This window comes from Gastrolobium bilobum, unplaced genomic scaffold (genome assembly GCF_033153095.1).
Source record: "Gastrolobium bilobum isolate Gb01-03AN ecotype WA unplaced genomic scaffold, APGP_CSIRO_Gbil_v1 utg762, whole genome shotgun sequence".
Taxonomy (NCBI): Eukaryota; Viridiplantae; Streptophyta; class Magnoliopsida; order Fabales; family Fabaceae; genus Gastrolobium; species Gastrolobium bilobum.
Window position 1 is genome coordinate 658,620 of NW_026899802.1, and position 134,121 is coordinate 792,740.

At 34.7% G+C, this 134,121-nt stretch overlaps 8 protein-coding genes across 13 annotated transcripts; 4 read left to right on the forward strand and 4 right to left on the reverse strand.

The window, feature by feature from the left end:
- Positions 1 to 2,478: 2,478 nt before the first annotated feature.
- On the reverse strand, positions 2,479 to 15,987 carry LOC133293694 (SNARE-interacting protein KEULE-like). Of its 2 annotated transcripts, XM_061492301.1 has the most exons (22): positions 15,815 to 15,987; positions 15,463 to 15,625; positions 13,518 to 13,576; positions 12,167 to 12,248; positions 11,107 to 11,185; positions 10,141 to 10,191; positions 9,953 to 10,049; positions 9,813 to 9,845; positions 9,025 to 9,150; positions 8,718 to 8,909; positions 8,538 to 8,621; positions 8,359 to 8,457; positions 8,159 to 8,235; positions 6,064 to 6,160; positions 4,766 to 4,891; positions 4,505 to 4,600; positions 4,284 to 4,403; positions 4,134 to 4,211; positions 3,500 to 3,690; positions 3,124 to 3,214; positions 2,945 to 3,034; positions 2,479 to 2,851 (listed from the first exon to the last, which is right to left on the reverse strand). In XM_061492301.1, exons 2-22 carry the CDS (start codon positions 15,533 to 15,535, stop codon positions 2,798 to 2,800), a joined length of 1,995 nt encoding a protein of 664 aa, XP_061348285.1. In that variant the 5' UTR covers positions 15,536 to 15,625; positions 15,815 to 15,987; the 3' UTR covers positions 2,479 to 2,797. The 2 variants fall into 2 exon arrangements, with proteins under 2 accessions (XP_061348285.1, XP_061348286.1); XM_061492302.1 differs by lacking the exon at positions 15,463 to 15,625.
- A 21,546-nt stretch (positions 15,988 to 37,533) lies between these two features.
- LOC133293669 (probable protein S-acyltransferase 14) lies at positions 37,534 to 42,489 on the forward strand. Of its 3 annotated transcripts, none has more exons than XM_061492267.1 (8): positions 37,534 to 37,567; positions 37,831 to 38,138; positions 38,256 to 38,439; positions 38,568 to 38,659; positions 40,053 to 40,176; positions 40,261 to 40,346; positions 40,446 to 40,511; positions 41,994 to 42,489. In XM_061492267.1, the coding sequence occupies exons 2-8, from the start codon at positions 37,923 to 37,925 to the stop codon at positions 42,120 to 42,122; spliced, it is 897 nt and encodes a 298-aa protein (XP_061348251.1). In that variant the 5' UTR covers positions 37,534 to 37,567; positions 37,831 to 37,922; the 3' UTR covers positions 42,123 to 42,489. The 3 variants fall into 3 exon arrangements, with proteins under 3 accessions (XP_061348251.1, XP_061348249.1, XP_061348250.1); XM_061492265.1 differs by having other exon boundaries at positions 37,541 to 37,567; positions 38,256 to 38,481; XM_061492266.1 differs by lacking the exon at positions 37,534 to 37,567 and having other exon boundaries at positions 37,802 to 38,138; positions 38,256 to 38,481.
- Positions 42,490 to 44,666: 2,177 nt separating this feature from the next.
- LOC133293659 (uncharacterized) lies at positions 44,667 to 48,768 on the forward strand. 3 transcript variants are annotated; one of them, XM_061492250.1, is made up of 8 exons: positions 44,667 to 44,823; positions 44,966 to 45,025; positions 45,896 to 46,326; positions 46,447 to 46,616; positions 46,703 to 46,783; positions 46,926 to 47,001; positions 47,108 to 47,182; positions 48,349 to 48,768. In XM_061492250.1, the coding sequence occupies exons 3-8, from the start codon at positions 45,921 to 45,923 to the stop codon at positions 48,540 to 48,542; spliced, it is 1,002 nt and encodes a 333-aa protein (XP_061348234.1). In that variant the 5' UTR covers positions 44,667 to 44,823; positions 44,966 to 45,025; positions 45,896 to 45,920; the 3' UTR covers positions 48,543 to 48,768. The 3 variants fall into 3 exon arrangements, with proteins under 3 accessions (XP_061348234.1, XP_061348235.1, XP_061348233.1); XM_061492251.1 differs by having other exon boundaries at positions 44,966 to 44,979; XM_061492249.1 differs by lacking the exon at positions 44,966 to 45,025.
- Positions 48,769 to 51,513: 2,745 nt separating this feature from the next.
- On the forward strand, positions 51,514 to 55,166 carry LOC133293676 (uncharacterized). The gene is made up of 8 exons (XM_061492278.1): positions 51,514 to 51,896; positions 51,997 to 52,056; positions 52,198 to 52,280; positions 52,549 to 52,613; positions 52,707 to 52,740; positions 54,172 to 54,242; positions 54,433 to 54,563; positions 54,665 to 55,166. The coding sequence occupies exons 1-7, from the start codon at positions 51,515 to 51,517 to the stop codon at positions 54,521 to 54,523; spliced, it is 786 nt and encodes a 261-aa protein (XP_061348262.1). The 5' UTR covers position 51,514; the 3' UTR covers positions 54,524 to 54,563; positions 54,665 to 55,166.
- Positions 55,167 to 55,476: 310 nt separating this feature from the next.
- On the reverse strand, positions 55,477 to 56,604 carry LOC133293690 (uncharacterized). Its single transcript, XM_061492294.1, has 2 exons — positions 56,487 to 56,604; positions 55,477 to 56,376 (listed from the first exon to the last, which is right to left on the reverse strand). Exons 1-2 carry the CDS (start codon positions 56,544 to 56,546, stop codon positions 55,762 to 55,764), a joined length of 675 nt encoding a protein of 224 aa, XP_061348278.1. The 5' UTR covers positions 56,547 to 56,604; the 3' UTR covers positions 55,477 to 55,761.
- Positions 56,605 to 67,745: 11,141 nt separating this feature from the next.
- On the reverse strand, positions 67,746 to 71,274 carry LOC133293680 (LRR receptor-like serine/threonine-protein kinase GSO1). Its single transcript, XM_061492281.1, has 4 exons — positions 70,581 to 71,274; positions 69,617 to 69,877; positions 68,582 to 69,490; positions 67,746 to 68,318 (listed from the first exon to the last, which is right to left on the reverse strand). The coding sequence occupies exons 1-4, from the start codon at positions 71,008 to 71,010 to the stop codon at positions 67,834 to 67,836; spliced, it is 2,085 nt and encodes a 694-aa protein (XP_061348265.1). The 5' UTR covers positions 71,011 to 71,274; the 3' UTR covers positions 67,746 to 67,833.
- A 36,264-nt stretch (positions 71,275 to 107,538) lies between these two features.
- On the forward strand, positions 107,539 to 109,734 carry LOC133293649 (small ribosomal subunit protein uS15). Its single transcript, XM_061492236.1, has 4 exons — positions 107,539 to 107,670; positions 107,787 to 107,998; positions 108,081 to 108,267; positions 109,408 to 109,734. The coding sequence occupies exons 1-4, from the start codon at positions 107,648 to 107,650 to the stop codon at positions 109,439 to 109,441; spliced, it is 456 nt and encodes a 151-aa protein (XP_061348220.1). The 5' UTR covers positions 107,539 to 107,647; the 3' UTR covers positions 109,442 to 109,734.
- Positions 109,735 to 120,692: 10,958 nt separating this feature from the next.
- LOC133293672 (uncharacterized) lies at positions 120,693 to 128,699 on the reverse strand. The gene is given in 9 exon segments (XM_061492272.1): positions 120,693 to 121,206; positions 121,208 to 121,309; positions 121,397 to 121,537; positions 121,935 to 122,042; positions 122,316 to 122,424; positions 122,963 to 123,105; positions 125,486 to 125,584; positions 127,883 to 128,008; positions 128,390 to 128,699. Coding segments are annotated over 9 exon segments (1,221 nt in total). The 5' UTR covers positions 128,462 to 128,699; the 3' UTR covers positions 120,693 to 120,885.
- Positions 128,700 to 134,121: the final 5,422 nt, after the last annotated feature.

Here is a 134,121-nt window from a genome sequence, read left to right on the forward strand (position 1 = left end):
ATTTGTTGATATGACCTTTGACCCTATTCTGGAAATAAAAAAATACTTTTAGTTTGTGTTTAAAAATTTGACCCGGCCAAGGTAAGGGTCATGGGTTCAATTAGGGTTCACGGGATTATTTCGCTGACCCCAGTTTTATACATTAAAAAAATATAAATATATATCATATATGAATCATCAAAAATTTAAAATATACTTTACATAATTCAACTAATGACATCCACAAGTAAATATTACACAAGTTAATTAAAGTATCAAAGTATAAAACACATATTCCAATGGAGTTAATGAAAAGTTATATTATCAAACTCAACTTAGGCCCTCCTTCTCCTTCTCATGCAACTACAACAACATGTGAAATGAAATCCCTTACCTAAGAAAGAAAGACGGAGGACAGGTGGCATCACGACGAATCAACGGTGAGAAGAGAAGAATAGCACGGCGGAGGAGAGGGAAAGAGAAGACCAAAGAGGATAGGAAGAACCATCACCACGATGAAGGAGATCACTGGATCAAAGAGACTGTCTGGGTCTGAGAGAGAAGATCAGAATAGAAGAAGAACTATTCAAATTTCATATCTAGGCAGCAATGAGTTTTTTTTTTACACATCAAACGATGTCATTTTGTGTGTACTTTTTTTTTTTAAATGCAATGACCCCATGTCCCCATCCCCATCTGACCCCACTGACCTGGGAGTCACGGGTTCAATCGAGAGTTTCGAAGTGTCAGAAGGGTCAATATGTATGCAGGGTCTAATTGTTGACCCCCAACTCTCAAAGTGAGGGGATCAGTGACCTAGTGAAATCGACCATGGGATGGGATGAAATTTTAAAACACTACTTTTAACTCACTCATAGTGTAGATTTGGGAGTTATTGTTAAGGGCAGATTGGTAAAATCAGCGATCTTTTCCTTGCAAGAGAATCACATCAGGCGTTTTTGGCTTTGATGCTAATGGACGGAAAGAAAGGGAATTATAAAAGATACCACCAATTGATGTCTAAAAATATAATTTAATGAAATTGGGTACACCCTATCCCACTCTATATCCTTTCTCATTTTTTCATCTTCTAAATTAGGAATATGGGATGAAATAGCTTATGAAAATACAATTTTGTTTTTAATTTTAAGGCTTAATTTATTTGACATAACGACAACATGAAAGTAAATAGTTTGTAATACTTCTCGATTCATTCTTTTCTACTAGAACTTCTCAACAAGAAAAATAACAAAATTTCTTCATTCCGTCATTAAATATCCAACTAATAATATTATGTTTAAATTTATTTTATTTCATTCTTTTCTATTATATAACATTCCATCTTAATCGTCATAAAATATCCAAATCGATGTGAACGCAACTCCCATTACAGCTCATGGACAGTTTGATTGACAGAAAACGATTGATAATATTATGAAAAAAAATTAATGTAAATATGCGTCGACGTTGACTGTACGAGACAAAGTGCTACAAATGAAGGCTACCCGTCTCTTATTCCTAAGCTATTGCAGGGTAAATGCCTCAACTTGATGTTCTGATCTTCGTGAGTACGGGCTCAAATACTTGTAAATTAGGCTTATTAGACCTGGCTCGAACCGGGCTGGTCAATCCGAAACGAATCATTATTCGAGTCAAGTATTGAATTAGTTATGTATCAAATCCGGTAAAAATTGATTCGAACCAGTCGGGTTTTATCAAAATGATCGGGTCATCAAAATCGGAGATTTATAAAAAAGAAACAAAAATCAAAATTGTCTCATCTTGTCTTAAAAAAAATATGAAACTCCTTTAAATTTTTTTATTGTTTTGTTTGCTAATAGTATACTCTCCTACACTGACCTTAAATTTTAGCAATGTGTGAAACAGTAAATTAAGAGAACATAACCTATTTATTCCTTACAAATTCATTTTTATGAGAAGAGAAGTTGATAAATACCTTATAATTATTATACATAACTAGTTGATGATATTTGATAAAGGAATTATGTGATTGTCTTATACTTGAATTTTTTTTTCTTTATTTATTTTTTTACAATATACTATATGTTTTATCATATATGACTTTTTTTATCCCTATAAAAACTATATATATTCGCAGCCCTGCATAACAATTTTTTACATGTATGTTTGAGTATTTTTATACATTTTTATGTATAAAATATAAGTTTTGATCTATTAAACCAGGTCGTACAATTTAATTGGTAACCCGTCGATTTAATCAGTAACCCACCAATTTAACCGATGATCCAGTAACCAGCCGAGTCTAACATTGTTGTAAACAACCCACCAACGTCCGGAGTCACAGACACTTAAATAGCTACAGTGGGGGAACTAACCTTTTAATATTCTGAGTCGATAAATTGTGATACCAGTATTGCTTAAAGCAAAGTGGATAACATGATACCCAACTCATTCTGTGTCTTCTATTCGACACAACTAATTCTTGTCAAGCAGCTTCTAACGAATGGAAAACTTCTATTTATTTACTTATTTATTTATTTGGGAGGGGATAGGTTTCAGCAGTACATTGTTCCCTTTTTTTTTTTCCTTGCAACAAAATGTCATTTGAATGAAACTCATTTACCAGAATTTAAAAAAATAAAATAAAAAAAAATTGCGTGTCTAACCAGCGAAGAATTCCTAGCATATGCACAGTCTGACATTCAGTGGCTCGGCTGAACAACAGGTCAAATGTCCAAAGAATTTGCTATATTGAGATGAATAAACTACATGATTACAACATATATATTTCACAAGCAAGCAGAAGATCATCTCCCAGTTTCCAAGTTCGTAAACATCATATCTGGAGATCATCCAATGAAAGTTCCTGTGCTGTTAGCATCTTCAATTTCTACAAAAGAAGAAAAATAGCATGCAGGAATGGTTATGGCAAATTGCAATTTGGGGAACACGTTTGACTTTAAAAAGGTTAACACTTCAATACCGTAATAAATTGTGCAGGATCATCAAGACTTGACGAGCCCAGAATAACTTCCCTCTTCAGCTTACCAGAAAGCTTGTGGCAAGTCCTAAGCTGATGATTAAACGATGTATCAGTCCAGAAAAGCTGGAGGGAAAAACAGTAAAAATGACAACCTCATTTTATCAAAATATTATTCAAACCTCAGATCTGGTCGCTCCACCAACAATAAATATAAATATTCGTTGCCCCATCTTCTTGAAATCACTGGATGCATGCTTAAGCACCGAATCGCTATATGCCAGCAGGAAAGATGAAAATTAAATGTAAGATAGTTTTGTTTTGGAATGGCAGGTCATAGTAAGCAATTCCAACAGATACTTGGGAGTTCCCTACTAATTATCTACATAATAGCAAGCTAACGCAAGTCCACACAACCTAAAAGTTAAGAGGTATCATAAGGTCGTGGCAAAGTGGGAAGAAAACAGAGTTCATGGACCAAGTGAAAAATATAAACAGATCTCATTAGAAGCATTTATCATATTAGTGACTTGTATTCGGGAGGAAAGAAAGTAGAACCTTGAATACCCATCATCAGAGCCTCTGGGTCGAGCCCAAGTTGGTGTGCGCCTTGATCTCATCGAATGAGCAGGAGGATTTTGAATTACTGATCCAGCATGAGATGTACCATGGAAAGTTGGACTTGGGTCATTTAGACATGGATAGTCTTCCTTTGACAATTCATTTTTACTGATTTTTTCAATGAGTTCCTGAATAAGGTCCATCCACTCATCACATACGAGGCTCTAAAAGCTTTATAAGCAACTGATGGAATCATCATAAAGATAATATTACTATAAATTAAAAATTTCATGATATGGAAATACGGAGTCCTTTTTATTTTCTTAATATTCAATGAGATTAAAAAACATAATAGCATATAAACGCTTGCAGAGTGCCCTACTTTTCGTTAACCAGCATGTTTACAACATCAATTGTGATCTAAATCTTCAAATAACCAACTCCAGCTGGTTCTTCAATTAGAAAAAACCATAAGCACATCTATAATGCAAAGTTAATAATTAACTAAGGAAAGATAAAAGAAAATTGTTTTAACAGTAGCTTTGCTTATGCTATCCTCCCCATGAAATTTTCATAAAATTAATACATAAAAATATTTCAAGTGGGAAAATTGTATTAACTTAATTTGTACCTCTATTATGGGATAGAAGCGTGATAGCTGCCATGTCTCTTCTTCACCAGAACGATCCTTCCTTGCTGCACGCTTTTTCTGACAATTTAGAGAAACATTTTTCAGACATAAAGTGTTACTGAAAAATCATATATTTAAACTATGAATTACCTTGTGCATATCAAACTTCAGAGCGAAAGCACCGGTTGAAGTTTTTTTGCTATCAGGTTGTCCCCCAAGCGTTCTCAAATTATTTATAGCAATCATATCCTCATTTGTCAACCTTGCAACCTGAAACAGATCGATAACAGTATATTTATTCTTTGACATATTAATCGAACAGAACAGCAAATGGCAATTTAGTTTGGCACCCAGGTCTAAAGAAGCCACACCTTCATCAAATTCAGACCTTTTTCACCCTCAAATTTTTCAGGATAAATGGCTGCAAGAATCATTAACAAGCGCAACTTATTTTCACGAGTTGTATCCTGCATAAAAATAATACATGAGTGATTTTCAGCTAATGAAAAGGAAAAAGTTTTATTTCTAGTTTCACAACCCATTTCCTGGAGTAGAAAGCTTTCTTGTATTAAGTCCACTGACGAGGTGTGTAAGGTTTTAACCTTTTCATTTTCCATTTTAGAATTACTTACTTCTTTCGTAGTCAAAAATTTAATCACATCTTTCATTCCAGCATCTCCAAAAACAAGATCTTGCTGCAGCTGCCCAAGTTCCCGAAGTCCTGACTCCCTAATGATTCCGTTAATCTTTCCTGCAATCTGGACAAAGAAGGTCATCATTTATATATAAGAAACCAATGATCATAACCAGCTCCATTATCGTAATTAATCTTTCCTGAAATCTGGACAAAGAAGGTCATCATTTATATATAAGAAACCAATGATCATAACCAGCTCCATTACCGTAATTAATTCATTTTAATACATTAAAACCCTAATGTCAATCAATCGCTGAAGAAAAAACTAGCTTTCAGAAATACCTAACAAACTTAAAGCACAAAAGTTCATGTATTCAGTCATCCACAAGCAAAAATTATGATAAAAACAATAATATTATGCAAGATAACAGATTTTTTTGCATTTGACTAGGGTATTCCCACAGGCATTGTAGTGTGATTAACCCCTCAGACGTTGTCTGTGATTGGTTCCCTCGTCAAAGACCCACCAAAAAAATGGGGAAAAAAAAAATCTGATATTCTGCATGATATTATGGCTTCATCTATTATCTGCAGGATAACAGATAACATCTATAAGTTCCGTGTTAAGATGTAATGAGAAGCAACTAAAATTTTGAATAGACATTAATATTTTAAAATAATACTACAAATATTTAAATGTTCACACTTCTATTTCTAAGTAAGTTAGGTAATAATTCACACTCTTGCAAATAACAAATGAATTATCATATTGCTAAATCATGCTAGGCTTACCTTTTCTTCAGGGATGCTCAGATACACAATAGTACAAAGGAAACAGTTAATTTGATAATGATCTATAATTAGGAATCACTGTAACTTCTAAAGTAAGTTACTGATGTAATACTAAGCCTTTATGAAAGGAGGGAATGTGTTTCCCCTTTCTTTTTGCTAACAAAATATTCTCTAATCAAAAAAGAAAGTAGGACAATAAGACCATTACTTAAGGGGGTTTTTTTTCCCTTTTTTTCTTGTACGGGGAGAAGGTCACAACAAGGGAAAAAACAGAACTAATATAAATGCCCAACTAATTCACCTACATGCAACTAAAATTTGGTATTAAAGGAGAGTAAATAAGAATTTTTGTTAAGGACATTAACATACTGTAGAAGGCCTCTACTACGCAGCTTTCAAGTGAAGATAGTACCTTTTGTGTGCGTGTGTGTGTGTGTGTGCAATCATATCATACAACAATCACAATTTTTTTGGGTAACATTGCATAACTAAAGAACTAACCTCTACATGGAGGGAGAGTTTGTCAATTTGCTCACTGTACTGCGGAAGTGCTTGAACCATCTTTTGTAAGTCCCTTGTTGACATTTCACCACTACCTCTATAAATGAAATGCTTAGTTATGTGAAGTTTATGATGACAGTAATTAGATGAATGAATAGACATTTCCATTAATTACAGATCTAGTCTTCATTAAACTAAAAAACAAGGCCAAATTATTTCTACAAGAAAATAGACATGCCTCTATGGTCATTTTACACAAAGTTTATGTTAGAAATACAAAACCAATATTGTATCTTCACCTAATAGTTTAAAATAAGAAAAATTCTAAATAGTACAAATATGTTTTCACGAAAAAACTCATGAATAGAAAAAGGTGAAAAAAGTTTGTTGTGTTTTGTCAGTTGCTTACTTATTTTTCTACTTTTTTTCCTCTCCAACCATGATTAGTTATTAGACAATTGTAACAGCTTTCGTACAAAAACTTTCATACCAAACAGAATTTTTGTTAAAATAATTCAATAGAAAATGAAGAGTTTTATCAGCCTCAGCCATGCAAAATATATATTTCCTAATGTCAGATAAAATAACCCAAGAATGAAATTAACAACAAAAATAATAGTAAATATTTTAAAATATTGTAGAGCCCAAAATTGTAAAATCACCCTCAAGGATGTCTAAAGAGATGTTCAAGAAGAAGTGATAAAGGTAGTTTTTCTGCTGGAACTTCAGTTCATGGTGTTAAAGGAGCCCAAGATTACTTTTGGAGGGAAGCCAAACAAGTTCAAACTGGTCAAATTACACATTCCGACAATGAAAACCAATGTTTATAAAACCACACCGGTCATTGAACCAGTTAAGGCACTGATTCATTGTTCACCAATCTGGCCATGAATGAAATGTGGTCGAACCAATGATAATTTTTTAATATTTTATAATATTTTTAAGTAATAAACTAACATAAAATCATAAAAAAACAGGTTAGGTGAAATTGTAAATTAGCATAAAAGGACCTTATTATCTGTCCTGCAGAGATAAAAAAAAGCAATAATAAGAGTTGAATCGATAAATGAAGTAAATATTATTAATAAAAATAAACACAACTTAAATACATTTTAGGATGTAATATACAAAGAATTTGCATAAATATCAAAGATTATTTCTGGCGCAGTCGTAGAAGACACTTGATGACACAATGAAGTTCAAGGTTCAATACCAGGAGGCAATTTCACATTTTTGGAGAAAACAAAACTTGAAAGTGTGGTTCAGATGGTTAGCACCTGGTTCAATAGTTCAATGACCGGTTTGAGAGGTTGGATCAAACCACTCAATGAACCATTTGTCGATTGAACTAGTCAAACCAGCTAGTTCAGTTTGGTTTTCTCAACTACAATGCAAAACGGTATCCAAATATGCTATTTGTGGTAGCCTTGGGTGGTAAGTGGAGGTGTGATTAAAATATTAAATATATTTAATGGTAATAGATCAACATACCATGCGGATAGGTTCATAAGTAGGAGGGTGTATGCTTGGAGAATTAAGCAGAAAGTAGGAAATCATACACAACAAATAGTGGCTGACGTGGACTAGGTGAGAAAAACTTGTGAGGGAGGGGTGAATTCTATTAGGGGAGTTTGTTGCATACTAGGGGTAAGGCTCACGTAGGATCGGCAATTTCGCAATTGAATTTGGGTAGTGAGTGGGAGAGAAGGCCTCTAGAAGTGTCATTTTCAATTGTATTTCATTACCAATTTGCTACAATACCACTGTTGTTCTTTGTTTGGTTCCTAAATTCCTCTTCTCGTTCTTTCTTTATTGTATCTGGTACCTATCACATGCATGCACACGCACACACATACATAGAGACTAAAAGAAAGAATAAGAGTTTCTTTCTAACATGGCTAGACGCCAAAGTTGAATATATAAAACTAAAAAAAAAAATCATAACTTTCAACTCAAGCTTTTGATAAAAATAGTGAAATCAGGCAAATGTTTTATTTTCAATATTGATTAAACCATTACCACAATTAGTTCAGAATCAATATCCTCTTACATCACAATGTCAATGATGAAAAACTCCCAGGAAATTATGACTCACCTTGAACCATGCTGGATTTGTGCAGCTTTGTTCTTTGAAATGAAGCTGGTCATCTTCTCATGCAACCGTTCACTAGCCTGACAAGGCCATCAATATCAAAGGGTATTCATGTTGCTTAAGTGTTAAATAGTAGAGATGACTCCAAATAGTATACCATAAAGCCTAAACCCTAAACACAAAATAGTGAAAACAGGACATACATCTGCGATATGTGCATGACGAAGTTCAAGCCATATAGGATCATGATCCTCCAACAGAACCTCTTTTTTCTCAGGTAGAACACCAGTCTTGCCAGGAACCTTAAGAATACAGTAGATTTCTGGTCATAACAAGAAACAGACATAACAATTTAGAGGGGGAGAAGGAAATTGTAGAATACCTCATGAACATATTTATTTCCCTCCATATTCAACAAATCATGGCACATGGCATCATACGTCCATTCATGTATCACAGGAGCAATCTACACATTCAGAATAGAATTCTCATTTTAACCAATATGATACAGTCAGTTGAATTAATATAACAAGTCCATGACCAACAAATGAAGATAAGAAACCTGATCGATAGTTCTATCAATAATGAGCAACTCGCAGGTCTCAGTCTGAGGGAAATTAGGTACACTTTTTTTATATTTCATAAGACAGTCCCAGACACCAGCAGCAAGCTTTGTTGGAACAAGATCATGTAAAGTAGTCATTGTCATTGCATCTAGGGACTTCGCAGCACGGAAACGAACTAAAGGAAATTCCTAGAGAAACATTGACGTGATTCAGAAGACTTCTCAATCATTTGTTTGAACAATTATAGAACACTGATTGCAATTTTTAAATTCCTATCACAGAGTCATAGCATTGACTACATACCCTCAATGAAGCAAAAACTGTAGCAATCCGAGTAGCCATCACATTTAAACATGCAACAGCGTTATGATTATTCTCCTCATCCCCAAATAGCTCCTCTAAAGCTCTCTCATTGTTTGTGATGAAACCCTACATTAAATGACAAAAATCACACACCACAAAAATGAGGACACCAAACAATTGGTATGATGATGGGATTAGAAACTAATAAAGAATTTCTAATGAGAAAATTTAAAGGTTGACAAATTTTCCTCAAGGGAAGGAACCTCAACAAACAGGTTTCATAAATTTTTAAGTTCCAACAATGTAGCTCTATATATTACTGTTTTTGTTGGTGAGATATTGTAAAAGCAATATACTTGAATGATTAAAATTGCCAACTTGCACATGTTATAGGATGTTCGATACACATATTTCATGGTTGTTCCATTTTTCACTTCTCAGAAAATACTTCAACTTAGTCCTTGCAGATCAAGAAAAAAGTATAGTTGTTTGTTCAATTTATTCAGCATTCTAAAGAACAGACTTTGTTTGTATTGGAGGTTTTCTTCGACAGATAACAGATTCTAACAAGTTAGATTAACAGGAAGAACATCATGATCCATCACTTGACTCTCATTCATGGCTATGTGTAACTGGGCAAACACAAGGTGCACTTCTACATGTCAGAAGTTTTGAAAATTACTAATACAAACTACTGTAAGCGAAGAAAAGTAATTGTATTCATATGAACAAAGATGATATGTATGACTGACGGCAAGTGAAATAAAGAAAAAAGAACAACCAGATACCTGACTGTCTATAGCAAAGTACTCCAAATTCATCTGCATAGCATCAAGTGAGAGGGACAAAACACAATAAGAAAATTCTGAAATTGTTTTGGAAAATCTCAATTTAAACACAATGTAGATCCTACATGAAAAAAATTCACCTCTCTCAGAGCACCTATGCGAGGCAACACCAACGTATCTTTCTTAATTTCCATAACCAATTCTCTGGCAATAGGTGAACTAAAGAAAACAAATGCCCTACAACAACACAGAATAAAACAGGCTTGAAAACCAGTAAGTGGAAATCAAGATGAAATTGCAGACAGGAGGTAATATAAAGATCTCATACTTCCTGTATAAGGGTGTCTTTCCAGACATGTCTGACAAAAACATAATTACACTGCCAATGAAAATGAAGAGGGAAAATCAATAAGTATGGACCAATTCTATAAAAACCAATAGTATAGGTTAACTAAAACCCCCACCAAAGCTAAATGAAACTAATCTTACAATACAGAAACAAAAGTTCAGAATATTAATCATTCACCAATTTACATAATACGTGTAAAGTGAAAGAGAGAATGACAATACAATAGTGACGTGTCATGATGCATTTTGAAGAGAAAGGAAGGGAAAAAACAAAATAAAAAAATAAAGTATAGTATCATTACATATTAAGTAGTGAACATGGAGGAAATTAAATAAAAAAAATCAGATTCATAAGAAAAAATAAATAAATAAAAGGGAAATTAATTGGGAGAGAATATAAGTAAGAGATCAAAGAACAAAAGTTAAAAGAAATCATAACACTCGAATTCAAAACCCAATGACAACTTTTTGATTTTATTTTCAACCAAGAGACAAGGGAGTTGGACGTCCAAAATGATTTCTAAACTGCATGTCTATAGACATTAGTGACATACTTCGCAACAAACTGAAAAATACATACCAAACAAGCAAACAAAATAACAGGAAGAGTAAAGACAACGTAAGTAAATTCCTTGAAGAGTTTCAAAAGAATAACGCTAAAACTGAAAACCATCAGCAATACAATCTCTTCTTTTTATTTTCATGGCCAGCATCAACACTCTTAGTCTTTATTACCAGTTACCACAAGTATTTTTGACAAGCAGCCAAACTATAAACTTCAACATAAGCAAGATTTATTTTTTCCAGTAGAACTAAAATAAATCATGCAAACGCAACCATGACGGACCGCCAGAAAATCAGCTGCGCTTACAGTCTATGAGCATTCTCAAGGTAATCTAAGATAATTCATTAAATACGCCACAAACATATGAAACTGGATATGTACTTCTCTTTGGTTGGCTGGATGAAGTATATAGCATCCATGGTGGGCAATGGCTGCCTTCGCTTGTATATGTCTTCAACCACTACCCAAGCAAAACAAAACAAAAAATCATATACCATACAAGAAATAGAACTGGTGCAAAATACAGGTGTTCCCTGAATAAGTTTCTTCCATTCTCATATTAGTTAAATCCAATAATGATAGTTGAGAAAGGTTTTTTTTAATGGAATGATTAGAGTATACTAAAATTTATAGCTTAACAAGGATCCATCAAACATCATTTTTTGTTCCCCTCTAAGTTGGGGTGTAATTGAGGAAAAATATCCATGCTTTTATTTTAAAAACTTGTCATTTACTATTTTACCCCATAAATTGAGTTCATTAAATTTTTCTATAAGGGTTATCTAGAAAATTTACAATTACAACAATATACCTACTCCTTAATATCAGCAGTAAGTTAAGTGATGCGTCAGATTTCTTACGGAGTGCAAATGTCATATAAGAAGGACTGATAGTATGTGTAGTTGAACAGAGTAAAATGAAATTACATTGCTTCATTTAAAAGTCCGTTTTTTTTCTCAAGACAGAAACAAGAACATGTAATCACCTTCTATTCTATTGACTACTTCTCCATCTGTCTCACCATTACTATTCCCCTTAAAATCCTTCAGCTTCATCATGCTAGAAAAGAAACAAGAGTTTTCTATCTTTCTTTTTTAACTTTTTTTCTCGGGTAGACTTTTTCGTTTAACTTTTAGAAGAGGAAAAGGGAGGGCAAAAGGAGGGTACAGAATTTCTGTTTTTGTTTACTTTTTAAACAGTTTTAGAACCATTTAACACATAACAAATTAACCACAGTTAAAACAAGTTTAAATATCCTGAGTAACATGTATACAGATTGCGATTTTTGGAGTGTGAATTAGTTCAATTTAACATTTTAATCAGAGAAGAAAATCAACAAGCACAGCATGAAAACCAAATCAGAGAAAAATAATGGAAAGTCTTCTACTGGCTGTGGATAGAAAAAATATGACTATTCAAAAATCAATCTTGTGATTCTTACATGAAACACCTTCATCCGTGATATCAGCCATCTTGCAAGAGTGAGACATTATCTTGACAGTCAGTTTGTCCATTATTAGCACCTGCAGGCAAGCAAACCATGGACCAATACAAGATGGTAAACAATTAAAAGTATCATGCTTTTAGCTGTTTTAAGCTTAAGCAGGTTTCTTAAAAAGAAATGAATGTGTTTGAGTGGAGTAAAAGGCATCCTCCTTGTCAAGAACCAACTATCCATGAAGCTTAAGCTAATAGGTTAAGCTAATAGGTAAAGGCTCATGAATGGTTTTTATATCTAATGCCCCCTCTCACACAAGAGCCCTTTGGAATTAAAGCATGGATAATACACAAGCCCACACCACATTAGGATGAAATTCAAGGTTTATTAAAAGAATGGGTGTGACAAGGATCGAACTCTAGACCACTTGGTCGTAGAGGCTCTAGTACCATGTCATGAAATGAACCAACTATCCCAAAAGCTTAAACTGCTTGGTAGAGGTTTATGAATGGTTTTTATATCTAACACTCTTATACCAAGGCAATTAAGAAAAATATACAAAAAATGAAAGGACATTGCAAAAGCTCTAAAATCAATCAGCATATCCAAAAAGGAAAATACCCTATGTGAGCAGAACACTACAGAGAATCCCCAAAAACATATTTTGTACTCCACAGCGGTGGTAAAGACAACAAAGAGTTTGTCCCTATAAACTGCACAATGCCATATTTTCCTTCTTAAATTTAAATAAAAAGATTAACAAAGGTTAATATTCTAGCAATCACCTGACCTGGCTGCCATTTTGTCTCCAAACTCAACGATTCTCTACTTCTCTCTCTCTCTCTCTCTCTCTCTCTCTCACACACACACACACACACACACATTAATGTCTCATCTTCATTAGTTTCCTCAAGCTTTAATCAATTACCACTCGTTCAAGAATGTATCAACAAACTCTGCAGCTGGCTTAATACTTAATAGTTAATATTAGTATAGATATGTAGAGAAATCTGATAAATTTTCTACAATGATACCATTTAGAACTATGCTAAATTGCTGACTACCCGTGACATGAAGCAAATAGCCATGGATCCAATATATAAAGCATGCATTCCAGAAACATGATTTAGCTTATTGACTGTTCTTACACGAAGGTGAAATATCAAAAAGATTTGTTAAATCTGTCCTATGTCTAATCATCAGCATCAAAAAGAAAATTTCTTCTAAAGATTCCTCGAATGAAACTACAAACTGAAGCTAAAACAAACAGAACAGTCGGTGCATCTGTTTTTAATTTTTATAGTGAAGTTCAAAAACCTAAGGCAGAATATATTCAACTAATGACATCCCATACCTTCCATCTTGATTTTGAATCCCCCGTTTTCGCTGACCTGAGCATTTCATGTAATAATCCTGGAGAAAATTTCAGAACACAGAAACTAAATGAGATGTTCAGATCAGAAAGCAATTGGTCACGGTTAAATTTTAAGCAATTTACTATTAAAAAGTTAGAAGGAAGCAAAAGAACATGCAGAAAGATGCAATCCATGCAAATGAATTATCCACTTCAACTATTCGAAAGAATCAAAACATGTTGGAGTCAGTCTATCTGCTAATGAAAAGGACAAAATAGTGTTGTATTGAGTTGGGTGTCAATATTAAAAGTAAAAAAATTGGCATGTACAGTAATAAAGTGATCTCTTGACTCTTTAAAGAAATATGAAAAACTACACCAAAAAAAAAATGAAATTATTTAGAGTGATTTTATTTATCTTGTATTTTCTCCTCCTTTTTTTTTCTGGGAGACAAAAGTAGAAATCAGTATGTACAACAACAGACGATAAGATAACCAACTAAAGAAAGAAAAAACACAAAATCCCTGCAAACAAGAAGGATGCATAAACTAACCAAAGCTTGCCAGTCACTCTACATGTCTTCTAAAAAGGCCCCTCTAAAATAACCATTACCTGTACACCATAAGGAACCCAGGGAGACCACTTTATTCCATAAAAGGATTAATGGCAACAAATTATCCTGAAACTCTATCATTCCTTTAAAACCATAATCACCACGTAGTAACATACACAGTACACCACCAAAAAACTTTCTCTCTTTATTACATTTCCCAAAACCTCTTGAAATAAAACACACAACACCACCATTTGGACAGAGAGAGAGACTTGTATGTTCATCAACCAGCAATAAATTATTAGTATTAATCCTATTAATTTGTGCACTCCAAATGAAAGACTTCACATAAGAGAGGGGGCCTTGGGCTTCTGAAGGAGACTAGCAAGAAGAAAGAAAGTAGGAAAAAGAGTTAGGAACAAAATTGTGCTTCCAAGGGTACGCCCGAGAGGAGTCTAAAGTTCAAATCCCAACATCCGCCAATGAATAAGGGTGAATAGAGTCAAGCAAAGCAATCCACAACTCTGCTTCCATTAAGGTTTCGGAAAAAATTGAGCTTCGAAGAGAAGTTACAATCCATTAACTAATAGAAGCTGCAAATTGTTCCTATTTTTAACATTGTAACAGCATAAATCTTAAAAGATCATTTCTGTCCGCCATATTTCCAGGGATCTATGAATATTATAACAAGGCGTACTAGTCTCATGTACTGTACTCTAATTCTCAAACACATCCACCGCAATATCCTTTGACAATTAGCCTCTCTATTCGTAAAGGCAGTACATCATGTCCAACAGACTAGCTTAAACCTCTCTTATTTCTTGCAGCTTGGGTATGGAGAAAATTCATCAGTGAAAAGAAAGGAACCAATATTTATCCCAAACAAGAAAAAATAGCAGATACTAGATAGTAATGCAGAATTTCAATGTTGAAAATTCCACTACTACTAGACTAGAAGATTCCAATCCCTATTATGCAGAGTTCCCCCCTAAAGCTATTGAATCTGTTGTTTAGCATTACCACCAACGGGTGCCACTGCCGGCAAGCTTCGCATCTTAACGCACTAGCTGCTGACTTGCCTTCACGTGCTTTGTCATTTACCTTATAAAACTCCCAAACAAACAAACAAACAAAAACACACGCCAAAGACAAATTTATTTGTACTCACTGAGATCGGTACGCGCAAGGACAAAGTGAAGACAACGGTAGAATTTGGAACCAACCAGTGAACAAAAAATTATAAGGATTCACTAACAGAACCAAAAGAGAAATGAAGTTGTGCAAGATAATAGACACTTGAAGTGAGTTCAGAGCTCTAAGCCAATTGATGAGAGAAACGAATCAGGAATTGATCTAAAACAATTAGCATAATGAAAGGAAGAAGGACTTACGCTCGCGGCTAATTTGTTTGAGATTTTTGTATTCACCGCCATAAGAGGAGGAATCGGAATCCGACACGGACATGGTGATGGCGGTGCCTTAAACCACAACCGTTAATTGATCGCGAGACGAGATGCAGAAGGAGATCGCCGATTAATCGGAAACCTGATCAGGCTGTGAACCAAAAAAAAAAAAAAAAAAAAAAAACACAAAAATGAAAGGGATGTGGAAATGGTTTCTTCAAATTTAATTAACTAAAAGGTTAGTGAAACAAAATGGTGAGATTATGGTAGAGGAAAAAAAACAGGAATGAAGGAGTTAGTTTATAAGAAGACGAATAGAAATAGTTGAAAGAAGCATAACGTGTTGAATTGTGCAAAGATTGAAGGAGGGTGAGGTCAGGGGCGAAGAAATTTCCCAGAAGCGGAGTGGACCGATTGAGGACGAAGTCCTGAGCCGGAACCACCTGTTGCCGAACCGCTAGTGGGCTCCACCCCCTAACGCCAACGCATTCTGCTACTACGAGGCTCTGTAAAACTGCCTCCTCCTTTTTCCCTTGTTATCGTCCGATTCGTTAAATTTATCCAATTCTTAATTTAAAAAAAATAAAATAAAGAAAGAAATATGACTGCTTATTTATCCTTTTTTAACAATGTAGAGTTATTATAATGACGAATTTTATTTTATTTTTTGTAAGCAAAATGACGAAATTTATTCTTGCACGTAAAACCACATTTTGTTTTTAAGGATAAAATAATAATAATAATAGTAATGCCTTAAATATCGAGGGAATTACCATACATTATAGTAAACGATATCAATAAGGCGTGAAAAATGTATACAGTCACAACTAAAAGAAAAAAAAAAGAATTTAAAATGTGTATATCTGATTATCTTAACACTTTATTTAGTTATATGGCAAAAGTGAATTTTTAGATCTCTTAAGTACATCAGAGTTCCAATTTTTGATCCATTGTTATCGAATTAGGATTAGTATAATTAAAAAAAATCTTAATTTTCCTCTTAATTATTAGTCATACATGGCTTTTCTAAAATATAAGTATTTACATTACGTACCTAACAAATAATAATAATTTTATCACCGATAATTATGATTACAGGCTAATGACCCAATCCAAAAATTATTTACCACAAAGGACTTAGATTCCTGAAACGTAACATCTATAGAAACAAAAAAATTCCGACTGCTAGGGTGATAGCACTTGTAGCCCTTCTTATCAGGAGCTTAATCAAGGAAAACACATTTAAGAGCCATGTGATCTAACTTAATGCGACGATGCTGTTTCTAAACATGAACAAAGACTACACACTCAAACACTCATGGAGGAAGACTTTGCAAAGTTGGAACAGAAGGGAAAAAAGAAGTTATTGAGTGAATAGGACTTACATTATCAAGAACCCGAGTGGGTAGACGGTTGATCAAGAATGTTGCAGTAAGAATGGCATCTCCCCAATAGCATTTGGGTACATGTGTTTGAAACAGTAAGGCACGAGCAACATCAAGAAGGTGACGATTCTTTCTTTCAGCAACCCCATTTTGTTGAGGGGTGTCTACACAAGTAAGTTCATGAATCATACCTTGACTTCGTATAAATTGGGAAAAACAATGATTAACATATTCAGTACCATTAACTGTCCTTAGTCTCTTGATTTTTTTACCAAATTCGGTCTCAACCATTTTATAAAATTGAAAGAACAGTTGTGGTACCTCAAACTTTTCACGCATTAAGTAAACCTAAGTTACACGAGTGCAATCATCAATAAAAGAAACAAATAATTTATTACCAGAAGAATGAGGGGCCTTAGAAGGACCCCAAACATCAGAATGAATAAGATCAAAAGATTCAACACTTTTAGTAATACTATAAGGAAAAGATATATGAAGATGCTTAGCAATCTCACAAACATCACAATGAAAAGACTCAACAGACTTAGACAAAAACAATGACGAAAATAAAGACTTGAGTAAACTAAATGGAGGATGTCCCAAGTGCTTATGATGAAGCCAAATCAGAGAATCAGCAGTTGACTGGCCATGAGACAACAAGATGTGATCCTTAACATTATTTGCGGGAGATTGTGACTCCAGACAGTACAGCCCCCCTTGCTCTTTAGCACCCCCAATAGTCTTTCCTGTGGCGAGATCCTGAAAAACACAGTGAGTAGGGAAGAAGGTTACAGTGCAATTCAAATCTTTTGTGATTTTATAAATAGAAAGAAGATTAGTAGAGAGTTTAGGGACATGAAGAGCATCTTTGAGATGTAAGGAGGGCTGTAATTTTATGTTACCAGAACCCGCAACTGATGTATGTGAGCCATCAGCTACGACTATTGTATGAGTGTCAATGGTAAGGTTGTAAGAAATAAAGGAGCCAGCACAACAAGCCATATGATCAGTAGCACCAGAATCAATAACCCAAGAATGTTTAAAATTAGTACATGAAGTAAGAAAAGAATAAGTATTGGAACTCATACCAGTCATAGCCAAAGCACTAGTACCAGATGGCTTACTCAGAGAATCAAGGATGGTCCGGAGTCGTTCCAACTCATATTGACGAAATGCAGGTTGAGTCTCATTAGGTGCAGGAGCTATATCAGAGGAAGTATAATGCGCTTGACCATGCATCCTTGCCATCTTTTCTAAGACCTTTTGCTTTCCATGGAAGCGAAAGCATAGATCCTTGATATGACCTGTTATTCTACAATAAGAACACCAACAATCATCTTTCTTAGGTCTAGAAGATGCACCATCAGAAAATTTTGTAAAAGAACTCCCTTGAGTAAAACCATCCTTTTTTTGTGGAAATCATAGTCCCCATCAGTGGGTTTAGAAGCAGCACCATCATGTGATGACAGCATGGCAGATTTATCAGAGTTCATCATAACTCCCCGACGAGTCTCCTCCCCCCGAACAGTATTGAAAACAACATAAAGGGATGGAAAAGTCTTTTTGCCAAGTATCTGAACCCGAATAGGATCATACTCAAAATTCAAACCAGCAAGAAAATCAAAAAATACGCTCATTTTCCACCTCCTTGGCTAAGGCAGTAGCATCTGCAGTACATTACATCTTCAAACTCTGAAATTGATCAAGTTCAGTCCACAACTCCTTCAAAATACCATAATAAGCATTCACTGATAAGGAGTCTTGCTTAGTAGAGAATATTTTATTGCGCAATTCATAGCGCGCAACCATATCCTGTTTCAAAGAATAAGTTGAGTGAACAGTGTCCCAAATCTCCTGGGCAGAAGACAAAAACATGCAGTAAAGACCCACTTCAGGAGTCATCGAGTTCCATAACCAAGTCATGATAAGGGAATCTTCATTATCCCAGACGATAAACTTCAGGTCATTTTTCACAAGAGCAGGGCCATCAAGATGAGCAATCTTATTGCGACTCTTGATGGTAGTGCGAATAAGATGAGACCACAACAAGTAGTTAGATCCATCGAGGCGATAGCTCTAATGTAAATTAGGAAGATCATTGTGACCAAGTGGGGTATCAGTATGGTGTGTATTCTGCGAAATCGTTGACTCACCATCATTCTCCGCCATACTGCAATGAAAAAGTTAACAAACGGTGACAGAATCAACCAAACATAAAAGCAAAAGAACTTCGATCAGTGAATAAATCACAGATCCAGAGAGAGAACACAGAGACGAGAAGAATGGCGGTGATTCGGTCCAAAAACAAGGCCGCATGCGCCTCCACGCGCCGGAGAAAGAGGCTGCGCGTGAGCTTCACTCGCGGAGAAAGGGGCGGCGCGTGAGAGCGCGTGGGGAGGATTCTCAGGCTGAGATTTTTCCGGCGTGGTCGTCTGGTGAGCGCGCACCTGTCTGTGGGTGGTCGTGGTTGAAAAGTGGCCGCAAAAGGGTCCAAACGGTGAAGACAGATCTAATTGGAGGCGGTCAGAGGTGTTTAGGTTGTTTGTGGCTGAGTGATGCGTAGAATTATAGATCGGAGAAAAATAAGGTCAACAGTGGTCCTCTTGATCCAAAAGGTCCCCGGAAAAAAAATTCCGGTGGCGGCAAGAGGCAAAGAAATTAGGGTTTTGCTCAAAAAAGACAATAGGCGCGGAAGTAGAGCCCTCAGGTCGAGAGCTCTGATATCAACTTGAAAAATGTAATCTGATTTTATTATTGAATTGTGAATAATCTGTACAAAGAGTTCTCTATTTAAAGAGAATACATGACCTAATGGGCTAAGCCCAATACGACAAATAAATAAATAAATAACTATTATTTACAACAAATGATTTAGATTTTAGATCTAGTTCGAGATCTAGGCAGCAACGAATATGTGTTTTATATTTATTTATTTTTTCACATCAAACAACATCTTTTTGAGTGTACTTTTTTTTAAATGTAGTGACTCCCTCTGATTGGGAGTCACGGGTTCAACTGAGGGTTTCAAAAATCATAGGAGTCAACATGCATGCAAAGTCTAAATGTTGACCCCAACTTTCAAAAAGAGAGGTAGAGGTCAAGTGACTTGGCGAGATTTTAAAATACTGATCACAATGCAATAAGAAATTATTTTTCTACATTTATCTCTTATCTCTACTTTCTTTTAATTATCTATTATTTTATAACAAGTAATTAATTATTATAATTTATATTAATTAATCATTTTAATTCTTTAGTATTAGAATTGAGTGAGTATCAACATATGGATATTTTATAAAAGAGGACAACGGAGACTTTTTTTTTTTGGTTCTTTTCCTTAGATAACATATAAAAAAATGGGCCAATCGGATTACGTCATATGACACAATTTAGCTGAGCATTCATTTTTTATGTTAAAAATGAAAGAAAAAAAATAAAACTAAATAGGACATTGGGAGGATGGTGGTGCCATACTGCCAATGGAGCGCTTCTACTGCGGTTCGGGTTAGGATGGTCTATTTCAAAAATGAAAAATAAAAGGAATAGAGGAGAAAATATAAGAAAAGAAAGGAGTATAAGAGTAATTTTAACCTTTAGTCATCACTGTTCTCCCGCACTCCGGATTAGTCCCATAGCCGGCTCAAAGAGTCGAAGCTCGTGGGGATACCGGAGGGAGCCAACTCGTCTCAAAGAGATAATTAAGGTTGGGTAACTCCAAAAAAAAAAAAAAGTATAAGAGTAATTTTTTTTACTAAAAAAAGAAAATGAACACAATTTTTTTTTATACTCGTCGAATATATTAAAAAAATCCCTGCCAATGACCGCTCCAAGTAAAAAATAATTTTTGAAACACCCCAAACTAATTTTTTGGATCTAATAATCGTATATGGGTAAATAGTCTTACGATCAAGGTGAAATATACATTTGTTTTCCTCAATTTATCCCTCTTGCTCTTGTTCTCGTTCGTCTTTCCTGTAGTTTAATTATAAAAATGGTTCTCATTAAATTAACCAAAAGCTAACACTGTATTTTGCACATAATCTATTATTAATTGAGTAAAACTAACAAGAAACCAATCTCCACGGTGTACTCAAGTTCAATAGAGGATCTTTGAGTCAGAGTTGAATAATTATGTCTTTCAATTTAAGATTAGGCTCATTTTTGTGCAGGTCTTTGTTTTTGCCTGGGTTATAAATATACTAGAGTGATCCGACTTTCTCCAATGAAATAATTAAGATCATAAAAACTAAAAAAAATTAACAAAAATCCTAGTCAAATACCTTTAAAGTTGGTTTAAATTTAAAAATACAAATTAATGGAATTTTAATTGAGAGATAAGTATTTAAAATATCAAAAATGCATAATTAATTTTGTTATAATTTAAAAAATATAAATTTAAAAGAAAAACATTTAAAATTATATAAAATATATAAATAATTAATTTAAAACAATTTATATTTACATTTTTAATAATACAAATAAAAAATAAAGCATGTCAATATGTAAAATTTTACAAAAAAAATCAAAAGATTAGGTCACTATTAAAAAAACATACTCTATTTTAATATATAAACTGTTGGGCTTCCTCATTCAATGCTAAGCCCAAGCTCATTGAGGGGTTTTCCAAAAATCCTAAACCTTAAACCCTAAATTTCACCTCCTCTATATATTCATTAGTTGAGGGTGGAGGCTAGTTTAAGAAGAGATAGATTAGAAATTTGAGAGAAAATTGTTTGAACAAAGCTTTATGCTTTGTATTTAAGAGATCTCTAGAGAGAGTTTGAGTAAAACATTTCTAGGGAGATTTGATTATCACCATTGTTGGAGATGTTGAGTTAACCACCACATTGGTGAATTTGATTCTTTGTAACTGTTGGGTGGTTTGCTGATGGTGGAAAATTATAAGTTCTGATAGGGGACGTTCCTCTGTTATTGCAGAACACATATTCGTTCCCTTAGTTCCAACTCAAGTGCGCAACTGCACGCATCAAGTAATAAAGGGAGTATTAATGCCCAAATTATCGTTCCAACGCGGATAGAATCCTAATTATTGTAAAAATGAGAAGAAAAGTTAGTAAATGAACTGTCTGGTCAAACGTTCCCTACTGTCTTGACAACGTTCCTCAGGAACAATAGGTTCAATCTGCTGGCAAACAATTACTCGCTGCGTTATGTATGTAATCCTTCCTGTTTAGAAGAAGGTGAGATAATAATCATTGGAGTTGATAGTTATAATTATATAAAGTAAAAAAACTACTAAAGCAGAAATAACTATAATCAAGAGACAACAGGGTGATGTTTTATAACAGTTAAACAGAAGGAACGGATTCACTCTTAAATAGTTATTTTCTCTGCTCAAGACTTAGCACTTCTTGGCTTTGTCACAGTTTCTTGTCTGCCAACTCTGATTCCTCAGCTCATGGACTAGATGGCTCACAAGTTTCCATATTCCTACGGCTCCCTTGACTCCAACAGGTACTTAGTACAGAGCCTTAAAATGGACGAGTTGGCCCTTTATTCCTAAGGTGACCAGTAGTGTTTTTGTCATAACATTACCTTCCCCCAATGGCTAAGCTGTCTGAAATCCCTTCCTTATGGAAGTTCCTTTCTCAGTATGTGCCTAATTTCCATTGGTACACAATGAATATAGCTCACTTAGCCAAAGAAATACAAAAAGCTTCAGTCAAGAGTTTTGGAAACAACTCTTTAAGAGTTTCACAGATTACCCGTTCCACAGATAGTTCAGCTCATGGCTGATATTTTAAACATAATTATTCCCAACTGAAGTCCCATAGACCCGAGATTCAGTTAAGAGATAACGAATGGAACGAAGAGAAAAACACTTATATTAATTTAAAAGACAGTTTACAGAAGAAACAGAAAATGGAGAAAAATGGGTTATTGCTCGTGAGGAGTCTTAATGGTGGATACAGAGAAAAGAAGAGGGGTTGTCACTTAACTATAGTTACAACTTAAAATAAATCTAAGCTACTAACTACTACTACTACTAGGTGATCTCTTCCTTTCTGACTTCAAACCCTCCAGGATTCGATGATGTTTTTGTGTATGGGTCATCCTATTTATAGATGGAAGAGGAGTGGCAGTCTTGTAAATCCTTTAGAGAAAGTTGCTTGAATGAGGGGACAGGATAGTGGCAGCAGAGTGTGGAGACTGCGCAGATTGCTGGATGGAACAAGTTTTAGTGATGATTAGCCGTTGTTTGCAGTCTGCCCCATGCCTTGCTTTCTTTTTCAGCCAATGAGAACTCTTGATTCTCTGCTCTTCACGTTTCCAGCTGCTCAGTTGGTGCACCGCCTTTCTTTTTAGAAGACTTTAACTCCATGTTACCTGTAAAGTGTACAGAGGCATTAAATGAGTGGAGCAGGTGCATTAAATGCTTTTCAGTTCGTTCCCCTTTTAATATATTTTAAAGGAATACGTTACCATACGTTCCCCACTGTGTTTTTGTCACAAATCTGTAAAACAAGTAATTTTCGTGCTGAAGTTGCTCATCAGATGAGGGAACGTGTGGTATTTTGCCATCAAAATGGGCTTAAATAGGAATGGATTTACGTCCCATCAGTAACCATTATTTTCATAGTGGATTTTTGATCTGGACTAGGTCCCGTGGATTTTTACTTCTTCATTGGAGAATGTTTTTCCACGTTAAAACTGTTTGTGTTCTTTTTCTCTCTCTCTCCCGTTTTTCGTTTTGATTTTCCGCTGGGCTGCTCGACCTGGTGAAATTAAGGTCGAGGTATTGCCAAGATTCGAGATCAGGATCTTGCTGACTGACTTCCGCAAAAGGCTGTAGAAGCCGAGTTTGAGGGAACCGAGTTCCCAACAGTGGTATCAGAGCCCGAGTTCGACGAGTTCTGAGGGAGACGAGATGGAGACCAGTGGCATAACTCATGATGGAGATATGTTCAAGCTGACCGCAGACAATTTCACCTATTGGAGACCGATGATGGAAGATCATCTCTATTGCAAAGATTTACATAAGCTCATTATCCTTGATGAGAGACCGACAGGCAAGACCGATAAGGAATGGGAGATTCAGAGTCGTAAGGTGGTAGCTACAATTAGAAAATATATTGATAAAAGCCTCTTTGAGCACGTGTCCGAGTTCACGAACGCGTATGAGTTGTGGACGAAGTTAGAGTCTATGATTCAGAAGAAGACTCCCAGGAACAAAGCACACTTGGTTCGCTGACTTGTGAAGCTGGAATACAAGGACGACATGAGCATGATAGAACACCTCAACACCTACAAAGGTATTGTGAATCAGCTGTCAAAGGCTGAGATGAAAATTGATGACGAGATGCAGGCTTTGTTGCTGTTGAGCTCGCTGCCAAAAAGTTGGGATACTCTGGTGGTGACCTTGAATAATTCAACCCCAGATGGAAAATTTAAGATGGATGTTGTGACAGACAGCCTCCTGGGCGAAGAAGCCAGGAGAAAAGAACGAGGTTTTTCGAGCACGTCTAAGGCCAACGTTGCTGAGAACAGAGGGAAATCCGACTCCCGAGGTAGAAGAAAGAGTCGAGGTCGAGATCGTGATAGAAGAGGAAAGTCCAAAGGTCGGTCAAAGACGAGATATGATTTGAAGTGCTTTTACTATGGAAAGACAGGTCATAAGAAGCCAAACTGCTGGACCCTGCAGAATGACGAGAAAGACAGCTCCGTGAAGCCGGATCGGATTATTCCCAAGAAGAGGGAAGACAAGAGCACCACAACTGTGGCTGCCAACTCGAATGCCGAGATATTCCTCCTTGGTGAGGATAATTATTTGAATGTTGCATATGATGACAGCACCTGGACTGTTGACTCTGGTGCCTCCTTCCACGTTACTCCACACAGATTTTTTCTCCTCTTACCGAGGGGGTGATTTTGGAGTCGTGAAGATGGGAAATCAAGTGACCAGCAAGATTGTTGGTGTCGGTGATGTGACCCGGACCACAGATGGCGGATGCCGACTTGTGTTGAAGGATGTGAGGCATGTACCTGACATGTGTTTGAACCTAATCTCGGCAGGCAAACTTGACGATGCCGGATTAGTGAACTACTTCGGTAGTGTTAGATGGAAAATGGCTAAGGAAAACTTGGTCGTGGCCCGAGGTAAGAAGGAAGGCTCCTTGTATCTAATGCAAGGAAAAATTAATGGTGGAGAAGCCAATTCTGTCCGAGATGAACCTAGCTTGGAGCTATGGCACAAGCGCCTCGGCCACATGAGCGAGAAAGGGCTCCAGATCTTGAACAAGAAAGGATTACTGACCGGGTTGAAAGGCCAAGCGTTGGAGAGTTGCACGCACTGTCTAGCTGGAAAGCATCATCAGGTTTCTTTTGTGAAACCAAATCAACCCAGACGACGCATGTATATTCTTGACCTCGTCCATACTGATGTCAGCTCCATGTCGAAAAGATCCCTTGGAGGAGCTCAGTACTTTGTTTCATTTATTGATGACTATTCTCGCAAAGTGTGGGTATATTTGTTGAAGTCTATAGACCAGGTACTCCAATCCTTTAAAGAATTCCATGCAATGGTTGAAACAGAGACTGGCAAGAAATTGAAGGTGGTCCGATCTGACAATGGTGGTGAGTATTGTGGCCCATTTGATGCATATTGCAGAGCGGCCGGGATCCGACTTGAGAATACGCCCCCCAAGACTCCACAGTTGAATGGACTTGCTGAGAGGATGAATAAGACTATTGAAGAGAAGGTCTGAAGTATGATATCCAATGACAGATTGCCGAAATTATTCTAGGGAGAAGCCGTTAGAACTGTTGTTGACTTGATCAACCTCTCATCATCACGACCACTTGAAGGAGAAATTTCAGAAGAAGTCTGGACAGGTCGAAAAGCGGCCTACAATCTATTGAAGGTGTTTGGATGCCGAGCTTTCATGCATATCCCTAAAGGTAAAGGGAAAAACTCGATGCGAATACTAAAGAATGCATTTATCTTGGTTCACCGAGATGTGAGTTCGGGTTCCGACATTGGGATCCAATCAATGAGAAGATAGTGAGAAGTTGAGATGTGATCTTTCATGAAGATGAGAACATTCATGACATATCGAAGCCCAAAGTCCGGGTTACTATCAAACGTGAAGAACCCATCCCTCCTGTCCGAGCTGAAGCAGGGGGAGAAAATCAAGAAAATGAAGATGATGATGACTAGCAACAAGCTGATGATGAGATCCAAGTTGATGTTGAGATTCGGGATGAGAATGATGAATCGGGTCCTCAAGTAGAAGAACAGCCGAGATATCCAATTCGAGAAAGAATACCCTCTATAAGATACCCATTTGATGAATACACTGTTGTTGCTGAAGACGATGAGCCTCAGAGTTATGATGAGTCTGTAACGAGCTCAGAGAAAGAAGAATGGTAAAAGGCAATGCAAGACGAGATGAAGTCTCTGCACGAGAATCAGACTTATGAGCTGACCGAGTTGCCAGAAGGAAGACGAGCTCTGAAAAATAAATGGGTCTACAAGATTAAGAATGAAGAGAACAGGAAGAATCCGAGATACAAAGCTCGGATTGTAGTAAAAGGCTGCAATCAGAAGAAAAGAGTAGACTTTGAGGAGATCTTTTCTCCTGCGGTGAAAATTACCTCGGTCCGAACCGTGTTAGCCATGACGGCTTCGATGGACCTCGAGGTAGAACAAATGGATGTGAAGACGGCATTTCTTCATGGTGATTTAGAAGAAGAAATATATATGGAACAACCTGAGGGGTTCCGTGCTCAAGACCAAGAAGACTTGGTATGTCGATTGAGGAAGAGCCTCTATGGCTTAAAACAAGCACCTCGACAGTGGTACAAGAAGTTTAAATCATTCATGACAAATCACAATTTTGAGAAGACAGAAGCTGACCACTGCGTGTTTGTGAAGAGGTATGAGGCCGGATATTTTCTGATATTGTTGTTATATGTTGACGACATGCTTATTGTAGGGAAAGACAAATCAAGGATAGCCGCCCTAAAGAAGGCGTTGAGCTCGTCCTTCGCAATGAAGGATCTCGGCCCTGCAAAGCAGATACTCGGAATAAAGATTATCCGAGATAGACAGAAGAAGCTACTGTGGCTAAGTCAAGAGAAGTATATTGAGAAGATTCTGAAGAGATTCAGCATGGACAAAGCCAAAACAGTGAGCACCCCCCTAGCCGGACACATAAAGCTGAACCAGAAGCAATGTCCAAGATCTGATGAAGACAAAGATGAGATGATGAAGGTCCCTTACCAATCTGCCGTCGGAAGCTTGATGTACGCAATGGTTTGCACTTGACCCGACTTGGCGTATGCTGTTGGAATGGTAAGCCGATATCTGTCAAACCTCGGCAAAGAGCACTGGGAAGGAGTGAAGTGGATCTTCAAGTACTTTTGAGGTACGAGTGACTTATGTCTCCGATTTGGAGAAGGCAAAGCCGAGTTGCAAGGCTACTTGGATTCTGATTTAGGGGGAGATTCCGACTCAAGGAAGTCGACCACAGGATACATGATGAGATTTGCCGGAGGGGCTGTCTCTTGGCAATCAAGGCTTCAGAAATGTGTTGCACTATCGACAACTGAGCTGAGTACATTGTCGCTACTGAGGCAAGCAAAGAGATGTTGTGGATGAAGAAGTTCCTCATGGAACTCGGCCATAACCAAGATAATTACGAGCTGGGTTGTGACAATCAAAGCGCAATCCATCTTGCGAAGAATTCGACCTATCACTCCCGCACTAAGCACATTGATGTGAGGTATCACTGGATCCGGCATGTGGTGGAAGGTGGAGAGCTCGAACTCGTCAAAGTGCACACTGTCCAAAATTGGTTTGACATGATGACGAATTCGGTTCCAGCAAGGAAATTTGAAGACTGCTGTGAAGGAGCCGGGTTGATGCTGAAGCCGATGCATTGAAGTCGGAGGGAGAGATTTGTTGGGCTTCCTCCTTCAATGCTAAGCCCAAGCCCATTGAGGGATTTCCCAAAAACCCTAAACCTTAAACCCTAAATTCTACCTCCTCTATATATTCATTAGTTGAGGGTGGAGGCTAGGTTAAGAAGAGAGAGATTAGAAATTTGAGAGAAAATTGTTTGAGCAAAGCTTTATACTTTGTATTTGAGAGATCTCTAGAGAGAGTTTGAGTGAAACATCTCTAGGGAGATTTGATTATCACTATTGTTGGAGAGGTTGAGTTAACCACCACATTGGTGAATTTGATTCTTTGTAACCATTATTTTCATAGTGGATTTTTGATGTGGACTAGGTCCCGTGGGTATTTACTTCTTCATTGGAGAAGATTTTCCCACATTAAAATTGTTTGTGTTCTTTTTTTTTCTCTCTCTCTCTCTCACGTTTTTCGTTTTGATTTTCTACTGCACTGCCTGACCTGGTGAAATTCAGGTTGAGGTATTGCCGAGATCCGAGATCAGGATCATGCTGACTGACTTCCGCAAAAGGCTGTAGAAGCCGAGTTTGAGGGAACCGAGTTCCCAACATAAACAAGGATTATATTTACTTCATATAGTTTAATTCTTTCTCAACTAGTCCCAAAAAGGTTTCTTTGTTGTTGTTAATTCTAAGTAATTTCTTACATGTTAAAACAACATTGGATGATAATATGTACTAATATAAATTGTGATGATATAAACACTGGCCACCAGCCACCTATGGCGTGCTGGGTTTATGTGCCTTGAACTTGAACAACCAAACTGTCACCCTCGGCACACGCGCACATATGTATATAGGCTATGATGTACCAACATCGACACAGGATATGATACTCCGACGCGTTAATTCTAAAAAATACTAAATTTTAACACGTTAGTACATATTTTGATATTAAATAATATTTTTAATATATATAATATAATTTATATTCAATACATATAATAGACGGGATCACAAGAAACTGGTATTATTTTATAAGAGTAGAGGTGGTTTGTGATAATAAATGTCCCATACTATAAATTATTATGTGTATTTTATTTAAAATTATATAATTAATTTTTACAATCTACAACTCAACATTTGCTATACTATAGTCTATAAGTCGTTATTATTTTCACTTTAAATAAAAAATCTTATCTTTGTAGCAGAACAACAGTAGAACACGTACGCGGTGAGGCCAAAAAGACATTTATTAGTCACATCTAACCTCAAGTGGGGTCAAGAACTTAACCATGGATTAGAACCAGGGTTAAAAAACAAGTGGTTAAGGAGGAGACAACCACATAACTCAGATTTTTATCATCAATAGTCATTCGAGCATCATCATCAACGAGTCATCTCTCAGAGCAACATTTTCCTTCTCGTTCTTCTTCACCTCCAAAGTAACCCTTCTTTTGTTTTTCCTCCCTTTTCATTATCACTTCTTTACAAATTACAACCCAACCCAGACCAAACACGATTCCGGCGAAGACAACGATGGAACATAAGATCCGGGCATAGAGGAACCACTAGACTGATCCGAAGGGCATTTCTTCATGGCCGACGAGTTGGTCCCGAGTCACCACATTCATCGTCGTTCTCGTTCTTCTTCATTCTTCCTCTTCTTACACTTTACTTTTATATTTTATTTTAGAATTATTTTAATTTTACAAAATTTCAAAAATTTTACGTTTCTGTCTTTTGACTGTGTCGGATACAGTCAAAATCGCGTGTCGGATCCGAATATGTTGACCGCGTGTCGGAACGTGTCGGTGTTCAACACACATTTTTCAAACAAAATGTTGTGTCCGTGCTTCAGAGTAGATAGGGATAATATATATATACATGGCTTACGATAAAGAATTGGCCTGTTGCTTAGAAGGACTTGGATGCATGTGTATATTCTCGTGTACAGAAATATTTTCGGTACTCCTGTCTTACCGAGTGCTCAGTACATCATTTATTAAATATGATAAAAAATAAAACTTTTATACAACACTCATCTTTATAGTTATTTCTACCGATATCCTTTATTTATTTATTTTGGCAAAGATATATGTATTCCTGATGCATCGAAAATGAGCTTGATCGGATGTGTACTCCCCTTAATTCGATCTTTAATTTGAATGAATTTAGATGCTATGGAGTAAATTTGTGAAAGAAGGCCCAATTTAAAATATATATTGAGAGCTAGCTCGAAAAGATAGTATACATAGGAAGAATTATCTGAACTCATTGCTTAAGCGATAGTTTTGATAGATTTATAATTCTCCTTTCCCTCCTCTAAGTCTCCTTTACCACATGAATGAATGGAAAAACCCTAGGTTATCCTTTTTAATTAAAAAAGGTCAATAGGCCTCTATTTACGACGTTACTCGCTTATTTGCTTGCTCGTTCAAGCAAACTGGCAAAATAATTGGACATCTCGCTCAATTTCTCGCTCGTTCGAGAAAGTGAGCGAGAAGACTTGCGATATTTGTTATTTTAGATGTCTTCTTGCTGAATAACTTGCTTTAGCGAGTTAATGAACGAGATGCAACATGAAATCACTCCTTGGGCTTCCACTTGGTTTTAGTATTGACTTCCTTCGGCTTCCTTGATTTATTAATGCTCTGATTTATCAATATAAATCCGAAACCAATATACTTTTAAGCCAGAATCAAACCCAATCAAGAAACTTCCAAAGTCTTTTGCATTTGATAATTATCACTATGTTCTTGATTATATTCATCATTTTTTAATCTATTTTTGATCCTAAAAAATATAGTACCTTTGACACTTATCAATAAACAAGAAGTGTTTGTTGATAACTGAGAGTATGTTGTATATTAGTTTGATATCTAAAGTCTACCATGATGATAACATGTTGAAAAATAAAGGGGAACAAGAACACAAAAGGAATACAGAGAAATTTAGGACAAGGAGAAAAATGTCTCTTTGTCTCTTGTACATGTCTTTATAAGCTCTAAATACATTGTAAGTTACAACGGAAAGGAATTAATAATTCTGAGACTTACAATTTGAAATAATATCTTTGGGAGTTATGGACATCCACATAAATATCTTGTTTATAACATATTTAAATTTATTTCATACTTCCCTTGACTTTTTTTACTCTCAAATCTAAATGTATGTTAATATTCAGTCGGATAGTCCTTATTAATTTTCATTTTTGCCACCGTATATGAATAACCTTTATCATAAATAAAGGTTTTATTTTTATTTTTTCTAAAGAAATATTAAATTACAAGTTTTAAATATCACAAAAGGTTAAAATAACAAATAAAATACTACTTGAAAGTTAAAAATAAAAATAGAACTGGTACATGGATTGATGGATTAAGAATTTAAACCATATCCACCATTTATAACAGGTTAAACAGACTAACCTGACGGGTTGAATCCGTTTTGCCAACCCTAATGTAACTTTAGTAAGTATATATCATTACTTTTTTTTGGTACATGGGAGGGGCAAAGCCCCATAATCAGAAAACAGAAAAAACAAACCAGAATATCAGAAACCAAAAAAGCAACAAAATAGAAGAAAACGAAATAAGACCCATCATAGGGAAGGTAGATCAGCAGCCAATTAACCAGGGTCAAGGTTGTCAGCCTCTATGAGTTTGGCCAGATCTGGATGAGGAGAGAAGATCAGGTTCATACCAAATTCATCGTTGATAGCTTTTTTTGGCAATCCAATCAGCACAACTGTTAAAAGATCTAGAGATGTGAGACAATACAACACTCCAATCTTTCTGAAGCTATACTCGAATCTTAGCTACCAGAGGCAACTTTCGAGAACCATTACCAGGGATGGTAAGTAAGTTAATCGCTTGTTAAGAATCAGATTCAACTAATGAATTTCTACAACCATGCTTCCAAGGAACTTCTAAGCCATGTAGGATAGCCCATAACTCAGCTTGAAGAGGGGAACAAGAGCCAAGGAAAAAGGAAAAACCACCATTCCAGCAACCATTGTGGTCTCTTAAAATACCACCACAAGCAGCTCTGGTACCCAAAACTGCACCATCAACATTAATTTTAAGCACACCCTCATCAGGCTTGGACAATAGGAGACATAAGGTGAAGATGAAAGGAGCTTGGGTCTTTGAGTTTTTGATGCCCTACTATTTTTAATTTCCTCCAAAAAGTCAAACATAAACTTAGCAAGGCTTTCAGATCTCCTAAAGTTATCCTCGTGCATCTCCTTATTTCTCCAAAGCCAGAGGAAATAACAAACAGAGAAAAAAGAGTCTCTCCAGACAAGAGAACCACCCAAAGCTTGGCTTAAGTTCAGCTCCAAGCAACATTTCAAGTCTGGAATAGAGAAAAAACCAAAGGGGGTGTATGAAAGGCACGAACCAGAATAGCTTGGCGTTAGGGCAATCTCTAAAAATATGAAGACAGGTTTCCACTTTATCAGGGCAATTGTGGCATCTATCAGTATTGTTACCCCATTTTGCTATTCTTTCCTTTGTTAAAAGTCTACCATGAGTTAATTTTTAGAGTAGAAATTTAATTCTTTCTTGACCACTCCAACTCCAGATTCTGACCCAGATGTTGAAACCATTGGGACTAGGAAAATCCATCAGCTTATTATAGGTAATCTTCACAAGAGAAATGTTAGGATTTCAATTCTTCTAAGTCATACAGTCTTCATTTGCATCATTCACTAAATGGGGAATGTCAAGGATGATATTAGTGATATGAGAGTCAAAATAGGTGCTGAGGTACGATAGGTTCCAGCCACCATTAAGACAAAAAACTTCATGATCAATTTTTAAGTCTAATTCAGCAGAATCATGCAGAGTTATGGCAAAAGAGAGAAGATTTTGATCCAAACCAGTCCATTTGTCTAGCCAGAAACTGACCTTCTGGCCATTACCAATCTGCCAAGCAAGATTCTTCAAAACATAAGGCCAAATTTTACACAAACCTCTCCAGAAATAAGAGTCATACGACTTTGAGCTAACATCTATAAGGAAATCTCTTTCTCTGCCATATTTAGCAGTGAAATATCATGAGCCCATAACTGAGAGGGAGCTTGAATGAGAGACCAAGCACATTTGTGGAGGAAAGCTTCATTTTGCCTTTTAAGATTTATGATACCAAGCCCACCAATGTTCTTTGGCAATTGAAGTTAGTCCCAAGCTAACAGATGATGTCTTCTATGAGAAACCGAGTCACCCCAAATAAAAATTCTTTGGATCTTCTCAATGTCTTCACAAATGGCTAGAGGAAGGAGACTATTTTGTATATGGAACATTGGGATGACAGATTTTGCCAAAATGACTCTACCAGCCAAAGATAAACATTATTTTTTCCATCCATTCAGCCTATTGTGAACTCTCTCCATAATGTCACCATAATGGTTCTTGCTTACTCTCTTATGCTTAATCATGTAGCCAAGATAACGTCCCAGATTTTTCGTTTGAACAAAGCCACTTTTCTCAACAATAAGATTAGCTAACTCATTAGTAACATTTTTAGAAAGGAAACTATTGGATTTCAGAAAACTAACCTTTTGACCAAAAATATGACCAAAGAGAGCTAGACAGTTCATAACAGTATCAATTTGGTCTATACTAGTCTCAACAAAGAGCATCAAGTCATCAGCAAAAAGCAGATGGGAAATCCTAGGCCCCTTTTTACCCGCTGTCATATGTCTCCATGCTTTCCTCTCAACAACATCTGCAATAATATGAGACAACTTCTCTATCAAAGGACAAAGATGTAGGGAGATATAGGGTCCTTTTGTCTAAGTCCTCTGCTTGGGGAGATAGAACCAGATCTGGCACCATTCTAAAGAATTTCCAACTCAAAGGAGGAAATGCACTGCATAATAAGATTGACAAGGTGCTCAGGGAGATTTATTTCTGTCAAAACTTTTTGAATGAAACTCCAAGAGACGCGATCATAAGCCTTTTCTAAGTCAATTCTGATAGTAAAAAAACCTTTTTCCCTCTCATCATGCTCATAGAATGAATCATCTCCTGGGCAATAACAATGTTGTTCTGAATTTGTCTGTTAGGAACAAAACTGACTTGAAAAGGAAATATGAGTTTTTGCAGGAGAGGTTTCAGTTTTTTCACAATAATTTTACTGATGTCCTTTGTAGAAAACAGAACAAAGAGCAATGGGTCTGAATTGGCTGATTTTTTTTGGTTTCTGAAACTTAGGAATCATAACCAAGAATGTTTTATTGAGATCTTTAATGTCAGTCGAGTTGTTCCAAACATGCCTCACATACTAATAGATTTGCTTATTCACTATATTCCATTTTTTTGGAAAAAAAAACTGGAAATCCATCTGGACCAGGGTCTTTAAGAGCTCCCATAGAGAAAAAAACATCCTTAATCTCATAATCTGAAAAGTTCCTATTCAAATCATCCAAATCATTCTTCTCCAAAGCTGGCCAGTTATTCTTAGTGGTAATCCAAGGTCTGCAAGGCTTTTCTTCAGTAAACAGTTTCACATAGAAGGAGTAGATCGTGTTTTGAAGGTTAACTTCCTCTCTCATAAAGTGACCTTCATCATTTTTTAATTCCAGGATTTTGTTTCTTGCCTTTGTGATAATTGTAGTAGTGTGATAAAATCTAGTATTCCAGTCACTAAGGGTGGCAAATCGTGTTCGTGGGTCGGGTTCGGGTCGACCTGTGTCTGACACAAACACGAATAGACTCAACCCGAACACGACCCATTTTTTCTGCGGGTTGACCCGATACGACCTGAAAAATCTTATAATATAAGTGTGATCCGTTTATTACACAAATCGCCCAAAAAAAATGCATCAAATTTGATTGTAATATAACAAAAAAAAATCTAGAGGTTCGAGTATAATTTGAAAGTTGAAACACCGAAAAAAAATAATTTTTTCTTCATACTATGTAAAAGTATCAAAATTACAAGATTCTAAATGCTAAAAGAAAAATAAAAAAACAAAAAGCTTCTAGAGACTTTCTCAGCGTTCTTCATGGCAGCATATGATTTGGCATGACCTCCACTATTGAAAGGTTGCAAAGAATTAAAAAATGCAAGTGAAACTTTAGTAGATGGGAAAGGAAGATTGCAATATACGAAGGTGGGAACGAGTCAACGAGGTGGGAAAGAAATAAAATTCAGGTACGAAGGTGGGAAAGGAAGATCCAAGCCTGAGAAGAGTGAAGATAGTGGGAAAGAAAGAAAATCCAGATACAAAGGGAGTCAAAACAGAGGGCGCCGCTGAGGAGAGTGAAAGGGTAGTTTGAAACCTAGGGTGTATATTTTTGTTTTATATCATTCAATAAAATTACCATAATAACCTTAAAAAAATTAAAATATATATATTTGCGGGTCAGAGCGGGTTGACCCGTGACCCGACACGAATATTTTTGTGTTATATTTTTCCAACCCGAACACGACCCATTTATTAAACGGGTTGATCCGAACACGAAAATTTCGTGTCGGGTCCGGGTTGGGTTGGTGGGTCGTGTCATAAATTGCCACCCCTACCGGTCACCATATTCAATTCATTTACATCTAACTTTCTGGAACCATAAAGTTTCCTCTTGGTGAAGAACCATATTAAGCTTATTTTGAATGACTTTTTTCCAAATTAGATAAATCCTCATCTGGCAGATTGAGGGGATTCAACTCAGTCTCATAGAGTTTTTTCATCAAAAATCTTTCCTAACCTTAATGCAACCATATAAAGTGATTGCATGAAGCTTATGTTACAAAAGAACAAAAATAAAGCAACGCTATAGCAATATAATATGCATATAGAACGAGTGACTATATCTGTTTGAGAATAATGAAAATAAAGCAATGGAATACATAGCCACAGAACATGCATAGAGTGAGTGACTGTGAGAAGCCCCCATTTCATAAGAATGAAAATGGGACTGAAATAGGATGCTTTCAATAGAGCAACCATCAACAGCGTGATTTTGCATCATCGATTTATGCATGTATGGCATGATTCAAAGCCATCTCTCGTTCATCACATGATGTGACTGACGGCCGCGACTGATGATTGATTCGCGAAAGGTAAGAACCGGTTCGAAACGTTTGGGTTTTGAAAATTGGAAGAAAGCAACGGATAGTCACATGGGCATTTTGGACAAAAAAATTAAAAAAATAATTTTTATTTACCGAACATGCCAGACGACGGTGTGCGTGTGTGGTGGACCTAAGTCCAACCTAGCTCCTCTCCCCTCCACAAAATATGTATTGCCTCAAGGGGCAATTTAAGAGTGTGAGGTGGGAGCTTATAAACTTTCTCACCTCTTATTAGTTGTCCAATGTGAGACTTCTTAAACCCATACACCCTTTTAACTTCCTTTTTCTTTTTTCTTCTTTAACCCACTTCTTATTCATAACCAATAGATTATCTATACCATTTCTATATATAAATTCCAACAAACACAACCTCTTTCTTCTTCCCTTCATTGACATTCGCTTGCTTTTTTTTTTTTTTTATACAGGGAAGAGCACATTCGCTTGCTACCATTGCAGATGGCCTCCCCTAGAAGAATTTTATCATAAATATAATTACAGATCAATTAATTAAATGATATATTACTGGTTTTTAATTCTTCTGTCTGCCTTTATCTTCTCGAATAACATTCAAAATAATTATTGAAAGTGATATCATCAAAATTGCTAGATGATAATCTCAACATATTTAAGTTATTTCTAGAAGAAATTTAATAATTCTACAATAAATAATAGAGTCAAATATTCATCTTTAAGTACATCATATTTCAAGCATAATTGTTTTATGAGTTGTAAAAGTAAAGAAATCGAAGCTAAAACTACACAGGTACACGTGCTATCAGAGCTGTTGTCCAAAACATGTGTGTGCAAATTACAATACGAATCAATTACGTAATATATATTGTATTTACATAATCTGCATTGGTTGGAGGATTCAATAGCATTGCATTACACTAGGAGTAGAGAGATAGGAGAACTAACAAGAATATTTGTTGTTTTAATTATTTTCCTGTTCATCGCGTATAATTATGCAATAGCATTTATTTATTTTTTTACTAAATTTAACATTAGAAGTCACTAAATAATTCCAAATTTAATTAAGGAAAATGTATCTATTATATAACCGGAAGAAAATTTGTTTTCCTGGAGAAACAAAAAAATGTGAGGTTCACAGTTCCTTTTTTTTTTTTCTTCTCTCACCTTATTTTCTCTCTCTTTTTTTATATGTTTGCGGGACGAAATAATGTTTTTCTTGTAACATTATATATGTATAACCCTTTAATTAAATCCAAAATCACAACAATTATTAAGTTATAACACTGCTCCAAACATATAATGAGTAAAAAGGGCTTCAATGTTGGCAGCAGCATCTTTATAATTTGATGCTTATTATCAATTTGAATTGAATGGCATTTGTACTATTCTTTATAACTTCATTTATTAAAATCTTTATGACTTGTGCTTGATAACAACTTTTTGAATTATTGGTGGCCCAAATTAATCATTCACGTATATCTAGCAAGTATGATACCAAAAACGAAATTGTGTCGTTAGTCTAATGGGATTAAATATTTGGCAATTCAGGCGTAACCATATTTGTCAGAATTTCACCCTTATGTGCCACGTCCGTGTCCGTTTCTATTCTTAAATATTTTTTTTGGGGTACATTTCTATTCTTAAATAATAATAATATAAAAGTGGGATAGGGTAAAATAAAATAAAGCATTGAAGTCTTGTCTGTCTTGAAAGAGCGCTTCCTCATACTCGATAAATGACATTGGATGATTACATACAGAGAGAAGAAGCAATAAAAGGTGCCAGCAATTGCGTTGAAGTCTATTAATTGTTTCCATACGGATACGGATATTTCTTAATTTTTTTTATGGAGTTTATTTTTTTCATCTTGCATGATAATTAAATTCTTATATTGTGACATAATTAACAGTGGATTTCATATTTATTAAAAAAAAAAAAACTTTAGACTCAAATAAAAGGATCATAATATTAGAATATTGAATTCTGGAGAAAATATTTTTCTTTTTTTATTATGATTATTATTTATCTATCTTCACACCAGGTAGCACAGAACATGTGTGGGGAACGGAACTCCCAGATAAACACATGAAAAATTGAATTGATTTTTGATGTTTGGGATTGTGGACTCGTAGAATGGACAGATCCAGAGGAACCGTGATGATGGCGTTGAACGTTTTCAGGTTATGTACGAGGCTGCGCATCCTCGGTTCCGTCATGATGGTCATCGTCCTTAGCCTTGTCGGATTCACCTATCACGTCCTCGTACTCGCTAATTACGGACCCGGTCTCTTCCACGGTGGCATTCGTTCCTTAACCGCTCTTTCCGTCCTCCTCCTTTTCCATGCTCTGGTTCGTACGAACATAAATACACACACACACAACTATTAGGTTGTTTAATGTTGGAATCGGTATTGAATTAACTAAAAACCATGACATATAATTTCAGTTAGTTAATTGCCTATGTAGCTGGTGATGCTATTATGGTGCTACTTTTCTGTTGTTTTTACGGATCCTGGGCGTGTGCCTTCAAATTGGATGCCTACAATTGATGACGAGAGCGGTGATGCGGATCCACTGGTGGAGTCCTCAGGTTTAGCTTCAAATGGTTTGAATGAACCGGAATATCGGAGAATACGGTACTGTCGAAAGTGTAACCACTTTAAACCTCCTCGTTCCCATCACTGTTCTGTTTGTGAGTTCTTTTTCTGTGACTGAAACGTTTATGTGTTTGGTTATGGGTGGTGTGGAACGTTAACTAACAGTGGCATTGGTTTTTAGGTGGGAGGTGCGTTCTCAAAATGGACCATCATTGCATTTGGGTTGTAAATTGTGTTGGTGCTTTGAACTACAAGTATTTTCTTCTTTTCTTGGTATGTAAACCGTATCTTGGAAAGCCAACTCGCCTTTTGATTGATACATTTACTGTGATATGTGTATGATTTGGTGCTGTCTAGCTTCCTTAGCTCATTATTTTCTTCATCTACTTGTTTTATAGTATTGGGGGTTTATATTTTCAATATCCTTCATTACTTTAAAGAAAAGTAAATAAAAGATCAAGTATGAAGGATTCAGTTTTAAATAATAAATGAAGCTGAGTTGCAGACAAGGAATCTTGTAAACTTTCTAAGAAACTCAAATAATGAGGGATAGAACCAGCCCAAAAGAAATGAAAGTAATGCTGTCATGACCGCATCCAAAGCCATAGTATCCTCACATCACATTTGAAAGGACTTTGACAAAGAAATCAAAGAATTTTAATATGGATTTTCCAAGATAGCTAGGGTAAAGGAGGAGGGTTGGCGTCAGGTGTAGTGAGTTGGCCATAAAAAAAATGTTATATTTATGAGATGAACCCTTATGATTTAAGAAGTCAAAGTAGCAAAAATTAAGATTGTCAAAGATGACAGAAAAACAAGGACTGATTCATCAAACATGACCTTAAGAATATCTCCCATATGGGATGTGGCGCCTCACTGCATAACATGTGTATGATCTCAGAATCACCAAACCTTTCTTCTATCACTTCCTTAAAATTAAGGGAGAGCTTCCTATCTTGGGTGGTTTAATTCTTCCTCTTCTTGGCACCAAAGTAAAAAAAGAAAGATGAATTAAATCTGTAAAGAAACAAATCAACTTAAAAGCTTAAGCTATTGGGTGATGCTACATTAATGGGTTATATATATCTCTGACACGCCCCTCACACGAAAGTCTATTGGGCATAAAGGGTGGATAATGCATCAGGCCCAGCTTACCTGTGCTAAAAAATTCCACAAGAGAAAGTGGGGGGGGGGGGTGAGGATTGAATCCGGGACATGAGAATCTGATACCATGTAAAGAACCAAATCAACCCAAAAACTTAAGCTATTGGGTGAGGCTACATTAATAATTTTTATATATCTCTAAGAAAATCAATTAATAGGTAACTTTTTGCCAACAAGTACATGATTAAGTTAATACTTTTTGATTTAGTACAAAGTCAATACTCAATTCAATATTCAATAAAAAATGCCACTGTTTTGATATGCTTCTTTCTTCTTGTCTCTTTAGTATTGGAGGCTGAAGGTGGGGGTTGTTACTCGAGAAAAGTGCCTTAATAACATTTTCAATAACTTGTTATTTATTACTTGGTTAGTCTGCTTGTCCTGTCTCATCTAATCACCATATTTCCTTCTGGTATAATCACTGCGGAATATATGAAGAGAAATGACTATAGTACTGGAAGAGATATTAAGTAAACACCTTTACTATGTACTTTTTCTGCAGTTTTACACATTTCTTGAGACAACTCTTGTCACTTTATCATTATTGCCATATTTTATGGCATTCTTTACCGATGAAGAGATTTCCGGACCATCAACAAACCTTGCAGTGTCTTTTATTGCATTTGGTGAGTTCTTGAAATGTTGTTTCTAATTAATTTATTGTTTATATTCTTAACTTATTCATAACCTTTATTGTTCTATGCATGCAGTTTTGAACTTGGCTTTTGTATTGAGTATTTTGGGCTTTATGATTATGCACATTTCATTTGTGACATCTAATACTACCACCATTGAGGTGACTTTGTTTCTTTAAGTTTGAGTTTTTTCCCCATTCAGTTGGCTGTGCCTTCAATATCTAGTATAATTCTGAACTTTTAAATATGGAATTTATCAGGCATATGAGAGAAAAGCCACTCCCAAATGGCATTATGACCTAGGTTGGAGGAAAAATTATGAACAGGTGACATCTATTTTCCCTCGTATAATGTGTTTCCATGACAGCCTTTCATTAACATTATGCTACTACTTGAATTTATTATTTTTATCTTCAATTTAGGATAATAAGCAAACTTTTTTTTTGGAAATATTCCAATCGGTTTATTGCTTCGCAACTAATCTGAAGCAAAAATGTGATTACAGAAATGTACCAGATAGTCTTGGAACACTAAAATTCATCGTGTTGATCCCCTTGCTCTTAGAGCCTAATGTTATGTCACAATGAGCTTCAAACCTTAATACATTAATCATACCATTGTCCATATTACGATAGTGGAAGCATGATTGGAATACGAATTTTCACCTAAAATGGGCTGTTTTCATTTTAAATTAGCCTAAGTACCGCAGGTAATAAATTTTTTGAATTTTTGTTGCTATGTACTGTGTTGGTAGCTGATGTGCTATACATCTTTAGCTTTTTTGGTAGAAATAGAAATTGATTGTGCCAAAAATGATAGTGCATCCTTCCATAGTTTGTTCCTTCCATACCAGTACTCTAATTTGATGCAGGATGAAGTGGTCGTTATAATTATATTCGGGCTGAAATGCAAGGAACCCCTTCAACGATAGGTTAATCATAGAAAACCTTTTGAGGTTCAAAACTCAGCAACTCAACTCTTTGAACTTACCAAACCATGTATATTGAGGGGAATTTTCCTCATGCACGAGGGGTTAAATTTACATTGTATGGTTTGGTAATATTATGGGGTCAAGTTGCCGAGTTTTGAACCATGTAGTTTTCTGCGTTGACCTATATTAGTATTGATATTGTTTATGCTATTGTAACATCCTTATTTTAATTTTATCTATAAAAGGGCTTTTGATGGCTGTAAGGGGATTATAATTTTCTTAACCCCTTAATGACATTAGTATTCTACATTCCCTGGTTTTAAGCAAAGACCAGCCCTCTTAGGCTGTGTTTTTTTTTATTACAATGCCCATCTTTTTCTCTCCCTATTTCCCTTGAGTGTGCTAAAGATTATTCTTCCCTCTCTTTTTTTTACAGAAAAAAAAAGCCTAAATTTGAGTTCTATAGATTTAATAGTTCTTTTATTCTATGCATAGCATCCTATGTATCTAATAAAACAGTTAAAATAGGTGGTCTTGTGGTGAGGGGCTTAGGTAGTTTAGATGAGGTTATAGGTTGAAATGTGAGTATCACCATTGTATAAGAAAAAAAAAAACAGTTAATGCTTATTCAGGACAATGATTTATTATAAATTGTTGGTTTGTATCCCAAAAAAAAGAAAATGGTAGATTGGTTTAACTTAAACAATAAAAGAATTTGTGTAGGAGGTGATGGATGATATGCCAATATTAGATATATAATCTACAGCTACTAGGTGCATTAAGCCGTTTATAATAAATTATTAGTCAGTTTGATGCATTATTCAGAAACTAAGTTTAAAGGCATCTTTTGTCATGATGATGGATATATCTTTCTCAGGTATTTGGCACCGATAAAAGGTACTGGTTCATTCCTGCATATTCAGAAGAGGATTTAAGGCGAATTCCAGCATTACAGGGTCTTGAGTTTCCAATAGAGCCAGATGTAGAAGCGCTCCAGCAGTTATAACAGCAATATATTATTTGCGATGGCCGAACATCCAGTAGGCATTTTCATGCTAAAGTTTTTGAGCAAGTAGTATGCTGACTATAAGCGAGCATGAAAATGAGATAAAGACATATAGTTGTTGGATGGAAATAGATTCTCTCCCGTTAAAATTTCAACAACCTTGTCATCTCAAAATTTGGGAATGAATTTTTTAATGTTAAAATTTCTTCATAACTTCTTTATAGGAAAATTTTGTCTTTATCTCTTTTTATATTTCACTCGTAAATCGGCTAACTGGATGGACAGTCATTACAATGAACTGGCGGTGATGATCATTTAATCATTTTGTTGTGGATACCTGTCTTCTGGCTTCTACTATGGGTATGAAATTTATTTAGCGTATATTAGGCAAATCTTGATGTACAAAACTTTTCGAATTGTGAGTAAGTCAATTGTACATGATATTTTTACAAAAGAGATTATTTCTGAGATCGAACCCATGACTTTCTGATTACATACATTTGAAAATTAGAATACATCAGTTTTGAGGGATGTTATTAAACTCGGACGGGTGATCGACTCGGTCGGAGTATCGGGTTAGTGGATCACTGGTTCAACCAGTGGGTCACTGGTTCAACCGCATGAACCGGATATATATATATATATATATATATATAAATTTATATTTTATACTCAATTATATAAAAAATATTTTAAATAATGCAAGTGAACCAAGAACCAAATGTAGTTTAGTGGTAAAGACTATAATTTATATCTTCATAATAAGGGTATGATTTCCCTAAATGCTATTTTGAAATAATTCTATTAAGTGATGCATATTAACCAACAAACAAACTCAGCCTAGTGGTAAGTTGTTGTTGGGCATTTTTATGAGACTCGAGTTCAAATTCCAGCAGTTCCAACAATGGAAATATTTTTTTCAAAATCGATTTGCCAGGTCACCGGTTGAACCGCGGTTCTTGACCGATTCGTCGAGTTGATACCAGGTCGATTGCATGTCCGGTCCATTGACCGGCCGGGCCAATCCGGTTTTAACAACACTGGTTTTGAGTTATCATGTATATAAAATGGTTGCTTTTCCTTCCCAAATCATATGGACTATAAGGATGTATTCAGTCTACATTAGTGAGGTCTTTACTTTTTAGTGTATTTTCCGATAACTGTTAAAAGCCATAAGAATGTTTCATACACTTGGTGAGGGGAAGATTTGAAAAAAATAAAATAAAAAATTACACGGTAAATTTAGCCCTAAGAAAACAATAAGTGAAATCACCAATCACTATGTCAGTGTAAATAACTCAATTTTGTATCATTTTAAATAAAACAATTGTATTTTGGTATATATTTGTTGGCCTTTTACATTTTCTAGACCAACAAATATAAGGTCGTTTCACTTAAAGTATCATTAAAATTACAAATATTTTTTCCTAAATTTAATATTTATTTGTGTATTCAATTGTAGTATGTTTTCTTCTAGGTAAAAGTGTTTGTTTTTTAAAGAAAATAATATTATATTCTTTTAAGTGAAATTCAATATTTCACTATAACATTTAGCTAATTTAAAAAAAAATAAAGAACCAATTCTGATAAAAAAAAGATACTATAATAAAATACTATATTTTCATTTAAAAGAACATAATGTTATATTTTTTAAAAAGATAAATATTTTTCTCATTATTTTAATAAAAGATATTAATTTAATTGATTGATAGTTTTATGATATATATTTATGAGAAAAATATCTATCCTTTTAAAGGACATAGAATTATATTATTTTTCTCAAAATTATTATATTTTACAGTAAGAGAAATAATTACACAATAAAATTTTTGGTGGGAAATAGTGAAAGGTTATTGATAATTTTTTAATATGAATATTAAATAAAACACATTAATTTTAACTAAAATAACATAATTTCTAATTTTCTATGTCATTTAAGAGGACAAATATTTTTCTCTTTATTTATTTAGATTATTAAACATTTGTAAAAAAAAAAAATTGTAGTTACCTTAAGGGGGTATTTGGTTGAAGAGAAATTTTTTGAATACTAGAGAAATGTAATTACTAGAAAAATGGTTGGAAAATGAGTTTGGTAGCAAAATGTAAAAAAAGTTGTTTGGTTGACCGAAATATTACTAGGGAAATTTATTTAAATTTGCAAAATATATGTTCGGGAGAAACTTCGCACCTGTTTTTCACTTCCCCAGTTATCTCAAAATACCACATCTAAAGTGGTATTCTGTAATAGTGAATTTCATCCAAAAATCAACACAAAAATCATTTCCCCATCTATCCCATTTGCCTAGTATTTTTAAAAAAAAACCTGAACCAAACATGGTATTCTTCAATATTCACTTACACTTTTCCATCAATCCCAAAATAATCATTCAACCAAACACTAACTAGTAATATACTCGAGGGGGTTGTATGGTTGGGCCGATTTAGTGATTTTGAATTTGAGAAACAAAGCCCATCGGATATTTGGGTTACATTGGGCATGGTGGCGGTGGGTGATAAATATCTCGTTCTCATGACTCACGACTCACGACTCTTGATGTCTTGTTTATGATAGAGGAGTTCCATTCCCTGACAAGGATTTACGAATAGTCGAAGGAATCTGAACAAATAGCTAACTGTATTTGTTGGTTCCGAATAATTGATCAGGCTTCAAGGATCGTCTCCGTTTTATTGCGCCTCTCAGGTATTGTACTCCTCTCTCTCAACTCTTTTCATTTTAGGGCTTTGAATTTTATTTTTTATTTTTGGTTACCAAGGGCTTTGAATTTTGATTATGTTGATCTCGTTTCCTTTTTTTTTTTTTTCTTTTCTTGGTGGTTTTTCAGTACGTAGGCATTAGGTATCGTATGTTTCATTTCGCCGATCTTCAATTTTACCTCAACTCGGTACTTTGCTGTTTTGTTGATTGATTCTCTATTCGATGTTTGGCGTTTGCTTTGTTGATGCCTTTCTAGGAATTATGATGATGCTACTAGTTTTTTCTCTTTAAAAATGACTAATTTTGTATTCTGTTACATCATCCTAATGCAGTAAGGATTAAATGGAAATGTAAAAGCATTTGTCTACCGAACTTTAAAAGCATTTAATATTTTTTTTTTTTAATTAATTAGGAAGATTATAAGGAGGATACTGTGCAAGAAAAACTAAAATAGGATTACATGAAACTAGAACACCAAAAGATTTAGACTTCCTTACATGATGCTTGATATCTCAAAGGCTGCCGTGTTTGCTTCGGTATTCCTACGAAGTTTGAAGGATCAGATCTCCTCTGCAGTTTACACCACTCCCTTTTCACAACTATTGATGGGACAAGTTGTGGAGCTATTGCTTCTCAACATACCATGAATGTAGAGGTGACCTAGTTAAACTTGTTAACCCCGGTCCCCTTCCCATCATAGGGCCTAAGAGTTAGGCATAAACTGTTACCCACACTAAACAATAATATAGATATCCAAGCTCAAACAAATGGATCACTTAATTAGGCGGACCTATATATTGCACCCCAAATGGATCATGACTTAGCCCGTTTTTATTAAAACAAGAAAAAATAATATAATTGACTGCATCCCACAATAATTATTGTAAAAAATCTAACATACTTGCCCAGTATTAATGGTGTAAGGTATTCCTTAGTACCACCTTCGTTCATTAAAAAAAAAATTTTAATTTCTGTTGAATCCTTCATTACTATTTGTATGGTTTATACATTACTTGTAGTTGTGGTTTAATTATCCTGCATAATCCTGTACCTCTAGTGAATACTGCACTTAGAGAGACAGAATGCAAGGACGCGGAGGTGGCAGGGATCCTTTCTTCGATTTTGGTGACTCTTTTGGTGGTTTTGGAGGCTTTGGTTCAAATGGACCTCCCAGGAGTTTATTTTCAAGTGTTTTTGGGGGAAGGGATCCATTCGACGACCCTTTCTTTACCCGTCCTTTTGGAGGGATGTTTCCGTCTAGTCCCTTTGGTGGTCCTACTGGATTTCCTTTCCCCCCAGATATGCATCCATCTGGGTTTCTTGAGCATCAAGCTCCAGAGCCTAGTAGGCAAAGGGGGCCAATCATTCAGGAATTGAACTCTGATGATGAAAATGAGGACACAACAGAGGAGAAGAAAGGAAATCCAAGAAAGCATAGGAGGTCAAACAATGAACCACTCGTTGAACATCCAGATGATGAACTTGAAGGTAATGTGTGTTTTGCGTTAAGCAGTAGGTGCTTTTGTTTTTTCTCTCTCAAAAGTGGTAGCTTGGTTTTGTTTAGGCTTATTTTTTTTTCTTCTCTTTTTTTTTGGGTTCATATTGCAGGAAAGAAGAGCAAACAATTGCAAGGTAGAAATGAGTATAACAGATTTGGTGCAACTGGGCCTCAGCCTCAAGCTCGCAGCTTCTGCGTCCATAGCTCAACAGTCAGCTATGGTGGTACAAATGGAACATATTACACTTCATCGAGGACAAGGAGGACTGGGAGTGATGGAGTAAGCATTTAGAATGTTGATTAAATGCTAGACTGAATCCCAGATTTGCAGAATGTTATTTTCTGATGACATCTTCGTTGTGTTAGGTGACCTTTGAAGAGAACAAGGAGGCTGATAGTTCCACAGGGAAAGCTTCTCACAATATTTCTAGAGGCATTCATGATAAGGTATTCATACCATTCTCTTTGGTAGCAATATTGTATTAAGTTGATGTGGTTTGGGATAACTTTCACTGTCTATTTTTTTAGTGGTTTTAACTTTGTTCCTTACTAGTTTTATTTTATTTTACTTACATATGATATTTTATAGGGACATTCTCTCTCAAGAAAACTTAGTTCAGATGGTAAGGTGGATACTATGCAGACTTTGCACAATATAAATGAAGGTATGTTATGGATCTGATATTCACTTTTTTGTGATGTGATATGATATCTACATTTCTATACCGTCGTATGTCAGCACCACTAAAGGTTTGGGTTGTGATTTCATAGATGAACTTGCTGGTTTTGAAGAAGAATGGAAAGGAAAGGGTCAAAAGTATTTGCCTGGATGGACCGGGAGTATTGGTGAGTAACCGAGTATCCTTTCTGCTTCTTGAGTATGAGGATGATTAATATCTATATCTTTACAATTTATTAGAGAACATCCAGAGTTTTATGTCAACATTTTTGTCCCAAAACTTTGCAATAGTTTTTTTTTATTGCCATATTTGCTAAATATTGTAATAAATTTGTTGGATTATAAATGTTAATTTACTTGAATAATTAAAATGCAAGGAAATAGAATAATTTTATAGAGCAATGCTATTTATCACAACCATTGTTCACGAAAATCAGTACAAACGAAATGACATGCGTTTTTGCTATTTTGCAGCCTACAATTTTTTTTTTGCTAAAAAAAGAAAACCCATATTACAAGATCAGCTTATGCAGTTTGTGTGTTTTAGTGTACACCCTACATCCTTTTTCCACTCTATTTCTTCCTTTTATATTCATTTTTATTTTTCTTTCAACTATCGCATTATTTCACATGTTTTTTGAATAATTTTTTTTTAACTCAAACACAATAGTGTGCCCCCACTTCTAGCGTGTATATTTGCTTTCACATAGGTGCATTCCGAAGTACATGGTTGTGAATTTGTTATCATGTTATTGGAAATATTTTTTTGTGAACTTTTTATAGCATTCCATAGAAAACTAAAAAAGTTCATGAGTTTGATGGTATTTCTAGCTTGTGCTCTCTATTAGTACAAAGTATGGATGACAGTGGCAGAGATGCACAATGCAGTCAATGGTGTGAAGAGGATGGCTTCAATGTGCCTCTCTTTTTCTTTTCTTTTTTTCTTTTTTTCTTTTTTTGATGGAAGCAGTGGCCTGTTATTAGTACGTTTATTGTATGTCAATTCCCAAGTATAGTTAGTGAACAATAAAATATATGTTGTGGGTAGGCTCCTTTTTGTTCATATAGATCTATTTTATTTTCGAATTTAGTCTTTCGTTGTTATTCATGTTTTTACATGAAGGAAACTAGAAAAAGAAGGCAAAGCCAAAGTTAAAATTCATTGGATGGCACATTAAGTCATATAGTATTATGACATTGCACTAAATAGTAATAATCACTCACGTGATCTCTATTTTTTTGCTAAATATTATGGCTGTTGAGTGAATTTTTTTCTTCAAAAGCAGCATTATGTCATTTGCTTGTCATCTTAAATTTGTGTTTGATGTTTTAGGAGCTAGTCGTGGTGGACAAACTGAGCAGGCCAGGCAGGGAGGTTGGGCACTCCCTTCTTCGGAGGATACTCTTCCTGTGAGAACAACATCTGAATTTAGAGATAAAGTAGGTTCTTCTCGCACACAGGAGAGGGAAAGGACAGATTCAAGGGATAGGAAAGCATACCATCCAGGAGGAAGGGGCAGAAAATAAGGCACCATTGTTGTTGTCGAGTACTCTAGTCCCGTTTCCCCAGCGACTGCGTCATACTCGTTAGTGTTATTACCCGTTAATGTGTTTTTTCTGTCCTTACTCTATACGTATATACGATGATTTTAGTATTGGTGGAAGGATTTGTTCGTTGAAGTCGTTATGGTGATGCTAGGATCTGTGACGTGCACAATTTCATATTATGACCTGATTTTATAATAAAATTAGTAGTTTGTATTTGATGTTTTTAGTTGTTTTCTTGTGAGCATGAGGTGTTTGTCTTGTTCTGTGCAACTTATATGCTGCACTCTATCTAGATGAAGGATTCGCTGATAAAAAATGCGCTTGCACAAGAAAGCTATTACGAGCTGGTGTTGATTTCCTTGAAAGGGCAACTAGAGGGGTGTCCTTAATCAGGTTGGAAACCTGCGAGTGACGCTTACTTGCACGATTTCTAGGTTAATTATTTTGCAAATTATATTACAAAAATCTCTAATTTAAGTTAAAGTGAACCTACATAAATTTAAATGTTGTCACTTTATAGTGTGTCACTCATTTTTCGTTTTGGCTCCTGATAACCATTATTTGAGACGCAATGATTTGTGTTCAGCTAAACATAACATACCTCTATGGCAAAGAAAGATACACGGTGCCAGGTAAGGGTGACTCCGCCCATTTAGATTGGGCTGTAGCATGTTAGTTTGTGTTGGTTCTATTGAGTATATTTTGGTATTTCAGCTTATCTGGGATGATTTAGATGTTTTTTTTATATAATTATTTATGTAACATGTATTTCATAATTTCAAAATATTAATTTTAAATAAAATTATTTAATTGATTTATACTAAAATAATTAAAAATAATTTTTATTTAAAGTAAATAATATTTCATTTAAATTAATATTTCATATAAATTAACTTAGATAAAAATTTATAATTATAAGAATTTTAGAGTTGTGAACCATAGATAAATTGTTAAAAAATATTTTAGTTTAATTTTATTAATTAATTTATGGAAAAATATTTCTTCGATGACCGGAAATAAAGTTATCTCTAGTAAACTCGAAACAACGTCGTTTTGAGATTAAAAAATTAAAAAATTATAATGATAAAAATTAATATAACGCTGTAATATATTGTAATTACAAAAATATTTTAATTTTATCCCTAAATGATATCATTTTAGACTCGCTGAAAATAATTTATCTCCATTGATCGGAGAAATCCGTTAATTTATACATTGTGTCTACTTAAATCATGGAACTTGACTGCAGGACAGTTCTAGAGAAAGAGAGTCAATCACTAATGTGTCTTTTATTCAGTGGTGAATGCTTGAGGTTTCCTAGTTAAATGTTTACAAACTCATTTACCAAAAAAATAAAAAATAAAATTCACAAACTCTAAAATAAAAGAAAATTGTTCTCTCAAAATAAAAATAAAAATCCAATGGCTAGAACTTTGAGCATCCATTGTGTTTCATGGTAAAATCCTTTCTTTAACTATACAAAAAAAAAAAAAAATCATTTTTTTTAAAGTGTTTGGGTTTTCTTTTATAAATTCATGTGATATTATCATTAAGCAATATTTCCTATTAATCAAGTGAATTTTCCATTGGATAGTCCTTCTCATATAAACTTAATAATAAAATCAATGAAAGTTGAGATTACCAAAAAAAAAAAAAAAACAATGAAACTTGAAAGTAAACTGACATTTTGATACTTAAAAAATTTACTGGATTCATAATTTAGCTCACGTCACTTTTTTTCTAAAATTATTTTCTATCGGAGATAATGTGAAATCTGCTTAAATTGTTGGGAAAACTTCGAAAAAACTCTTATAAATTTTTTCATGATCACTTATTCCCTCCTCAAAATTTTTATCATTTATCCTTTTAAAGTTATTTTATCATTCCTCCCCCTGACTTGATTTTTCATCTAAAATTATAAGTAACACTGTTAATCTTTTTATAAAATACCAAAACAAGCCTTTAAAAAAAGCGTTAGTTGATCTTCTTCACTTTGTCAGTCTTTTATGTGTTGTTGACTATTGTGCATTCAAAAGGAACATATGCCATTGAAAGGACACCAAACCAAAAGTGGCTTCTCTCTCTCCGAAAATTGTAATGAATTTTTATCTGAAAATCAAGTTGGATGAACTGAGCAAATCTCAAATGGTTTTATTCATGTGGTGGAAACAAGTCTGAAAATCAAGAAGATCAACTAACGCTTTTGTTTTAAAGGTTAGTTTTGGTATTTTATAAAAAATTTAACAATGTTAACTGTAATTTTGGATGGAAAATAATGTCTGGGGTAAATGATAAAGCAACTTTAAGTAGGGGGTAAATAATAATTTAAAAAAAGAAATAAGTGATTCTGAGAAAATTTATAGAAATTTTTGAAGTTTTTCCAAAATTGTTTTAAAACTAAGGGATAACTAGAATACACTAAGGCGTTTGGTAGTCGATATTTTTCAGGATTCTCGAGAAATTGAATTTTTCTAAATTTTTAATTTTTGGATATTATCGTAAACTGAAAGTTTTTATCATATTTCTGAAAATTGAGATTTTCAGATAAAAATAAATTTCTCTTCTACCGTAAAAGAAAAGGAGAGAATTAGGACAAGGAGAAGGCAGGATAACTTCTCATTGTATCAGCTTGTATGTTGTACATTTTTATAAATTCTCCATACATTGTAAATTATAACAAAAAAGAATTAATAATTCTAAAAAGTTACAATTTGAAATAATATTTATGGGGTTATGGATATCCATATAATTATATTATTTATAACATAATAATTTTAAAATAACATTATACATACAATTAAAATCATAAAACAAAATTACAAACATAATATATTTTTGAAAATAACAAACATAATATATTTTAATCAAATTAAATATCACAAACTCAAAAAACTAACTCGATCAACCAGAACCAGGTTAAAAAATAAAAAAATAAAAAATCAGAGGATGAAATGAGAAAACAAAAGGCCAAAAAGCAAAAGGAGGAAGGGTTCAGGTTATGGTTCATAACTGTTCATAGTTCATGTATGGCAATGACCACTAGAATGGTGGTGAAGGAGATGTTCCATCACTCTTCCACACTCGCCTTTTCTTCGCTTCGTATTGGTGGGCTTTCTCGTCCTTTCCCCTCCTCCTCATCTTACGTGAACGGGGCTCTTCAATTACGGCGTTCGCGTCCCGTCACTGTCTTCACTGCAATTCGATGCGCTTCGTCAGACTCAGATGGTGGCAACAAAGTATCGTCTCGGCTATCACAGGTGCAGCACCTCCTCCAAGAAGCTGAACTCCGAGCTCTCTCCGCTGACAAGGGCCCTGTTCCTAAAATCACCTTGGGTGCATTTTTTCTTCATCAATTTTCTCATTTCTCAAAAAATGGGGGCAAAAAAAAAAAAAAAAAAACCTAATGACTTTTTATTTTTATTTTTAATTTTAGATCATGTTACGGTGAGCTTTGCCAGAAGTGGAGGACCTGGGGGACAGAATGTTAATAAAGGTTGTTTTTTTATTTATTTATGTTCGGTATATCCAGTGACTTGTTATGACTTGTTATGGTGATAATCGGTTTGTTATTCTTTTTATGAGATGCTGGAGCTGATTAGTACTGTTTGTATTGTAATAAATGCTTATTGGACAGTGAACACCAAGGTGGACATGCGCTTCAACGTTAGAAATGCATATTGGCTAAGTGATGGGGTCAGGGAGAAGATTTTGCAAATGGTTTGTCACAACTAATATTTTCTCATCATTGCTTTGGTGCAACATCAAGGGATTAACTGTTTGATTATATAAGCCTTAACCTTGTGTGGCTGTCATTGTTTCTTTGAAGCAAATGATATTGTTATTTTACATCTAATTGTGCATAAATTGCATATTTTATATCCTAACTGTTCAATCTTTTTATCTCACCAATTGTGATTCTACTCTTGGTTTGTTTGAACATCTACATTATCTTTTAGTAGTCTTTAATTATGTTGGTCCTGAGCAGGAGAAAAACCGTATTAACAAAGATGGGGAGCTTGTGATTTCTTCAACTAAAACTAGAACGCAGAAGTTTGTTTCTTCCCTTTTGTCCTATTTGTTGTCTGTTTTCCTTGTGTGCTGCAAGATTGGTTTGCCTTACCATACCATTTTTCTTTTTCTCAGGGGTAACATTGAGGATGCTTTGGCAAAGCTTCAGGTAATATAGGAAAATCTAGTATATAAAATTTCTTTTATCAAAATTTTTAAAAGAATGCTTTAGCATTGGGTGTGATTGTCAAAGATCATTTCTCCATAAATCTTTAAGAGCCTATCTTTTATCATTTCAAAGATCTTTTATCATTTCATGTTTGTGGTTTAGCTAATTTTTTGGGTTTTCAAAATCAATTTTACGATGAGTAGAACTGATTTTAAGATAGGTGTAAATATTTAGCTTTCACAGTGAGCAGAATTGATTGTAGGTGTAGGATCCATAAAATTTTTAAAAACATACTTTTATTCACATTTCAAAAGTGATTCCTACTTTACCATCCAAACAAAATTAATTCTTCCAAACTCACTTTTCAATATTATTCCCAAACACATTAATTTTTTTAACATCAATTCTAACAAAATCTTACAAAATAAAAAAGCTAAACCAAACGATTCCTAAATTCTCCAGTAGTGTTTTTTTTCCTTTGGTCCTTGACAGTTATCATTGCTTGGTACATCTGGAAATGATTATGTTTCCTATATCTCTTCTCCTCCTACCAGAAACATATTTTTTTAAATATATATATATATATATATATATATATATATATATTGGCACCTTCAAATGGAATTATCCTGTTTAAAAGACAGTTTCTGCGAAGTAATGTCTGCTATATATGACCAGCTTTTCCTTTCTGGTAGCTCTGGAGTCTGTTACTTCTTATTCTTCTCTGGTGGTGGGGTTTGGAGGAGTTAATTTGTGGAAAATGTGGTGTTTGTAATAATCCCTTGTCTTGATAGTGAAAAAACTTGTGAGAGAATGCAGCTTAGGACAGTGACTTGGTGATAGACGTCACTCATTCCTTATTTTCTGCATTCTTGTGGTGTATTCGGACATGGCAAGCCAAATTGTAGGATTTTTGGTGCTGACTATTTTTGGGATTCTCTTGAAGTTTGTATAACATCTTCTATGGGAAATGGAATATTTCTTGGGTTCTTATTGTTCTCTTTGCTATTCATTGGTTGCCTTTTCCTTTATTGTTGAGTTGGTTGATTCCCATTTCCTCGTTATAATGAAATCCATGGTGTACGTGTTTGGATCCAGCTAATGATTAATAAGAAGAGAAATAGGGGCATGGTGTGGTGACTATTGTCTCAGCTTTATTCTGGTGTATGTGAAATATATTATATGAGAAATCTTCTTAGCATTCTGATAATTCATTTAAAAAAATATTATTATACGGCATCCATCCTGGTTGGGATCATCTGGGATATGATACGTCTTCTTGGATGTTAGACTTCAGTTATCTAAACCTTTCTTCCCCCTCCCCCCTTTTCAAGAACATAAACTTCGGTTTGTTCACTTCTTTTCTTGTTCCTGAAAAACGACTTCCTCTTAGCAATGGTGTTTTTCTGTTTATTTAATGCGAAAAAATAGGAAATCATTGATGCAGCATCTTATGTCCCACCACCTCCCTCAGAAGAGCAAAAGAAGAAAATTGCAAAGATGTAAGAATATTTATTTTTTATAATTTTTTATTTCTTCAGGTTAAATACAGTTTCTTACTTTGGGTACCATTTTGCTTGTGGCTTCTGTTACATCAGAACTACTTGATGCTTAAGGGCAAGTTACATCAGAACTACTTGATGCTTAAGGGCAAGTTACTGACAACTGCTAATTAAATGTGCACTTTTGTAGGGCTGCTATAGGAGAGCAGAAGCGCCTTAAAAGCAAGAAGGTGCTTTCGGATAAGAAAGCCTTCAGAAGAAGTAAAAATAGTTGGGATTAACACATTATTTTCCAGAATCTCGAAATTTTTTATCATTTTAGTAAGTTAACCGTTATTGGCTACTGGAGATTCATTTATCCATCATGCTATTGTCGATTTCATTATGTCTATTCTCAACTGATGTGTTTTCTGAATCTTTAGGCTGCAGGGCACAGAAGCACTGTCCTCTGATACTACCATAATTGGATACGTACACACATTAGATGAATGGTTGAATATGACCAAGAATTCGAGCTGCATAGCCCAACAGTCTGCCAGCCTGTTGGAAGGATCTCAAATGTGGCTATTGGTAGTTAGCCAAAACTGTAATGTAGCTAGGATTTAAACCAATTCGATCTTTTCAAAAAGAAATACCATAAATTGGTTGAATCTGTAATGTTTCCTTTTTCAGTTTAAGCCCTTTCTTGTGACTTGGCAATTTAGGCCTTTTGCACGTGCCCTGAGAAATAGGTATACATAGACATTGAAGGTCAACAACCCCTGTGGAACATGCTTCATCTTAAAAAATATGTTGATACATGATGCAGCTGCTTGGGCAAAGGATCTTAAATTTTTTTTTTTTTTTTTTTGATAACAAGGATCTTAAATTTTATCCAAGTGATTAGAAGAATAGTACCATTTGTATTACACCCAATTAGTTAAAAATATTCGGTGCTTTCTTAACATATAAATAGCAGATGTCATGTCATTTTCTTATTACTTTGAACCAAATCTCATTTTGGTATTACAATGATTCAGAATGTTGTAACTAAAGTGCGTTTCCGTGGTCTAGGGCCATGAACTGATAGCTCATGTGCTATTACTATTACCCCCTCCATTGTCCCCTCTCTCCTTACTGAAATCCCACCTGGCAAAAGCCAGCTTCCTTATCACTCAGGCAAAAAAAAAAAGCACATGTTAAAGAAATCAAGCCATCAGAGCCTGAGAGGTGGATAGATTGCAAATATGGAGGACGAAGAGAAACAAAAGTGTTTTTTTAGTAACAAAAAAAAAAAGAAGAAGGGATAGGTTAATGTACTCCGAAGAATACATTCCCATAGTATAATTTGTAAACTAAAGAGTTCATAAACATAACTCTCCCCCCGAAAAAACAAATGGAATGGTTTGCGATGTACAACATTCATGGTAACAAAGTATTTTTCAGAAACTATATACAGAAAGAGAAAAAATGGGGGCAAGTAAAGCCTGTTACATTTCGATAATTACTCCTTTTAGTCCCCATCTAGGTAAACATGAAGTTATCGTCTAATAACGTGCACCTCCCCTGATTGTTGATCAACATAATTAATCCATCTCTTACCACGACCATGACCACCCTTGAGTGTTGTTGAAACCGAATTACCCCCTACGGCGGAGACGTGTGCTATGTCAACTCCCTTCCCTACCGGAAGAAACACCGAACGAACAATACGACGTGATCCTTCTTCATCCACCAAGCTCCGCCATTTAAAACCCAAAGGAGCATTCCTCGAGTTAGCGTTCTTGCAGAGCAACACCGCACCCTTGCTACTCAGCTTGGCCACCCTCATCACTCTGTAGAATTCCTTTCTCCTTGAATCCACCACCATGAAGTCTATCCCCTCCAAACCATCCATCACCTCCTCCGCTTCTCCCACCACGATCTCCGGCGACATCCCTGCCTCACTCATCCTCTCTCCATATTCCAACCTTGACCTCTCATCAGGGACTATGCACACGTGCCGTCCCCCCGTGTGCCTCCTCGCTATGGCTAAACCCACGCTGGTTGGGATCACTCCCCCTTGTGACCACGTCTCCACGATGAGCTGTGCGTTCCACCCTGCCGCCATGGCCGAAACAAGCTCCGCCACGCCTGATTCACGGAAAAGCTTGCACTGCATATATAATAACAATGAAGGGAAGAAAAAAGGTTAGAGATTTATTGATGCATGGAATTTCGCAACGCATGGAACTGTGTTTGAGGTAATTAATTTTAAGTGCTTACAGATTGTACTGTGTCGATGTATGCTTTTGATGCTGTCTCTGGGGACCAGACTAGTTTCATTTTTCCTTCGATGACGCTAATTTTTTTGGGGTTTAAAGATTGGGTTGGGTTGTGTGTATCTCTGTGATAGTGAATTTTAGAGAAATTTGAGTCACGACTGTTTAATATATGAACGGGAGAGATATACAGAGAGAGAGAGAGAGAGAAAAGGATGACTATTAGAGAGAGAGAGAGAGAGAGAGTAGGATCGTTGACATTTATTCCGCGCCATTCCAACGTGTTAGATTCGGATAACTCCGTTTTTTTATGTATTTGTTCTTGTCTGTCTGTATGACTAACGATGCTGTCACGCTAACATATGATTTTCTTGTTGTTTTCTCTGTCATGTGACTCATGCCATGCGTGTTAATTGTGTATTTATCGTTAAAAAAAAATTATGACACGGTCAGGAGAATGATAATTATATAAAAATAAATATATGATAATAAAAGAAGAAAAAAAAAATATGAAAAATTATATCCATATAAAAATAGATCTATGGTAATAAAAGAAGGGAAAAATATTTCTGCATTTATTTTCAAAACGACGTTGTTTTGGTATTGAAATCTTAAAAATTTAAATATAAAAACTGTTATAACTCTGAAATAAATTAAAATTATAAAACATTATAATTTTTGCCTCAAAACGACGTCGTATTGGACTACTGCAGATAACTTATCTGAGTAACTGTAGAAAAAGTAAACCCATAAAAGAAAAAAGAGAAAAAATATTAAAATAAATAATTATAAAATCATAACAGTTGATTCGTTCTTATATGATTGATTGTGATCTTTGTATGATTGTGATATTTTTATATGACCATATAATATTTTTTTTCACCCATAAGAGGATCTATTTTCATTTAAAATAAATAATTCTAAAATCATAACAATTGATTCAGTCTTGGAGATGAATTTTACATTCACGTCAAATTAAACAACTTTTCTTTCCTGCTTTTGTTTTTTTTAATAAATTTTTTTTAAATAAAGTTAAACACTAATATTCAAAAATCTTTTAACCTCTTTAAAAATTTTCGAGAAGGAATTACCTATTCTTATTGTCAAATAGTCAATCATCCTAAATGGCTGAACTGCTAGATTAGACAAATTTATAATTTTGTATTTTATATTATATTTATAAAAAGTTCGTATCTATTTGTGTAAATTCCATAATATTTATTAAAAAAAATATGAGTGGCAGTAATACAACGTCAAACAAACACTTATCCTAAAGTTATTAGGTGAATCTGAAGAATAATTTGTCCTGACCCAAACCCTGAAGGTGAACTTCTATTTCTTTCTTTTTTTTGGAAACAGGTGAACTTCTATTTCTTGTTTCAAAAACTTGTTGTTTTGGGCTGATTGATATCTTATGATTTGTCCTGACCCAAATCTTAAAGATATGATTTCTTATCTTATGCCTAAGACATAAGCGATAAGATTAATTATCTTATCCCCTAATAATTTTACTTCACATCAAAATTTGAAACATCATTTTTCCATAGATTTTTTTTTTCCGATTTACACCAAATACAATAGATGAATAGTTATTCGATAAAAAAATCATATAATTGACATATGTCAATGTACGCAAGATTCACAATAGCTGGAAAAATGGTCAAAAGAGTTACTTTAGTAGTTTCTAACAACCAAAGAAAATTAGGATTAAATCACTAATCTGAGCCTTGCTGAGAGAGAATAAAGAGACGGAAAAAAAGACCAGATTGCAAATTTTGGAAAATAAATCAAAGAACCTATTTAACCATTTACCAACATCAATCACAACAATTGATTTAAAAATATTATATCTAATGGTTACAATTTCTGGTCCATGGCGGAATACACGACCGATAAGAAAGTATGAAAAAAAATGGAGAAGTGGAAAAGGTCAATAAAGTGAGGGTATAAGATTATTTCCAGAAGGAAATATTTGTCTTAGGGGTTTGGAGGTCACCGCGTTCGTAACGATATGAATATGACATCAATATGAATAGACCACATACTTTCGGAGTAAGTTATATGATTAAGTTCGGATACTTAACTAACCATAAATTCATTTTAATATTTTTCCCAATGGTCATCTGAATAAAGGCGTGTTTGCTTCGATGCTACGCTCACAGTAACTCCACAAAACAAAGCATGCAACGTCACAAATCACGATCCATCTGTTAATTGAAGTCATCACTTAGGTTCACATCCTCCTCCTCTCATTATTACCCATTTTGCCCAGTCTACTAGCATATCTGGACCAATTGGGTGCGCATAAACCACTTTTTAACAAGTTAAACTTATAACCACATGATTTAAGATTTCTATTAATATATATAGGAAAAATTATTTGCTCTTTTAAATGACACAACTGATGTCATTTCACTCTCACAAAGAGGTGAGACATACACTGTTATATTTTTTTATTTACCCTGTCTCCTCCTTTAAAATGACATAACTTTACCTCCTTTAAAATGGTACACGCTTTTCCCGTACACATAACAACGATAATATAAAAAACTGGTGTTACAAACAATGGGCTAGCATTACAAGATTTAATGAAACAAAATATGGAGGCCCACCATGAGCCACCAAAATTACCAGCACCAACAATTCACAAGCTTCACTCGGTATACAAAGTATATTCGTTCACATGTCAACGAGCTTAGCTTTCTATAATTCTATTAGTTTGGAGCTTGCTTTTGTTTGTTTCTGTATAAATGAGCAACTTGCAAACGATGCATAATTATTAAAATTAAACTAACCAATTTGAGAAGTAGCATTGACAATCGGTGTACTAAATAAAACAGCTCTCAAAACATGGGGCGCTTTGAATAAAAAATAACCTTGCTGGGGTAGCGGGATTGATAGAGTACCGCATGAGAAAGGAATGAGAAATATATAGTGAAAAGACTCATAAATGTAACTTAAGATTTTGTGTTGAAATTAATATGCTTTTAGAATCACTTGTGTGGATTATTGCTTAACCCATTAATGCATGGATAGAGATTTTCCCTATTTGTGGCTCCCCTAGCCGTTGCATAATAGTGATATTAGTATTAGAGCTAAGTTTGGCTTGAACTAACCAAGTATTTGGCTAGAGGCTATTTGGGCTTTCATTGAAGGAGAGCATAGTAATATGGCTAGTGCATACAAGTGTGATGTAGTCTCACACTAGTAGGTAATAAGCTAAGTAAAGACATATAAATGGAAGTACTTATAAACGTAATGTTTTAAGATTTTGGGTTGGGCAAAAAAATTAAAATAATGCATTTAAATTAAATAGTTACGCATTTAATGCTGTTTTGTAAAAAATTACACATCTGTTGCACAATGAGACGCCCCCTTTGGGCGTCACATGTGACGCCCAAAGGGGGCGTCTCATGTGCAACCTATATATACCCCACTTTCCTTTTTTCACTCATTACTCATTTACCTCTCTAACTTCTCTCTAACCGCGGTTCGTAGCGAAGCTCTGCCAACGTAGGTAAGGTCATAATACCTCATATGTATACATTTAAATAACAGTGCTAGTTAGTAATACATGTTAGGATTGATTGTATATTAGAGACTTGGAACATTAGGATAGTCACTTAGAAATTTTGTGGGATGCTATGAATGTTGTAATGATATAGTAATTTTATTATTACGTAGTTATTATTATTAATTTTTAATTATGCATTAGGGTTTAACATATTAATTAATGATTTATAAATAGTGTTAGGGACTTCGTAAATTTCGTATGTATGATGTTATTAATGCGGGAGTGCATAACTTTGTAGTTAGTTAGGTGTGATGATTAGTACGTATTGGACAAGTTGGTAGTGACCTAGGGTTAAGTATTCAGTTAGTATTATATTATTTTTGTCCGATGTATTATTATTATTTAATTGCAAATAAATAACTGTTCTACGTTTTGGCGGGACTTCATAAATTTCGATTCTAGTTAAATAAATGACGCATGTGCTTAATTTTTGTGATAATCAATTATGTCACTGCTTAACTAAATTGTAAATAAAATGGGTTGTTACATGTGATTAATTTAAATGTTGTTTTATATTATATAGTTGAGGATAATGGCTGAGTCATCATCTTCATCGGGATTTGAGTCGGATGTAGAGCCCACCGATCCCAGCATGTGGATCATCCCTGGGCCGTACAGGTGGGAGGTCCTTCGAAAGAGGACGCAAAAAGCGCATATTTCACAGTGAGTGTGGAATACAGAGCATGTACGAAAAATTAAGACCAGACGTGGGAAGCCACAAGGGGGGCCACCTACCGGTGCTATTCCACCGGTTGTCGAAGAGTACCTAAGACAGGCGGGATTCATACATGTTGCCAGGATGCAACATATCCAGGTATGTTATTTACGTCGTTTTGTATTTATGTAATTATTCAATAAAATTCGTTAACACGTGATAACTGCATAATTTATCACAAATCAATACATTTTTAATTAGTGCTCTGGTCGAGAGGTGGAGACCAGAGACACATACCTTTCACATGACCCAAGGTGAGATGACGATCACCTTACAAGATGTGGCAGACATATTGGGCTTACCGACTGACGGCAATGTCGTCACCGGATCGACCTCCGAGGATTGGCACGCTGCTTGTGCTGCTGTTTTTGGACATGTTCCAGAGGCCGGCGAGTTCCATCATTCCAGCGACCTCCGCATCTCATTCTTGGATCGACATTATACCCGGTGGACTGATCATGAGGGGAATCACGCTGCCGAGATCTACTTCACAAAAGCCCACATTGCCCGGATGTTGGGGACTTGGTTGCTGGCGGACAAGTCTGGAGGTAGCAATTTTGGTTGTCGGCTTGTCCCGTTGCTAGGTGGAGGATGTGAGGACATTGGCCGATTCAGCTGGGGATCTGCGGTTTTAACACACTTGTTCAGGAATTTGTGTGAATTGACAGATGCCCGTCGAACTGACATGGGTGGTTGCCATATTCTCCTTCAAATGTGGGCATGGATACGATTCCCACCCATTGCTCCACCACTTCCTCCTCATCCAGAGCCGGGCACACATTATGGATGCCGGTATGATTTATTTACTCCATTTGATTTCGATAATGTATGGTTGATAATGTATATACTAACTGTATACTTTTTGTTTCTGATTGACAGGTTTAATACTGTAGAAAAGTTTAAACCTCACGAGGTCACCCATTATCGAGCAACATTGGACACACTCTGTAGAGATGAGGTTAGGTGTTGGATACTTACGATGTTGTTATTTCTCTATGGTTTTATTATTTTTTTGTAACTCTATATATTGTTTCGTCTTTTTTTTGTAGGTGGTTTGGCAGCCATATATCAATTATGAGTGGCTTGACGTTACTATAGAGCAGCAGTACCTGTGGCTTGCTGCCACTTCCACTCAATTACAGTGGCTTCTTGATGCTCCCTAATGAGATTGTGCTTAAGTGCCATTTGGACATCTTTTTTTGTTACAAATTCTTGATTGACAAATAACATGTCACCAAGTTGCCACGAACCTTGTATTGAAGCCAATCCAGAGACAGAACCATCAGTACATGATTCTTGTTCGCTCTGATAACTCCAATCAATGTAGGAATAATGCGGAATTCCTTCCCAAAAAGGAATAACATCTGTGTCACCGCTGCAATTGCGGATTATAATTTTTTAATACAAACTTACTAATTCAGGTATTAAATCAGTTATCTATTCAGTTATACACAAATGGGAGAAATTACCTTCATGGTGAATACCGAACGGGGCAGACGCAACGTCATTCAACTACGGCATTTGCGCGACGACTGATTGATGGAATATTGGGATTTGAGACGCACCTATCTCACGGGATTCATCTCCTTCTGAAGCACTAGCATCCTCCGCCAGAAGACGTTCTTCAATTGCCATATATTCATCGTCGTCATCGTCATCTTCGTCGTGCATTTCCCAAGTCGGATCATTTTCATCTCCCTCAGAAAAGTTACCAACTGGAGACGCATAAGTGGCAGGAGAAACTGGAAGACGGGGAGAATTTAAATAAACTGACCTCACCGGTAAGGGAGCATTCTCGATTGCGGCAATGTCGACATACAACTCTAGAAAATCTGTCCTTGACTGGTTGCAAAATTCTTCCATTGTCATCTCCAAGTCTTCATCGTCAAGCACTTTCAAAGTAATGTATTTATCACCTTGTCACACCCTTGTCGTGATCTCAGTGATACATTGGTTGTCTGGAAGACTTAACTTCTGCCGAATTCTCTGATGCAGTTCACCAATGGTTGTGTTGCGTTGGATACGTGTCGGCCTTTTTTCACCTTCGAAGATAACACCTCGTCGACCTTCTACCTTCCTACCATTGTAATATAACACAACACGAACAGAATCAGGATTTCAGCTCATTTTTAAATAGAATAAGAAATAAAATTCAAATACTAAATTAAAGATAAAGGAATGTTGGTGGAGAAGAGAGATATGAAGAGTGAGAGAAGAGGTGTGAATTGAATGGAGGGGTGGGGAAATATATAGAGCACACATGTGACGCCACTTTTGGGCGTCACATGTGACGCCCCCCAATGAGGCGTCTCTCCCCTGGAGAAGACGCCCCATTAGGGCGTCACATGTGACGCCCAAAAGTGGCGTCACATTGTGCAGTAGATGTGTAATTTTTTACAAAACAACATTAAATGCGTAATTATTTAATTTAAATGCATTATTTTATTTTTTTTTGCCTTTTGGGTTGAGACATAATGTTGAATTACTTGTTATAGTTGAGCTAACTTAAACTCATTGGTGGTGGTTCCATAGCATGAGCTCTCCTTAGCCCGCTTGACAGTGGTATTGGAGTCAATAGTTGATTGACTTATGTGAGTCGAGTATTTGTATATGATAGTTGGTGTTCGAGATTGTAAACCTTTCACATTGGTCGGTAATGGACTAAATGTTTTGGGTTTAGACGTGGTGTCAAGCCCACTTATTGTTGTTGGGTTAGCTAAGCTCATTAGTGGTGGTTTCCCACCATGAGCTCCCCTAGCCCGCCTGACAGTGATATCAAAGTCAATAATTGATTGACATATGGAGACCACACTTAATGGATGATAAGTTGACTTGTGAGCATATTCTTCAATCATCCTATTAAGTACATCTTTGATTTCTTTGCCCATGCTCTTGTAACTAGGCCAACTGGGACTTGGATTGACTCTCTTTGTGTCATCCGACTCATCCCTTCATGTGCACCAATTGGCTCCCTTTCTTACCCAATAATGGCATTAGAGTCAATGGTTGATTGAATGGTGTAAACCTAATATTCAGGTTTGTAAGCCTCTTCCAAACCATGCTATGGAGGTCAAGGACCTGATGAATGTAGTTGAGCCTTAATGTAATCCCACGAATACTCGAAGATGCTTTTGCTTGAGGAAAAATAAATGTGTGCTTGGGACTCAGGGAAGAGAATATTCTGAATCCAAGTGTGAATAGTGAAGTCCCACATTAGTTAGAAATAAACTAAAGGAGAATCATATAAGTGAAACATATATTTGGATTAAAATATAGTATTGAGTCCACTTATTATGGTGGATTATCACTTAACTCATTTAATAATAATTCTTTTCAACCATTGATTCTCTTACGCCATTCAAATTACTTGCTCTTTTTGAAAAAAAATACACGTCAATAGACATCTTAATTTTTAGTCTAAAAAAGAACATCTCGGAATAACATATAACTAATCCATCAAGTAGCAATTCAAAACAAGCTAACATAATCTGAAGGACCGGTCTATAAAGGCAACTCTCAGAAATAATTTAAGAAATTCCCATAAATTTTTTCCCATAATCCTTTAATAAAAAAAATACTCATACGAGGCAAACACATTTTTGTAAACATTTTTTGGACACATCTTAAAAATCGTCCAGATAAGTGATATGAAATGAAATGTTCATAGCTAAGAGCAAGAAAGCACGGACACTTGTAAAAACAGGAAGAGTCGGGTCCGACACGCTCCGACACGGCGACACGCTCTGACACGCTCCGACACGGTGTCGGACACGCGGTTGACTTTTTCCGACACGTTGACCATTCCGACACGCGAATTTGACCGTGTCCGACACGGTCAAATGGTATTTTCGTAATTTTTTTTTTTTTTTTAATTTTTAATTTTTTTTTAAAAAGTTAAAATATATTAATAAAGCTTCAACCTGATCATATTAAATTTGTCTTTTTGTCTTTTTTCTCCTTAAGTAGATAAGAGATCATCTCAGCATCATTGTTATCAATTCCTATCACGCTCTTGTTGTATCTTCTTCTCTCTGATCTCTCTCTAATATGATTTGATCTCTCTATCTGATATTATATATCTCTCTCATCCCAGTTCTTATTTTTTTATTAAAGCTCCATATTTATAACTTATTGATGGGTATTATTAATTCAGTTTCATTTTTTTGTTAAATTATTAAATATTAAATGAAATATACACTATATAAATTAAAAATATTATTTAATATTAAAACGTGTCTCAACGTGTCAAAATCCATAATTTTTTAAGATTGACGTATCGGAGTGTCGTGTCGTGTCACGTGTCGCGTGTCGCGTGTCGTCCTACGCAGGCTAGGAGCCTGAGATACATAGATTTCATTGTTTGAATTGTGACCGTGTAAAATAATAATAATAATAGCAGACGTCACCGCGTTGCTAGGAGAGTACAATAGTCTACTTTTCAACATTTCGTGACCCAGAAGCAAGACCAAGTCACCCGCGATACTTGGCATAAAAAATATTTAACAAAAAAAGTCTATTAGATAAGAAAGTAATTGGACACTTTGACCTAAACAATATTAAAAATTAATATAAATAATTTAGAGTCTGTTTCACACATTTTTTAAAGTTAAAAATTACTTTTTTAAGTTAAAATTTTGAAAAAAAGTAAACACTATTTTATAATTATATAAAATTATTCATAAGATTAATCAGTTTGTTATTAGTGTAAATTATTAAGGTAAATGATAATATTTATAAATAAAAATTTAAAATAAAGTTAAAATTAAAAAATAAATATGAAAACTCTAAAAAATTGATATGCATCTATAAAAAAAATTCTTCCAAAAAGCTTTTAACTTTTTTATTATAAATTTTTTTTATGATAAGAGGTTGTGTAAAATAATATTTAACTAAATTTTTAAATATAAAGAGAAGAAAAAAAAAAAAAAAAACTCAAATAGACACTTATATATTAAGCAACAGAATACCTTGTCTTACTTTTGGACTTCGTCCATCCTCTCTTCCCGAACATTTTTTTTTCTCAACCCCTCGTTTTGGGGCTTTGTCCATCTTTCGTTCATATTCTTTAGGCAAGGGATAATTTTATCTGAAAATATGTGGGACTAGGTCATGTAAAAAGATAAGAAGAAAAAAAAAAATGAGCCTCATGTAATACCTCCTAAAATATGAGAGACGTTAAATCAGATATTTGATAAAGAAAAAAAAAATTACCACAAAATCACGATTCTCGATGCTACAATAGGAAAATGAATTTTTTGATAATGTTATCAAAACATTATTTGGTAGATCAAAATATTTCTAAAATTATAGGATTAATTTTTTTAATTCAATATTTAATTGATTATAAAATATTACTATAAATATGGGTAGTTTTACTAAAATAACCGTAGTGTGTGTGAGAGAAAGAGCAGCGTTTTTTCATTGTCATTCCAAAATGCAATCCTCTATAGTTCATTGGAAGAACACTGATCAAAATGTCACTCTTCATCAATTTTTTTACCTAAATGCCACGCAAACAGTATTATTTCTCAATCTGCCACGGGAGCAAGTTTGCTACCTAATGTAGCGAACTTCACATTTTTTTTAACTTGGTACTTGTTATCCACTAGAAATGTGACACGTCAGCAAACCTAGTAGATAAAAGTATAAAACCAAGTTCGCTATCCCGTGTAGCGAACTTGGTGTCCACTAGAAACGTGACACGTCAGCAAACCGAGTTCGCTACACCGGGTAACGAACTTGCCCCCGTGGCAGATTGGGAAATAATACTGTTCGCGTGACATTTAGGTAAAAAAGTTGATAAACAGTGACATTTTGGTCACTGTTCCGTTCATTGGACCTATGGAGCGAAGCTTTGGTGCTACTGATGCACCATGTATCGGTCCCAAAAAAGTAAAAAATTAGGATAGAGATGAAATAAAAACAAAAGTGTGAGTTTAAATGAGAAGAAAATTTATCTTTTTTAGTAAAAAGATGTACCCAAGTGGGTACATTCGATGTATAGAAAAAAATACCGGACATATGGCCAACGATGCTAAACTGGCAAAGGCAAGTTCTATGCGGTGGAGGTGAAGTTGAAGTTTCCACATGTAGTTTGGCTTCCAAAGAGCAAAGAGCTGAACCCCAATCTAGATTTTGCCAAATCGAATTGCACAAGATTGTTCTCAAGCTGACACCCTTCATTGAAGAAGAAGAAGAACGAATAACAACACAACCAAGATGAAGAACGAAGAAAAAGAGGATTAATTTTGTCCCGAAAAATTATAAGATATTCCCATAGGATGAAATTTGCAAAATACCATCCTTTGAATCCTGAGAAAATCAGATTTTGTGAAAAAAAAAATTGAAATCTTATACCAAATATAAATAAATAGAATTACTAGTTACTACAACCACTTTTATGGGGATTTTAAAAAATTCCTCCTAACAAACACTCGCTAAATTGAACGTTTAGATTCGGCTTAAATCCTCTTGGGCTCTTGGCTATATTACAGAAAGTCAGAAAAGGCAAATTTCAGATGTTGGACCAAACCCGAGAAGGGTTCATATTTTGCCATTCCATATCGTACCGCATAGCAAATCTTTAGTCTATCCTCTTATACGAACATATTTTAATATGTATTTTTATCGTAAAAGTAATCTCATATGATCTACTTCCTTATGTATAAAATTGCTCTTTAATGGTGAGTTGTATAATTAAATAAAATGACATGATAAAGTAGAAAAAAAAAAGTATGTGGTCTTCAATTGGAATGCTAATTACAAATTGTATATTAAACAGCAACATCAACCTCAAGTTGATGAAGGTGATGATTTAAAATTGTATATTAAAAAGATTTAAATTAAATTTCTTATAATTTGTCTTTAAAAAAGGTCAAAAATGAGAGATGAAGGTGATGATTTACATTTGGGCTTTAATAAATGAGTTGCAGGCAGAGTAATATAAGAATACTCTTCAAACTTCATGAGTTAAGCTAAGATTATTAACAAGTTATTGAGTATCTTAAGTTACTGTTAAGGACATGGTCTCAATGTCTCATAATACACATAGAAAGTGGTAGATCATGAAGAATGAGCAGGAAACATGCTCAACTCTTGAATCAATTCCACCATGGTTGGCCTTTGGTCAGGAAGCTCATTAGTGCACAGGATTGCAAGCTTTGAAAGAATTGCTGCTTCAGATTTAGAATATATTCCCTTCAGATTTGTGTCAACAAAATCTTCAAATCTGAATGATTCAACTGCCATACGGATTGAACCCCCTATTGTTGTCTTCCCAGATAGAACTTGAAGAATAATAACCCCAAATGCGTATATGTCACTCTTTTCAGTAAAGCGTCCAGTAGTAATATATTCAGGAGCTAGGTATCCCATGGCAGCACTTACTTTCAGTGCTGAGAAAACAACATCATCTGCAAGAAGCTTAGGGAGGCCAGCATCCATGATCAATGGGTTAAATTGATGGTCAAGAAGAACTTTTTCAACTGAAATATTTTGGTGTACTATTGTAGGTTTGCTAGCTTCATTGCTGTGCAGATACTCTATACCTGGTCATAAAGGAATAGTTAATATCAAACAGAAAGAAGAAATAGATATTATCTAAAGTAGCATCTAATGCTGCCTAAGAGGGCGAGCTAGACCAGCACTAAAAATGCTCATTAGTGACTTAAAAGGTCACGGATTCAAATCCGAGAAATAGTCTCTTTGTAAATATACAAAGGTAAGGTAAAACTGCGGACAAAAATTGCCTTCATCCCTACCCATATTGGATAAGTTGCTGAGAGAATATTGGGAGTCAGCAAGAACTAACCTTTTGCAATGCCCCTGATAATAGAAACCCTCATAGACCACTCAAGCATATGGGTGGCTTGCTCTTCTTTTTTTAAAGAAATTGCTTTATCTTCCATGTCAAGATATTGAGACAGTTTACCCCTTGTGGCAAAGTCATAGATAAGAAAGCATTCACCTCTACTCCTTGAGCAACAGAAACCTCTCATCTTAACAATGTTTTCATGTCTCAGTGAGGTTAATATGCTCAATCCCTTTACAAGTTCAGCTTCCTCAGTTTTGCAGCATGTCACACTAATGCTTCTAATAGCCACAAGAGAACCATCTCTGAGAACTCCTTTATAGACTGCTAAGAATTTGCTCTTACCCAATAAATTGGCCTCCGAAAAGTACTGTGTTGCTGATTCAACCTCATCAACATTAAACCTAAAATAGTTTAAATATTCATTGTATAATCCACTGGCATTTTGACCATCAGCCAATGAATCCCATCCATTATAATAAAACTCAAGATTAACAAGTGGAGATGGACTTCTTCTGTAAAACTCTTTAGGCTGGTTAGGACTAAGTTGGCCTTCAGAAGAATCTGATGTATTCCTAACCCTCTGTCTTTGGCGGCGATATCTGACAAAAATGAAAAATCCGGCACCTATGAAAATGATAGTGATAGTGATAGTGATAACACTTGCTTCAATAATAGTATGAGAAAGCCTTCTTGATTTTGAGCAATGGCTCTGGTTACAATGCAACTGGCTATTTGCAGGCTTCGGGAAATTTTCTGGAGGATTATTGTATATGGATACATTATTTGAGTTACCAATCTGGCTAACATAAAATTCATTATTTTTGCAAGCTCTCAAAGTAGAAAACCCAGCTCCACAGAGACCTGGGTTGTTTGCACCTTGGAATCCTTCACGTAATCTCCTCAATGCTTCATTTTCATTTTGAAAACATTAATCAGTACATGTCCAAATGCAGAAAGAGAAAAAAGAAAGCAAGTTTTAGGATGGGAGAAGGCTCAAAACATGTGAATTTTGCTGCAAGGGTAGAGGCATACCAGAAGGAACAGTCCCTGTAAGAGAATTGTTTTGGATATCTAGAAATTCCAAGTGCTCAATGGAAGCTAGTGTTGCGGGAATCACACCACTGAAGTTGTTAAAGCTCAAATTTAGCCTCCTTAGCATCTCCAAGTTTCCCAAGCTTAGAGGAATTTGACCCGTTAAACTGTTATTTTCCAAAGCAAGAGCATTAAGCTGCTTCAACGAACCCATCTGCTCAGGTATGTTCTCCACTAGCTGGTTATAGCCTAACTGCAGCACTGAACGAATAAAGAACAAGGGAACTTGGATAACATACAGAACTGAAACTAAAACCTCTCAAGTTTGACACCAAGTAGGCTCTTTGATAATCAATTACAAGGGGCTTAATTTCGTTCATTCCAAGAAGGACACATGAGATTTCCAAGTATCATTCATATCTAACACAAGTGGACTTAATAATACAGACTCAAGTATATCAAACACATAACAATGGTCATACCAAATATTCCACTTGATCATGGGATGCAGAAGAACATTTACAGTTCTCGTCAGTATTTTTTTCTCCCCCATTTATCAAAGCATATAAACCCAAATTGTACGTCTAGAAGTTAGATATTTCCTCCTATATCCATCCACATGAATTTAAAATTCATAACAACTTATTTGGTAAAATCAAAACCAGAATAGAGAGTGATGGAGCTAGGAGTTCATCAAATCTTTGTGTTAGACTGCAAACTTAAAAGAAAGGCAATTTAACATAAGTTTTGAGTCCCTTCATCCTTATTATTTCTCATGTACCAAAAAAACTTGGAGAGTTCTTCATATCCTGATACTTATCAACTCACTAATGTATTGCCCTGTCTAAGTTAGAGTGAATTTTAATTTCTCCCCTCTAACTAAATTTTCTAGGTCCGCAATTGAGGATAGATAACTTGATATACCATACTTAACAGATAAACTACCACAATAATGTATACTAACCTTGGAGGCTAGTCAGGTTCCCGATCTCTGGAGGAATGCTTCCAGATAGATTATTCACGTTGAGATAAAGATCGACCAATTCATTGAGATTTGAAATCTCTCTCGGTATCTCCCCTGACAGATGATTGTGATTCAGGTATAAACCTGACAAGCATTTGAGTTCAGCCACCGCCGGAGAGAGCCTGCCGGAAAGAGCCCTTCCGGCCAACGATATATTGGCCACTTTGTGGTGCTCGTTGCATGCAACCCCCAAGAAAGAACCACTGCATGGATCACCATCAGTGGTCCACGATTCAAGGAGCTTGTCTTCTGGGTCAAGAGAGGATTTCAAGTCCATGAGTGCTCTGAACTCTGCATTTCCATGAACCGGTTGCGGACTGGGAAATGCAACCAATAGAAACAGAGGAAGGAGGAAAAGAAGGGAATTCATTTCCGATTTTGGAGTGAAAATTCTCTAAAACCAAGCTGAAAGAGAGGCACCCATGTGAGCTTTTGTCTTAAAGATTCTAATTTTGGTCTTGGTTAACACTTCGTTGGTCAATAGTCACCTACCATGACTTTGTTAGTCTTTGTTTCTGAACTTTGTCTAAGATTTTGAACTATTTTCTGGATAGAAAATGAAGAAGGAAAGAATGAGCTAAGTGTTGAGTGGGTTATGGGTCTTCTCCTACGGTGCTTGATGGTGGAAGTGATCCTGATCAAATAAGTACAAGACTAGAAATGGAGAATACAAATACATTTGTTGTTGTGGGTAGAGTACCACTAATTATAGCATAATCAAAGAGAATACTCATAGTCATTGTGATCTTGTAAGTGATATGAAACAATAACCGTGTGGTTATTTGGAGAATTTTTTTATAACAGGCAGGTGCATGGTTAATTAATTAACTTTATGAGTTGCTGACCGACAGGTTGGTCCACATTGCATCGTGGAGGATGGCTGCCATTGGTTTGTGAAACATTTTCTATACTAGAAAATTAAAAGCAGAATAAATATATGGGTCCTGTGGACCAGTACAGTTTGACTCCGTTGTTTACAACTTTTCAATTTTGCTATAAAAGAAGAGACGTAATTCTATACATTGTTTGGTACTTACTAGTTTTCTCCTAATACGATTGGTAGCGTTGTCTTTATTCTAAGGTTTTGCATTACTGTTTCTTGATCTTGGATTCTCTTTACACTGGAAACAATTTCCGCTCCTAAAGAAAGGACGCGTTGCTTTTGACATGAGAGTAATATTACGACAAATTCATCATCCTTTATGGAATAAAACTTTAGTGCAACATGTCCAAAAAAATATTTCATCATCTAAAAAAAGAAAAAATTAAATGACAACTGATTAGATGATGTGATATTTTTTTATACGTGTCACAAAATAAATAACAGACACACTGATATTAGTTGCACTAAAGAATTATTCTCATTTATGATACACAATTTAATGGCTTTTTCACCAATATAATAGAAAATTACATATTTTATCAATTTAATTTATTTGTCAAACAAATTTATATAGAAAGTGAGTTTAAGTCATATGTCACTCTTATATGGGACTCGTATAAAAATCAAAATATGTCTGTCATATGTCTCTTCGCAATATGCATATAAAGAGTTTTCGTGAAATTAAATATCAAAATATATGTCTTGCATTGCGTTAATTTTTATATAAGTCTGCATAGATCTTATATTTTTCCTCTCGCAATAGATTGATAAATAATTTAATAAAAAAATTAAACTGATATGATTTTCCGTTACATTGGTCAGAAGCTCCGGTTTAATTGTGTGTATCTATAAGTTTTAGTTTTTGTAAGAAAAGTGATAGGCGGGTGAAAAATATGTTATTGCACTAAATGAATTCCCTTATTATTACGCAAGAGAAGCATGGGGATGATGTGTGAGAAAAAGAACCAACGTGTGAATCATTGAGCCTCAACTCAAAACGCAAGAGGTGGTGTCAGGTGTGTGAACAGGACTAACGTGCGGATCATTGAACCTCAACTACAATGATATGATAGCCCTTTAGAACGTACACTTTGGGATCATCAAATTTTTTGAAATAGGAAAAGCTGGGGGGACCCGGTATCATTCTTTTCAATGCTCTCCTCCACTTTACCAAACCCAATTTCTGTATCCTTGTTTATAAAAAGAGAAACTTTTGCTAATGGGTAAGAAAAAGAGTAATAGCGGTCTTTCCTTCCTGTTTTTGTTTGTTTCTGCTGAAAGAGACTTTAGTCCTCCTTGTGTCATGATCTGGCCGCCACTCATAATCTCGCCACCATTCTCGATATGATTATAAGAAGGGAAATAATACTCTCATGCCACATGAGATACTCCCATTTTCTTACACAAATTCGTTTTCCGTGCCAATTAATTTTTCTTTTCTTTTTTAATATAAAATATGGGACCCACATTTAACTTCTCCCTATTTTTTTTCTCTCCTACAATCCTACAACATAAGAAAAGTTAAACCCTTATAAGAATTGAGATCAGAAAACATATCCAACACTTTGAAAATTCAAATTCATTTGTTTTTCTAAAGAGCAACTCCTAACCTTCTCGTTTAATATTATTCTCACTGTATTTTTATATTGTTACTAAAATAACAAAAAATAGTTGACGAATTTATTATATCGTGATGGTTTTCTAACTTATTCCGACTTACCCGGTTGTTGATTATTATTATTATTATTATTATTTTTCAATTTTGAGTGTTCCTCTATATTATAAAATTAAAAAATAGCACTCTTTCAATGCATAAAATTATTAATATATATATATATATATATATATATATTTAATAATTTGTTATAAAAAGAGATTAATCAACTTACATTGGTATAAATTTACACATATTATTAATCATTGATCTCACTTATATTTAATAATTTTAATTCATTAATAATGTGAGTACAAGTAGGATTAATAGTTAAAATTGAGTGTAAAATTTATTATTCGATGCGAAATGATTTTCTCCTTATACACGAAATGCTTATAATATAACCAGTCATGAAAACTTTATAGTCTTTATTATTCTTAATCACTTTAGAGAACATTAACTTAGATAATGTGTTTTGTATAATTTATCATATAGCCCAGAAGTTATGAAATAAAGAAGTTTTAATGAATGCCTAAACCTATTATAAATTATTAAAAAAATTATCCTTTATATTTTTCATTAAGCAAAATTAAAATTTGTAAACAATAACATCAATTTAAAATAAATTTTACACGTATTAGTATTTTAATTTATCACGTCACAGCATGAAATGAGGCTTATTTGGGTCGTGTTACCATTCGACAATTTTATTGAATACTGACAGGTAAGTTGGAAAGGATAAAACCAAATAATATTTTTATTTATACTAAATTAAAATATATTTAGTATAAATTGGTAATATGATGCAATACTTATTTATTCTAAATAGATCATGACATATAAGAAAATATTTAAAATATAATCTTAATTATATATGATATCTTTTACATTTTTTTTATTTTTTAACCTAATTCAATTCCACAATTACAGCATTTCATAATTAATCTTAATTATATATATATATTAATTCCTTTTAGAAAAAAATCATGACTGGATGGATCCATTTAATTTAAATATTTAAAAAAATTAGCTTCGAATAAATTAACAATTCCGTCATTGAAACTACTCTTACTTGCAAAGTTGTGATAAATCTTTAGTTTATTATGTTTCTAAAGCTAATATCACATGAAGTATTAAGGGTGTTCGCGGATCTGGATTGGATCGGTTTTGGAAGAAAAAATCATCTGATCCAATCCCTTCGATTTGATCATATAATCATCCATTCGGTTGGGAGTTTTTTTCAAATCCGATCCGACCCAATCCAATTTTTTTCGGTTTGGATTGGATTGGTTTTCGGTTTTTTGAAAATCCTAAAATTTATTTCATGATTATTGTGCAAATAACATCTTTTGTATATATTGGCTTTGTAATTTTTTTTTTGAAATACAAAAGCATTCGTAAACTATAATATAGTTTTTTTTTTTAGCAATGAGATATGAAATTCTACAAAGATAAAATTTTGTTGATGAGATGTGACTAGATTTTTTCTTTGGTTTAGTTAATGGGTTAATGGGTTAATGGGTCTTGAGTTTAGAATTTTTTGGGCTATGATTGGGGAAAGACCAAGTAGGTAGAGGGAAATTAATATATTGGATCGATTTTTATCAACCCATCCAAAAACCGATTCAATCCAATTAAAATTTGCAGTTTTTTTTCAGTTTTCGATTTTTTGATTTTCGATTTATTCGGTTATTGGTTTTTCGGTTCAGTCACCGCGGTTTGAATCGATTTGAATCGATTTATGAACACCCCTATGAAGTACATAGTCAAATGCATGAAAACTTAAGTTTTATAGTGAAAAAGTATGAAAGTTGAATTTTTATCTAACATAACTTGATCTTGCTGATTTTGAAGGTAAATTGACATAAGAATAAAGTAAATGACTTAGAGTGGAATATTGAAGATCAAAGATATCCACAAAGTGCGTTATAGAAATATTTTGAAGATTGGAGTAGCGCGCTTTAGCGCTAAAGCACGCAAATGGAGCAAAACATCCAAAAGCCACTAGAATAGCACGCTTCAGCGTGCTCCAACGTGTTAACACGCACCATCATGAAGAATTCTCCTTTCGAAGAGTGCGCTAAAGCGCGACCCAGGGCACTTTATCGGGCTCATGCAGAGTTGCAAGGGGTTCTCAGTGTGCTAATCAGCACTTTAGCACATTGTCACGATCCAATTTAGGCCCAAATTATTTGATTCACTTAGGGCATGGATCTTTCACCTATAAAAGGAGAATTTCAGAACCAATTAAAGGATTTTGACAATTTTGAAGATTGAACCCTACTTTGGTCATAGAAGCGCGTCTTTCATGCTTTGTAGCATTGAGAGCAGGTTGACTTCAAGAACACGCCGGGAGTCTTGAGGATTCAAAACACCATCACACCAATGGAGTTTGGGAAACTTTTATTGCTTTCTCTTGTTTTTGATTTTGCTATGCTAGGCTAGATTTCTATCTAGTTAGGGGTAGATACAACCTAATTGAATACTTTAAGTTATGAATTAAATTATCTCTATAATTTCTCTTTTTATAATTGAATGAATTTATCTTGACTTAATACTTTCTATAAGTTTGATCTTGTAGATTGATTTAAGGTGATTGTATGACAATAGGGATGTTGGTACATGAACCTTGAATTGATAAATTCATCATAATTTTTGTGATCTAGGAATAGACATGGGGTAATTATGCAATCTTGTAATTCTTGATCTTAATGCATGTTTTCCTGAGAAATAACTAGAGAACTAGGGTTCTTTCAAGATCATATAGGATTAGGGTATCAAGGAATTGAGCATAAATTAAATTAGAGGAATCGATTGCCATTATATTAAGGGCAGTTACAATAAGATTTAATTCATAACATAAGGAGAAAATTGAGGGAAATTGAAAACTTAACTATGCTTTTCTTGATTGTCAAAACACTTCTTTTTAATTACTTGCTTTTAATTATGAAATTGTGTGCTATTGCTTAGTTTTAATTTTTACTTCAAAGATTCTTGTAATTGATTGTCCAAATAAAGCGCGAATAGTGAACTAATGATTGAAATCTAATCCTCGTGGGAACGATCTCGTATTCATATACACTTTTATGACTGGCGCACTTGCCGAAGTCGCAACAAGTTGCAATTTAATTCATCCATGTGTTCTATATGCATGAGTTGGTTTTTTAATTACAAAATTTGTATTACCTTAATTATTTTTGTATCTCATTTTAATCCCAGTAAGGACTAAGATAATAAGAGTTTGGTAAATTTCGGCAAGGGGTATAATATCTTAATGCATATGTGTTTAAAAAGGCAGTGATATAGACCAAAACTCAAGAAGAGTTATTATAACTGCAGTTACAGAGAGGGAGGTGTGTAAGGCTACAATGGCTCTAAAATTCGGGCAGAGTAATAACTCATGTAAGTGTGTGATATTAGGTGCATGTTCTGTTGGAGATGAAAGATTTATTTAGGTAAGAAAATATTTCCTAATAATAAAAGAGAATGAATCAAAACCATTAGCCTAGGCCTCACTTTTGCAATGAGACACTACCTCACCATCATGTTTGTACAATGATGAACTATGCAAGGTAATGGAGATTCTCTGTAGTGGGACTTATAATACTCATATGTGAGATGTTGTAGGGTTGGGCTCTTAATGGACCTAGGACGGCTGCCTAACGCCTCTATGAACCGCTCAAAACAAATTTTTTATTTCTTATTTTTAGGATAAGAATCCATTTACTACCAATTAAGTTTACCACTTCTTACCACTAAATCTTAATCGTTGATTTTTGTTAATCTGACGATTATAATTTATTGTATGACACTTATTAATTAATTATTAATTCTCAATAAATTATAACCATTAAATTAACGAAAATCAACGATTAAGATTTAATGATAAGAAATGATGAACTTAATTGGTGGTGAGTATATCATACTCTTTGTTTTTATGATCAGCCTAATTCAGTGTGGTTCATCATATCTGACATGTTTAATTCATAATTAAATTGGGAGTGACGAAAATTCTTACATTTATGAGGATCTACGAGAATTACCAATATATATATATATATATATATATATATATATATATATGGCTAGGGATCATTTGACTCCAGAGTAAGATTTAAAAGTGTTACTCTTCATCCCAGCCATTGATTTCCGTTCATCCAACGGTTATCATTTATTTGAAATTAATAATTAATTAATGCATTAAATTACTAAATGATAACCGTTGGATGAACGGAAATCAAGGGCTGGGATGAAGAGTAAGACTTTTAAATCTTACTCTGGAGTCAAATGATCCCTCCCCTATATATATATATATATATATATATATATATATATATATATATATATATATATATATATATATATATAACTATTTCATATAAGAAGGACGATAGCAAAGATCATAATACATGTCCAAAAAGAAGGACGATAGCAAAGATCATAATACATGTATTAAGATTTTTTTCTTTCACTTTTAGATGAGATAAATATTATATTATTTTACAGTAAATTTTTCGAGTAAATAAAATCATAATGATAAAAATTAGATGAAAAATTTGATATGTTACTTGATATATTTTTTAGTATTATAAAAATCATAAATTATTAATTAAACTGGAGGTATGTGATGTCGGGATGATAAAGTTTATTTTACTACATGTACACAAAAAAAAAAAAGATAAAGTTTATTTTACTTTATTTTTAATTTATAAATTTTTATCTCTTTTACTTAAAAATACTCATGTATATTTATTTAGAGTTTATGGTTTTTCTCATGTATCAAATTTTTTTTTATCATTTCTCCCTCAATATGAGATAAATTTATCTTCATTAATTTCAAAATAATGTTATTTTGGGAATTGCAAGAATTAATAAATGATATTTTTGATAAAATTCATATAATAAAGAAATAAAAAATTCAAAATTCCTTTATTAATTTCTTCGACCCAAAATAACATATTTTTGAGGTTGATGAAAATAACTTTATTGTAAAATGATAAACCCATTTATTTATGGATTTGTTTTTTCTACTGTTATCGTGGAAAGCAAAATTTTGCAACAGAAACCACTAATTTTTTTTAAAAGTCAGAATATGACATCATATCTAGAGTATTCATCAACCGATTTAAATTGCAGTGACCGAACCCAAAAATCGATAACTGAATTATCCGAAAATCACAAAATCGAACCGAAAAAAATCACAAAATTTAATTGGATTGAATCGATTTTCAATTTAGTTGGTAAAAACCGAACCAATGATTTCCCAACCTTACCCTCCACCTACTTGGGTCTTTCCTCAATTATAGCGCAAAAAATATATAGCAAAATTTTGAACCCAATATCCATCAACTCATCATGTTGGAGAAAGTGGGTTATGCTTTATTTATGTCATGTTTTTTTTATAAGATACATCATATATTTTTGTTGCATGAGTTATTGTCGTACAACAGCTAATCTATAGGATGAAATTTGGATTATTCTGTACATCAAGCAACTACATTGTAAATTTTGTATTGGAGGTAAAATATGTTAATTCAATTTTTTTTTATTGTATTGAAAATTAATTTTTCGTTTCCTAATGCTTCCAAATTGCATAATAATCATTATACAAACTTTACAAAGCCGATACATACAAAAAGATATGTTATTTGCATAAAAATTATCATATAAGTTTTAAACTTTTCAAAAAATCAAAAAACGATTCAATTCAAACTAAATAAATTTAAATTTGAAACAAAATTTAAACTGATAGATGATTATATAATCAAACTAAAAAGATTAAATTGAATGAATTTTACTTTCAAAATCGATTTAATCTGGACCGTGAACACCTCTAATCATATCTAATAAATAAGTGTAGAAAAACTATTTTTACAACATATAATTGTCTTTACTTATTCGCGGGGATTGCGTAAATTGAATAAATACCTCGACAAGCATATGTCGTTGCCGTCGCAATCTGATGCCGCTCCTAAATTAAATAGGTTAGAACGTGATGGAACTTTCTTATTAAATGACGTGGATACACGTGGCTATACAAAGGAAAATGCTGAAACTTGAAAATGCATAAGATAAAGGGTTTTATTTCTTTTATGTCACATAAAAGGAATTTTATTTTCTATTTTTATTTCGATTTTCGTACTCTATTTTTTTCTCTTAAAAAAAAATAAAGTAAGTTTCATCATTTGTTGTGAGAGTAGGAGATAAGATTTATTTTATGTGACATAAGAAAAATAAAATCCTAAGATAAACTTGTCTTCTAATTAAAAATAATTTTGTTTCATTTTTTTTGTTTTCTGAATCATTAACTCGGAATTATTTTTCAACTACTCCTATATTTTTATTTTTAAAAGAATATTCATATATTATTTCTGAAAATGAAGACAAAAACATTCTTTTAAAAGAATATTTCATTATTTTAAAAAATGAAAAACTGTCACCGAAAACATAAATCAAAGAGCCTTTGACTCTCAAATAGTAAATGAAATACGAATTTGAATCTTTTTCGTTGTAATCTTCGATTTTCAATTGATTCCGAAGCTTACTGTTTCATGTTAAAAGAGGAAAGAAGGCCACCTAACTATCTGTGGCCGTCTTCGGCCCTCATTTCAAATAGTAAACGACTTGTCTTATGTCACTTTCTTAGGTCAAAGAAACAATGCAGTTTGATGCGTAGCCTAGTTACTAACAAAAGTTCATAGACTTTGCAATTTCATGTATAGATTTTGTTTTTTATATACTTTGAATCCATGAAATAACTTTTTTTTAAAATATATAGGGATAAGATTGCTTATAAATATTGTTTTCATCCCTACTCTCATTGATTGGAGTTTAATGAGAATTGATTTATAGAAAAATATTTTCTCTAATTACACAAAATACTTTTTTAGATATTTGCTTATAAATATTTTCTGTAATGGATAATTTTTTTCAAATATTTTTATAATGTGTTCGATTAGCAATAACAAAATTATCCGAAATTACTTTTATGTCTGGATATGTTAATTGAAAAATATTTTGAAATAATTTGTTCTGTTTGGACTGTATTAAAAAATATTTTTAATAGAAAATCACAAAAAATAATATGAAATAATATTTAATTTTTTATTTTGATGAATTATAACAGATGAATCCGTAATTGTGTTTTTGGAATGATGGACGGGGATATCCTATATAATATTTAGGTAAAATGTTATTTGTTTGGATCGAATGCTTTAAATATATTATAATCTATATTACACTAAAAGTTTGCTTTTTTAAATATTCTAGAATTTGAGCATTTGAATTATTTATTACTTATTTAATAATAATAAATATTTATCATTGTAAAGGAGAGTATCTTCTGTCATTTTAAGTAGAATCAATATGTTTTGGTTATTTGTTATCTTCTCTCTCTTGCACAATACTCTCTATTTTTCTCTTCTTCAAATTTTATTGAGGATAGAGAATATAAAAAATACCAAATATACACCAAAATACTGTCACTTAAAATAACATAAAATTATATCATTTAAAATGACAAACATTTTTTTAATAAATGAAATATTATTTTAGACAATTCAAATAAATTATAGTATATTAAAATCACTTTTTAATTAACATATTCAAAAAAGAAATTGGTTTTCTCCTAATTATTTTTAAAAATTAATTATATAAATATTGTTTGGTTATTGTATAATATTTTTCACAATTAGTCCAAACATAATGTTAAGAAATTTATCCACACAAAAACTTTAAAAAGATAATGAATAATTTTTTTTTTCTCCTTCCTAATTCTTCCAACAGAGAAATAATTTCTTCTGATTATGCTATACAATTAATTATGTATACAAATCACACTCAATCATTCCCATAATCAAGTTTTACCTCTCATCCAAAACAATCATATTAAAAAAAGTGGAAAAACAATCACCTGAAATCTCATCACAGAATAATAATAAAAAATTATAAAGGAAATATGAAAGCCTAAACAGTTAGCTTTTGAAAAAAGAAATATTTTCTCAGTATAAGAAAATATAATATTTAAATATTGGTATTTTCATCTATATTTTTCCAAACAAAATATAATCTACCTTAAACACTCAAAAAATTGGTTTTGGAAATAAATAATGGGGTTTTAATTTGTCCTTTAACATGACACAAATTTTTTTTTCTACACACACAACATTTTATGGGGCTCACACTTTGTAAAGTAAAAAAAAAAAAACTAAAGCACGACAAAACGAATCTCTATAACATTACACAATCACTTTTCCTACAACATAACTCTTATAAAACCCATAAATAATCTATCTTAAACTTCCATTAGTATAGTTTTCCTACGATTTTGTGTGTGTGTGTGTGTTTTTTTTTTTTTTTAGACTGTCATCTCGATCCACGTAAGACGATTGGCTATCATAAATGCAGCATTCTTAAACAGTTAATTACGGGCTAAAGTGTGTACGCTGTTGCTTTCAAAAGTCTCATGAAAATTTGGGCTTATACTTTGTGATGGACCAGGGCATGAATTTGTTGGCTGTTGCTGTTTCCTTCTTGGGGCTTTAATTCTTCAACAACTTAAAAGAATAATAAAAAAAGGAAAAATAAAAAAATGATCTAAAAAAAAAGTTTTAGAAATAAAAGAATATAAGATAAAAAAAGGTTTTTATTTTATTTTATTTTTTTCTATGAAAATGAGTAGAATAATTTGTTTTGTATGTCTGTATCATAAAGTTCTTGTTTTTTTTATTACCAATATCGAGTGAGCTTAATTAATGTATAATGTTACAAAAGAATTATAAAATGTCATTTTTAAAATTTCAAAATTAAAGTAATTAAGTTCGGCTTAATCGAACTATATACATATAACAACTAGAATAGAACTTCATTTATAAATTACGGTGAAATTAATGTCTCAACAGTAGTTTTAATAATTAGGGTTTTTTAAATAATAGAAAAAAATAATTTTTTTTTCATTATATAGTTATTTTGTACACGTTTACATATTTCATGTACATAATGTTATTGTACGAACCAAATTTGTTCATAAACAGTACTATAAAAAGGAAAAAGTTCAAATACCTCCATGTGATTTTTTTGTGAATCACTTATTTTCTTGTATTTTTTTTATCACTTATCCCATTTATGATTTTTTTTTCCCATTAAAGTTCATTCTTAATACAGTTAAATACTTAACTAATATGTCTATTTTTTCATTCTTACAAAAATACCTCAGCTATCTTGTATATTCATTTGTTTCCCCAAGAACAAAATTTCTTTAGTTTCATTATTTAATTTCATTTTACATCACACATTATTTAATTTAGTTTATATTTTACAGCTTGAAACTTATATCTAGAAATTTTAATCTATGAGTGATAAATTTTTTTGTTATGGAAGGTTAGTATTTATTATTTTTTATATATAAAAAATATGAAGTACTGTGCCTGCAAAAAAAAAAAAAATAAACAAGTATAACGTACTCGTTCCTGTATAACTCTTTGTGCAGTTGGATTATTTGTTAAATGAGTGCTGAGTTTTTTGTAATATAGTTTTGATTGGACTGAAATTTTTCAATAAGCTGTTATATTTATTTTAGCTAGACCGATAAAAGTTAAAAACAATTCATTGAAGACAAACTTTTTTAAATAAACCAACAACTGTTAATCAGATTGATTCAATTTTCAATTTGTTAGACACGTGTTAATGATTGTTGTAAAAACAATTTCCTTCTTTTTGTAAAAATATAAAGTTTTGAAAAAGACATTGTGAGTAGCACTTAGATATCAAGTTTTTCTATGTGTTTTTGAGTTTTACTCTATGTAATGTTTTATTAATTGAAATTAATATAATAGAGTTGTTTAAATTTTCTAATATAGTTTGGGAATAGTTTGTTAGATCTAAAATGAGTTTAAATAAAAGAAATCGGATATTACTAGTATTTGTGGGTTTAAAGAATCTGTAATATGGGCAGGCATTTAGGAATTTGGATAAAGTTACAAGAGAGGCTCATGTTAGAATAGTGAAGAATACTAAAGACAAATTGAATGGGCGGCAAGCGAGGTAAGCTGATAGGATTACCCTCACCCAATCTCTACTAGCCACTATACCTTACAATCAAATGCAATGTGAGAAATTACCTCTGTCAATCTTTCACGATCTAGAGAAGATACAAAGGGGCTTTATATAAGGTGATAAAGATGACAAAAAGAAGCTTCATTTGATTGGTTGGGATACTCTAATAAAATTGAAAGCTACTAGGGTATTGGGCTTTAAATATCCTAATATCCTAATGTGGATGTGGATGCTCTTTCAAGATGGCTGCCATTGAATATCCTAATGCATATCCGCAGCATCCTGGCCCCAAATCTTCATGATGGTGCTGAACAAAGGCGTTGGAGTTTAAAAGACGAATCTGAGGTCTCTGTAAAAGGTATTTATGACACTTTACTCGGAGAAGAGAAGGATCTAGTTGATAATCCAATCCTGTGGAAAAAAAAATTGGAAGTGGGAAGGCCCTCAAGTGATTAGATTATTTTTATGGAAAATCCTACATAATAGATTGCCAACTAAAGATCGATTGAACAACTACAATATGGGGCCAGCTACTTGTCCTATTTGTTTAGAGGAGACTGAAAATAGCATTCATCTTTTGAGAGACTGCACTCCAAACTGAACCTTGTGGACAAATTTAGTGCTTAACAATCTTCATGGTGTATTCTTCTCGTTCAACTTGATGAATTGGCTGAAGAAGAACTTGTTGTATATGGACAGGACTACGGATAACATTCCTTGGAGTCTCACCTTTGCTACCACATACTGTTTAATCTGGTTATAGAGAAATGAAAAGATTTTCGGTGGTTCATCTAATAATCAGCGGTATAAAAGAGCCTTTGTGGAAGCTAGAGTTTATGAGTTTCAGGAGACCTTCAATTTAACTCAGAAGCACAAGCTTACTCGTGTCCAAACTGACATTCTGGTTTATTGGGTTCTGCCTCATGGAAATTGGGTAAAATTAAACTCAGACGGGACAACAAAAGGTAGTCCAGGAATGACTGCTTGTGGGGGCCTGTTCAGAAATTCAGCTGGTCTTTGGTTGACATGATACACTTATAGAATTGGTATTTGTAATGCTCTTACTGCTTAACTTTGGGGCATTCTCAAAGGTTTGAAGTTGACGTGGGAGCAAGGTTGGAAAAACATAATTGTTGAAAGTGATTCAAGAACTGCTATCACCATTCTCTCTAAGTCTGGTGATGCAACCCGCACGAATCACTTGGTATCTGAAATACGGGCATGGATGGGTAAGGATTGGAGAATTCAATTGAGGCACATATACAGAGAAGGCAACCACTCTGCTGATTGGTTTACTAACTTCACTTTAGTTAATTTTGATGCATCAGACGTGTATTTCTCCCTGGATTTGAGTTTTTGTTTAAGGCTGACTTAGCTTCAGTCTGTAGACTTCGTAGTATTTATTCTTTGTAGTTTGTTTGTGTAGACTTCGTAGTATTTATTCTTTGTAGTTTGTTTGTGTTGTGGGTCTTTTTCCTCAGCTTACCAAAAAAACAATCAGAACAAGAATCTAGATATTGTAAAAGAAAGAAATTTTGTTAGATCTAATTTTCTTAATTTCATTAATACAATAAGTATTGACTTAAGTTGATTAATTATTTAAAGAAAGGAATGTCTTAATAGAAATTATTGCAAAAGGTGTGCCTTATTAAATTCACAACAAATGGAGGCCAATAAGTTTTTAAGAATGGTAAAATAGATATATTAGTTAAATTTTTAATCATGTTAAAGATGGATTTGAATGGCAAAAAAAATATAGCGGGATAAGTGATAAAAAAAATATGAAAATTAAGGATTAGAGATTTCTTAGTGTTGAGAGAAAGGATTCGCAAAACAAGTTGTTAAATAGATCAAGGGACTGCAGGTTTTATTGTTATTCAAATCAATCAGGAATCGATCCTTTAAGTTTGTTCCACGATAGATCAAGGTATTTCAAATTTCATGGGTTTAAATAACTTGAAGGTATTTCACCATGTATACTGCTCAATGAAACATTAAGATAGGTGATGTCACTGTTGAGGTTTAATAGCCAGAATGGTAATTCAGAGTCAAAATTTATTGTTAAGAAGATCAAGAGTTATAAGTGAAGTAAATCTCACATACTTAAAGAGATAGGCCGATGTTGTTTCAGTTACATTCACTTAAGAGTAACTCCATCAATGAAGAAAACATTGCCACCAACTGAAGCTATTTGGTCTCTTTGTGAAGATAATCCAATTGAGGTTGAGACATTTCAAGGAAGAACGTCCTAATAGTTAGTGAAGATTATCTATGTAAAGATGAAAATTCCAGAATAAGTCAAAGTAATGAAGGTTAGATGCAAGTGTATGGTGTCACGAGTAGGTGATATACTTATCAGTTATCACGTCAAAATTATTCCACCTCAACACCAAGTAATTTAGAAATTAACTTTGAAGGAGATATAAAGCTTGAACTTAAACAACCGAAATTTCTAGAACCTTTGAAAGGTGTGATAAAATTATCTTTCCTAGATCTTGAACAACCGAAATTTCTGAATTAGCAACAGAAAAATGTACCATAATCACAACTATAGCACAACTGCACCAGATCAATTTCTGCTACATGTCCTTTTTTCTAAGCTCAACCTCCAACTTTCTAATCATCTTGTCTTTTTGTTCGATGATTACCTTTGTTCAGTTTGGGTGAACCGTGAATGTACACCCAAAGGGTGTTAATCGTATGTAGGATCAATATGCTCACAGATATCTATGAGAGATACCATATAAGTATATGGATCATTGTGCATCCGTACAATAAGGTGATAGACAATACGTGATATGTGTGCACGAAGATGCTAGAAGTAAAGTAGGTTCAAAAGTGTATACCTGATGCTTTTAATATTTATTTATAATGTTACCTTATGGATATGGGCCTTGAATTCCTCCAAGTGGTTAGCTAGTTGGCTTTATTGTTGGGATAAGGATCTTATCCCTTTATTCCCTAAAATAGGTTGTGAAGGTTTATCTCATAATCTTATGCTGAATGGGATTTTGGAATAAAGATTTAATTCATAACAGTTGCCATCGGCCCTACAGTTCAAGAGCTCGGACTACTGGGGTGCAAAAGCCTTTTGAGAATCTCGGCCTTTCTATACTAACTATCTTGACATAATTCAACTCGTGGTTGAGTTGATGCTCATTGGCAGAGGTTGGCCTTTTATGAGGCTAAAAAGCTGGCGGCCCTTATACAGTTGTCCTCGCATCAAGGTTTAGTCGGGATCCATTCTTTGAATTCGGCCAGTTTGGCTTGTGACTAAGCCCAGGCTTATGACTCGTGTGAACCGAGGTGTATGTCGGACACTTAACTGCTGCCTTTTTTGTGCAGAATAATCGGGCGTATATTGATGTTAAAGCCTGCGGTGCCGTCATATCACCGAGACTTTCTCTCTTCTCACCATTTGGTTGGTGGCTACATCATTCCACGTGTCATGTGCTCATTGCGAGATCATGCATCAAGGCCTGCAAGACGCCCTTACATTTCGTAGGCCATGATGGCTTTCATTTAATGTGTGTGTTGTGGAATTACCTCTGTGCCCCTAGCCTTTCAGTTTTCGCGCCTAATGGCTATACGTTTTGGTTTCATTTCGTATTCTGGGTTTTCTGCCTTTCTTGCTTGGAGAGTTGTTCATTGTTCTTCATCCTCCACCTCTCCTATGGGTTTTTGGGAATGTTTGATCAATAGTTCTTTGCCTTCAACCCCTTTTTTACAAACAGGTATTTCTTAGACATCATCTTCCCCTTTGCATTATTTGTTGTTGTTTTACTTCTTAGACATTTTCTTCGTGTGGTTGTCTTGAGTAATCTGGATGGTTCCTTTGAGGTTTGGGATTTCGCATATAATAATCCTTTCCTTATCCTTTTTGATTAAAAATCCTGAGAACATCTACCTTTAATAAGTTGATTTTGTCCTCTGCAAATGAGTGCCTATGAACACAATTTTGGTAAGGCCCCTGGCCGAGACAGAGATGAGGGGAATTCTACTAGAGAGAAAGACTTAGTCCAGAAATTACCCAAAGTGGTTCATTTCTGGTTTTGGGGTAAGGATTACACCGAGAATGAGAAGATACAACTGCTCATTGTGGTTACCGGTCTGGCGCCAAAAGCGCCAAGAGCTTTCGAGCCATTATTTTGTGGGCACCAGAAGCGCCATGAACAGGGCCAAAACACCAAATTTGATATTCTAACTTCTCAAATTGAGTCTAACCACCTCTCAATTGGAAAACTTCAATCCTTGAACCTAATAAACACATTTCATACCTGATTTATCCATAATCCAATGTCAATTACTCTTAACCAAGAATCTAAAGCTTAATCAAATGATTAACTAACATAATCCATACAATTCTTAGCCATTTCAAGACTCTCTTTAATAGTCCATCCATGGATCATGTCAATGTTATAATCATACATTTCATATATCAATGGAATCTCAACATAAAGTACATTATATGATCACATTCCAAAAAGCTAGGTATGAACCTCTTTGTACCAAATGTTCATCATGATATCAATAACATTCTCAAAAGCTTTACATAGTCTCAATTACGTCATCATCATCAAAATGAAATGTACATGTACATAATATGGCACTATGGCCATTCCATTGACATATATACATACATGATCAAATATCTCCATACATTATATTATACAAGTCCAATGAACATCTCAAAATGAAATCCTAGTATGCCCCTATGTTAACAGGGTCAAAATAATAGAATCATATCATCACTACTCAAGTTGGCCTCTTGCCAAGAGTGTCATCATCTCTATTACTCGGTGTACTTGAAAAATAATCCCACACGAGATGAGATACAATCTCAGTAAATTCAAAGTCCTTGGAGACTTCTCCAACCCTTGAGCTTACTTCCATGATACACAGGTATTAAAATAGCATTACAACATATTTTGAGAGAAAACAAACAAGGGATTCACATATCTCATTAGTCAACATATATCATTATAAAGTTATTCATCACACCGAGAGAATGCACACAAGGGCCTCACATCTCTCATATGGCACTTCCAAGAGAATGCGCACAAGGTACTCAACACTCTTAGGTTTTAACCACAAAGAGTTTGCCCATGGAATCTGGCTCCGGGGAAGTCCATATTTCAAATCCACCTAGCCAGGGATCTATTCAATCATACAATTATACCTAACATATATCCATTTTCACAATCAAGCTATATCACCACATTTCAACACTAATGCATATCATACCATACAAACCGTTACTCCTCCAAGAGTATGGTGAAACAACAAAGGGAAAAAAATCCAAGGTCTAAAAGTTTACCTTTGTAGGCTTCAATCCCAACTCCTCTTTGTCCAATTAAGCCAATATCACAAAACCGCCAACACAAATCCAACCTATTCATAAGGTGAAAGTTAATAAACAATTACATACACACATAAATAAGGAGTTGCCACCTATATATCATCTTAAAATTATGGATTTAGGGGCTTACCTTTCTCCTTCGAGAATTCAAACACTCCAAGTCGTAGGTCAATGATGGTTCCACTTCAATGACACTATCATCATCAACACTTCCACACACAACAACAAGGTTTCAAATATCAAACCACCATATTTATCCATAAATTCAAATTTCCCCTAAAATTATCATGAAACCGTAACCCCAAAGTCACAAAATCCTTAAATATCCATGGAATTAACCAACAATGGCCCATAACTTAGCTCAAGGCTTCACTCTAGAAGATCCCTAAGCTTCAATGGTGGATGAAAACACCTTTTATGTTTCATACCTAGTGTTGCACGAAAATGAGAAGCAAACGGAGGTGGGTTCTTCGTCCTAAACTCTCCTTGAAGGATCTCTTTATGGTGGTGTGTAGAACATGGCATTTTGTGTGAGGAATCAAAGTGAAGAAAAACTTCCTTTAGCTTCCATGGAAGATGATCAGTTAGGAGAAGAGGAAACAATAGGGTGAGGTAGAGAGGGAGAGAGAGAGAGATCGATAGATTAAAAGTGAGAGGATGGAGTATTTTTGCCTTGAAAAATATCTTTAGTATGTTTTTACTCTTTTGCCCCTTGGTCCCTTTCCTTTTTACACAATCCAATTCTAACTATCTAGTTCGAGTTTCAGTTGGCCCATGGAGAGTTGTGTCATTGAACCCAACACTCTCGTTAATTATACTTTCATAATTATGCATTTATCCCAACACTCTTATTAATTACACTTTTATCCCGGAAAGTGATTTTGTTCAAAGTTAGGTTTTTCACTGAATTTAACCCATTAATTCTATAATTAATGCGATTTAATTATTAGGGTCATCACACTTGCCGATGTTGGTATAATGTTTATCTTTCTCTCCAATTATTATTTCCTCATGTTCGCCTTCTGGTTCTGGTCTAGGGGTTTGGAGCTCCTTTCTCATGTCTAGTTCGACCATGTTGACTTAATTACCAAAAGGATAAACAGACCCTTATTTGGTTGGGGCCTTTTCTCTTTCATGGATCCTGGGGGAGATGGTGGACCACCCTTGACAACCTTGAGTGTTTCATAGTAACACTCTCTAGCCTTCTTCTGGCCTCTTATGATTGTGACGACCTCGTTTTGGACACTACCAGTTTCAATGCTTGGTATTTAATTGAGACAATAATGTCTCATTCGGGTATTGTAGGTCGGGAAAATATCACATTGTAAGACAAGACTGCATCTAAGGGTGTTCGCGGTGTGGATTGGATCAGTTTTGAAGCAAAAAGCCATCTGATCCAATTGCTTCGGTTTGGTCATTACATCATCCGATCGGTTTGAATTTTTTTTCAAATCCGATCCAATTTTTTCGGTTTCGATTGAATCAATTTTTGATCTTTTGAAAATCCAAAAAACAGAACTTATAAGAATTATTTTTAGAAAAATGAGGTGTATTATTTGTCATAGATCCTTTGTATTGGTAGTAGTAGAAACTTTTGGTAATACCGTAGTAATAAGTCTTCCAAATCACTAATAAAAAAAATTATTGATCGATGTTTTAATAGAAAAAGTAATGAATTCTTTTACAGAAATCACTGCTTGACTATTTATAAATTGTAATGGTTGCAAAAGTGGCCACTATGAACACTGCCCAAAACACAGCTTCTTCAAAAAACTTAACCATGTATACTACATTAACGAAAGTAATCCAGAAATTCCATAACATAGTAAACTTAAAACATTAAACTGAATTCTTCTTACCCATACATAGAGCATGAATACTACATTAACAAAAAGAAATGGCACACACTAAAGAGCTGTAGATTGTGAATACCGGTCCGGTTTCAATATTGGACCGTTTAAGCATTTGACCTGGTATCAACCCGGTGACCCGGTCATAAACCGCGGTTGAACCGGTGTAAATCGGTACCGGTTTTACCTTTAAACCGGTTTTTTAAAATAAGTTACAAAATATTCAAATTTTTGCGCCAGGTGGGAATCGAACCCGACCCTTTGATGTGAGGAGCGCACCTTCAAACCACTACACTATCATTACCTGTTGAATATAATACACCATTTAATATACTTATTATATAACTATTAAGTTAATAGAATTATTTCAAAAATTGCATCTAAGAGGAATCGAACCCCTTACATTGAGGATAGGCAATATAGTAATTACCACTAGACTACATCAGGTTATTGTTTGAATTGCACCATTTAAAATATTTATTATATAATTAAGTATAAAATATAAATTTATATATATACCCGGTTCATGCGGTTCAACCGGTGACCCACCGGTTGAACCATTGACCCAGTGACCCGGTACCTCGACCGGGTCAATGACCGGTCCGGTTCTAATAACATTGCGTTCTGGACAAAGGAACAACAATCCAACACTAATCAGAGAGACTAAAACTCATATCCTGCATCACAAAAAAAACAACAATAAAACAATTAGATAGTAGATACTTCACATTAAGTTATCTTTCATTAATCGAAGTACATGTACAAAACAATTAAGTTATCTTTCAACAATAAAACCCATATACTTCACATAGGGATAGGGGTACAGATACGCACTATATAAACATATGGAAAATAATTATGCTTAAACTATATATAGAAGAGCATTATATATCTATGAGTCATTATCCCACAGTTCTTTTGTAGTCGAATATCTGTGAGTCATTAGCCTACAGGTTCCTCTATATATTCAAGTAAGGTTTCTGATTTTTCCTCCCCCCTAATATATACAAACTGATTTTTTTATCATTTAGCATTGAATAATTAAAATTAAAAAATAACAACTTACACCATCAATTTTTAATCAGAATCCTCACCTGATCCATCATCAACTTCTGTATTTGGAGAAATATTTAAAATTATAATAAAATATTGTTAGTAACTTAACAATTAAAAAAATAAAAAGATGATATAAAATTAAAAAATTATACAACTAGAATAAAATAAATTACCTATCTCCATCTTTACAAATTCTTCTATAAGCTCTTCTACATCATTTGAAAAAGGAGTGGATCGGAACCAATTCAGTGCATAAATTAATGCTTCAACTGTCTTTGGAGTAAGAGTACTCCTGTAGTTGTTAAGAACTCTACCCCCAGTGCTGAATGCAGATTCTGAAGCAACTGTAGATACTAGCATAGCCAATACATCTTTAGCTATTAGACTAAGAGTAGGATATTTGCTAGAGTTCACCTTCCACCAATTCAAGATATGAAATTTTTGAGTTCCTTTCTCTAGTGGCTCCATGAGATACAGATCCACCTCATTTTTATTCAAGCTCACACTCACAGTTATGTCCTTCTCAAATTCACTAGCAAATGAAGAGTCGTCAAATGCTGCCAAATCAGTGTCTTGTAGCTCATGAAGATCTCTGGTGGATGATTGAGAAAGATTTTTGCCATGAAAATCTTTATAGCTGTGGAACATCTTGTTTAAAGTTTCCTTAACTCTAACACTTAAAAATTCTGCATCATCCCTTTCATAAAACTTCTCAAAACTCCATTCCACAAATCGTAATTTAAATCGGGGATCAAGTATCACAGCAATAAAAACCATCATGTTGATATTTTTAATGTTCCCCCAATATTTGTCATGCTTAGCTTTCATTTTTTCAGCCATGGGCCCAAGTAATAGATCCATACTCCTACTCCATGTCTTTAAGTTATTCAATATCATGCAAAACTCATGAAAATATTGAGAAGAAGTCACATATAAAGAACCAGACACTTTTTCAGTGACATCATGAAAAAATTTCAAAAATCTCACAAACACCTGTGCATTATCCCAATCCTCAGTATTTGGAATTCCACCTTGCATCATTACAAATTCAGCAACACGCTCTCCTAACCTTTTAAATGCCTTTTTAAACTTCAATGCATTTTCAAGCATAATATAAGTGGAGTTCCATCTAGTAGGAACATCCAATTGAACTATGCCACCTTCTTGTATCCTACAATCTTTTATACAAGTCTTGAATCTATCCATACGACTAGGGGAAACACGCACAAATCTAACAACATTTCTTGTTTTAGTAATTGAAGCATGCAACTCTTTTAATCCATCATTGACAACAAGATTTAAAATATGAGCACAACATCTAACATGCAAATATTCACCTTTCAACGAATGTGCATTCCAATCCTCCATTCTAGCTTTCAAGTAAGCAATAGCAAGATCATTTGAGCTCGCATTATCAACAGTGATAGTGAAAACTTTCGAAATTCCCCAACCTAGAAGACACTTCTCAATTTTCCTTCCAATAGTCTCACTTTATGATTCTTGATCAAAAAAAAATTCAATATTCTTTTATGCAATTTCCAATCATTATCAATGAAATGAACAGTAAGATACAAATAATTGAGATTTTGTACAGAACTCCAGCAATCAGTTGTAAGACACACACTTTGATTCGGAACACTAAAAATAGATTTCAATTTTTTCTTCTCATTTAAATATAGATTCCAAATATCTCTAGCAACATTAATTCTTCCAAGAATATCCAGCTTAGGTTGCACAACACTTATAAAATGTCGAAATCCCTCCCCCTCCACAAATTTAAATGGCAACTCATCAACAACGATCATTCTAGCAAGAGCTTGTCTACAAGCTTTAACATCAAAAGATACACCAACAAAAGCTTTACCAATTTCTTTCCCATCTTCTTTTTAAATTGTTGGAGACTAAGAATTGATTTACTAGAATCATTTGAATCTCTTGGAAACTTTTTGCATTGAGACAACAAATGATTTTTCAAATTAGTTGTGCCATTTTTATGTGGATCACATGCATAAGTAGCTTCACACCATTTACGTTTAGCTCTCGGGTTTAATGTTTTTGGATTAATTTCTTTTTCAAAATGATCCCAAGTCCAAGACCTAGGTTTGGTAGGTTTTCTCTTACCTGAATCATCTTTTTCAGCTAAAGCTTCTCCAGCTTCTCCAGCTTCTCCGCTCTTTCATTTTTTGCCATTCCTATCCACATTTGACTTCTCTGGAACTGGAACTGAATTGGTTTGACTTTGAGGCTCATTAGTTTCAGATGTTGTCCAATTTTTGGACTCAGACTTAGCATTTTCACTAATCACCCTTTCACTATTTTCATTATTTTGTGCTTGCACGTATATGAATTAAAATAATTAATAAACATAGTTAAACTAAAATTCAAAGATAAAATTTATGTTTTATAAGTAATTAAAACTTACTTCAAACATTGTTACTATTAAGTTGCTGCCTACTCAACAAAGTAGCTTCCTAACAATGATGTGAATGATGTCAAATACCTGCATTATAATTGATAAGGGAGTGAAAACATGTCAGAAAAACTAGGACCGACCGACCGAGTAACTACTTAACTATTTCTTGGTAAACTAGATAGGTATGTATGTGAATACAGTGACAACGTGGCCTGCTCTGGTCATCCCTTTTATACTTTGTATCTATGGCATGTCAAGTGTCAACTAATACCTTGTCTTCATCTAATGGTAAGCTAACAAACCATAATTTTTTAGTTGAAACTTGACCATCTAGCATGCAATATTTTTACTTGCAAGTAGCAGGTCAACTTTGATTCACAACAAAACAAAATAGAATGAATAGTAACACATTCAAATATCATGTTTCTAAATTGAAGATAGATAGATATTAATTCCTGTTGAAGTTAAATGTCCATATACTCTCTAAACAATGGAAATAGGAGTTGGTGAACTACTGAGAATTAACCCATGCCTATCTGAAATTATTTGCAATCTTTTCCATTATTTTATGACTGTACAATCAGTATCATTGTTCTTACCCAATGAACCTCCAAGTTAAGCAGAATAGTGGAAAAACTATGGCACACACAAAACTCATTCTTGTGTTGTACATATATGAAAAGTACAAATTGGAAAATAAATAAAATCCAAAAAATAAAAATAAAAAATGGTCATGAGCAAAGCTTGGGCAAAGATCTTGTGTAACTATGGCCTGATGCTTTTAATTTAATGTATAAAAAAATATACTTATTCTTTATTTAAATTTAATTTATTTATAATTCATGAATTGTTTCAACCCGATGAATTACATTTATATTTTATGTTTAACATTTTTTTAATAAATGTATATATCTTAATTTATATAAAACCTTTGAATGTCTTCAATTGGCAGTGGTCCAGGTCATGTCGTTCCGAAAAATCCAGTGACACACCTCAATTTTTTTCGAAGAGCTGAGCTTCTTCGAAACACATGATTCAATTTTTTTCTACACACAGTTAGCCACGAGAATTTACAGGACAATAAAATCAGCATCATGGATCAAACACAACATTGAACTTCCATTAAAACCAACTTTAAATGCTAATTCTAGTGGTATTGCTAGTTCACCAAATTGGAAACAGTACAGTGTTGAGACAGATATGAATGCAGGGGAGGCTCTTTGAAAATATTACTTGGGCATCAATATCTAGATTTCATATAGTTAGATCAATCTCTTCAATTGATTCTATCTAAAAAGTGCAGCATAAAATTGAACAAGCATGCAAATTAATATGTCCTTCGATTAATGTTTTTCTTCATTTTTAATTATATTAGACCGTTCAAAGCACATTAAGTTCGCATATTTGACAATACGAATAAAACTCTCCAACTAAAGTGTACCAGTCTACCGGAGAAAATAACTTAATTCGAAGGAGTAGACAAAATATTACAAAGAAGGTCAAAGGTGGAAATAAATAAATAAAAGCAGCAAAGTTTCCCAATATCTGAAACCCATAATCATCTAACAGGGAGAATAAATTGATAATGAATATAAAATGATCATTCATATTTGTTTGAACTGTGAAAATTGAGATTGAGAGATGAATAATTACCCACCGACACGACATCGTGTTTCTCTTCTTCTCAATCGGACTCCGACAACTTTGTAATGGAGAAATGGTGCCAAGTTGCCAACAGAATGCTCTTAAAAATGGAGTTTCCCACACCCAATGAAGATGACTTCGGGTGTGAGACTGTGAGTGACTGAGAGAGCACTTCAAAGCCACATTGATCCTAACCCCATTGACATAACTGCAGCGCGAGGAGGGGACGTAGCTGCTGGCGATGAGCTGAGCGAGGAGATTGCCACGAATGGGAATGGGTTTTAGGGTTTCGACAAGAACTTGAAGCTTCTCGCGTGACTTCCTCTCCTGCGCTGTTCACTTCGGTTTAGATTAGGTTTAGAATTTTTTTGCGTTTCACTTCAAAGCTAATGGGCTAATGGGCAGGTTTATAACTCTAGGCTATTATTTGGGATAGGCCCAATTTGGTAGAAAATAAGTTTGGATCGGTTTGGATTGGATCGGTTTTAAACATCCAAACCGAAAACTGATCCAATCCAGTAAATATTTGCGGTTTTTTTTTTGTTTTCGATTTTTCGGTTATTTTGGTTTACGGTTCAGTTTTTGCGATTTGAATCAGTTTGGATCGGTTTATAAACACCCCTAACTGCATCCATAACAATAAAATAAACTCGTCCAGCCTGAAATGCCTCTCTTGTTCCCAACATGAGCTTCAAATCAATGTAGCCTTTAGGGGGCGTTCTCCATTAAAACCTACTAACTCAGTCACACAAGGCTTCAGGTCTTATTCGTCGAGGTTCATCCTTACAACAGACCTCCAAAATAGAATGTCAGTTGAGCTTCCGGGATCTACGAACATTCTTTTAACGCGACAGTTAACCAATACCCATGTTATGACGAGCACATCAGTGTAACCTGGAACAACTTTCTCCAAGTCTTCTCGAGTAAAAAATAGTTTGAGGATCAGACTTGTCCCTATTTTCCTTGAAAGTTGGCATGTCTTTAACCGACATTACCTCTTTGAGATATCTCCTCTTTGCACTCGCGGTTTCGCCGCTGCCTCCCAGAGCTCCACCTATCACAATGCAATCAAATTCAGGCTCCTGAAAGTCGTCATCTTTGTCTTCGGTATTCTTAACTTTTCCTTTGTCATCTTTATCTCGGTCCCTTTGATTGCCCTTCTTTGGGCTTGGGTTTCTATTGCGGCTTCATTGCCTGTATTTGCCGCCATTCCTTCCTTGAGTACGAATGAGGTACTTCTTAAGTTTTTCCTCTTTGATGTGCTTCTCAATAGCATCTTGGAGGTCCCAACATTCTTCAGTGGTATGACCATGACCATCATGGAAGGCACAATACTTGAAGCGGTCAAGTCCGCCCTTGTTCCTGATAGGCCTTGGTTTTTCAACATTACGAAGCTATGTCTGGGTCTCCAAATCCGGGATCTGGCGACTTTGAGAGGTGCATAGTTGTCAAACTTAGCTCTCGTGGAGCGCTCTTCTGACCTTCTAGGTCAAAAGTTAGCTGCCTTCTTGGACCCTAACTGATCTCTGTCCCCGTTTTTCTTGTCTGGACTCTAGCGATGAGGACTTTGGCCTCTATCTTCGCCCTTGGTGATTGCGTAGGCCAATGCCATCTCTTCTACATCTAGGTATTTCTCTGATCTTTTTCTGAATTCTTCCAAATCATTGACCGAGTTCTTGTATATAGACTTGGCCAAAGAAGATTCCAGAGATAATCAGGTGCAGATGAATTGCCTCGGTCAAGCTTTGCACTTTAAAGGCGGCTTCTTTAAAACGATCTAGGTATTTGCACAATATTTTTCCTTCCTTTTTCTTGATTCGACCCAATGTGTATGTCGGCAAGGAGCATGCCTTACTGGTGGAAAATTCAGACAAAAAATGCGTGCAAGGTCTTCAAATGAATCAATTTAATTCCTAGGCAACCTAGTGATCCAATTCATGGCCGGCCCCGTTGGGGTGGTTGCGAATATCCAGGCCTTGATAGATCTAGTTATTCCGTTGAACAACATCTCATTCTTGAAAGCCTCCAAGTGAGCCTCTGGATCCTGACTGTCATCATAAGCTGGCATATTTGACTTTTTGAATCTTGGTGGGATCGCCATATCCATGAGCCTGTCAGTAAATGAGCTGTAATTTTATTTTTCCTCATTTATTGCCATCTCGCCCGTTGCCCTGACCTCCATCGTTGCTAAATGCTCCATCTTGCCTACCTTGTCCATTCTTTCTATTTCCATTACCGTTTTCCTGGTTTTGACCTTCAAGGTCATTCTGGTCACGGCTCCCGGCTTGGTTGTGCTAGTTATTCATATTTTAGCCTTGTAGCCTATTTTCCAAGGTCTCCATTCTTTGAGCACCCTGCCGCTGTTGGGCCAGAAATTGATTCTCCATCTCCTTCATCCTTCGCAAGATGGCATTTAGGGCGGTTTGTTGAATACAGTCATCCACTAGAGGCTGAGCTTCGCAGTGGGGAGGATGAGGTCGATTTTCGGCTGGGTTTCCCCTGTGTCTCGGTGACACAAATTCTGATTTGACATCACTGACATGTACCTCCTCGAGTATCGACTGCTAACTTCCCTGGTCATTTATTAGAGGCGGCGTTGGATAGTTATTTGCGGCACTACGCGTGTGTATCATTACTGGGTGGGATCAAAGTTTAACATTTCCCACAGACACCGCCAATGTTCGGTTCGGGTGAACCGTGAATGTACATCCAAAAGGTGTTAATTGTATGTAGGATCAATATGCTCGCGAATATCTAAGGGAGAGATACCGTATGGGTATATGGATTACTATGCACCCGTATAATAAGGTGATAGCCAAGAAGTGATGTGTGTGCACAATGATGCTAGAAGTAAAGTAGGTTCAAAATGTGTACTTAGAGCCTTTGACCTTTATTTATAATGTTACCTTGTGGATATGGGCATTGAATGCCTCCAGGTTGTTAGCTAGTTGGCTTTATTATTGGGATAAAGATCTTATCCCTTTATTCCCTAGCAATTGAGTTGTTAAGGTTTATCTCATAATCTTCTATTAAATGGGTTGTTAGGATATGTATCTAGTCTATTACATATCTATAAGCTCATCATGCCACTTGCACCAGGAACATTTACGTGGTTGCTGCAAGCAATCTCAGAGTTTAGGCATCATTTGGTGTCTACATTAGGATCATTTTACACGAGGTAATGTGAAACATCATCGTAAAAACTCAAGTACAAAATATATCTTATAGTTCAGGCGACCAAAAATCTCTTAGGGGTTGTTTGGTAGGAGTTTTATTTACAGATACCCAGGCAAATGAAATCGGTATTCCAAGTTGTCCATGTTTGGTACAAGTTTTAAAAAAAATTATGCAGTAAAATATTTTTCCCATGATTTGTCATTTGTTTGGAAATTGTGATTAAAATCACTATTTAAGAATACCAACTTGAAGGTGGTATTTTGGGATTACCGGCTAAACTTAAAAAGAAGCTAGTACCATGATGAAAATGACCCTCTATAGTAATGGCGAAAATGTCGAATTTTTTTTGGTGTAGACTTAGACAACAACTGATAGCAATTAGATACGAATATTATTGAATCGTGTATGGTAGGTCATATTCATACCATCATTGCAAGTAACCAGTAAGGCATCCAAACAATAATGACTAAGATTGTTTAAGAGGAATGTTATTCCTAGCTGATTATTTGGTATTCTTTTTCTTAATATCTTTATTATAAATTGAATTTTATTTAAATTTTTTGCTTTTACTCACAACTAGTAAGAGGTCTAAAAATCTGTGTTAATGTTGAGGTACTTGAATAATTTGTATAAAATTATACGTTCGAATTTAGATGTTATCATTTATGTATTCAAATTAAAAGGATTACTTTGTAATTTTAACCCATTTTTCCAGCAGTATTTTACCTTGAAATAAACATAGACTCAGGACATTTAAATCAATTTTTTTGGTAATATTTCAGCCTGTGAATTAACTTTTTTTAATAACCTATGTACATTTTGTAAATGTAAACTATTATTAAAAATGATGCGTGATATATTAAATGTTGTAAATTGTTTAGATTATAATATCTAAAGTAATAAAAAAATGTACCCAAGAAAAATACAAAAGAAGGCTATGAAAAATATGAGAAAAAGATGTAAGTTTATCTCAGAGCAAGAACTAAAGAGAATAAAAAGATGAAAAGATAAAATTCTTAAAAAATAATATGAATGAAACCAAACTGAAAAAAGACAAAAACATAAACCAAGTAACTTAACGGGGATGAATGAAAAGTACTAGAAAGAACTTACATAATATAAATTATTTGTATTTTAAAATTAGAAAAAATTGATTTAAATCCATATATAATTGGATTCAATCAATCATTTGCATGTCAAATCAAATACTATTAGATGTAATCATCCAACTAATGAATTAAAATAAATATTTTTTATTTTAAAATTTGGATCCATTTATTTGATTTGTTTAAGTCCAATGCTGATAAATTATTAAGCTCACTTTTTAAAAAAAAATAAATAGAGTGATGACATGTGACATGAAATTTGAAGTTGTTAACCCTGTTTAACATAAGAGAATGAATCAACTTACAATTGTGAATTGTGTAAGAATAACAATTCTTGTCTCTATTATTAATTATTCATTCTACTTGCATATAATAATTTATATAAACTCCCATCTCCAATAAATATTATATTTTATTTATGAATTCATTACACCACTAATATATTTACTTTTCTGCAATCACCATAAAACTTATACTTTTTTTTGGAAAGTATATTTAAATGAAATAGATTTTTTTAGTGAAAAATACATTTAAGTGAATGATAGAGCGTGGCTCTAAGAAGGAGGAAAAAGTAACAAGGAAAGAATCGATTTATTATTCAATGACTATCTTAGTTACAATCAGCTAAGTATATATTGTTACAATTGTAACTAACTATGATTTCATCCTACAGATTCTACAAGGCCCACAACATTGGGCCATTACTATACAGAACTATGCATAGAAGTCTGAGGCCCAAATGGGGGCACTCTTCAATCTCTTTGCCCTGTCACTAACCGTATCACATGTCCCTCCTTCAAAAGGGACCTTGACCACAAGGTCCAGTTCAGTATAGAATGTTTGGAGGTCCTCTTCATATTCCCATGAAGCATCCTCAGGTAAGGAATGGGACCATTGGACCAACCATTGCTTGACCTCCTTATTTTGCTGCAGAATTGTACGTGAATTGATGACAGCTAATGGCTTTTGAGTAGGTTGATTGTCATGACAATCAGAGGGTAACTCAGCTACTGATACATTAGAATTGCCATGGTATGGTTTTAATACAGATACATGGAAGGAAGGGTGAATACGTGAATGTGGGGGTAGCTCTAACTGATAGGCAACCTTGCTTAACACTCTCTTGACAGGGAAGGGACCAAAGTACCTCTTGGCCAGCTTTTGATTTGTTCTCCGAGCCAATGATATTTGTCGATAGGGTTGCAGCTTAAGCATCACCAAATCCCCAACCATAAATTCTTTGTCCTTCCTATGTTTGTCTGCTGTCATTTTCATCCTGTTCTGAGCCGATTTTAAATGGTGTTTTAAACTTGTAATCGGCTCCTGTCTTTGAGTGAGTAGGGTATCTACAGCTGCCACATGTATGGATCCTTGCTGATATGAAGGAAGTAGAGTGGGTTGCTTACCATATAATGCTTGAAATGGGGACATCCCAATTGAAGAATGATGAGCTGTGTTGTAATGCAATTCAGCCCATCCCAGATAAAAGGACCATATGTTATTTTGATCATGACAAAAAGCTCTAATATATTGCTCCAAATAACGGTTAGTGACCTCCGTTTGCCCATCCGTTTGGGGATGATAGGCTGAGCTCATCTTAAGAACTGTACCACTCAGCTTAAAGAGAGAAGACCAGAATTGACTCATGAAGATCCTATCCCTATCAGACACCAATGACTTTGGGAAGCCATGTAACTTAACCACAATGTCACAAAAAAGTTTGGCAACTGTAATAGCTGAATAGTTACCTGCTAAGGCCCCAAAATGAGCATACTTGGTTAGACGGTCCACAACCACCAATATGGTAGAAAAATCTGCAGAAACCGATGAGCCAGTAATAAAATCAAGAGTAAGATCCTCAAAGACTCCCTCAGGAATGGGTAGTGGCTGTAAGAGGCCTAAGGGAGAAGCCGTAGAAGTTTTAATACATTGGCAAATGTGACATTCCTTCACAAATAAGGTCACATCCTTACGCATGTGCTTCCAATAGAATGAAGCAGAAAGTCTAAGCAAGGTTCTTGTAACTCCAGCATGGCCCCCCAAAGGTGAAGAATGAGCCTCAGTCATGACCATTTGCCTCAAAACAGATGTGGGGCTCAACAAATACCTGCCCTTGTGAAACAACAGCCCATCTTTTCTTGTAATTAAGTGATCTAAACAACTGATATCACTAATTTTCTGATGCAGCTCTAACAAATAAGGATCTGTGGAATTCTCAGCCTGAATCTGATCCACAATTGCATAGGTAGGAGCAGAAATCAAACAAAGCAATGAGGCAACAACATCCTCTTCATGGCATCGGGATAAAGCATCTGCAACAGTGTTGGAAGACCCACTTTTGTACTAAATGACAAAATCAAACCCCAAAAGCTTACACACATATTTTTGCTGTTCTGGAGTGGAAATAGTTTGTGTCAATAATTCCTTGAGGCTCCTATGATCCGTTTTAATGACAAATTTTGAACCTAACAAATAATGCCGCCATCTTTTGACAGCCTCGGTAACAACAAACAATTCTCTTACATAAGTTGATGCCACTTGCATTTTCTGGTTAAGCTTTTTACTGAAATAAGCTATGGGTTTCCCCTCTTGCAATAACACGGCTCCAACTCCAAAATTAGATGCATCAGATTCGATTACAAATGGCAAGGAAAAATCTGGAAGCCGGAGTACAGGTGTCTCGGACATAGCGCTCTTCAAGGCTAAAAAAGCATCTTCCATCTCGGGTGACCATTGAAATGAGTCACATTTGAGGAGATCCGTCAATGGAGTAGCCAAGGTGGCATATTGCCTAACAAAACGTCTATAATATCCTGTTAGGCCCAAGAATCCCCTTAGCTGCTTCAATGTTTTGGGAACTGGCCATTGAAGCATGGCAGAAATTTTTCTTGGATCCGCCTTAACTCCAGCACCCGAAACTAAGTGGCCCAAATACTCTATTTCAAAAACACCAAAGGCACACTTACCCATCTTTACATAAAACTCATTCTGCAGAAGACACTGTAGTGCAGTCCTCAAATGAACAATATGATCCTTCATAGATGCACTGTACACAAGGATGTCATCAAAGAATACAATCACAAATTTGCGAAGGTAAGCCTTGAACATGTGATTCATGACAGCTTGGAATGTGGAAGGTGCATTAGTTAAGCCGAATGGCATAACCAAAAATTCATAGTGACCCTCATGGGTCCGAAAGGCTGTCTTGAATATATCATCTGGGCTCATCCGGATTTGATGGTAGCCACTACGTAAATCCAGCTTTGTGAACACCCTAGCCCCATGCAATTCATCGATGGTAGGAATTGGAAAGTGATCTTTTACTGTAATGTGGTTGAGCTGCCTATAGTCAATGCACATGCGCCAAGTGCCATCTTGCTTCTTGACTAGCAGCACTGGAGAAGAGAATGGATTTCTGCTTTCGCGAATGTAACCTGAAGATAATAGCTCAGCCACTTGTTTCTCAATTTCTGCCTTCTGATGGTAGGCATACCTGTATGGTCGGACTGATACTGATTTAGCACCATCTTCCAAATGAATTGAGTGATTGCAGCCTCTAAATGGAGGCAGCTCATGAGGAATCTTGAAGACTGCCTCAAAAGCAACTAAAACCTCCCACAATTCTGGGCACACCTTTTGTTTCATCACTTCCACTTCTGAATTTTGTTGTTGCTGTTTTCCCAAATGAAACATCAAATTCGGATGTTGATTTGGAAAAGAATCCCCCTTTAACACAACCAACTTATCGCACCACTCAAACTCCATTGTCAACCTACTATAATCATGTATCACCCTACCCAACCTGGCCAACCACATAATACCCATAATTATTCCCAGGTCATGAAGATCAACCACCCATAAGTCAACCGTAAACTGGTGACCTTGAATCATGAGTTTAACATCCAAACATTTCTTGTCAGACAACAAAAACTCTCCATTTCCCAAGTACACTCTCATTCTATTTGTTCTGGACATGGATAAACCACAATTTTCAGCTAACTCCCTATTGATAAAGTTGTGAGAGCTACCTGAATCAATCAAAACAAGAATTGTTGTGCCTTTGAATGGAATAGAAAACCGCAGGGCCCTTGGATTGGCATCCCCCACCATTGAGTGTAAAGCTGCATCAATCATCTCCACATTCCTGGTTTCTGGTTGCCAAACAATTTGCTCCCCTGGTTGATCCTCCAAATCGTCCTCCTCCCCAATCAACAGTAACATTTTCCCTTGGCACTTATGACGCATATTCCACTTCTCATTACAGTGATAGCAGAAACCCAACTCTCTTCGTTTTTGAAGATATTCATGGGACAACTTCTTCATTTGAGGAAGATTGGAAGCAGGTAATGCTGGTACAGAATTTATGGGCTTGGTTGGAACCCCTGAAGGTGATGGAAGCAATTTAGTATCCCCCACCGTCGGTCGTGCAAAGAATGGCTTAAGAGTTGCAGAAAACGAAGTGCGAAGCTCCAGATGGTGAGCCTCATATGCCACTGCCAGTTGCATGGCTTGATGCAGAGAAATGGGGTTATGAAATTGAATAGCACTCCTCAAATCAGCATGCAATCCAGAAATAAAAAAACTAGCAAGAACCTCATCTGAAAATTCGGTCACCTGATTGATTAATGCTTCAAAGTCCCGAATATATTCCTGCAATGCCCCTGTTTGTGTAAGTTTAGAAAGAACCCCTTTGAGGTCCATGTAAGATTCAGCACCGAATCATTGACACAAGGCAGTCTTAAAGGCCGTCCAGGACTTCAAGGATCCTCCTTTGTAAAGCCACTGATACCACGGTGAGGCAGCCCCTTCCATTTTGAGTCCTGCCAACCGAACCTTATACTCTTCAGGTACATTTGCAGATCATATAACATCTATGTTTTAAAGATCCACCCCCGCGGGTCCACGCCGTGAAATGCCGGAAACTCTATGCGAACAAATTTGAAGAAGGAGCGTGGGTCGTTGTGGTCAACCCTAACAATTCCTTTCCCATTGTTGTTGGTCAAATCCTCAGGTGTATCTGACGAATGTGGATCCTTCTGTATGCGTGGCTCACTCGAAGAAGGAGATTGATCCTTCGGCAACCCTGGGTCACGAACACGACCTTCCAATCCCAACAAAACCGCATGAATCTGTTGCAATTGATTGTTGAAAGCAGCGATTTGCACTTGATTGTCATCTAACCTTTGCTCCATACACGCTTGGAAAGCCCCAAACTCTTCTGCAAGATCTTGCACCCGCATGGTGGAAGTTCTCGGAGAAGCCAGTGAAAGCACCAATGATAGAGCGTGGCTCTAAGAAGGAGGAAAAAGTAACAAGGAAAGAACCGATTTATTATTCAATGACTATCTCAGTTACAATCAGCTACGTATATACTGTTACAATTGTAACTAACTAAGAAGTCTGAGGCCCAAATGGGGGCACTCTTCAATCTCCTTGCCCTGTCACTAACCGTATCAGTGAATATAAATAATCATAACTTGTTTGATCATATATTTTCATTAAAATGAAATGAAGCATGAATAAGATTGTGGCATTTGTGTATATTCTCATTTAATAATTTACATATGAAATTAACTTTACCAATATCAGTTATGACTTAAGAGATTAGATATTTGATATTTGGAATTAATTTTTATTATATTTATTGTATAATTCATGGTATAATTATTGTCTCTTAAAAAAACAAAAACAACAAAACTAAAAAACTGATTTTTTTAGTTGGTAAAACTAAAATACTGATTTATTTCAAACCACTTTAGGTTATATTGAGTTTGAATGTAGAATATAACCGATTGCATGTTAAAATAAAAAAATCGATAGATTGAATAAACATGACCTCTTTTTACTCTAAGTTCATATAATCTATTTCGAGAACATTTTTAAAATGAATGGCGGGTTAATTGTACCCGATCACAAATTTTCACCAGTTCATAGAACCAAATATAAAATTTTAAATTATGGAGACGAATTTAAAAAATTAGTGAAATAAAAAGATTGTATAGAATAGTTTAATCAATTTTTTTTTTAAAAAAACATGATTATTAAATTCTTTATTATACATATGATTGTATAAACATTTTTTATGCATAAATCCATATTAAATTCAACCATTAGAAATAGGGTTTTATAAAAGTTATGTTGTAGAAAAAATGATTGTGTAATGTTATAGAGATTCGTTTTGCGTGTCGTAGTTTTTTTTTTGCTTCAAAAAAGTGTGGGTCCCACAAAATGTTGTGTGTGTAGGAAACTTTCTTGTGTCATGTGAAATGATAAATGCAAATCCCTTAGAAATATTGTGCTTTATGAACCAAAAATTATGTATTTTATTTTTGAAAAAATTAATTGACCATGGTATTATATGTTTTGCTCATCCTTCTTAACAACAATTTTTTTTACACTCTATTATGCAGGGTAGAATTTATAAATTTTTACAAATTACATTAAATATTCCTGGAAGTGCATAGTGTAACTTAATGTACTGGAACATATATGTAATTTGTAAAAATTTATAAATAAAAAATTTGTAAATATAACTAATATCCAGAAAGTTTCAACGATAAACTGAGCTTACGGGAAAGTATTATTTAAAGATTTTGGATAAGACTCATTACTCAAAACGCAAAAGAAAACATGGTAATAATAATGGGGAAGGATATTGTAACAATCAAGTTGTGTTACTACCAATTAATCTCACAATTAGATCAATTATGTTGATCGAATGGTTATATTTATTTCCATCTTTATATGATCATAATTTTTCAAATTTAATATTTTATATTTATTTCCACCTTTGTATGGTTACGATTTCTCATATTTAATGCTTTCACTTTAAATTTAAGAAATCATAACCATACAAAAATAGAAATAAATATAACCGTTGGATCAACATAATCGATCTAACGGTGAGATTGATTGGTAGTAACACAACTTGGTTGTCACAATATCCTTCAGCCATAAGTTATGTCATTTTAGGAGAGAGATAGACACAAGGAATAAAAATCATGGGAGAGAAGGTGAGTGATTTTTTTAATTTAAATTTTAAATAAAAAATATAATTTTATGTTTATCTCTCTTAAAATGACATAACTTTATGTTATTTAGAATAACAAACACTTTTCTCTATTATTATTGGGGTGAGATATTGTAACAACCAATTAGTGTTACTTACCAATGTTACTACCAATCAATTTCACTGTTAGATCGATTATGTCGATCCAACGATTATATTTATTTCTATCTTTGTATGGTTATGATTCCCCATATTTAATGTGCAAGCAGAAATTTTTTTGATTCTTTTTTTTGTTCCCCAGTACAAAAATTAAACCGGTTCATTCCGGGAACAAAAAAATAAACCGATTTTACCAAATGAATTTTCTATCCATTTATGTTCTCGGGAACAGAAATTAAAAAAAAATTAATTCCGGAAAGGTTGTCTTGCACATCCTAAATATGATGAATCATAACCATACAAAGGTGAAAATAAATATAAAGTATTAAATATAAAAAATCATAACCATACAAAGATGAAAACAAATATAACCGTTGATCAACATAATTGATCTAACGATAAAATTGATTGATAATAATATTGTCAGTAACACTAATTGGTTATTAGAATATCTTTGCACGTAATATTAAACCTTCACTTTTTGTTTTTGTTTTTATAAAACGACGTAGCTCGCGGGTTCTTTTATAAAGGCTACACAAGTCACACACAGAAGTAGGGTTTCACGTAGTTGTCGTCTCCGAAGAAGAGCATCGCAACCCTAACCAGAAGCAGCGCCGCGCAACCCTAATCGAGTGACAGCAACCATGGGTCGTATGCACAGCCGGGGGTTCGTTTCGCATTTTCCAACCGTATTCACATCTCTCTTCTCTTACACCATTCAATTTGTTATCTCAATCTAACAACCAACAATTTTTTTGTGTGTGTATGTGTGTGTGGTTTCAGTAAGGGTATATCCTCTTCTGCTTTGCCATACAAGAGGACACCTCCAAGTTGGCTCAAGATCTCTTCGCAAGATGTTGAAGAAAATATTTGCAAGTTCGCGAAAAAGGGTTTGACGCCATCGCAGATTGGTGTCATTCTTCGAGACTCTCACGGTATTGCTCAGGTGAAGAGCGTCACCGGCAGCAAAATCCTGCGGATCCTCAAAGCTCACGGTTTGTACTTTCTGTTTTTGCAATTGCGTTTACAATGTTTATTTTAGGTTAATATAAGAATGTTTTGTGGTTATGATTTAAGGTCTTGCGCCTGAAATTCCGGAGGATCTGTACCATTTGATCAAGAAGGCAGTTTCAATTAGGAAGCATCTGGAGAGGAATAGAAAGGACAAGGACTCCAAGTTCAGATTGATTCTTGTGGAGAGCAGAATCCACCGTCTTGCTCGCTATTACAAGAAGACTAAGAAGCTCCCACCAGTTTGGAAGTAGTGAGTACCCTACCGTTACCATCACCCTTTTGTTTTTTCTATTTTCTCACTTTGTTATTGGTCTTTCACTTCTACTGATGTTACAGTGTTGGTTTGATTGCTTGTGGTAATACTGGAAAGTTTGTTTTAGACATCTGTTAAGTGTTTTGTTTTTTTTTATTTTGGAAGGATATTACTGATACCTTGGTTTTTGGCATTTATAAATTACTGGTATAGCCGAGTTTTGGTATTAAGCTTGGGGTGTGAAGAGCTTTGGATCTCTGCGAGGGTTTTGTTTTTGCTGAAATTTCAATTTACGTTTATGTAGATTATAGGGTTTTTATTTTCTATTTTAGATTTCTTAAACTTGTTAAGTGGCTTGTCTGTATGGTATGGTGCAAGAGTCGACAACCATTTGGTTAGGAACAAGCTTAGTGATATATACACTTTGGCACGTTGGCACTATGACCTTTTTTGCTCTTACTGTATGAACGCATTTTGAGCTGAATTAAACACAGCTCTGGGCAATAATCTGCAGTTCTTTTGTTCATCATTCACTTCCTTGGATTGCTGCATAAACTATTTTATGTTTATGCTCTATTGCTTTGGTTGGAAGCTTTTGAGTTGTGGGAAATGGAGAGGAAGCAAATGCCGAAGGGAGTGTTTGGGTTACTTTTTCCCGCCTATCTGAACATGGCATTAGAGTATTTTATAGAGTCTTTAGTCTTGATCTGTTCAGATTCTATGTACCGTCAACTCTGTTTTAAATGTGTGTTTTAAGCATTTCTGAGATGGGGGTGGCATAAGTAACTGGATACATGCGGCTTACCATTTGTCTGTATGATCTATTTGTTACCTGGATATGGTGTCAAGTGTCACGATAGAAAAACTGTCATGCAGACTAACAGACATTCTTAGAAGTGTTGTTCACTAGACCATCCATACTTGTCACTTGATAATAGTATGATTTCTTACGTGTGATGCCTTGTTATTAGTTTTAATTGAAATTCAAATGAGTGTTTATGCTTGTTATGCATTTTTTGTTTTGAGTGCACACAACTGCATGATGCTTTCTTTGTATAATTTGAACGCCAATCTTGCCTTTTTTTGGTGCAAATCCACTGCATTTGTCCTGCTATTAATGACTTTTGACATTTGCAGTGAATCAACAACCGCCAGCACTCTTGTTGCTTAGAGAATGTATCGACTTTCATGTGTTTGTTGGGTTGCAGTCGCTGCCGGATTAGCAATTTGCCATATCATTTTGGAGTTTATTTGGAGTCTAGATAGGTAATGCAGTGTCTTAGTTTTTTTATAAGAACCTATGGTTAGACCGAAAAGGATACTTGAACTAGTTAATTTATCAATGTGGTGTTCTTTTTTCTATTTAAGTGTTGGAGAACCGGCTGTTGTCATTTGAAGACATGGCTGACTGCAGTTTTTGATTTTAATTTTAAGTAATATATGTTAAAAAATTTTGCAGGATCATATTTTACTGCATTTGTACGTTTTAATTTATGTATTCCGTTTCTGAAGGAAAAACGGGGCCATTTTGTTATGTTAGATTTGGGCTCAAATCAGTAGTGGATAAGGGCAACTGAGACTAAATTAAAATTCCAGTCCTTTAATATTTTGCTTAAATTTTTCTTAAAAACTGTGATAGTTTTCTTTATGAATTTGTGATTTTCCTCAAACAAAATTTGTATTTGCCCAACTAAACATGAAACTATTGACTGTTTCTATATTAGCGATGGGCAGACATGGCTGATTACGGGCGTATGATTTGCTCGTGGTGTATATTTTTGTTCTTCATGAGATTGTATTGGCTAGCTAGTGTCTGACTTTCTTGGGCAGACATGGTAATTATGTACCGATGGAATCCAAATTTATTAATGCTCTTTACAAATACATAAACCAAAAAGATCTCAACTCACTCTTAGAACCATCTATCTTAGGCTCCAATAGATCTTCAAATTTTTCACTCTTCACTCAATACATGCCTACTCCACTGTATATATTCCTTCCTTTTATTTTCTCTTCTAAGAATATTTTCCCAACAAACTAATTAACTCATCAGGACCATCAGTATTCTATCTCCAAAACTCACCTTCTTCCCAAGGTGAAGAAAGAGGATAGATAAGGTGAGAAAATTTTCTCCCGAGTTGCATTGTTTGAAGCACATTGACCACATTAGTAGCTTCAATTTCATTTTCTTTTCATAAACCTCACCCTTCAACTTTAATGAATGGCTAGAAATGAGACCTACAATACTATGGACGCTCAACCAAAAGGTCTTGCTATCCTGTATGCCTTTGCCATTGTAGAAGTTACCCTTCTCTTTTTAGCTCAAGTTCATAGGTACCCACCAACATGAAAAACACACAAGAAATGTAAATAGATATATATAAATAAATTAATAATATAAAAAAAAATAGAAGAAGATATTAAAATCACTAAAGCATAAGTTTGAGTATCCTAACTCCTTATCAAAAAAAATTATCAATTACTATTCGTACTTTGTGTTGTGAACAGACACGAATATATATATTGACCAAAAAGTTATATTTTTCTATCTAAATTCGCGTTAAAATTAACGTTAACTGGCTATGACAAGCCTGGTTTGGTGAAGAAGGCGCCTCACATATGAAGCACCTCCGGCAACCACCTGAAGTGTTCCCCTTTTGCCCCACTGTTAGGATCATTTTTTCTTATGGTGGCTGAACTTCTGTCTGTGGAAACATGGCAATTTGCATGATTTAGGGTCCCTACGGTTTGGGCTGTATCTTGCAATCCTGCTGCATTAGACCCACTTCGTCTATTTGTTCCTATTAGGCCTGGTTCGTTGCGTCCTTCATTAAGCCTATTACTTGTGCGTTGATTGGAGTTGTTATTGGCCAGTGGTAAAGGTTGGACGCATGTGGGTTCCTTCTCCAATTACAGCTCCATGTCTATGATTCTTGGGGTGTTCGTGTTATGGATTGGATCGATTTTGAAGCAAAAATTATCTGATCCAACCCCCTCGATTTGATTATTTAATCATTTATTTGGTATGGTTTTTTTTTAAATCCAATCCAATTTTATTCGGTTTGGATTGAATCAGTTTTCGGTTCTTCGAAAAGCCTAAAATTTTAGTCATACAAATCATTAGCTATATCAAAATAAAGCCATTCAAAGTTACAAACTATTGAAAAATTCAAGTCTTCAAACTAAAACAAGTCTTAAAACTCATGAAGAGTTAAAATAGATTAATAGATGATGGGCCTCTTCAGCCATATGATAAAGTGTATAAACGTAAGGCCCATGAGAGAAGAGTTAAGGAAGCTAAGGGCAAAACAAAGTTAGTTACAAGCATGGACATGTGGCAAGCTGTGAATGGGGAAGGGAAAATTGGTGGGGAAGAGAGCGAAGGGGAGGAAGCAGCATACAAGTTAGTTAGTGGGGAATAGGGGGAGCATATTTTTGGAGTCGGTTAAGGGTTGCGAGCACTGGGAAGAGAGTACTAGCTGCTGCCATGGGTATGGGTTACTAGTGTATCTCTTTCAATCGGGTAGATGATTGAGAGAGGGAGGTTCTGAGATACTGCACTTTCAATTACTGTTCTTAAATTTCCTTGTACTGTCACAAGCTATTTTCACGGTGGTGAGATAGTTTGGTTATCCATTAATAAAAGTGTGAATTCAGTGTCATTTGTATTCTTGTTGTTATTTGGATCATTGGCGCTTGTGTACTTTGTCATTTTCTTTCTGGTGCCAATATTTGGTATCAAAGCACTTTCCCGGGAAACTTGGATGGTGCTAACGAGAAACATGGATCATAGAATGGAATTATTAGAGGCTAGAGTGGGAGAAACAGAAGAGGGAATTCATCAGATTGATCTGAATATTGCTGAAATAATGCGGACGCTTCAAGAGATGGAAAGATGCGGTCATCATGGTGGATCAAACGATGTAGGAGGTGAACGCCATGGAAGTACGAATGAAACAAACACACGCCCAATTAGGAACGAAGAGAGGATGCATAGGGTGGAAGTCCCTTATTTCACAGGCAATGATCCTTACGGGTGGATTTTCCGCGCGGAACGATATTTCCAAGTCAACAGAATACCACCGGAGGAACAAGTAGAAACGACTGCGATTTGCTTGGAAGGGGAGGCCCTCAGCTGGTTTCAGTGGTGGGAACCACGAAATCCGTTGGTAGATTGGATGATATTTCGTTCTGCGATCTGCAACATTTTCATGCTTCGCCATCAGGGAACCCATATGAGTCGTTGATGGAGCTGAAACAGATAGGGACGGTGACAGAATTCCGTAATCAATTTGAGGTTTTATCCGCGCCGTTGAGACATGCAAACGAGGAGATGATGCAGGCCTCCTTCTTAACGGGGTTGAAACCAGAGATAAGGGCGAAGCTCCGCTTACATGCGCCAGAGGACTTAGGCAACATGATGTTACTTGCCCAACGCGTAGAGGAGAGGGAACGTGTGATGGGCAGAAGTGAAGGGTATTTGGGCCGTAACGCATCTTGGTCCGTTAGCGGAAATGGACTTGGAAGGAAGGCAGCCCTTACTAACAACAATAGGGGACTTAAGTGGGGGGAAAATGGGCCTAATTTGTCAGCCGAACAAAACACAAACCAAATGACCCAATCTTTGGCCGCTAGTAATACCAATGGGAACCCTAATCGTAATGGGAAAGGAGGATTGGAATCAGAGGGGACGACGCAACGCTGGGGAACGTTGGCCACAGGTACGGAGGGTCGCCGAGAAAATCAGTTCCGTCGCTTAACACCAGAGGAGATCGCAGAGCATCGTCGTCGCAACCTTTGTTTCGGCTGTGATGGACCATTTGGACCGGGTCACGTTTGCCCGAACCCGCAGTTGTTCGTCATGGTTTTGGACGAGAGCACAAGGGAGACAACCGAGGAGGAGACGGAACACGGGGGAAGAAGAGGGAGAAGCCAACGAGGTTCTCCAACTCAACATGCAAAGTGTGGTAATTGTTCCTTGAAACTTTGGGGTGAGATTCGGGGACATACGATGCTGGTTTGATTGACACCGGAGCTTCTCATAACTTTATCAGTGAGGACTCGGTGGAGAGGGTGGGACTGCAGATAAATAATTCTGATTCTTTTGAGGTAGCGGTGGGGGATGGATATCAAGTACAAGGAAAGGGAATGTGTAAGGGGTCACGTTGGAGCTACCCACTCTTTCAGTAACACAAGATTTTTATGTCTTCATGCTCAAAGATGTAGATCTGGTGTTAGGGTTCACATGGTTAGACGGGTTGGGAGATATCCAAGCAAATTTCAGGGAGCGGATACTGTGAATTCCGTGGCAAGGGACGATGGTGACTTTGAAGGGAGATCCGAAGCTAACATGTAGCAAGGTGTCATACAAAGGGATGACTCGTTCATGGCGAAAGGGTATCGAAGGGTATTACGTGGAACTGGGATATTTGTTAATGGAATTAAATGATCCATTAATTGATATTCCGGAAATTTCAGAACTGCTCCATCAGTATGAAGAGGTGTTTCAACTTCCCTCTGCACTGCCACCATCCAGGGATTATGATCACAAGATAATGCTGAAGCCCGATGCATAAATCCCGAACATACGACCATATCGCTATCCTTATTACCAGAAGGAAGAGATCGAAAAGTTCATTAAAGAAATGCTGGTAGCAGGGATGATCAGGCCAAGTTGCAGTCCGTATTCGAGCCCACTCATCCTAGTCAGGAAAAAAGATGGGAGTTGGCGTTTTTGCGTGGATGACAGGGCTTTGAACAAGGTAACTATTCTTGACAAATTTCCTCTTCCCATAATTGATGAACTTTTGGATGAATTAAATGGGGTTGAGATTTTCTCCAAGTTTGACCTCAAATCGGGTTATAATCAAATCCGTATGCGAGTCGAGGATATAGAAAAAATTGCTTTTCGTACCCTTGAGGGACATTACGAATATCTCGTAATGCCTTTTGGATTGAGAAATGCCCTTTCTACTTTTCAGGCATTAATGAATACTGTTTTTAAGCCCTATCTCAAGAAGTTCGTCCTAGTATTTTTTGATGACATTCTGGTATATAGTGAGAATGTGGAACAACAAGTGGGTCACTTACGAGTGGTTCTAGAAATACTGAAACATCATTGCTTCTGTGCGAATTTAAAAAAAATGCACTTTTGCAAAAAGGGAATTGGAGTATCTGGGTCATCTGGTTTTGCAAGAGGGAGTAAAAGCAGACCCACAAAAATTGACAGCAGTACAACAGTGGCCAGTTTCTCATAATTTGAAGGGTCTTAGAGGTTTCTTGGGGCTGGCCGGTTACTATAGACGATTTGTTAAACGATATGGTCAAATTGCTCAACCATTAACCCAACTACTAAAAAAAGATAAATTTGTATGGAGTGCAAAAGCCCAATTGGCGTTTGAAGCTCTACAACAAGAAATGTTACAGTTACTGGCACTCCCAAATTTTGATGACATTTTTGTAGTGGAAATAGATGCTTCCGGTGTGGGAATGAGGGTTGTCTTGATGAAACTGGGTCACCCGATTGCTTTCCTCAGCAAGGCTTTTTCTGTAATGGATAAATCCTTGTCCGTTTATGAAAGGGAGCTCAAGGCTATTGTGTTTGCAGTTACTAAATGGCACCATTATTTGTTAGGCCGCCATTTCTTGATTAGAACAGTCCAACAAAGTCTTAAATATTTGACAGAACAAAGGCTTATGGTTGAAGGGCAGCAAAGATGGGTTGCGAAGCTAATGGGATATGATTTGAGATACAATATAAGCCAGGAGTTGAGAATGCTGTTGCGGATGCGCTGTCACGTGTTATGGATTGCAAAGAGCTCACACTAGTCAATAGTCCAGATTTGCAAGGGCTGTCAGAAGAGGTAATGCAGTATCCAGCAACAAAGAAAATTATGACTGAGGTGTTATTGGATGAAAAATCACACCCGGGGTATCATGTATCAAAGGGCTGTTTATGGTTTAAGAATAGATTAGTCCTTCCTAGATCTTCTCTTCAAATTACTAACATTCTGCAAGAATTCCACTCATCTCCATGGGGTGGTCACTCAGGGGAGTTGAGAACGTTCAAGAGGGTGGCAGCAGTGTTTTTTTTGGAAAAGGATGCGAAAAGATGTGGCTGAGTTTGTTCAGGCTTGTAATATATGTCAACAACAAAAGTACAGGAATCGGAAACCAGCTGGACTTTTACAACCGTTGGCTATTCCCGAACAAGTTTGGGAGGAGATTTCAATGGATTTCATTAGTGGCCTACCAAATTCTCAGGAGGTTGATACCATACTAGTGGTAGTGGATAGACTCACCAAGTATGCCCACTTTATGACCCTCAAAGATCCATATGACGCACAAAAGGTGGCTGCTGTCTTCATGAGAGAGGTAATCCGTATACACGGGATTCCCAAATCAATTGTATCTGATCGTGATCGTATTTTTCTTAGTAATTTTTGGTGTGAGCTGTTCAAGCGAACTAACAGCAAACTGCGATTCAGCTCCGCTTACCACCCACAAACGGATGGCCAAACAGAGGTTGTTAATCGAACATTAGAGACCTATCTAAGGTGTTTTGCTAATGGTCACCCCAAGAGTTGGGCAAAATGGCTTTCTTGGGCTGAATTCTGGTTCAACACTTCATACAACCAGTCAATCCAAATCCTTTTCGTGCTTTGTATGGCCGAGATCCTCCGGTGATTATTTCATTTACGACAGGCAGCAGTGGATGCTTGGTTGGGTGCTCGTGATGCCATTTTAGACGAGCTCAAACAGAAGTTGCAGCAAGCGCAACATAGAATGAAGATACAAGCAGATAAGCATCGTAGGGAGGAAAAGTTCTCAGTAGGGGAGAAGTTTTTTTGAAAATTCAGCCATACAAGTTAAAATCCTTCGCAAGAAGGATCAATCAAAAATTAAGCCCGCGATTTTATGGGCCTTTTGAAATCATTGACCAAGTGGGCCCCATAGCTTATAGACTAGAGCTGCCTTCATACTCAAAAATACACTCGATTTTTCATGTGTCACAGTTGAAACGGGTAATTCATCCTTCTATCCAAGTGTTGGATTTACCACGGTGTTTAACTAATTCATTGGAGTTACAAGTCCAGCTGGCTGCTATCCTTCAAGCTTGACGTCTGTTAGATGGGCAAGTGAAGATTCTGGTGAAACGAGATGAGTTGCCGAACTGTGAGAATACATGAGAGAATTTGCTAGATTTTAAGAATCACTGGCCCTCATTTCACCTCGAGGACAAGGTGAATTTTGAAGGGGGGTATTGATGGGCATCTCCAGCCATATGATAAAGTGTATAAACATAAGGGCCATGAGAGAAGGGTTAAGGAAGCTAAGGGCAAAACAAAGTTGGTTACAAGCATGGACACGTGGCAAGCTGTGAATGGGGAAGGGAAAATTGGTGGTGAAGAGAGCGAAGGGGAGGAAGTAGCATATAAGTTAGTTAGTGGGGAATAGGGGGAGCATATTTTTGGAGTCGGTTAAGGGTTGTGAGCACTGGGAAGAGAGTACCAGCTGCTACCATGGGTATGGGTTACTAGTGTATCTCTTTCAATCGGGTAGATGATTGAGAGAGGGAGGTTCTGAGATACTGCACTTTCAATTATTGTTCTTAAATTTCCTTGTATTGTCACAAGCTATTTTCACGGTGGTGAGATAGTTTGGTTATCCATTAATAAAAGTGTGAATTCAGTGTCATTTGTATTCTTGTTGTTGTTATTTGGATCATTGGCACTTGTGTACTCTGTCATTTTCTTTCTGGTGCCAATAATAGACAATAAAAAATTAAAACAAGATAGTTTGCTATCAATAACATATAAGATTCCAAGTCCTCAAAACAACGAAGATTCCAAGTCTACAAAAACAACAAGATTCTAAGTCACAATCTTTCGAAAATAATAAATACATAATACATTGGATCAGTTTGGATTGGATCGATTTTCACCAACCAAACTGAAAATCGATCTAATCCAATTAAAATATGCAAAAAAAATTTCGGTTTTTGATTTTTCGGTTAATTCAATTATCGATTTTTCGGTTGAGTAATCGCGGTTTGAATCGGTTGATGAATACCCCTACATGATTCCCAAATGGAGATGCGACTTGAACCTGAACTGTTTCCCTTTCTTCCACCTGTTGAGGCAATTCCATGATACGGTTCAGATCAGTCACATCGTGTATCACCTCTGCTCTAGTTTCATCTTTTTCTTCTTCAATCTTTACCTTTTCTTCTTCCTTTTTATCTTCTTCATTTTCTTGCGCTTCTTCTTCTGCATCTTTATTTTTTCCTTTCTCTGCAACGTCATTAGCATCCACTTCTTCTTCGGTGTTTCCATCTATTTATTCGTCTTCTTCCTTTCGCTTTTTCTTTTCCTTCTGTTACTTTCTTTTTCTTCTTCTTCTTCTTTCTCTGGTTTTCTTCAACCATTTTTTTTCTTTTTCTTCTTTTTTGATTTCTTCTTCTGCTCTTTCTACGTTTCCTTCTTTTGATTTTTCCTTTTTTCTTTTTCTTCTTCTTCTTTCCTTGTTGTTGCATTTTCTTGCTTTTTTTTCTTCGTTTTTTTTTTCAAAAACTCTCTGACTTCCCTAATACCTCATTTATAATTTTCTTCAACATTTCTCTAAGCTCGAAATCTCTGATTCCTACTATGACTTTTAGTCTCTCAAGAGTTTGGACCAAAAGCATCCCTAGATCGAAAGTGCTTTGATACCAAATTGACAGAATAATAGTATCATTCGAATTAAAGTTTACCAACACCAGATGTAAACCAAATCATCATATTTATATTAATATCAACAGAATTCAGAAATTACAACAAGTAATAACCAACATAGAAAAGTGAAAACTCCACTTCAAGACAACTACCTAGCTTTGAGAGCTTTCCTATTCCCTCTCTTAATTCCCCAACCTAATTCCCAAAATTACAAATAATAATCAGCATAAAGAAATCTCACCCTAAACATTTGTATATAACTAATTAGTAACTAATGTGCTTGGATCTTTTATTAAAGGCGCATCAGAGCATTTTTATTGATTCAAATCGAAACTTTAGGAATGTACTATTAGAAATTTATGATCGACTGCTTCCCCAAAAGAGTCTAAAATTCGTCCATGTATCTCTAAACCCGTAACAGCACAAATCCACTACTTTACGATTTTTTAACTTTGAATTCACAATATAATGCTAGTATCTGATATTAGCATACTTTATTTTTTGGGTACATTATGCTAATATTAATGCTGATATGTTATACTGGTCAAGTCTAGAGCATTGATAAAGTTACTACTGAAAGGTTATCGTATATCTGGAAAATAATTTTTTTGTAAATATGTAAGAATATTGGGAGTAATTTTTTTTGGTTTTTTTACTCAGTCAAAAGGAATCCAATTATTGCAGCACATGGGGATATATATATATATATATATATATATATATATATATATATATATATATATATATATATATTTGAAACAAAAACGGAAATAAACACAAAAGGGAACTAACTGGGGATCATTCTCGGTGTCGAGACACCCATCAAGTCCTTGAACACAAGATGGTTGCATCCAGTGGGGATCTCGTCAAAGATATGAATGTTCCAATCACGCCCAAAAGCCTGATTTGCAAGCCAATCTGCCACAGTATTACCTTTTCTAAACGTATGGGATATCTCCACATGGGATATATTATTAAGAAAGAAAGCGGTATCCAAAAGTAGCTATTCAGTAACTGCTTGACACTGATTAACAAACATGAAAGACTGTAAAACAAGATTATTAATTTCAATATTCTTCAATAGAAAATTATTCTGTCCCCTTATCTTTCAGTCCCGGGAGTGGTGGCCAAGCCAAAACCATCAATTAACATAAATTCTTTTGATAAGTTTGGAAAATAACTCGCAAGTTATGATTTTTCCAACATCTTCGGAAATCACAATCAAATGTTGCAAACTAAATTATCGTGTAATATGTGTCACTACCTCTACAAAAACTATGAAGACTCTAAATTATGTTCTTATACATAATTTCAAACGATAAGTAATTTGAAAACAAAATCATTTATTTTCTATTTAAGAAAATAAAGAAAAGAAATTGAAGACTTCATGACTTCATGTTGATGCACATGTTTAGAGATAAAAATCGTTGTGTAAAACCGTCGTACTATGCAGGTCACAGTGTACTACTTCATTGACAGACCAGTAGCAATAAAATTTAATTCACCATAAAATTCTCCTAAATTAATTATTCTACCAAATTTGTACATGATGGGCCTGAATATGGTGAGTAAGTAGTCAGTTTGTTAGGAAAATGTTTTAGAATATTTTTGGAAGAGGGAATAAAAAGAGGAAATGTGTAGAGTGGGATAGGCATGTCTTGAGTGAAGAGTGGGAAATTTGGGGTTATCTTGGAGCTTAGGGTAGTTGGTTCTAAGGGTAAGTTGAGATCTTTTTGGTTTATGTGTTTGTAAGGAGCTTGTTTCCATTTATGTTTTCTTATATTTCAGATTAATAAATTTGGATTCCATCAATTTGATATCAGAGTCTTTCACTATGTTTCTCAGTTGCAATCATGCGGTGCGAGTGGTGACGCTAGTATTACAGATAGGGATGTAAATGGTCAGATTAGGCCAGACTTTGTCTTTAATAGCTTAAGCCTATATAAAACATTTAGAGTCTATACTAGCCTATAGCTTATTAAAGACTTGATTTATAGATCTGGCTCGACCTATTATAAAAAAGTAAAAAGGCTAACACGACTTGTAAAGTCTACTAAGTTGCAAACTAAAGTTTATAGGCCAAACCAAATTAAAATATAAAAGATAAAAAGTTTTATTCACAAAGATCACGTGAAATAATATTTTCATTAACAACACATGAAATAATGTTCATAAAGATCACATGAAAATTTCATAAAGATTACATGAAAATTTCATATATGTATATATACATATAATTTGTACTTTCTTTACTAATTTAATTTAATATTATATTTTAGATTTTAAATAAATATTTATTATTTGTTAAAATAATATTAATCCTGTTACTTTGAAAATTAGTATTACAATAGTTATTACTGTATAATTACTTTAATTTCTAAATTATGTTGATATTAATACAAATATGATTGTTTGGTTTACATCTAATATTGATAACTTCAATTCGAAGTATCTTTATTATTCTACTCATTTAAATTTTACAAATAGCCTGTTAGTCGGTAAATTATATATTTAATTGAATTTACACATTCAGAATACATTTTTATGGTCTGTTATCATTTTGAACCATAATCACATTCGTTTTAAGATCAAAGCAATCAAATAAATAAAGAAAAAGTAGGAATTTTTAACATGGATACATTCCAAAATCCGAACAAAGAAATTTTACAAAGCATTCTCATGTCAATCATCTAGTAAAAAGCTTAAAGCAAGAAATATGAAATTTGATGGTTTAACAATTTATTTACTACCTTCGAATTTCAAAGGAAAACTTACAAAGGACATAACTCAAGTTCACAAGGCAAAGGAACTCAGAAATCCAGTCCACAATAAGATCGAGCTTAGCAACTTTCTTTGACGCACTCAATTCTCATGATACAGAGTATATCCAAAAGATTCCAACTTACACAACTTGCCTAAATTCCAAAGAATAGTTCCAGATAATGTACCGTGAACTGATGTAACGAAGAAGATAAAAAAGAACAATATATTCCGTCATGAAATGTACATGAGTTTCTGGAGGCACTATGTTCTTTTCCTTTGTGAATACAACAGGAAAGACATATAAGGTGACTTCATGATCCAGGTGACAACATTCTGAACTTTCAAGTGGCTGGTTTTCTAAATTATGGGATTCTGAGCTTTCTGGGGTAGTATGTATCTCACTTTCAGCCGATGGATTTTCTGAGTCTCTTTTGTCATCCTTACGTGACTTGTCAGAGTCGATCTCCATCATTTTCTTTGCTTGGACTTCCTCCAAGATCACCTTTAGGAATACTGGGAACCAAATCTGGCCGAGCTTCCACACCAACCCGCCTAAGGTGCAACTGCCATGATACAGACAAAAAACATAAATCCATGACCACTACAAATCACAAGTAAAATAAGTAAGAAAAGTAGGATATCACATGTACCTGAAGATGTAAGTTGACTTCGTCCGGTCGGGAAAGAAAAGGAAAATCTCCACCTGTTTTCAAATATGCGCGTCTTGCCTCAGGATACCTTTCACTTAATTGATCTTTTACTTGTTGAGGAATTGCACAGTAGTCATTAGTCTTTATGAAAGGTGCAAGATCATGTAAAAATGAAGAAAGTAGAGTCATAAAAAATCTTATACCATACTATTCATTGAGTCTTAATTTAACAGCAAATCAGAAAATAGTAATATTTATTAACAATATTAGACATTTTTATCACGAAATCACAAGCAAAATGTAAATGTTTCTGGATTTTGGAAATAACTGCCAGCAGAATTTAGCATATCAACTAGAGGGAGGGAGTATTACAGAAAAACAGAGCTTGTACTAGGCACACCAAGACAATAAGGTTACCTTCTAATCTAGAAACTGAATAATTAACGGAAAAAAATACCATGCAGAAAAAGCAATTATTTTCAGAACGGGATGACATTCATGATACAGAAATAAACAAATTAAGACTGGGATGACATACATCCATTATAGTGATAAATGAATCTGAAAGAAGAAGGGATCCCACTGAAGCATCATCAGTTGTCAGTGACAATCTGGAGGCCAAGTCTTCTCTAGAGAGGGTTTCCACCTGAATCAAGTCGCATATTACTGAATCAAGTCACATTACAAATCAAACAAGTTATTTAACACAACTAATACAAACAGAAACAAGTTTACTATAAACAGGATATAGATTTGCATTTTACAGAAATAGTGCCTGAAAAAAGTTGACTAGATCCTACAATCTGAAGTAAAATGGAAACTCTTTTTGATGTCTATAAGCGAGAAAAATCACAGCATAGTGGAAGACATCAGTAGCAAGATAGCTAATAAGCACCAGATTAAGCAAGACAAAGATTACCTGAGAAACAACAAAGTCCACTGAATCTGCAATAAATGGTTCATGAGGACCATCACGAATTCCTGTTAAGACATACCGCTTCAGCAAAAAAGAAGGAGTCCAACTAACACTGAAAATGCAACAGTAAAACAGGATCAGTTAATAGATGGAGAACAGAATAGATCTAGTGAAGAAATATCAGGATATACAATGAGAAATTCCCAAGTACGACAGATAATGCAGATTTTATTATATCTTATTTATTTTTTAGTACAAAAAAGTTTAAGGAGAGGGAGATTGTCATTCCAAGGTCAGGCATGCCATATATATCGGCAAGGGCTTACAATAGTAATTATGGAGAATGCAGAGTTTAGTTGACTATCAAGGGGTAATTCATCTTCTGCCACACAAATAAATAATTTAAAAAAAATTATAGTTTCCTTGCGATTAGTGTGAGTATACCTATAACAACTTCTTGACAGTGCATATCGTCCTGCTTGTACAGGCAAAGTAAACATTGATGCTTTTGTTTGCTAGGAATTTCACTAGGTCAGCATACATTGCTGTTCATCTTTCATAAATTAAAAAAGACACAAAATCACAGGCAATTTGCTCATTTCTTACGTATATCTATTATTACTCTTTAAATTAGAATCTGAGAAAAGTACATGGGTGCCCATGGCATTGCAGCAGAGAAACTTCGTGTCTCCAAAAATGAATTTGATAGAACCAATGACCGTACTCGTCTTGGACGATGCTGAGCAAAGAGTTGTGCTAGGAAGCCACCAAGTGATGTTCCATAAAGATGTATCTGTCAGAGATTAAATTAGATAACTAAATATTTTCTCAAGTTGTTTGAAGCTATGTCACCAAATAATAGATTCTGAATTAAGTTGACATTACATAGACAGATATTTGGACATATATGCACACAGTTAGTGGAGAGTTTTGTTGTAAAAACTACTAAAAGTATGTATTGCATAGAGCACAATTCATACTCAACAAATATAAGAATAATACATTCAGATGTATGGTTAGCTTAACTTTCATTTTGTAAGCAATTTTCCTTCCTATCATTGATAGAATTAACTTCCAGAAGAGATTAATCCTACAAAATACTAGCGATGAAAAATGCAATTAAAGGCCCAGAAATTAAGCCTTAACCAAACAAAACGTATTTCCAGCAGCAAACTACATCCTCACTGAAATGCTTGTGGCAGGAGCATTTGGACTTTTATAAAAACAGACATAAAATTTAACTACAAATTTCATGCAAGACAGTGTAACTGACAAGCAGCTTGAATAACCATGAAAAGTTTAAAAGTAGGCTTGCTTGCCTGCAATTTAGGCAGGATTGGAATATATTTAGGCTCACATGCTGTGTCTTCAAATAAATTGCAAAAGGACTTGGCTTAAAAAATCTAGGAAGGAAAAACATTTATCAATTTAATTCATTATAAAATGGCTTCAAGTATGGGAACAGTCTCTTTGCAAAAATGCAAGGATAAGACTATGTACAATCGACTCTCACCCCTACCCTCTCAAGTCGGGGAGTCTTGTGCACTTGGGGTGTCTGCCTCTGCTTCCGCTAAACCCTAAGCCTGCCTCCAGAGCAACCATCTGCCTCCAGCCGCAGTCGCCACCTACCATGCGGGATTGTTCTTCGCCTTTAGTGCGCTTTTCACTAGCCGTGCTTTGATTGTGTCGGTTCTGGTCCCATTCCAATCGCTACCACAGTTGTCAGACGCCACCGGAAAAAAATTTCGGCGACGTTTCTGACCCATCCTCTCTTTAGATTTACCTTCACTTCATTCAATGGACATAGTTTAGATTGCATATTCAAGTTTTTTTTTGGCTTTCTTGAACCTCCATTACTCAGATCTAATCTTTCCATTTCTGTTTGGGGTTCTCGAAAACTTCATTAACTTCCGTGGTAATTATCCAAACCCTTTTTGCACTGCTTTCTTTTTTCGTCCATGGGACGTTTGTGCATCCAATGTAAGGGGTCTGGACACACAAAAGATGTGCTTTCACCTTCATGGGAAACAACAGGTTCTAGACAAGCTTGGTAAAGCAACCCCATATGTGACTATTCAACAAGGAGAGTTGGAGACAATTAAGGCTATTGCTGATACTTTTAGAAGCCACATGACATTTGTTCTTTGGCTAAGTCTGGTAAGATCACACACCCTACATCTCTTCTTGCCTCTTGCATGATTTCAAAAATTCATGGATTGTGGATTCTGGTTCAACTTATCATATAACTTGTCTAGCTGAGCCATTTCGTTCATATCACCTTACTAGTGGTATCCATACTATAATTGTAGCTGATGGATCCCATAAATCAATTGTGGGTTCTGATAATATTCAAATTCAACCCTCCTTGTTTCTAAAAAATATTCTTCATGTTCCTCAGCTCTTCACCAATCTTATCTCCACTTATAAACATAATCTGACCAATAAAGGAAACAAATAATAACAAGTATCTTCCATAGGGGGTCTGTCCTTTATAAACAATTAGTTCATTGAAATCGGCAATTTTAAGTGAGTAGGTTCAAAAAGGTTCTTAAAACTGAACGTTAAGCCCTACTTTAGTTTACCGTTCTATACTTGGGCTGATGCTCCAAGGTTGTTAGTAGATTGGGGTTAGGCTTTAGCTTAGGCTTGGGTTGTTTGGCCTACTTAAATCCAAGAGCATATCCCAAAATCTTGGAAATGTCTAGGAATCATCCCCTCCACAAGGTAAAGGTATATAGACATCCAACACAATATCCAAAATTCCAAAGTCATAACATGTTACGACTCCTAACAAAACGGTAATGGTGCACAACAAAAGGAAAAAGTTTTTTTTTTCTTTCTAATATATGAATATTAGAGAATGTTCAAAACTGAAAAGTTATAAGAACCTCCACAGATGTTAGAATAATTCTTTTTGAACTAGTCGCAAACTAGCAGTACGGGGCTCTGTCAATAGAATGATTAATTTCTCCAACATAGAGAAACGATATCAAATTGCTTGATACCAAAATAAGCACAAGTGACTTCAAAAGCAAACAATTTATACATTTAGAATCTAAAGAAGAGGTTTCACAAAAATTTATAGATGAAAAACAGCAGATAAAGCTAAATACCAATTTGATGAGAAAAGAGTTGGTCGTAGAAAACATGGTGAAAGATTGAGGAGATCATACATGGTGTACATCAATAGCATCCAAGAACTTTTCAAATGCTTGAATCCAGTCAGTATGATGCCATACTCGAGGTATATCAACAGATATGACACGATAACCCTGCACAAAATGAACCCTTTGGTTACTCCTTATAGAATTCCAATTTATGAGGATTATTGAAAGCATATACAAATACAAGTACACAGCGAAGAAATAAACTAAAACCTAGTAAACTCCTTTTAGTAGGCAATATATGATAAGAATATTTTGTTTCATAGTGCTATTTATCCCGTTGGTTGTTACACAAATTGTATTACTAATGCCCACCCCCAATTTAATAAATATCTTTCATATTGCATTTGTGAATTTCAATTCCTAATATTTAGCATTAATCTTTCTTACAATTTATAATGTAAAGAGATAGCTACTAGATCATGTAACTATCCAACAAAAGTTTAACCATTAATTATACTTCATCCTGCAGTTGGCTGATTTTCTAGGTTATTGCTCTCTCCAGTTTAGCAGTACTCAGCTGCAAAAGTGCATTTTAAACGTTTGTCGTGTGTTGCCTATATACTCAAAGGGTTATGCGAAGCTTTTTTTTATTTTTAGTTTGCATGGCTTTGTGCTTATATATAGATATCAAGGTTATCAAATTGCAATTCAATTGTGAACCACCAAGCTAATTATTGAATCATGAATTGTTTCAAATCGTAACATTCAAAAGCACAACGAAAAAAAGCTGGAAACATAAAATAAACGATGTATAACACTCAATGTAATAATTTCAACTAGGAGTTGTCGAAACAACTTAAACATAAATATCAAAAAACAAAATTATAAGTCATAACTGAGTCACATAAAATGACTATGTGAAGCCTAAGTTTCAAAAGAACAAAAATAGAGCAATGATATGACCACATAAGATGTATATAGAGTAAGCAAGTTAATGTGTGAAGCTTCTATTTCAAAAATATGAAAAAGAGCAATAAAATAGACAAATAGCATGCATAGACTGAGTGGGTGACTGTGAGAAACCCCCATAGTCATCCAACGCGGCTAAAAGCCAATAGTGGCCGACCCCTGAAAATGCTATAATGCTATAGCACGTAGCGGTAGTGCAACAACAAAGTCCTACAGATGAACCTGTTTTATGAATATACTACACATTTAAATGCTAAAAAATAAACATTTATTCATAATTAAATATATTATCAATATCATTCATTGTGATGTCATGTAAAGGTTATCCCCAATGGATTTCACCAAACCACAAGAAGAAATAGACTTTGAATCATTGCTGGAACAGAGGTCACAGCTGGAGAAAAAGGAATAGAGATGGTCAAGACTGAGAAGGAGAGAGGTTTTCGCAAGATAAAGGCTGGTAAGCCGCTCAAATAGCACACATGCAAGAAAGGGTTTCAAATTCTGTCTCAAACTAGAATCACTGAAAGGGTTGATCACAAGGAAAGGGTTCAATCGCTTGCGTACAGATTGGAAGGGTCAACGACGGTGGTAGGGTTGCTAGTTGGTGGATTGTTAGGAGTAGGGGTGGTAGGATTTCGATTTTGAGTGAGTTGCGGACTTGCGGAGGAGACACACTAAGGGAAGATGAATTTTTTTGCAAAAAGCCCAAACTGCCCCCAAAATCAAATCGTTGAAACCCTAAAACCACGGCCAAAAGAGGAATTTCACCCTTCTTCACTATTGCGGTATGATTTCACCACAATTTTCGACTATGTTGGTTGCTATCACGACCACTACAGCAAATTGTAGTGTGCATAGCAGAAATCGTGGTGTATAACGCGCTATTGCTAGTTATGGAAACCCCTATTTCCTAATAATGAAAACAAAGGAATGGAATAATCAAATAGAGTGCATTCAATTTAACTATTTAAGCTTTTTTGACTTTTCAATTACTTTTATGAGAATTGATGAAAGCAAAGCAAAAAAGAAAAAAATAAATAATGAATCATTGGATCATGCGATTCGTATCGATAATAAGGAATCGCACCGATTCATCCATATATCTAATAATTCTAAGTTATCTCCAATTCATCACATAATACAAATTGCTAGCTTGTTGTGTTGTGAGATTCAAATCGCAAATCATAAGATTCCAACAACTATGCATATCAACTAAAAGGAGTAACTAATTGTGAGAACGAGTGGATCAAATCTAAACCATTGAATCATTCATGTATGGTCAAGATTAGAACATAAAGTCATGTGGCTTTTTTATGAGGTCAAGTGATCTTTAAGTAACTTCTAATCTTGAGTCTCCACTATCCATGTAAGATGGAATAATCAAGATTAGGCCATTCCAACATAAAGATAGCACTCTCAATTGATGGTGATTAGTGGAAATACATTGGATGTGATAATATTTAGGGCTTCCGATGTCACAATATGCAGTACCTTCATGGATAATGACATGATCTGTTTGTAGTATACATCTGCTGTTCCAGCTATTCCAGGAAGACATATAAGTGGAGGTACAACTTTTGGACCGAAATCATAATATCGCCACTGCTTAGTGCCAATCTGCGAAAATTAAAAAGTAAAAGGATGAATGAAATTGCATAATGGAAAATCCCCCTCTCCCAAAAAGAAACAGGTATCAACTACGGAAAAGCCACCAAGCCAGAAAAATAATTCAATAGCAAGCAGAATCCAATAATGAATGTAGAAACAGTCATGTATGTCGTGGAAGACCAAGGAGGTTCCGAAAATGACCAATCCACTGTATAGTTTCATTTTATGGCATCGACAACGAAGGGAACCTTTGATTTGAACATACATATCGCATCTTGGAATCTATTCATGCTGTACTAACGAAGATGTAAGAATACCTAGAAGTATGCAATTGGGAGAAACAAGAAAAGGAATTGAAAAGAAGAAGAAAGGAAAAGAGAAAGAACATACTGGGATTTTGTGAAGAGGGACTTGGGACTTGAAGTGGATGTAATCACCGGGCGCCGAAAAGACGCCTTTCATGGCTTAATTGGTAAGGATGTGTGTGATGTCCTCTTCCTTCTTAGTCCTTACGCCATCAAATCGATCTCTTTTCTCAATTCTTCAATTTCAGACCGATGCATTATTAGCATTGAAGATACGGGAGTAAATAGGCTTGGGAAGGTTTTAACTTAAATAAATAACATTTGTGTAAAAAACATCGACGGCTACAAATTATAAATTTGATCTGATTTGTATTTAAAAAATAAAATTTTTGTTAGGGAATGCATTGTTGTGAAAATCGGACGGGACGAGCTCTGTCAATCCAGTGAACCGGTCATCTGATCGGTCCAGTTATCATATTGGATTGGTCAAGTATCAGACTCGATATGACCTGGCCGGTTTCGGTGAAAAACCGGTGACCCGGCCCCGGGTTTTTTTTAAAAAAATATTTAAAAAAAAAAGTTTTCAAAAAAAAAAATTATAATTAACATATTTGAGTGATCTGTTACTTATTGACTTACATAAGTTATGTACCTACAATCTTAATATTATCTCAATTATGCACTATACAAGGATTTTTGATTTGATACTATGTCATTTACAAAACCTGAAACACCAATATAACAAGCATTATGTGTTTGTTTGATCCTTTATTAGACAATAATGTATAATTTATTATTTTTTATATTAAAATATTTAGAATTTATATTATTTTTTCAGCTATCTGAGTATGTTTATAATTTTTTTAGTATAAATTATAGATTTATATATAATCATCGGGTCATGCGATTCAACCAGTGACCCACTGGTTGAACCAGTGACCCAGTACCTCGACCGGGTCATTGACCGGGCCGATTTTAATAACATTGAGAGGATATATTGGATTAGGATTTTAAAAGAATTTTTTGAGATAAAAAACTTATAGATTTTAAAAGACTATTCAGAATTGAGAGAATTTAAAGACTTTTTTAAAAGACTATTTTTCTCACAATCAAGATTTCTTAAGATTGGATTTTAATAGAATTTATAAGATTTGAAAGGACAATATGGATTTATAAGATTTTAAAAAATCATATGAATTTTTAACACACATTCAAAATTACAATAGTCAATAAAAAATTAATAAAAAAAGTAAAATGTAATATAATTTTCTCAATTAGTAAAATTCATGATAAATTTTCGTTTGTAATTTTTTGCAATTGATCTTGTAAACCTTAAGATTTTTGTTCTACGTTATGAGAGTTTTCTAACAATATATTATATGCATGTTTTTATTGAGTATTCCAAGAAAATTTCAAATCTGAATTCTGGGTTTTATTACATGAAAGTTTAGAAAATTTCTCAAATTGTTTTCAATCGATAAATTGCTTTGGGGGGTTTTGAAAAACAAGTTTTTAGTGATCTATTGACACAAAAATTGTTTGAAATCGTTTTCTATAGCGAAAGAATTTCGTTCATGAATGTATTACGAAACATAAGGTTCATATTATGAAAGTTTCAATTTTTCTTTAAATCGATCTTGTTTCATTAATGTAAAATGAAAATTGGTTTGAGGATTTTTGTTCCCCTGTTGTTTTGTCAATTTTTTATGTTGTTTTTAATACAAAAATCACATTTTTTTGTACCAAGAAAAATTATGACCAATAGTTTAAAAAATAATTTGTAAACTTTAAAAAATTCTCAAAACTAGCTTCAAAATATGCTATTTTTTAAATGAATTAGATTAAAATCTTGTCTGGTTGTTTATGTGTTATTTTGTGATGAAAATCGCTCAAAAATATGTTGTTTTTGAGCTTTGACGAAGCTCCCAAGGCGAAACTCGATTTCGAGGTGGTCGACCCATCAAAGTAAGAAGAAAACACTGCAATAGAGAAATCTCAAGAAATCCTTAGGGTTAGAATGAGATTGTGAGAGAGACATCCTATTTATATTTCTCATTAAAAAGTCTCACGAAATCCACACCAATTGAAAATTCATTAAAATCATAAGATGTTTGAATATCACAAGATTGTTTTTCCTTTATTTAAAATCCTGATTGAATACAAACGAATTTGGACGGACTCTAAAATAATCTTTTAAAATCCTAATCGAATACCATATGACTTTTTTTCAATCCTTTAAAATCTTAATTGAATACCAATAGTTTTTTTGTCCAAAAATAATCCATTAAAATCCTTTGAAATTCCAATCCAATACACCCCCTTAGTATTTTTAAGCCTATTAAATATTCAATAATTAAAAAATAATAATTAAAATAATATTATTTTATTATACAAAATTATTAAAATAATAATTTTATTTAAAATAAATATTATGGTATAGGTCAAATTGTAGGATTATAGACTCGATATACATAAAAAAAAGCCTATGACCTGTTTTCTAAATATTTTTTTTTTAAAAGTCTAAACTTGTTATATTTGACTATTTGTAATATGTCAAGCTTGACCTAATATAGGCTCGACCATAGGCCCCTATAAGCCGTCTAGTCCATTTACACCGCTAATCTATGTTGCATCGACACTAATACGAGATACGAGATAGACACGTCATGACACTCCAACACATTAATTTTAAAAAGTATTAGATTTTGACACGTTAGGACACGTTTTGATATTAAATAATATTTTTAATTTATATAGTGTATATTATATTTAATATTTAATAATTTTAAAAAAATGAAGTTAAACTTATAATACTCATTAATTTTACAAAAAAATAAGATACCACAAATATTTATATTAAACTCAATAAAATGGTAATCGTAATCTAACGAATCTAATAGTTGGAACTAAAAACGCAACACAATGCAACATTTAATTTTTTTTTTTGAATCTCTACAACGCGTATTGAAGTATCGAGTAGTGTCAAACATAACACGTCAAATTGTCTAAAGTATCAGCTAGCCGCTAATTGCATACAGATGCCATGTAATCTCTAATGACCCCACCAAATGACCATGACATTAGTTACAAACAAAAGTAAAAAATATTTACATTCACTCTCTCTCTCAACCTTATTTGTTTTTATATTTTAGAAAAAAATTATTTTTACCTTGTGATTATTGTAGTTTCAAATTTATTTATATCTATATCTATTGTACTATTACTTAATTCCTCTAGTTTCAAATTATTATATATTTATTGTAATTGTAAAAGCATAATAAAGTGTTAAAAATTATTTACCAAAAAAAAAAGTGTTAAAAATTAAATTAAAGATTATCTAAAATTATTTACTTAAAAATAATCTAAAATTATTTTCTTAAAAATTATTTTAAAATTTTTCATAAAAAATTAATTAATTATTCAAAAATTATCCTAAAAATTATCAATATTATTAATCACTCACGAAAAGATTAGAAAAAATAAAATAATACTTGAATTAAAATTTTTAAAGATAAAAATAGGGAAAATAAATTTTTTAAAATCTATATTTGATTTAAGTACATTTTAAGATAATAGGATTTGAATTTCTCTTATATAATATTTTCAATTTTTAAGACAATTTTAAATAAATTATTATTTTTTATGATAAAATTTTAAGATAAATCATTTTGGATAATTTTCAGTATAATATTTAATATTTAATTGAATCACTATTTTAATTGATAATATTATAATTATATATGATAAACATTAAGAAAAATAAATATTTTATATTTTTAAGATTAAAGAGATCTAAGTGATACAATTTTACAACCACAACTAATATAAATAATAGTTTGAAGCTTTTCCACTCTCTTTCTGTTTCTCAACTAATAGAAGCCATAGAACTGATAGAAGGTTAGATGATATACTTGAATGACGATTTTGCCACACTTCAGTAAATTATTTACCAGACTGGTCCGTCAACATTAAAAATTCTCGGAATGTCACGCGGTCTAATTCGTTACACTGTGCAGCGAAATATGTTTGCAAATAATTCGCTACACAGTGCAGCGAATTATGTCTGCACAGTCAGCAAAAATGACACGTGTCAAGCAGGCATTAATTCGCTACACTGTGTAGCGAATATTATGCTTGTATTGCTGCCTGCTTGACACGTGTCATTTTTGCTGACTGTGCAGCCTGACATGACATAATTCGCTGCACTGTGTAGCGAATTATTTGCAAACATATTTCGCTGTACAGAGAAGCGAATTATGCCGCGTGGCATTCCGAGATTTTTCACTGTTGGCTTGACAGTCTGGTAAATAATTTGGCCAGGCGTGACAAAATGGTCAATGTTCCCTGATATACTTCTATAAAAATAATAGGTCTAAATAATAAAAATAATAGACTTTTTCGGGCGTCGCACATGCATTTATGACGAACCAAAACCAAAAGTGTGCTGTGTGGCATAGTAGTCTCATACTCTCATCTTCAAAAGCTTCAACTGGTCACAAATGAATTCATTGGAACTTTGGAAGGAATGCTAACGATGTCGTGCTTCTTAGTAACAATTTATTCTCTTGGGATGCGTGTTAGAATTAGAATTTTCATAATTAATTGTAGAGGTTATCCACTGAATATTCTCTGTTCAAATATGTTTGCTAAGTTGTCATTCATTACACAGCATTACACAGTATAAAGCTCATTCTGTCTTGACTCCTGATGTCTTCGATGAACATACTATTTTCCATTTCTCAAATGTCTTATTATGTTGTTATTTGCCGTCTAACAGTTCATAAGGTCGCTGCAAAGGGTCGGGATCGTTTGATTACAAAAAGACTACATAGAAGGATCTAATGAAACCAGCAACAGCAGCGAGAAAAAAAATATGAAAACATGCCATTTACATTTCTTCAATGGCTTGCCTGTGCACACTTGGAACTCAAGTCAATAAACTCTATCTATCATTTAAGCATGCTCTTAAGTCACTTCCATTCCTACTCACCTGTCTTCCTAACAGCTCCACTTTGGGTTATTTTGTTTTATTTATATAAAAAAAAAAAAAATTAAATTAGAGGAAGGCAGTCTAATTGCTAGATCATGGAATACCATCAATTTCAAAACTAACATGGACGAAAGGTTCCACCAGGTGTGCTAACCTTTTGGGTTATTTTGTTATGCCTCAACTTGTACAAGAATGCTAAGTTTGGACTGAACTTGGGAGTTAGTGATGTTTAAGTTTGATATAGCAGTCATAGTCATTCTCAAAGTAGAAGAGCAAGCTATTTCATGGTTCATACTTCACATTCTGATACAAACATGAACGGTTTGGCTAATATAAAAAGTTTCAGAGAAGAATATTTATTAGCGTTATCAAAAATCAAAACTATTCCCTAGAGAGTTATAGTCCAAAATAAATTTGTATCAACATAACCACGACATCCAAAGGAGTTTGTGCAAGAGCAGGCAAACTTCTGCTATGAGAGAAATTACAAGAGGAAGATGACCTTCCAAGGAGTGGTAAATTGGTAATGAGTGAGCCAGCAAAACGAAGGAAAAAAGCTTGAGCATCAAATTCGAACTCATTTCTTAAACAAATTGAGTGACAAGTTTAGTAAGTGTGATTCAGTAACTTTTTTGAGTTTTTACATGTTCAGCCTAATCCCATACTTTCAACAATAAGCCATGTGCTCCGATAAAGAATAGGAATATCAGTCAGTCGTTAGCATGACCTGCAATTCTTACTTCACCCCTTTTCTCTCGGCCCCCAAAAATAAAAATTGATGGATTGGTTATTGAGTTTGAAATCACCTAACCAGCGAATAAGAGTCA

Bases quoted from the DNA above. Each gene is read 5' to 3' on its own strand.
- LOC133293694 (XM_061492301.1), bottom strand. From the start codon at position 15,535: ATGTCCGTGTCGGATTCCGATTCCTCCTCTTATGGCGGTGAATACAAA. The intron at 10,192-11,106 runs GTACATATCCAG...TTTCATTGGCAG, and splicing joins ATCCAGCCAACCAAAGAGAA to TGTAATTATGTTTTTGTCAG. The intron at 8,236-8,358 runs GTATGTCCTGTT...TGGCCTTGTCAG, and splicing joins GTCATGCACATATCGCAGAT to GCTAGTGAACGGTTGCATGA.
- LOC133293669 (XM_061492265.1), top strand. From the start codon at position 37,923: ATGGACAGATCCAGAGGAACCGTGATGATGGCGTTGAACGTTTTCAGG. The intron at 38,482-38,567 runs GTGAGTTCTTTT...ATTGGTTTTTAG, and splicing joins TTCCCATCACTGTTCTGTTT to GTGGGAGGTGCGTTCTCAAA. The intron at 40,512-41,993 runs GTGACATCTATT...TATCTTTCTCAG, and splicing joins GGAGGAAAAATTATGAACAG to GTATTTGGCACCGATAAAAG.
- LOC133293659 (XM_061492250.1), top strand. From the start codon at position 45,921: ATGCAAGGACGCGGAGGTGGCAGGGATCCTTTCTTCGATTTTGGTGAC. The intron at 47,002-47,107 runs GTATGTTATGGA...GTGATTTCATAG, and splicing joins TTTGCACAATATAAATGAAG to ATGAACTTGCTGGTTTTGAA. The intron at 47,183-48,348 runs GTGAGTAACCGA...TTGATGTTTTAG, and splicing joins TGGATGGACCGGGAGTATTG to GAGCTAGTCGTGGTGGACAA.
- LOC133293676 (XM_061492278.1), top strand. From the start codon at position 51,515: ATGAGAAAACAAAAGGCCAAAAAGCAAAAGGAGGAAGGGTTCAGGTTA. The intron at 52,057-52,197 runs GTTGTTTTTTTA...CTTATTGGACAG, and splicing joins GGGACAGAATGTTAATAAAG to TGAACACCAAGGTGGACATG. The intron at 54,243-54,432 runs GTAAGAATATTT...GCACTTTTGTAG, and splicing joins AAGAAGAAAATTGCAAAGAT to GGCTGCTATAGGAGAGCAGA.
- LOC133293690 (XM_061492294.1), bottom strand. From the start codon at position 56,546: ATGAAACTAGTCTGGTCCCCAGAGACAGCATCAAAAGCATACATCGAC. The intron at 56,377-56,486 runs GTAAGCACTTAA...TTATATATGCAG, and splicing joins ACATCGACACAGTACAATCT to TGCAAGCTTTTCCGTGAATC.
- LOC133293680 (XM_061492281.1), bottom strand. From the start codon at position 71,010: ATGAATTCCCTTCTTTTCCTCCTTCCTCTGTTTCTATTGGTTGCATTT. The intron at 69,878-70,580 runs GTTAGTATACAT...TTATTCGTTCAG, and splicing joins GAACCTGACTAGCCTCCAAG to TGCTGCAGTTAGGCTATAAC. The intron at 68,319-68,581 runs GTTAGTTCTTGC...CTTTATGACCAG, and splicing joins TATCAGGGGCATTGCAAAAG to GTATAGAGTATCTGCACAGC.
- LOC133293649 (XM_061492236.1), top strand. From the start codon at position 107,648: ATGGGTCGTATGCACAGCCGGGG. The intron at 107,671-107,786 runs GTTCGTTTCGCA...GTGTGGTTTCAG, and splicing joins GGTCGTATGCACAGCCGGGG to TAAGGGTATATCCTCTTCTG. The intron at 107,999-108,080 runs GTTTGTACTTTC...TTATGATTTAAG, and splicing joins GCGGATCCTCAAAGCTCACG to GTCTTGCGCCTGAAATTCCG.